The 143,051-nt window shown below is 44.7% G+C and overlaps 3 protein-coding genes and 1 pseudogene across 6 annotated transcripts; 3 read left to right on the forward strand and 1 right to left on the reverse strand.

Annotated features, from left to right (window-relative positions):
• The first annotated feature begins 751 nt into the window (after positions 1–751).
• On the forward strand, positions 752–23,085 carry Dnaja2 (DnaJ heat shock protein family (Hsp40) member A2). The gene is made up of 9 exons (XM_041650192.1): positions 752–941; positions 2,169–2,228; positions 2,915–3,138; positions 12,505–12,585; positions 12,810–12,943; positions 14,809–15,005; positions 21,218–21,362; positions 21,670–21,797; positions 22,306–23,085. Exons 1-9 carry the CDS (start codon positions 864–866, stop codon positions 22,495–22,497), a joined length of 1,239 nt encoding a protein of 412 aa, XP_041506126.1. The 5' UTR covers positions 752–863; the 3' UTR covers positions 22,498–23,085.
• A 4,841-nt stretch (positions 23,086–27,926) lies between these two features.
• LOC121446813 lies at positions 27,927–28,103 on the forward strand (annotated as a pseudogene).
• A 7,159-nt stretch (positions 28,104–35,262) lies between these two features.
• Gpt2 (glutamic--pyruvic transaminase 2) lies at positions 35,263–67,922 on the reverse strand. Of its 3 annotated transcripts, none has more exons than XM_041649995.1 (12): positions 67,784–67,922; positions 67,303–67,567; positions 57,199–57,288; positions 55,156–55,264; positions 50,965–51,095; positions 48,423–48,666; positions 44,325–44,404; positions 41,952–42,088; positions 40,421–40,595; positions 38,314–38,469; positions 37,706–37,818; positions 35,263–35,519 (listed from the first exon to the last, which is right to left on the reverse strand). In XM_041649995.1, exons 2-12 carry the CDS (start codon positions 67,543–67,545, stop codon positions 35,429–35,431), a joined length of 1,569 nt encoding a protein of 522 aa, XP_041505929.1. In that variant the 5' UTR covers positions 67,546–67,567; positions 67,784–67,922; the 3' UTR covers positions 35,263–35,428. The 3 variants fall into 3 exon arrangements, with proteins under 3 accessions (XP_041505929.1, XP_041505928.1, XP_041505930.1); XM_041649994.1 differs by having other exon boundaries at positions 67,698–67,809; XM_041649996.1 differs by lacking the exon at positions 67,784–67,922 and adding an exon at positions 67,687–67,773.
• A 46,228-nt stretch (positions 67,923–114,150) lies between these two features.
• Positions 114,151–134,634, forward strand: CUNH16orf87 (chromosome unknown C16orf87 homolog). 2 transcript variants are annotated; one of them, XM_041649488.1, is made up of 4 exons: positions 114,151–114,327; positions 121,036–121,132; positions 127,306–127,488; positions 133,613–134,634. In XM_041649488.1, exons 1-4 carry the CDS (start codon positions 114,262–114,264, stop codon positions 133,729–133,731), a joined length of 465 nt encoding a protein of 154 aa, XP_041505422.1. In that variant the 5' UTR covers positions 114,151–114,261; the 3' UTR covers positions 133,732–134,634. The 2 variants fall into 2 exon arrangements, with proteins under 2 accessions (XP_041505422.1, XP_041505423.1); XM_041649489.1 differs by lacking the exon at positions 127,306–127,488.
• Positions 134,635–143,051: the final 8,417 nt, after the last annotated feature.

Raw genomic sequence — 143,051 nt, forward strand, 5'->3', positions numbered from 1 at the left:
CGGAAAAACAATTGGATGGCAAGCTGTACATCTTAGCACGTGGTAGAAGCACAGCATCTCTGAGCTAAAGCAAATGACAATCAACTGGCAGCCACTAAACGACGGCACGCGGCCATACTGCCTTTTGCCAACCGAAACTTTGCTGTTAGCTAATTTTAAAGCTGTCAAGTGAGACACTTTAACACTTGATCCTGGTGGGACAGTGTGACCTTGGTTTATCTGGACAGCCCAAACCAATCGTAAAAGGGCGCTTTTGATACTGTGTAAAGAACTGTCCTTTCTTCTATGTGACAGCGTGGCTACGCCTTTAAAATCCGTCTGCTAGACATGTACATATGTATATATGAGTATTTATGAATGAAATTGTTTCCCTACGCGGGGATGCTGAGGGGGAAGTTAAGGAGATGAAATGAATTGGTGAACGTGCTGATAAAATCACATCAGGGGTGTCACACGCTATTTGGGAGCCGCACACACTCACACCCACGTGCTGTTTTTCACCGCGGCCCCGGGAGTACCACCCCGGGATTCCAGGTCGGCTTCTTCCCTCGGGCCTCGGCTGCACCGAGAGTTCCTTCCGAACGCCGAGCAGAGATCTCCTCCACGGAGCCGCGGCTCACGCGTGGCCGAGCGGCGTCAGGAAATGGACCCCACCTGCCGCTCACCGGCGCCCACCGCCCAACCGCCCCGCCCGGCCCCGGGGGCGGGCCTGTGCGCCTACGTCATGGCGCTGCGCCGGGTCAAAGTTCAGCCCCGCCCGCGTCCCCTCGCCGTCTCCTCGGCCTGCGCCGCCGCCGCTCGTGGTCCGGGTCGCGCTCCTTCCGCTCCGCCGCCTGCTCGCGAGTGCTGCCCGGCAGGCCGCCATGGCGAACGTGGCCGACACGAAGCTGTACGACATCCTGGGCGTCCCTCCCGGCGCCAGCGAGAACGAGCTGAAGAAGGTACTGGAGCGAGCCGGCGGGCGGGCGGGCGGGCGGGGCGAGAGCGCGGGGCCTGCGCGGTCGGGGCGGCCTGAGCCGGGCTGAGGCGCGGTGGTGGCGGCGGGGGCGCAGTCGGATCGGCTGACCTTGGGCCTCCGCCCGTCCGCCCTCCCTGCGCCGACGCGGCCCGCCAGCCCGGCGCCCCGGGCCACCCGGAAAAACAGGTCGGACCACGGTGCCCGCGCCGCCCGGCCGGCGAGGAGCTGACCGCCGGCGCCGGTGTGGGGCTGAGGGCCGCAGTCGCCGGCGCCGAAGCTCCTCCCTCCGCCTCACTCGCCCGGCAGCCGGAGCGGCGTGGGTCTGTTTGGGAGCATTGTTCTGTGGGCAGGTGATCCAAATACCCGGTGGCAGCTTCGGAGATGAGTCGTGTGTCCCAGCCAAACACCTGAGTGTGCACTCACTAAAAATAAGACACATCGCATTGTTGTCCTTTGTATCGGTCCAGAATCATCTCTGGACTTCAGAGCATTGAACGTCTTGATAAAGTCCCGCAGCATCTTCTCTGGCTGTCGGTACCGAATCTGAATGTGTAAACCTAGAAAAACGAGGCTGTCCCGTAAGCAGTGGGACTGGTAAAGTCCGAAGTAAAATAGACTTCCTGTTACCCTACCGGAAATGGTAGGCTGTGTTATATAATTCATGAGTCTGTGTGAAGACTTAAATGGTGCATGCTCAAATCGCTTAATTGAGAGTATGTAGTTTCACTACCACCTAGGACCTCAATCAACCCACCATGTGCTAGTAGAACATCACCTAGGACGGTCTGGATTTTTTCTTCCTGTTAGAGGGCAGGCAAGAGCCAGCACGGGCAGGGGTGCTTCTACCCTGGCTTAATTTGTGTAAGTGCCTGGGTTTCTGTAAAATGTAGTCGCTTAATGTGGAATTTGTTAGGTTATTGCAGTCTTGGTCTGTTTATGACCATATTTGAGAATAGTGAATGAACAAGGAATCATGTTCCAGCGTCTTTGTAGTTTTGTTTTATATTTTTCTTCAGTATAATCTCTTTTTCAACAGTAACTTATTTTGTCTTGGTACATTATTAGCAAGTAAGCAGTATTGAGGTGGAAAATATCAAATAGTTCTGACAACTAAGTGGCATTTTTGGAAGACTGTAACGTTAGAACGTTGCGTTAAGTGAATTTCTTAAATTGTTGTCTGTGTGTAACTTTTTAAAATCTCTTTTTGAAGGCATACAGAAAGTTAGCCAAAGAATACCATCCTGATAAGAATCCGAATGCTGGAGACAAAGTGAGTTCTTTGAAGTTTTATTCTTGGGGTTTTAGTTTTAAACTGAATTTAAAATAAATCACCCTCTCAGAAACAAGGAATGTAGTAGGGGGAAAATCCATTTATGCCTACAGAGCAAAACTTTTGTGTTATTATTTTAACTTATTTGAAAATGCCATAATGAAACCTGATGCCTATAATATTCTTTAGAAATAAGAAAAATTAGCCAGTGAAGATGGTGATGGTGGTAGCCCATGCTTTTAATCCCCGCACTCTGGATGCAGAGGCAGGTGGATCTTAGTTCAAGGCTGTCCTGGTCAGAGCAAGTTCCAGGACAGCAAGGAGCTGTATAGAGAAACCATGTCTCTGAGGGGGTGGGGGGAGAGAGAGAGAGGTTCCAGCTATTGAGATATCGCACAGCCTGAGCTTGATCCACAGAAGAAGGGAAGTTGTCTTTCCACCTCCGCACATGCTCCAACACTCTCACAGTTCATATACAATAATGATGATAACTTTTAGAAGAATATTTCGGTTTTACAGTGAGAATTATTAAGATTTTGAGCAATAAGTGATAAAGAGAACCAAAATGAAATCAAAGGTAACTTGAAGCTTTTTATTAGAATAAATGGATTCTGAGTTTCTGAAGTCTTTTTTACATTCTTGTGCTTAAAAATCCAATTGTTTTCATTCTTACTTTTCCCTTATAGTTTAAAGAAATAAGTTTTGCATATGAAGTATTGTCAAATCCAGAGAAGCGAGAGCTCTATGACAGATATGGAGAACAAGGTCTGCGGGAAGGTAGCGGCGGAGGCGGTGGCATGGATGATATTTTCTCACATATTTTTGGTGGAGGATTGTTTGGCTTCATGGGCAATCAGAGTAGAAGTCGAAATGGCAGGAGAAGAGGCGAGGACATGATGCATCCACTGAAGTGAGTCTTGTTTTTAAATGAGGTGCTTTTCCAAGTGGTGATCACAGAGCTCAGTTGCTATAGAATGGTTCATTTATTTTAAAATTTTTACTGTGTTCTCATTAAGTGACTAAGTAAAATTGTTAATTGAATGTATTTTACTTCAGAGCTTACAGGATGGAGGAGGTGCTCTAGAAATGTAGGTCAGTTGGTAAAGTGCTTAACTCACACCCAAAATTCTGGATTTGATTCTGGGTGGTGTGTAATAAACCAGGTGTGGTCTTTATCTATAATTACAGCACTGCGGGGCGGGGGGGGGGGGGGGTGGAGGCAAGAGGATCAGGAGTTCCAAGTCATATGCTCAGCTGAGGATACATGGAAGCCTATCACAACAAAACAGCCAGGATCTTAAAGAATAGTTGATGTTTACTGAGATTTGTTTTTTACATTGTTGAGGTTGATTGTAACTATAGGATTTAAAATTTCAAGTGTGAAGATTATATTCTTTGAAGTATTTAAATCCAAGCTTTAAAAAGAATGGTTGTTTGCTTAGATTATTTACATGGTAAAGTCCCTCATTACTTGATCCTCAACACTAACTCTAAGTTGGTTTCCATGGAGCCTACTGGCTGCCAGCCTGGCATTAACCTGCCAACATACAAATAGTGTGGACCTTGATTGTGAACTAAGACTCCACGGGTCAGCTACAAACTGAAAATAGCCATTTCACTTTAGTTTGTTAAGGTTTTCATGAACAATGGTTTTAGTAACAAATGCTAGAGACTGAATGGAGAGAGCGCATGCACGTGCTGTGTGGCATGCTTACAAGGTCTCATGTAGTCCAGGCCGATTATGAGTTTGTTTCTGGTATCTGCTTCTACCTCTGAAGTGTTGGGATAACTGGGGTGTATGATCGTGTCTGATTCTCGGTTTATTTAAAATATTTCAGTTATGGTTTTTGTTATTATGGGGATCATGTGCTTCCTGTAGTTGCACTATAGTGCACACATGGAGGTCAGAGGACAAATTGAGTTGGTTCTTTTCTTCACCGTATGGGTTTCAGGGATTGAACTCAGGGAGGCAGGCTTGGTGATAAGTGCCTTTATCCATAGCTGTCTCACTAGTCTTGAGTTTTTGTTTGTTTAGATTTATCTATTTGATTTTGAAGTGTTTTGCTTGCCTATCTGTATGCTTGTGCACCACACGAGTGCCTGGTGCCCAGGGAGTTCAGAAGAGAGTGTCAGGTCCCCTAGAGCTAGAGTGACAGGTGGTTGTGAGCTGCCAGGTGGGTGCTAGAAATCGAAACACAGGTCCTTGGTAAGAATAAGCTCTCCAGCCCCACTGTATCTGTCTTTTTTAATACAAGTGCTGGGGGATTGAACCCAGATACTAATGCCTGTGCTGTGTAGACACATAACGAATTGATCTGTCTTCAGAGCCCCCACTTTTTTTTCCTCTACTAACACCACCATACCTGCCTATTGACGTTCTTCTGGGTCCTTTGATTTCATTTCATGATGATTAATCACTCATCTTTTATGTGCTGTACAGGGGCCTATAATATTGTTGCTGTGCATTTGTTTGTATACAGTTTTATCTCTCTTTGGCAGATTCCCAGCCAACCATCCATGGCTTTATTTCTTTTTTGAGGCAGAGTATCATACTGGCCAGGGCTGTCCTTGACTTCACAGGTACTATTCCTGAGTTAACATCCATATTTTGAAGCTGATTTTAAAAAACAAACAACAACTAAAAACCAAACATTTAGTTTGCTTTATAGAGGAATTTAAGCCTCACTGGAGAGTGCCAATGCTGTCAAATCATTCAAATCATTACTTGTAGGATATTTTACACTTCTGGCATTTTGAGGGGCCCAACACCCAAATAAATCGCATGGAGGCTTATTATTACTTATGAATGCCTGGCCTTAGTGTGGCTTGTTTCTTGCCAGCTTCTCTTAAATTATGCCAACTACCTTTTGCTTGTGGGCTTTAATCTTTATTTCTGTATACCTTACTTTACTTCTTTCTCCATGGCTTGCTGTGTAGCCGGTTGGCTGGCCCCTGATGTCCTTCTCTCCTTTTTCTCTTGTTCCTGTGTCTCTATACTCTCTGCCTACTAGCCCTGTCTATCCTTGCTTCTGCCTCGCTGTTGGCCATTTGTCTCTTTATTAGGACCACCAGGTGTTTTAGGCAAGGAATCACAGCTTTACACTTAATCAAATGCAGCCTAAACAAAAGTAACACGCCAGAAATTAATATTCCCCAATGCTTCCTTTTTCTTTCTAAAAAAATGAAGTTTTAACTTTAACATAGTAAAACTGTACACAATAAGAACAATTATCAAAGATTACATTCATAATGTACCAAATTTCAGTTCATTTGTTGTATAGTAAATTTAAAGTACTTCGTTATCTATCCTATCTTAATAAATCCAAAATTTTATTCATAACTTACTTGCTATCATATCTAAGAAAAACTACATCTATCACTAGTCTTCAACTCCATCAAAGACATCAGAGGGATATAATAGTATTTAAATAAACAAAAAGTGCATTGCAAATGACTTCCAAAAACTGCAGAAGTAAAAGTGACATCTGATTGCTTGGATAGTCAACCTAAAGTTCCTTTGCCACATAGGGTCATCCATTTCAGCCTGCAGGCCATACTATCTGGCAGACTTTTCAGTAAAGCAGGAAATTTGAAAGACTGTCCTGCCATATTGTCAGTTTGTCAGTCACTTTTCTTTTGGACCTGCAGAATGCCTGGCAGTTTCTTCTGTGAATCAGGAACCCTGAATGACCATCCTGCCTTGTTTTGGCAAAATTTGCAGGCAGTCACTTCCCTGTGGGTCCTGCATATCCAGTTTATACAACAGACAGTGAAGCAGTCTAGGCAAGAGCAATTTTTTGCCCAAAAGGCTAGCCTTGCCACATTAAAAGCAAAATCCATAAGGAGTTTCTTCGATGCCCATCATCTCTGAAATACGTTGGTGCTGCTAGGAGCAGATATCGCTATTCATGAAAAGCCCTAAATTAACAGACATTTTAAATGCTGTATCCTGTAGGTCCTTTGAAATATTTGAAGATCATCTATCTGAAATATATCTCTGTATGATATAGAAAACATACCTAACATATCTACAGATTTGATTGTTATAGATGATTATAGATGTTATAGATGATTAACTACTGACCTGTGTTTTTTGATTATCCTAAATCATAATAGTTTTCAAAAACTAGAATTTTACCTGACATTTTTAAATGAACTGCATAGGTACAATACCTTAAACAAGATCAGAAGCATATTACAGTATTATAACAAAAATAACCTTAAATTGGTATCAATACACAAAAATCTTTTAAACAAGAGTAAAAACATATACACAGTGTAACAAGTTTGACTTTGAATTTATATCCATATACTAAAGTCATATACCATATACCAAGACAAAATATCTGAGAGTACTTGGTTTTTCTTTTTCTTTTTTTTCCCTATATTCCCCTAAATTATAACAAACATCAATGACCCACAAAATAGCCAATAGCTTCCCACATCCCACTCTTGGAAATGTGATTGTTTTCTCTAGTCTGCTTCCTGTTGAATGTGGGTGAAGTATTTTTAGGGTCCCAGAGAGAAAATTTGGGATAATGGCCAAGTTTTGGAAAGAGCAGTTATAATCTTTGTTGACAAATATCACCTGTCAAGTTTCAGGTTTCCCTTGATCAAATCAGATCCAAATCAACGTGGAATGAATCCACAGCCTCTTGTTTCCTTTAGAAACAAAAGCAAAACCTTCTCCAAAGCATTTTTGCTTTCCACTTGAGAAGTACATTTCTTAACTTTTAAAAGTTTTTGTTTTTTGACATTTTTAAAGTATCGAGGCTCATTTATTTCTACAGTCCCTCTCTCCCTCTTTCAATTCCAGGTCTCTTAGCAGCTGTCCTTTGCTTTTCAGCAATCAAAAAGTTCAAAATCAACACAGTACTCTACAGGATCCAGACTCCCTGTGTGTTTCCAATCTTTACGTGGCTCTTTTTCTTTTACATTATTTTAACTGTCTCTGTAAAGACTTTATTTTACTTTTTAAAAACTTACTTTCTGTATGTGTCTGTACCCATTTTCTTTTTTTTTAATTCTACATAAAACACACTGGAGCCTGTTTTAGAGGTGTTCCTCTCCCTTCTGGACCTCTTTCACTGCATATCTTTTAGCCTTTTTTTGACCGCAGGAGCAAACTTTAGACTGTTGAACTACACCTGTGTGCTCTAGTAGCTGACTCCGCCCACTCTGGGTTGGGTTGTGAAAGCCCAGCTCAAAACTTGCAGCCAGGTTGGAGGTACATGACCAGAAACTGCATTCAACCTTTCTAGAGCTCTAGAATGCTGATATGTGTGCTGTGGCAGGCATTTTTACTTTGTTTTTTTGTTATTTCTTTCCATACTGGCTGCTCTAGGACTTGCCAGCAGGCACAAATTCTTAAAGGAACCACATTTTTTTTTCCTTCAGCTTTCTTAGGCTCTAGATGGATTTTTCGAACCCTATGATGGAATGCCAAAATGTTGTAGGCTGTTTTACTCTTTTGACTTTTTGAGGGACCCAACACCCAAATAAATCACACAGAGGCTTATTATTGCTTAAGAATGCCTGGCCTTAGCATGGCTTGCTTCTTGCCAGCTTTTCTTATCTTAAATTATCCCAACTACCTTTTGCCTCTGAGCTTTTATCTTTATTTATGTGTACCTTACTTTACTTCTTTCTCCATGGCTTGCTGTGTAGCTGGTTGGCTGGCCCCTGATGTCCTTCTCTCTTTTTTCTCTTGTTCTTCTTTCTGTCTTTATCGTCTCTGTCTGCTAGCCCCGCCTATCCTTACTTCTGCCTTGCTATTGGCCATACATCTCTTAATTAGGACCATTTAGACAGGCAAGAATCACAAATGCAACATAAACAAAAGTAACACACCTGAAAATAATATTTCCCAAAAGTTACTCTTTCTCTCTCCTTGTTTTGTAAGACTCAAGACATAGATCAGTATATCATTAAATTCGGTGTGATGGTGTGTTGTTGATAATTTTTCGTTCATAAGTGGATTTTAACATGTTTATTGTGTGCACACAAACCAGGGAGAGGGTGTGAAGGTCAGAGGATGACTTGTGGGAGTTGGTTCTCTCCTACCATGATTGAACTTAGGTCACCAGCAAGTGCTGAGCCATCTTGCCCTCCTGTAATTGTTTCTTTATACTGCCTACAATATAGGAAAGTTTGAGCTTAAAGTAACACTTTTGTTACCAGCTGAGCGTTGGTGGCCCGCTTGGGAAGGCAGAGGCAAGCAAATCTCTGAGTTCAAGGCCTACCTGGTCTACAAGAGTTTGTTCCAGGACAGCTAGTACTATTATTCAGAGAAACCCTGTCTCAAAAAAAAGAAAAAAGAAAGGTTGAACATCACAAAATGATGTGCCTTGGAGAAAGATTTTGAACTATTTGTTCCTTTACCTAAATTCAAGGGATTTAAAATAGTAAGGAAGGCTTAAGTCTGGTTGTACATAGATGAGTGGCAGAGCACCTGCTTAGCATATGTGAGGTCCTGGATTCACCCTCAGGAGCATGGGAGAAAAAAGATTTTAGAACACAAGAATAGCCAGGTGTGATTGCTCACACCTTTAATCCCAGCACTAAGGACAAAGGGACAAGCGGATCTCTTGAGTTTGATACCAACCTGGTCTACACAGCCAGAGCCAGATCCAAACAAACCAATCAGCACACACACAAGAGTATTATTAAACTATAATATAGATGGGTGGTATTGGTAAATAATTTTTAGAATTTCTTTTGCAATTTCATACACAAATGATTGTTCTATTACCTTTTCTTATACCTTCCCTCCCAGCTGAACAACTCTTTCTTCCCAACAAGCCCCTCCCACTTTCTTGTCTGCTCCTCTCTCGGTCCTTTGTATTTAATTATAGTTTCCTGCACGAACAGGGATGGTGGGTTATTTATTTGAACAAGGGCAACTTACCATTGGCAACATTGCTAAGAATATAAGTCCCCTCCCTCAGCAACCAATAACTCCTTAGGGAGGGGTGGGACTTTTGTTTTTTGAAGTTAGTTTGGAAATTGAATTGTGTCTTTTTAAGTTTTGTATGTACATATACACACGTGTCCATATAGTTTATTTGGTTTAACTTTGCTGGCCTAGAATTTGGTATGTAGAAAACGCTGGCTTTGGACTTTTGACAGTTTGCCTGTCTCAGTATTGACATTATAGGTATGCACTGCCACACCTGACAAATACACTTTTCAAATTTATTTATTTACTTATTTGTTTTTTTGGGACAATTTGTAGCTTTTGGAGTCTGTCCTGGAACTAGCTCTTGTAGACCAGGTTGGCCTTGAACTCCTAGAGATCCACCTGTCTCTGCCTCACGAGTGCTGGGATTAAAGGTGCTGCACCGCCACCACTGCACAGCAAATTGTTATATTTTAAAGAAATGTTTTTTTTTTTACCTTTAAAAAAATTATTTAGACAAACACATAGGCATCCTCAGGAATATTAACCTTCATCAGGCGATGAAAGGAGACAGAGACAGAGACCCACACGGGAGCACCGGACAGAAATCTCAAGGTCCAAATCAGGAGCAGAAGGAGACGGAGCACGAGCAAGGAACTCAGGACCACGAGGGGTGCACCCACACACTAAGACAATGGGGATGTTCTATTGGGATCTCACCAAGGCCACCTGGCCTAGGTCTGAAAAAACATGGGATAAATCCGGACTAGCTGAACATAGCGGACAATGAGGAATACTGAGAATTCAAGAACAATTGCAGTGGGTTTTTGATCCTACTGCACGTACTGGCTTTGTGGGAGCCTAGGCAGTTTGGATGCTCACCGTACGAGACCTGGATAGAGGTGGGCAGTCCTTGGGCTTCCCACAGGTCAGGGAACCCTGATTGCTCTTCGAGCAGATGAGGGAGGGGGAATTGATCGGGGGAGGGGGAGGGAAATGGGAAGCGGTTGTGGGGACGAGGCAGAAATCCTTAATAAATAAATAAATAAATAAATTAAAAAAATAAAAAAAAATTATTTAACTTTATTTTGTATGCATTGGTGTGAAGGTGTCTGATCCCTTGAAATTGGAGTTAGAGACAGTTGTCAGTTTCCATGTGGTTGATTGGAATTGAACCTGGGTCCTCTTAAAGAGCAACCAGTGCTTTTAACCGCTGAGCCATCTCTCCAGCCCCATTTATTACTTTTTAAAAATGTGTTTTGAGGGGCTGGAGAGATGGCTCAGCAGTTAAGAGCACTGCCTGCTCTTCCAAAGGTCCTGAGTTCAGTTCCCAGCAACCACATGGTGGCTCACAACCATCTGTAATGAGATCTGGTGCCCTCTTCTGGCCTGTAGACAGAATACTGAGAATACTGTATATAATAAATAAATCTTTAAAAAAAAATGTGTTTTGATGTTTTGCCTGCATGTATGTCTGTGAGTGCCCATGGAGGCCAGAAGAGGGTGTTGAATCTTCTGGAATTATAGTCACAGACAGTTATTCACCATGTGGGTGCTTGGAACTGAACCCAGGTTCTCTGAAAGAATAGCAAGTAACTTGGTTGAATCTTCTCTAGCCTTCATGTATATTTTTAAAACCCCTTTTTTTTTTCCCTGTACCACTTTTTTGAGGTGTGAATATATAAAATATTGTGTACGTTTGAATTTACAGCCGACTGGTACTTTTTAATTTTGCTTTTTGCCTTTTTAGTTAGATACTTTGAAGATACATTAAAAAATGTTCATGGCCACCATGCCAGTGTTCATCATGAACACCAAAGTGCCCTTGCCTCCATGTCAGAGGGCCTCCTCTTCGCTCACCCAGCAGCTGCTACAGGCCACCAGCAAGCTGACCCAGTACATCACAGTGCTTTTGGCCAGTCCTGTAGCAAGCTGCTATATGACCTAGTGGCCTGATGGCGTGTGCATCAGCTCAGACCAGATCTAAATCAGCTGTGTGACTTGAACTTGTCTAACCAGGTCTGCAGTGCTTCTGTCTTCACTTGAGTACTGGTCTGACTTATCTGGACTGCCATTCTTGGAGCCTTGCTGCATACAGTGTTCTGTGTTCATCTACCCATAGTGACGTCCACCTCCTAGCCAGCAGAAGTTAATTGTTTAGAGACCAAAATTAATAAGCAAATAAAAGTTGTTCAGATATACAGTATTTATTATGATTTGGCAGAATCTTTAGAAACTGAAAAAATTAAGTTTCTCTGAAGCTATGTTCTTTCCCTCTCTGCAATAGTGAGTAGCTTTTTAAACATAAACAATTAAGTGCCTCTTTTTAAGAAATTCTGTGTATGGGTATTTGTTTGCATACATGTCTGTGTACCACATGTATCTTAAGCCTGTGGAGGTAAGCAGAGAGTCAATTGTCCTGGAACCAGAGTTACAGACAGTTGTGAGCCTCCATGTGGTTGCTGGGAATTGAATACAGGTCCTCTGAAAGAGCAGCAGTGCTCTTAGCCACTGAGCCATCTCTTCAGCTCCCTAAGTGCCTATTTTAAGCTATAATATACATTTAATTGTAATATAACTATGCATTGTAATCTAATACATATTAGATTACAAATGTAATGTAATTATCTATAGCTTGCCCCCTCCCCTCCAACAATAAAGCTCTGGCTTTGGTCAAGTTAGTTAACTTCTCCTTGTTTCAGTTATATCACATAAAACTGGATGATAATTACAATTAGTAGCTAGGGATGCAGCTTAATTGCTTTAGTGCGTGTCTGATACAGATGAGTCCCTGGGCTTCCTTTGTTCCATATAAAACTGGGCAAGATGGTATGTGACTGTAATCTAGCACTTTGGAAGTAGAGGCATGGATATCCATTAAGTTCAAGGTGATTTTTGGCTGCATTTTGAAGCCATTATGAACCATAAAGTCCTGTCTTTATAGTGTTATTGATGACTTGCAGCAAGTTGCTAGCTAGGTCAGCCCTGTAGGTTCAAGAATTTAATTTTTTTTTTTCCTGGTCGATGGTAGCACACATTTTTAATCCTAGTTACTCAGGAGGCAGGGACAGGTGGACCTCTGAATTTCAGGCCAGCCTGGTCTACAGAGCAAGTTCCAGGGGCAGCTACACAGATAGTCCCTGCCTGTAAGTATGTGTATACCAGTGCCTGAGAAAACTGGAGATGAGTTACAGGTGGTTCCAGTGTGCGGTTGAGAAACTTGCCTCTGAAGAGCAAATACACCACGTGTTTTATCCAAATTCATAAAGATTTTCTTGGATTCTATCTTAAAAAGTCAGTGAAATTTGGTCTGTAAGCTCTATATATCTTTTAAAAATATTGGCAAAATTTGGTTGAACCATGTTCTTTTTTCTGCAGAGTTTCTTTAGAAGACTTGTATAATGGCAAGACAACCAAACTACAACTTAGCAAGAATGTGCTCTGTAGCGCATGCAGTGGGTAAGTGTGCTGTTGCTTAGGCAGGCTGTCTGCTTTTTGAGTGGCATGCTCAAAATCTATACCAGGTAACATATTCTTCATTTAAATTAATATGCAGCCGGGCATTTTCTGTTTCCTCTAAAAACCCTTTCAAGTGGTTACACTGGGGAGTGAGAAAGCACAGTTTGTTATGTTTGAATGACTAGTGGTTTGCAGACAAAGTGTGACTTATACTTTTGCTTTAGCCAAGGTGGAAAGTCTGGAGCTGTTCAGAAATGCAGTGCTTGTCGGGGTCGAGGTGTGCGCATTATGATCAGACAGCTGGCTCCAGGAATGGTGCAGCAGATGCAGTCTGTGTGCTCTGATTGCAATGGAGAAGGTAAATGTACCAGTGTTTTCATTGCTTTTATAATAGAATATGTTGGGAACATAGAAGTTGGAAACGTTTACAATTTTACTAAGTATGCTTATATTCATTTTATTCTAAAAATGATATCTAACAGAAGATTGGCAATTATTATACCATTACTGTTTGAGCATAGTATCTCTAACCTAGGCCGACCTTAAACTGTGTATTCAAGGATGATCTTGAATTCTTAATCTGCCTTTACCTCTGAAGTGCTGAGGTATTGTTCCAACCCAGCTGAAATGAATCTTTATCACCTAACTTGTAGAACTTCAGGGGCATTCTAAAAAGTCCTAAATCAAGTTCTAAATCTATTTTTAATAGTTTGATTTTTAAATTAAGTTGCTTTAATAAGGAAAGGAGAGACGTGTCTAGTGTAACTAAGAAATTAAGTTTTTAATTAGATTAATTTATGTGGTAGAATTTTTCCTTACCAGCATTGGAAAGTAAACCCAAGTCCATGAGGGTGCTTGGCAAGTACTGAACACTAGCCCTCATTCTGACTAATTACATTACTATGCTTACCCAAGCCCTGGGACGGGGAATTAAACCTAGGGTTCTTAACCATTGAGCCACACTCCCAGCCTTTCCCTTGGCTAATTGTTAGTATAGTTGTAGAACTCTCTTTCCCAAATTCTTGGAGGTGATAATTTTCAGAAGGTATATATTGGGCTAAGGTAATAACTTAGTTGGTAAAGTGCCTGCCTCGCTAGCATGAGGACCTAGCCCTGGCACATGGCTAACCCATGTTAGAAAAGCAAGTAGTGCAACCTTAAGATCCCCATGTTCAGGAGAGAAGTTGATCCCAAGTGCTCACCAGCTGGCCAGCCTAACCTGCTAACCTCTAGGTGAAAGATTCTGTCATAAAAAGTGGAGTGGAGGACAGCTGAGAAATGATACCTGAGGTTGTCACCCTCCTCGACTGCAAGTTATATTCCTCTGAGGCGTCTCTGCATTGTACCTTGCTAAAATTCCTAGCTTCACTATCAAGAAGCCAAAGTCAGCTGAAACCTAACAGCGAGAAGCAGAGCAGGACAGTGAGTTTCAGTTTTGTCAGTGCGACATAACAAGACTCCTTTTTAAACACAAGTGCGCCAGTGCTCAGTGATTAGAAAACCTTGCCTTTTCCCCCATACATTGTTAGATACTCTGGAGTTCCAATTTCTTATACCATAAGCAAATATTAGAGGGGAATATCTTCAAAAGAAAAACAGTTACCATAACCTTGGTACAGAAGTGTTCAGTGCTCTAGTTGGTTTTGAGAATTTTCAGTTACAGTGAAACTACACAAAAGCAGGATTGGAGGTGGGAGGACAGTCCAGTGGTAGAACCTGTGCAAAGAACCAGCTAATATCTGAGCAAGATTTATTTAGTCTTTTGAAATAAACTTGACTACCAACTTTACAATTCAGTAATAAGTCATCAAGGATATGTGGGGATTGAATGTAGCAAACTTTTAGGTTCACTAACCTCTACTGGGAAGAACAATTAAAGTTTGACTTGGGCTGTCTCTGTCTGATGGTAACCTACTTGGAGTTAGAACTGAAAACTTTTGCAGAAGTGTTTGTAGAAGTTCCAGCACCTGACTGCCCAAACTTCCTTGTTCATTAGTTTTAGGGAATAGAGCCAGGAACTAATGAAATGTCAGGGTGTTTGACTCTGTAATCTTAGGTAGCTGAACCCTTTGGGTGACCTTTAGTAAAAATGTTTTGTCATTTGCAGTAATCATAACCATTGGTGCCCAAAATGTATCTTTTTGAATTAAGGGCACTGTCAAGACTCAGTTTAAGATTGGGGTATTCTTTCTTACTGGAAGCTTGAATGACCTCTCTTTGCAGGAGAAGTCATTAATGAAAAAGACCGCTGTAAAAAATGTGAAGGAAAGAAGGTGATTAAAGAAGTCAAGATTCTTGAAGTTCATGTAGACAAAGGCATGAAACATGGACAGAGAATTACATTCACTGGGGAAGCAGACCAGGCCCCAGGAGTGGAACCTGGAGATATTGTTCTTTTGCTACAGGAAAAAGAACATGAGGTAATTTACTTTTGATTTACTCATTTTTCCCCCCGTTTTTGTTTTATTCAGAATTGATCTTGCTTGTGAAAAATAGGATAAATGCCTTGGAGTGAAACTGAAAACAAATGAAGTTGTTAAGGGAAATGTGACTGAGTTAATCTTTAGCTCACAGTGAGCGTGGCTTACTTAGAGAAATGCCGTCTAATGTCTGTGCCCTGTCATAGGTGGAACTCAGCACTCTGCCCTTAAGTGATCCTATTGTCTCTGCACCTCATTTTCTTTTATGTAAATAAAGCCATTGGACTAGGTAGTGTTAGGCAACATAATTTCACTATAGAGCTCCTTGGATGCATGGTGAGTGGGTAGAGGCTTCACTTCTCGGCACTTCTCCATTAATTTTACTGTACTTGCTACAGTAACCTTGCTGGGGTCAGGGTTTTTTGGTTGTTGTTTTTTGGTTGTTTGTTTGTTTGTTTTTATCTGTTTTATTGGTGTGATGGGAGCATGGGTCTTCCTCATGTCCCAGTATGTATAGAACGACTTTCTGGAGTCACTATTCCCCAGTGGGTTCTGGGGGTCAAACATGTTGTCAGTCTTTGTGGCAAGCACTTTTTATCTTCCGAGCTTTCTAACTGACCCAAGTTTTAGAGATTTAAAACATCTTTTAATTAGTTCCTGATTGAATGTGTATTGGTTATATCTATTATGATTGAGGCAAAATGAACCTGTCTAGCAGTGAGGGTCATTATGTGCTGTTTTTATTCTGATCATACTTCCGTTCTCTGTCCTGTACTGCCATGCTTAGCTCACCTGTAATTTGTAATACCTGGTAGCCCATTTCTATAATCCCAGAACTTAGGAGGCCAAGACAGGAGAGAGCAAGATTGAGGTCAACCAGGGCTACAGGGAGACTCTTCTCAAACAAAATTAATGCCCTACATTGTATCTTGTCTACTTCTGTCCTAAAGAATATGTCTGTGGCTCTTGGTTGATAAAGCTGTTCAGGAAACACGCAGTACTTACATGTGAACACTTGACAGGGTTTGTACTGGAGACTTATTTAAGAGTTCTCTAAACGATTGCACTTAAGTTTTATTTATTTTAGACAGACTTGAATCACTTTGTTTTTCTTGTATACATAGCCTATGTGCAGGGCTGGAGAGATGGCTCAGTGGATAAGAGCACTGACGGCTCTTCCAAAGGACCAGGGATCAAGTCCTAGCACCCACATGGCAGCTCACAACTGTCTGTAACTCCAGTTCCAAGTGATCTGACACCGTCACACAGACATACATGCAGATAAAACATGTAAAATTAAAAAACAAAGACAAATCCTCATTAAGCCAGGCACTGGTTGTTACACCTTTAATTGCAGTCCTCAGGAGACAGAGGCATGCTGATCTCTGAGTTCAAGGCCATCCTGGTCTACAGAGTAAGATCCAGGACTGTTAACACAAAGAAACCCTGTCTTGAAAAACCAAAACAAAAAACATGCTATCCACAGCTGGTTCATGGAGACTAGTGTGGGTTCTTACAATATGGTTGGTGTATTCCTGATAGACCTGGAAAACATGGACTTCTTTCAGAAAGAAGTCAGAGTTGGGTAGCTGTAGGTCCTAAAGATGGCATCAGAGGTGTCCTTGGCAGTGTAGCCATGCAGCCTGTAGCCGCATCCGGTCCAGCTGTCAGCAACAACCTCTTGTGCAGAGGAGCAGAGACAATGCCATGGCCTCCGGGGGCAAGGATGAGGTGCACCACACAGATCCACAGGGCCCATCACCTTGCATAGAATAGTGTAGGGATTTCTAATCTTGATCCCCCTGTAGCCTTGGTTTTGGTCTGCTGGTCAAGTCAAGTTTGCTTCTGCACTGGCATGACCTTTTGAAACCACATCCTTGAGATGCTTGCTGGAGAGTGGGAAGATAGCTCAGAGGTTAAGAGCACTTGCTGCTGTTGTAGAGGAACCTGGTTCAGTTCCCGGCACCCACATATAGCGGCTCAACCTTTTTTAATTCCCGTTTCCAGAGGATCAGATGTCCTCTCTTCAGATCCCTGCATACATGTGGTACACATACATACACAAACACCTAGAAATAAGATTAATGTACTTAGGGCTCTCTAAAGGAACTAAACTTAGAGAATGTGTATGTATGTATAACAAAGATTTATTACAATAACTTAGTCCAGCTAGTCTAACACTAGAAAGGAATCCCAAAGAAGTAGGCTCAAAAGCCAGTGAAGGAATGGGCTTGGCCAGCAAGAGTGAGAACAAGCAAGCAAGGAACAAGCTTCATTCTTTCATGTCCTTTCTATAGGCTGCTAGCAGAAGGTGTGACCCAGACTAGAGGTGGGTCTTTCCATCTCAAAAGATCTGAATTAAAGGTTTATCTTCCCATCTCAAATGATTTAAAAAGAAAAACCTCATCTTTGTGCCCAGCCATTTGGGTTTTAGGCAGTCATGTTGACCACCAAGAGTAGTCATCACAATTAACATAGCATAAATAAAGACAATTGCTAGGTAAAGTTCAGTAATCTCAGATTCTCTGATGGGCAGAGAGGACAAGTAGATCTCTGGGGCTTGATCTTCATGACTTTGACAGGCAGTCAGTCTAGCTTAGTTACAGGATCCACTCATTGTCTTAGGCTTTGCCTCCAAGTGCTCAACAACCCCAGCACTGGATCCTCTGGTAGCCACTGTGACCTCCCAAGCCTTGGTCCATTCACCGTTTGGTTTTTTTTCCCAAGGAAGAAGCTGCAATTTTAAAAGTAAAATCACGTTGAAATTTTAGTGGAGAACAAGGTTATATTGAAAAGCACATTGTAGAAGTTGATCTATCCTCAGAAGATTACAACTTGCTCCCTAGACTGATCTTATGAAGAGGGGTGTTACTGTTTTCTGTTTTTTGGTTTTTTTGTTTTGTTTTGGTTTTTGTTTTGTTTTTGACTTTTCTTTGATATGGCATATTTTAGATGGCTGTAAAATAACAGTTTCCAGAATTCTGCGTTAAGGTCATAAAGGATGAAATATTCATGACTACTTTTTGATAATAAGGTCTGGGTCTTAAATGAAGAAGGTATTAGAAAATGTTCTGTCTCGGGCTGGAGAGATGGCTCAGCGTTTAAGAGCACTGACTGCTCTTCCAGAGGACCTGGGTTCAATTCCCAGCACCCACATGGCAGCTCACAACCATCTGTAACTCCCAAGATCTGACACCCTTACAAAGACACATGCAGGCAAAACACCAATACACATAAATAAATTTTTTAAAAAGGACCACTGTTTTTTTGAAAGAAAGAAAGAAAGAAAATACTCTGTCTCTGAGCCACATCTCCAAGCTCTAAATTTTGTTATTCAAGATTCTTATTTGATGGCTTTTTAGCTACTTACTCATTTATTCAGTATTAGTATCCACAATACCTACAAGACATAAGAAGTGGAAAGCTAACCAGATAGCAATGAGCTATATCGTTAAAAGTAGATTAAACCTCGGTGTTTTGTGGAATAGGTATCACTAGGGTATTAGAGTGTTGTAAATACCTTTAATCTCAATGCTTGGGATTAGAATTGTTGAAAGTGGTATGATCGCATGGAATTGATGGCCTAGGCTAGGAAGTAGTAAAGGGCAGAAGTTAAGAGCAGTCAGTGTAAGCCAAGGGTGAGGTTTACTTTTGGTTTTTTCGAGATAGGGTTTCTCTGTGGCTTTGGAGCCTGTCCTGGAACTAGCTCTGTAGACCAGGCTGGTCTCGAACTCACAGAGATCCGCCTGCCTCTGCCTCCATTGCCCAGCCCAAGGGTGAGGTTTAGACAGCTTAATTCATCTCGCTTGGAAGAAAAAACACAAACCTACTATAGTTTAAACTAGAACATCAGACTTGCTAAGTGTTCAAGAAAAGCATTGGTTAAGTTTTGGGCCTTCTCTCTTTACTCCAAGTAGCTGTCTGAAGAAGATGAGGCCATATTTAGGTTGAGTGGGTGCAGGGCTGAATCCATACACATGTGATTAAAAGCTTTGAGTGTTGTGTCATGTGCATTCATCCTGCTGCGCTGCTCTTCTGTGAGTCTGGTGTCCTTTTGTACAGTGAAAGTGCAGGGTTTTAATTGTGTTCCTCAGTAACTGCTGAATGTTTGTTATGTGGTGCATGGTAACTTTTATTTGTTTAAATGTTAGTGTTAAATTATCAAGTCATTCACACACACACCCCCCCCCAGCCCCTCAAATGACAGCAACCACCATGTTATTTTTTGGTGGTAGTTGCTTTGAGTGCTTTTTGGTGGTGGGGATGAGGGTTTGGTTTGGTTTGGTTTTTCAAGACAGGGTTTCTCTGTATAATAGTTCTGGAACTTGCTCTATAGACCAGGCTGGCCTTGAGCTCATTAAGATCCACCTGCCTCCGCCTCCCACATGCTGGGATTTAAGGCGTGCACCACCACTGCCCAGCTATTTGAACACTTTGATACAAGTACACAGTGTCAGGGCTGGAGTGATGGCTCAGAGGTTAAGAGCACTGACTGCTCTTCTCTTCTAGAGATTCTGAGTTCAATTCCCAGCACCCACATGGTGGCTCACAGCCATCTATAATGAGATCTGGTGCCCTCTTCTGGCCTGTAGGCACACATGGAAGGAATAAATGAATCTTTTTAAAAAAAAAAAAAAAGGAAAGATGTGTGCTACTGCTCCTGGCTCCAGAACACCAAATCTTGGTGACCTTTTCACTACAGTTAATTTTATTTCAACTTAAATTTCAAAATTTAAGTATAGATTTGGCAAGTTTAAGTAAAAATTGCAAGTTGAATATTTTTAAATTGATTTTTTCCCCCACATCAAAGCTCAGGACATTCTCAGCACTTATTCAGTAACGTTTGCAGCGTTGGTGCAGAAACACAACTCAACTCCAAGGGAAGAAGAGACTATTCTGGAGCTAAATGAATGACCATAACCTGTAATATGGATTTAGGTTACAGCAAAACCCATGTTCTAACATCGGAGCAGTAATAGAACAGAGAAAATCATAAGTCAAGGTGCTATCCAAATGCATTGGAGAAAGTAGACAATTACAGCAAAGTACACAACCTCAGCAATAGGCCTCGGAATCTTCTCTCATGACTCCTAGCCTTGGGTTGATAGAAACTATAGTTTTGTTAATAAATTCCAAAAGGTTTTATCTGTAAAGTCAAAGGATGTTAGGTCTGACACAGCAGTGGGCAATTGGCTAATTTGGGGGACTTAGGTAGCCTAAGGTAAATTGTCATCAGGCTTTGAACCTGCAGTGTTCTGGTTGTATCTGAGTCACATCAGCATGTATAGTCTATAAGCATATACTGTAGATGGAATAAGCCAACTTTAGCATTTGCTGTATAATTTACATTAAGCAAGTTTGAATTTTTTAAAGGTGTTTGTTTGTTTGGTGTTGTATTCTGAGATCTGGTTTTTCTGTGTAACAGTACTCACTGCCCTGGAACTCAGTCTGTAGACCAGGTTGGCTTTGAACTCACAGAGTCAACCTGCCTCTGCTTCCTGAGTGCTGGGATTAAAGGCGTGCACCAGTCACTATATCTGTACTAGTTTTTTTTTTTAATTATGTGTATACATGTTTTCTCTGCATGTATGAAAGTGTACTGTATGTGTGCCTGGTGCTCAGTGAGGGTCCGAAGAGGCCCTTGGATCCTCTGAAACTGGTATTATGGATAGTAGTGAGCCACCTTCTGGGTGCTGGGAGCCAAACCTCTGCAAGAGCAGCAAGTAGGCTTTACCACTGACGATCTCCATGCCCAAGTTTGAATTTTAAGTGCAATGGAACTCCATTGTATGTGTAAAGTGCAGAATCGAAGCCACAGCTTTCACAACTGGGCTTTACTGGTTGAGGTTTTTGAACACTGAACTTGGACTTCCTTCTTGCCTCATTGAGACCATGTCTGGGGGACATTCCAGGTTGACTCTGTTCTTTTGAAGCCTGTAGGATCTATTTGGTGTTAGGAAATGGAATACAATGGCAGCAGCAAAAGCACTATTAGGAGCTTCAGCATTTTTCTTAGTAGTCAGCTGTCCTAATAGAAGTTTCTGTCATACCCCTTGAAAATAGCTAGTTTTGCTAATAATAATTTTGGAAATTAGGGACAGTGGCATTTTGGTTCTTCCAAGATTCTGATATTGACTTAAGAAATGTGCAATAGGATGTTATGGGATCGTAATCTTTTTTAAAAATATGTTTTGTTTGTGCTTTTTTTATAGGTGTTCCAGAGAGATGGGAATGATCTGCATATGACGTATAAGATAGGACTTGTTGAAGCTTTATGTGGATTTCAGTTCACATTTAAGCATCTTGATGCTCGTCAGATTGTGGTAAAATATCCTCCTGGCAAAGTAATTGAGCCAGGTAAATGACTTCATCTGATCAGGTTGTTCGTGTATTGTTAAAATTTTTATTTATAGTGGGTAAAAAAAATATTATTGAGGCCGGGACGTGGTGGCGCACGCCTTTAATCCCAGCACTCGGGAGGCAGAGGCAGGCGGATCTCTGTGAGTTCGAGACCAGCCTGGTCTACAAGAGCTAGTTCCAGGACAGGCTCCAAAACCACAGAGAAACCCTGTCTCGAAAAACAAAAAAAAAAAAAAAAAAAAAAAATATTATTGAATACCTTTTGGGTAATGTTCTTACCTAATTTAATTTTTTTTAATAATAGGATGTGTTCGTGTTGTTCGAGGTGAAGGAATGCCGCAGTATCGTAATCCCTTTGAAAAGGGTGATCTTTACATAAAGTTTGATGTGCAGTTTCCTGAAAACAACTGGATCAACCCAGACAAGCTTTCTGTAAGCTGTTTTTGCAGTTCGTCACACAGCTAATATGGATGTCCCTTCTGCTGCTTCTCGCTCTTCCTTGCTTCCTGTGTGCTGCTTTTCTCTTTCTCTTTGTTTTGTTTTATTGTAGGGTTTCTGTCTGCACCCTGGGCTGGCCTACAACTCATGGCAGTTCCTCTGTTTCAGCCTTTTGATTGTTACAGATATAACCAACCATGCCCAGCTTTTTTGAGACTGTCTTCATGCTTGCTTTTTTTAATATTTCCATGGTTGACTTTTTTCTTTATTTTTTTCTGGTCATTCTGAAGATGAAGTTGGCTAATAGAAATGTTTATGGGGCCCATCAGGCTTGTGAGAGTCTTTGAACTCTCTGGAGAGCAGATCCTTCAGATAACATTCTGTTTAGAAGTACCATGGAACATTTCTGCATGTAGTTTTCTAGTGTTTAAATATGGATGTTTATTTTGTGTGACTGTCAGCTACATAATGAGACACAACTCCTGTTCTTTGTTTCCTGAAGGAATTAGAAGATCTACTGCCATCTAGACCAGAAGTTCCTAATGTAATTGGAGAGACAGAAGAAGTGGAGCTTCAGGAATTTGATAGTACTCGAGGCTCTGGAGGTGGTCAGAGGCGTGAAGCCTATAACGATAGCTCTGATGAAGAAAGCAGCAGCCACCATGGACCTGGAGTGCAGTGTGCCCATCAGTAAACTGCAGGCGGCTGCACAGGTGGATTTTCGTTCCACATTATCCGGATAAGCCAGCTGCTGGAGTACCTGATGAGTCCAGATGAACTGACAGACATCTGTTGATCTATGTGTAACTTCTAAATTGGTATAGTATCCACAGAGTGTATAATTTAAACTAACCACGAAGCTTTACATCTTCATTTTGACTGTTCTGTAGCAGAGTAAAGCACTTGAAATAAGACTCCCTTTCACATGTGGGTTATAAGTTTCAGTCCTGGTATCTGCTTGATTTTTATCAGTTTTGTGTAGACTTTATGTTTCATATTTTAAACTCAAATCCAGCATTGTAAAGTTTGTATAATTTGTCCTGAAGCTTTGTGTTTGGCTGCACCTGCATAAGCTGCTACAAATAGAATAAAGAATTCATAGCCTGTATCTATCATTTAGATGCATGGAAAAATGGGCTTTGCACACAATGGGTTTGAAGCTGACTGGGAACAGTAGAAAAGATTACATTAGCCATGGTTGTAAAGTTTTTTGGCTTTTTTTTAAAAAAACCATTTTGTGAAAGGTTTCTGAAACTTGATAATAAAAAGCAGTTGGTGTAAATTATTCTGTGTCACATTTTTAGAAAGAGCCTATTTTGAACTGTAAACAAGTATCCTTACAGTGAGGAGAGGGACTCTGGTTCTGGTTTTAAACAGCCCTTAAAGATCCATTGGTCTGAAGCTTCAGGGCCTGCCGGTTTTATAGTTTGCAAACACTAAAGTTGATTGAAACAGGCTTTATTGATTTCAGTTGATACTCTGTAGCATCAAGAACATCCAAATCAATCATCTAACTCCCAGGTTACCCTGAAAATTGGGACAAGCCCAGGCCTCAGTTATCTTGTACCCCACTTTTTGAAAATAAGGTAATGGCAGATGAATAGTAGAACCATGTTTACACAGACCTGTTAAAATGTGTTTTTATTAAATATTATGAAAAATTGCTGTCTCATTAAGTTAAATATCTGAATTTAGGGAAGCATTGACTGATAATCTATGTAGAAAACTAAGACTCTTAGGTCAGCAAACATTCACCAAGTGGCTGAGCCAGCGGTGAGAGGGTTCAGTTTGATCCATGTCCTGGTCAGCACCTAGTTTTAATTACAACCATCCTAATGAAATGAAAGGATGGGTTTCCATCTTCTGGTGATTACTTTTTTTCTCCCTGAAGTATTTTTTTTTTTAAAAAACACATTCATTTGAGGTCCAAGCAACACCAGCTACACACATTTTACATTTGTGGAAGGAACAACAGGACAAAAATGGAATTCAGATTTTTTTTCAGTGTTATTATACCATCTCTGAGCCTAATAGTGCTTGGGTTCATTTCTAGAGATATTAGAACCTGGATGAAAAGAATGTCCCCAAACTAATCAAGACCTGTGAGGGTTAAATTACTGCCCTATTCGCTCTACCTCCATTGTACAAAAATACTTTGCAACAAGCCTGGGCAAGGTTCAGCGGCATAATAGTTTTGTATTTGAGGTTATTTCCCCACAACACTTTAAGCCTAAGCAATGCAGTGATAATATAAACTTTGTAGCCTTTCCAATAAAGGTTTATAAAACAGTTGTTCAGCAGTCTTCAGTTCTTCTGCGTGTGTGTGTGTGTGTGTGTGTGTGTGTGTGTGTGTGTGGTGCTGGGGACTGAACTCAGGCCCATGTATCCACCAAGCAGCTGCTTTCCCAGCTTAGCAACCTCCCAACTGCTCACCTTTTTTACTAGAACAAAATTTGCAAGCATGGAAACTGACCTGGAAGTGCCTCTAACTTCATCATTTTATGGTTTTTATGCCATAAAGTTTTATCTTTAAGAAAATGCCCATTTCAGTGGTTTCCATATATCAAGACTTATGTAGCAAAACAAAAAGCACACCGAGTCCTAATTAGTCCCATGTCGTTGTCTTCCAACCCTTTATGCAATTACTAATTCTGTTTTTAAATATTGCACTGAATTGTGTTTTTGAGTTTTATTCTTATCCAGCATATAGCTTTACTTTTTAAAACCAAGTAGTATTGGGTATGAGGATGCCATGCATTTTACTCACTTCCTCGTGGACATTTGGAGTATACTATCCAGACTGTAACTATGGAAGCATGAAAGTTTTGTGGTGGAGTGGAATTTGGTCAAGGTAACTAATGATCTGAGGAACTACCAAACCAGGGTGGCTGTTCCTTAATCCTACCAGCAGTGCAGGGAGAGTGTGCAGTGTGACCCACATCCCCACAGCCTTGGCAGCAGATAACTTTGGTTACAGTCATCCTAGTGGCTATAAAGCAGTTTGAATTTTATTTCCCTGCTGACTAATAAATGTGCTTTAAGTGGCTTTTAAGTATTTGAAGAAGTATTTTACCTACTGCCCCTTTCCGTGTTTCAGAATTCTGTATCCTCTGCGTAGGCTCCTGTTGGCTCCGACTGTTCCTCAGTTCCAGGGCTACTTATTATCGACCCATTTGGTTCTAACAAGTGATACTTACCTTCACAAATTGGTCTGTATTTCTCGCCAAGGATTGGATATCTTATTGTGTATTATTTTTTTTATTGTTTTCAACAAAATTCTTACTTGTTGAGACACAAGCTGCCCAGTCTGCAGGACAAAGAGATGGATAAAATCTTGAGTCCCTGACCTGATTCACCTTGTACCGCTGTACCTTTGTGTTTTTTCTCTATGTAAAGGGGCTCACCTTCCTGTCACGGTGTCCACAGCTCATTTGTGAAGTAGGATGATTCACAAGTAGGTGTGTCCATAGGGATTTGTGATAAGACTGAAGCCCAGACAACCTTGGGTCCATAGTGGGTGGGACCACACCACGACTGAACTGCCTAGGTGTGCAATATCCCTGGCTCTCTATTTAATAAACTTGGATTTCACTTGAGGACCCTAAAGATGGACTTGAGGGGTTTGCTGAATCTTGCTTCTACTTAATAAACTTTGATTTCACTTGAGGACACTGAAGATGGATTTGCTGAATCTCTTGTCCTGTGGAAGAGCCAAAGTTAAACTTTAAGTTTTAATCGCTATGCTTAAGAGAACTATGAAGCAAATATGCTTCTTTGTCCAAGGACAGATACTTCCTTAAATTCTGGAGGCTATTGTTTATGGGGGATAGCAAGCTGCCTGTTTTCACTCCCCTAAACAAGTTGGTTTGGCCCCCATCTGCACTGATGTGGGCTTGATCACATGTGAGCAGGAACTATGTCAGAATACACACTTTTCCCTTGATTGAACCAAGGTGGGAGGTACCCTGGCAAGCAGGAAGTACATCAGGCCGTCTGCTTGCCTCTGATTGGACCTCATAGGAAATGCAGTGAACTAAGGGTTTGGCCTTTTTAAGCCCCTGCAAAATGTGACTTGGTGTCATTTTCTGGAAAACCGGAGATGGACCTGGCCAGAGAGTTCATCAATCTGGTCAGAATTTAAAGCTTGCTTTTTGACTTTAGACTGTGGTATTTGTCTTATTCTCAACCAGTGAAATTAACAGCCCCACTTCCCAATGTGGCCACATTGAATAAATAGATCTTTTTCTGCTTTCCACTGTTAATTTGGCTCTTTTTATTGGTTTATTGAGAATGAGTGGCCAGACTCGGGGCACAAGTTGTAACCACCAAGTTCAGTAACAATGTCAAAATGCTGCTTCCTCACACTGACTAAGGGATTTTCCCATAACTCAACACTTGTTTTCTTGGCACATTTTAGGATGATATTTTGCAAGACTTAACCCTAGGCACCGCCATTGTTCACCAACTGGTTTTGTGGCAGTAGCAAAAACAAGTTAATTTTCGACTTTGAAGTTAGCAGCTGAGTACTTCCTCTGGTGCAGGGCCTCTCGAATGGCACCAAAACAGCGCCCCTCAGTGAACTTCCCATTGTGCTGGTGAATCCAGATTGTCCACATGATGGCATCTTAAGTAACTAAGAAGTATGTTTCGGGGCAGGCATGTCTGCATGGGAAGGGATAAAGGAAGAAGCCCTTCCCCAAGGGCAGGCAGCACCCTCTGGCAGCTGGCACAGAAGAAAACCAGTGTTGCTTGTCTGCCTGCACTGGCTCTTGCTAAGTGGGTGTGCCTGGCCCATTGCTGACCTGGCTGCTGCATCCTTACGTGACCTCTGAACTCAGATGTGCAGGAATTAATCCTGCAGGCTTCCAATGCCAGACAGACTTCTGAAGTAACCATCTTTCTGGACTGAGGAGCTACTGTGTTGTTGGCCCTCATTGGCCTCCTCAATCCCTATCATGCCAGCCAATCCACAATCATTTTCATGCTGTCAGTTCTTTTCCTGTAGAGGATGCTCGTGGATCTGTCCTTCGGCTTCTCCACTGTAGGGTTACTCTGTTGAACCACACCGTGAATACCAGCTGTGGCTCCAAGTTTCTACACCCTGTGTGTGGCTTCCCGGCTTTCTCACTTGCCATCTTACAAGATGAGAAAGAGAACTAGGTCTTCTTTATTTTTTTAAACCAGTGTTTTATTTTGTGTGTGTATGTTTCCGCTGCACATCTGCTGTGTTCTATGTGCCTGGTGTCTGTGCGGAGGCCAGAAGAGGGTGTCAGTTCCCCTGGATGGAGGTATATATAAATGGTTGTGAACCAGACTGTAAAGTTTCTAGGGCTGGGCATGGAACTCAGTGGCAGAGCACTTGGCCTTGGATGAGTAAGGCACTGGATTGAGTCTGCAGAACTAAACACAATACTTCCTAGTGTACAGAATATTGGAACAAAGTAGACTGTAAATAAATATTTACTGATGGAAGCACTTCGTGCTTTTTAAACTAAATTTTAGATATGGGTGATCTGAAATAATAACCTGAAAACAAATTCTAGAAGAACAATACAGCCCTTCATTATAGGAGGATTGCAGACAGAACAAACCATGTTTCTTCTTTGTGTGTGTGTGTCCTGTGGCCGACTTTGGAACTACAGAGGCAGCCCATGCTGGTTTTGAACTTAAGAAGATCCCTCTGCCTTTGCTTTCCTAGTACTGAGATTGTGGATTCTAGGCTTGAAATTTTTTTTCCAGATGGTGTTTGGCTGATCCCCAATCCCTGGATTTAAGTGATTCCTCCACTTCATCACCTCATCCTGGGACTAATCTCTCGTGTCATCATGCCTGGCTCTCAAATCCCTTTAAAATGGATGTCATCCTGCAGTACTGGACACCAGCAATTTTTTTTTATAAACTTTTTTTTTAAACGTCAAGGCTCTCATGCTGAAATACTTGACTTCTCAAACAAGTAGTGATTATTCGCTTCTGTACTTAAGTACAATTTTAAATATAGAAAACTGTGACGTAATTTATAATATAATCAAACCCATAAAATGGGGGATCTGTAACGATGTCTACCTCAGAGGATACACGAGGACACTGCAGAATTTGTGACCTGAACAAAGATTAAAGTAAGTCATGGAAGGTCCAGAAACTAACAGCCAATTCCACATCGCTGGTATTAAAAAAACATTTCAACTCTTATACTTTCTTTCTCATGGGTAGAATGAATTGTATAATGGCTGCACAGAGAGACTGCTTTGTTGATTTTACACTCTAAGACCTAGAAAGACTCCCGCTATGAAAGCAACATAAACAGATTCTAAAATACCAGACCTCGTCTGTTGTCACATGTCTGAAGAAGCTGATGCCAACCCATTATGTGATACTCAATTAGTACAATAAATTGAGCCTGGGCAGTGCAGGGTGGGGTGGGTACAGGATTCAGCCAAGTAGAATGCTGGGTAGGTAGCTGAGAAAAGATAGGTATTTATTCAGTCAGACTCAAAGCCCAGAACCAACCCTGTGCCAATCTCGATACCACCAGGAGTTGAGGTCCTCTGAGGGCCACTGAAAGATCAAGAGGGCATCTGATCGTATGGAACCAGAACTATGGATGGTTGTGAGCTACCACGTGGGTACGGTAACCACACCTGGGTCCTCTGCAAGTGCAGCAAGTCCTCTTAAGTGCTGAGCCATTTCTCCAGTTCCCTGCTATGGTTCTGTGCTTCTTAAAGTTTCTGTATTACTTGTTTGCTTGGTTTTGTTTTTGAGACAGGGTTTCTCTGTACAGCCCTGGCTATCCTGGAACTTGCTTTGTAGACCACACTGGCCTCAGATTTAGAGTTCCGCCTGCCTCTGCCTCCCAAGTGCTGGGATTAAAGGTGTGCATCACCACTGCCCGGTTATTGTTATTTTTGACACAGGGTTTTACTCCATAGCACTGACTGGCCTGGAACTCACTATGTAGACGAGGTTAGCTTCTAGTTCAGAGATTCGTCTGCCTCTGCCTCCTAAGCACTGAGATTAAAGAGTGTGCTTCCATGACTCCCTGCTCCCATGGGCTGTGCCCTCAAACTGTGAGCCCAAATAAACCCCTTCTTCCTTAAGATACCTGTTTTGGGGTGCTTTATCATGGCAATTGGGAAAATAGTACAAAAAATATTGATAAGTGGGCTATTGCCGTGATAAACCCAGTTTTGTCGCGCTTGGCTCTGGAACTGGTTTGATGGAGAAACGCAGAAGTGTTTGGCATGCAGGGCTAGGAAACCCTCTGAATCCTGCAAGCAGAGTTTGATGGGTCACGCCTGTGGGAGTCTGCAGACTAAATGAAAGGAGAACAACAGAGGCCTGGCTCACGGGGCTCCAGAGGGCAGCAGGATCCATTGAAGATTGAGGATGGAGCCGTTCATGTCACATTCTGGTAAATATTCTGCCCGTGTCTTCAGAGCCCGAATCTGGTGGGATTTAAAGGTTCAGTGTCTCCTTCTGGGCTCTGCTTACACAGTGAGAAGAGGACTGGGAAGCCAACATTGCGTCCAGGGTGCGCCTCCACCTCACACTTCCATTAGAGCCCACCTCCAACAAGGTCCACCGTCTCTTCAGAGTGCCACAGACTGGTGACCAAGCTTGAATGCATGGCATTTTGGGGGATATTTAAGATCCAAATCATCTCTCACCCTATGCTCTGTAGACTTTTTACTATCTTGATCCACTCGGGAAAAAGTTTACCTACTTCTGTTAAGAGACCACAACCTTATAAATTCTCAGTCCAGAGAATTAGTGCTATCCTGTAATTGACTGGCTAGGTTTTCCATCCCTTGACAAACAACATCGTCCTGCCTGGCAGAAGGCAGGCCTAGCACAAATCACCTCCCATGCATGGCAGGTCTTTCTGCACCAGAGATAGGTAGGGACTATGCCCCACTGGCCAGAAGCTGCCGTATTTTCTGTCAGTGGGACCAAATGTCTGAAAAAGTTTTTCTCATCAAACCCCAGGCTACGCCCCCTCCCCCGCCAGAGATACTTCATTTGCACACGCACTTACAGTGAAAAGGTAAATTCATAAGCGCACAACAGTGCTGTGGGCTGATAGGCTGGTGTGAACCATGTCTAGCAGGCAATGCATATAGAATAACTTATACATACCAAGCTCAGCATTTAGTGTTTATATATGCTTTCATTGGAAACTGACAGCAACCTATAAAGTAAGGATTTTGATTTTGTTTATAAGCAAGGAAGCCACATCTCAGAGATTAAGAAATTTCCAAAAGGAGGCTGGAGAGATGGCTCAGTAGTTGAGAGCACTTGCTACTCTTGTAGAGGACCTGGGTTCAGTTCCCAGCACACATGTGGTAGCTCGCCAACATCTGTACCTCCAGGTCCAGGAGATCTGATGTCCTCTTCTGGATGCTGCAGGCACTGTGCACATTTGGTACACTTAATATACACATAGGCAAACACACACGCAAAATATAAAATAGATGTTTAAAAGGGAACAAGAAAGGTCACTTGATCAATGGTGAAGAAGAAATTCCAGTTCAAGTCTGAATTCCAAAGGCCCTGTATTTCAACATCATCCAAAGAGCCACACCAGCCTCCCCAGGAGAACAGCAACTCTCTATACTTCCAAGATAAATATTGAGGGCTGGAGAGATGGCTCAGTGGTTAAGAGCATTGCCTGCTCTTCCAAAGGTCCTGAGTTCAGTTCAATTCCCAGCAACCACATGGTGGCTCACAACCATCTGTAATGAGGTCTGGTGCCCTCGTCTAGCCTGCAGGATTACATACAGACAGAATATTTTACATATAATAAATAAATATTTTTTAAAAAAGATAAATCTTGACTGGGACTCTTATTGATCTGATGTACGTTACGTGTCATTCTGAGCTAATCACTGTGGTCAGTGTACCAGGGGACATTGATTAGCCAGGACTGGTCACATACTCAACTGGGAATCTTGAGGGTGCGCCATTTTCTCCTAAACGGCAGGACTTGACAGTGGCACTGCCAACATGTCCACAGAGCCAAGGTTTAGGGAGCATGCGCAAGGCTCTGGATTCAGTACTCTGGACAACACACCAGGGCAAGCGGGGGGCAGTTACCCAGAAAGATTTGGGACGTGAAGGGGAAATACCAATCTTCCATAGTAAAGAGTGTGTGTAGGGAGGGGGGCGCCTGTTTAGCATTCCTGGGTGCCAGGTGGCGCTAAGAACCTGTAGGGAGTGCGCTGCATTTGGGCCATGTAGAGTGAGAATTACTACATTAGAAACAAAGGGGTTAGCTCTGACATCCCTACCCACCAATCCACAGCAGATTACTAGAGAATGCGCTGCTCTACGACATAATGTCAGTGATGGAATAATTTATTAATGCATCCAATATGGCTTTTTAAAGTTCAGTCCTGAAAACTATGAGTATGTGTGTGTCTGCATGGGCATGTGCACAAGAGTGCAGGCGCCCACAGACGACGACACCTGACACGCAGGCCTCGGAGCTGGCGTTGCAGCAGTTGTGAGCTGGCTGCCTGGGTGCTAGGAACTGAATCTGGTTCTCTGGAAGAGCAGCACAGCATGCTTTTTTCTGCTGGGTCATCTCTCTTGTCCCTCTTTCTTATTTTAAAAACACTGAGATGGGGTTCACTCTAGTATAGCCCGTCATTGAGCGCTTGTCAATCCTCCTGCCTCACCTTCCTGAGTACAGGCCTGTGCCACCAGGTATGCTCTTGGCTTCCTGATTTTAAGAGCCAATGAAGTCTTTGTGGTTGTTCCTATCAGTTAAGCTTCCATTGTTTTCAGACAAACAGCCTTACCATACATGTGGAAAAAGTGCTCTGTAAATAATTGTCTTTGAGCTTAATTTTTAGTTAAGAGAACTGGGAGGTGGCCGTGTATCTACAGGTGCAGCTGTCCTTTTGTCAGAGCGGTAACAAAGCTGAGGCCGGCCCTGGTTGTTTAGCGGTAGACAGTGAAGGGGCCAGTGCGATGGCTCATTGGACAAAGGTCCTTGCTGCCAAGCCTGATGATCTGAGCTCCGTCTCTGGAACCCACATAGAAAAAGGAGAGAATCCACTCCCCCAAATTGTTCTTAACCTTCCCATGTGTACCGTGACATATGCACATACATGTACACACTAAAAAAGTGAAAAAAATAACTCATAAAAATCTAACAATAACCTGGGTTATGCACAATATAGATTGTTAATTTTGTTAGATGTGATAATGGCATTAAAGTCATGAGAACGTCCCTTTAATCCTTAATCTCAACACTCAGGAGGCAGAGGCAGGCAGATCTCAGTGAGTTCGAGGCCAGCCTGGTCTATACAGCAAGTTCCAGAACAGCCAGGACTACATAGTGAGACTCTGTCTCAAACAAACAACAAACCAACCACCACAAGAAAAGAATCCCACACATAAACACAGGGCGAGGTGGTGAACACCATTAATCTTAAGAATTGGGAAGCAGATCACTGTCTACATAGTGTGTTCCAAACCAGCCAGTACATAACAAGGCCCTTCTCAAACAAATAAGCAACGTCCTTTCAAAGGATGCCCAATGAACTTCTTAATGTCATGGTGCACAGCAATAATCCTGGCGACCTTGAAGCAGGATACGTGGTGAATCCAGTCCAGCCTTACACACTACCTCTAAAACACTGGGGGCGGGGAGTAGGAGAGAAACGCACATTCAATTATCTAGGGATAATAGTCAATGTCTAAAACTTACTTTTAAGTAGTTTGGAAGAAAAAACTCAACTTGTTAAAACCAGGCATGACAGAGACATGAGGCGACGTGTGTTTGTGTGTTTTCAGCAAAGGGTTTCTCTATGTGGCTCTGGTTGTCCTTGAACTTGCTCTGCAGACCAGGCTGGCCTCAAACTCTGCCTGCCTCTGCCCCCTCCCCTGGCAGTGCTGGGATTTGTGCGCCACCACTGCTGGGCTCTGTCACTTCTCCCTTCACTGCCAGCAGAAGCCCAAGTCCACCTTCGTTTTAATGTCTTGTTAGAGCAGGGGATGGTGGTGCAGGCCTTCACTTACAAAGTGCCGAGGGGACACACACAAGGTCATCGTCAGTGCACAGTGAGTCTGAAGTCAGCAGGGCACACAGCAGTAGTATTATGCTAGGCAGCCAGACAGCCAGACCCTGATTCAAAGATAAAACACAAAGAGGCCTGAAGCTTCCCTAGCTCGGCAACTTCTGTCTTTAGGGCCGAACCCTAACCAGAAGCTGTTGGTTGAAGTTTGGGGTGTTTACACAGATTTGCTGTTCAGAACAAATATAAGCTGGTGACATGCGCTCACCTATTCACTTACTGTTTGTTTTTATTTTGTTTCAAGACAGGGTCTTACTGTATAGGTCAGACAGGACAAAAACTCACAGACACCCAGCCTGCCTCTGCCCGGCAGTGCACTTGAATCACACTCCTCCCCATTCAACTCTCAGAATTAATCGACAGAGCTAAACAGTCACCATTCTGGGCACATAGTTTATTGCTCAGAACCTCCCGGCACAGCTATTACCGAGGACCTCTGTCAGGGAGGCCTGAAGAACAGGGATGGGAAACAGCCGAGAACAGGCAGGTCTGCCCCTGCCCTTGCACCCAACGCAAACAATGTCTTTGGGTGTCACTGACCCAGGTCCAGCCTGGCCCAGGCTTCCACAGCACCACCCACACCCATCTCTGGAGGAACAGCAACCTCACAGGAATCAACTCCCAAGGGAAACCCCAAATGACAAACAACTGTGTTCATTGACGCTGGGAGAGAAAAGGCGTGGGAACAGATTCTGTGGAAAACCCAAACTGCCACAACCAGTACTCCTACCTGACGTTATTAATCTCTCAGAACACCTAAGCTTTTATTTAAAAAGCAAACGTAGCATATTTATCATCTTTTAAAAAAAAAAACATGTAAACATTCCAAAATTTGGAGGATTATTTATAATCTGAAGAGACTTATAAAAATTATTGGACTTGTTAGGACTATAAATACTAACCCTCCCACCCCCCCCCCAACATGAAAAAAGCAATTGTTACAAAAATATAAAAAATAGTCTAGCTTCTAGTTAACCATTCATTGAGATATCGCAGAATGTATATGCCTAGCAAGCATACACGCTACCTTTTCAACTCTTTAAGGAAAGTTCCAGAACATTTCATTTTGATAAGACCGTGGCTGCTTCCTTCACAGTAATCTCGTGTTAGCAGCTTCAAGCTCTTTTAAAAACTGCACCCCCTGCACAGATCCAGGGTGGAATCACAGCACAGGACCCCACAGCCCTGCGCATCGCTCTCTAGCTCTTTGCGTTCCCCCAGACTCACTGGGTACATGGGCCCCTGAGCTGGTCATGGCTTCCCTCACTTCTCATGAAGAAGGCAGACCGGCTAAGGGATGTTGGGGAGGAAAACCTGGCCTGCTGCTCCCTGTAGCACCTGTCTCCTTGGCATGCACCTGGCTCCACCCAGGTGCGGTATTTAAGGACTAGGCCTGCTTGGTGGCGGCTACTGTGACACGGAGGGATGGCTGATGAGGTGGGACCCTGTCCACAGACGGGGAGGGAGGCAGGAAACTGCTGTAGGAGAAGTTTGCTGACTCAGACTGCACACCCGTTCCTGGCAGCTGGTGTAGCGGGCACTGTCATCAATTACAGTCACAAAATGAGCCAAATTTAGTTTGAAACAGTTAGAAGACCTGCAGGGGCTGCACTTCAGATTTTTAAAAAGATCTACCTGCTCCTAATGTAGGGCTCTTCTCAGCCTTTGCTTATTTCTACTGCCACCAGCAGAGGGCAATCGGTACAAAGGCTCAGACAAGCCCTTGGGAGAAAACTGTCCCTAGGTAACCAAGTGGGATGGATCCTCGCGTCACCAAGATATTTCAGGGCTCTCCCTGGTGTCCCTGCAGCCCGGGAGACCTTTTATACCAAGGTCTCAGCAAAAGCATGCGCAGAGCTCAGGGTGCTGAGTCATCCCGCACCTGCTGCGCGGCTCAGAAGACCCAGCTCAACTTGCAGCCTTTTTTCCCCCACTTCCCCTCAGGACCTCTGACCAAGGTCATGGCCCCTGCCAATGCTGTATTCAGTACAATCTAGCCTGGAATCTGATGTGACCCCGTGCCACTACTGACTTCAGTATTCTGGTCTGTGAGGAGCTGTCTATATCCAGACCAGAATGACAAGTTTTCTCTGGGTGCTTGCCGGACTTGCAGGTTTACTGTTCAAAACGTACGTCTCCACGCTGCTAAGGGATCTCACTGTTGATTTCTGGGCTTCCGGTCCTCACCATGTAAAGTCACACATTCCCAACACCTGCTTGTTTCTGCAGGTAAGAACGCTCTCATTTCAATGTACCCTGGCTGTTCAAAACCCAAAGGAACTTTCCGAACACAAGAAGGATAGGTGATTCAGAGAATCCCAGCCACATCTGCCGGGCAAGGTGACTCTACTTTGGCTGCATTGAAAAAAAACAACAGGGCCTGCGAGACATTGCAAAATCACTGTTTGCTCAAGGCACAAAGAAAGTCTCCTGGGAAACATGATGATGAACCGGGTTGACGGTCTGCATGAGGTCTGTCTGAGGCAGAGTCCAAGAGGAAGGCCTGGGTGGGATCGGGACCGAGACCCTCTGGCACCTGAGGAGTCCTCATGCGTATTTCTCCAGGAACTTGAGGTGAAAATCTTTCACCTTATGGAGCACTGTCTTCAGTTTCTCCACGGGAGGGAGAATTGTCATTCTGTCAGGAAAGAGAGCACCATCAGCCGGGCTGTTCATAGGATGAACAACACTCCTTGCACTGCAGAGTGAAGAGGAGTTCAGGAGGGTGATGAGTTCAGGAGGGTGACGAGGTCGGGAGGGTGACGAGGTCGGGAGGGTGACGAGGTTGGGAGGTCCCCGTGTGGACACAGGGCGCCACCTTGTCTGATTTAGAGAGAGCCTCTCATTTGTGAAACTACTGTCTCCCCTAGGCCTTCTTCCCGATCTCACAAGCTGTCCAGAAGAGCCATGAAGCCCTGAGCCTCAGCAACCCTCTTGCCTCAGCCTCCAGGAAGCTGGGAATAGAGACACATACCTCCACAGTGGCTTGTACACAGACATTTTCACTATGGTGAGACCTGTCTACTAAAGCAACGAACTGGATCAACTCACCAAAATGTATCTTTCATTACTACAAAAGGCCAGCACCATTGTTTTGCTTATTGGGTTTTGTTGTTGTTAAGACTGGGTCTCTGTATGTAGCCCCAGCTGTCCTTAGAACGTGCTATGTAGGCCAGACTGGCTTTGAACTCAGAGATCTACCTGCCTTGGACTCTCCCTTACCCCCCTACTCCCACCTTTTCTTCCTCCTTTATAAAACAAGGTCTCATATGGGACTGGCTGTTCTGGAATTCACCTGCTGCTCAGGCTGGCCTTGAGGTTACAGTAATTCTTCTGCCTCAGCATCTTAAAGTGCATGCACCACCACATCCAGCTAGGGCACCACATTCTGACTAGTATAGAACTTTCTAGAATATGATCCCCCCATTTTTGTGGTGCTAGGGATTGGATTTAGGGTTTCATGGATGCTAGGCAAATGGCCAAACTATTTTCTAATCCTAGAGCATGACTCTTACTCTTTTTTTTTCCTTCTTCAGAAATTAAACATTGACTCTTTGGGTGTGCATATGTGTTCCAGGATCCAGCTTCTGACAGGAAGGCAGCCTCAAATCTCAGCTTTCACTTCACAGACATCTCCAGTTGCCACAATAACACAGCTCTCCCTCTGGCCCCGACAACAGACTTCCCAGCTCATCAACACTTTGGGTGGCACGCGGGGCATGGAACCCGGGACTCACACTCGTCGCATGATCGACCACCGAGCTACACCGCAATCTCAGCTCTACAGTTCCGGTGGATCTTAAACCACAGCAGAGACCCTGACCAAAGGTAAAAGGGTCAGGTAGGCAGTGTGTCCCTCTTAGGGCACAACCCGTGTCCTCTGACTTAGCAAAGACTTGGCTCCAGATGCCAGCCACTCATGACATTTCTTTTTTTAGCATCTGCTAGAAGATACACAGCCACAGAAGCGGTGGAGAAATGATCGGATTCTGAATGGAGCTGGCCTTGGGGAGGAACCCTTGCCGAACAGCTCTGGGAATCCGTGTTCATGTCTATCCAGGGCTGGACCAGGCATGGCTGTGAACAGCCTCTCAGAATGTGGAGCTACCTCTGTGTCAGCGTGGAGCCTTGGCAGCCTTTGGGGCCTAGGGTAGTGCCACGGCCATAGTGCAGCCAAGGGGCTATAGAGCACCTGCCCTGCGCCAGGCTGTCCTGGTTGCTTTTTCTGCCAACTTGACACAAGCTAGTGTTATCTGGGAAGAACTTCACTTGAGAAAATAACTATCAGACTGGCCTGATGATTGATGTGGAAGGGCCCAGCCAGGCACGGGCAGTGCCATCCCCGGGCAGACATCCTGGATTATATAAGAAAGCAGGATGAATGAACCGTGGAAAGCAAGCTAGTGAGCAGGGCTCCTCTGTGGTCGTGGTTTCAGGTCCTGCCTCCAGGGTCCAGCACTGGCTCCCCCTGACCGTGGACTGTAACCTGTACACCAAATAAACACCTTCCTCCCCGAGTTGCTTTTCATCATGGGGCTGACAATAGTAACAGAAACCTAACTAACGCATAGGCTTTGCCCCGCGCACCCAGAAGCAAGGAGGGTGACAGAGACAGGAGGCGGCAGAGAGAACAACCCAGGAACACTCAGGAGACGGCTGTGCAGTGTACCCATTTTCCTTCTCTCTGACAGGGTCTCAGCTTGCCATGGTGGAATTGCTCAAGGAGAACAGAGGCTCAGACCCCTCAGTCTCTAAAGCAGGAACCCAAGTTGCCCTGGACAAGCCAGGGACCAACACCGCCTGCCTCCACAGAAGATATTTTACCTGAAGTGGTAGGTGCCTTCTCGCTGCCCAAAGCCACTGCCAGGCACGACACAGATGCCGGTCTCCTCCAGGAGCTTCATGCAGTAAAACATGTCTGGGGCCATCTTATGGGCCTGCGGGAGGAGGACAGAACTTGAGATTCATGTCTGGCTCTACACTAGACCCGCACACATTAAAACCAAAACCAGAGCCAGAGCTGGTTTTGGTTCACACCTATAATCCCAGCACTTGAGAATCTTCAACAAGAATGGCTTGAATTCAGCGCCAAAGTGAGCTACATAGTGCGGTCCCACCTGGGCAATCAAGACCCCATGAGGTGGTGATCAAAGCCAGATAGAACCAGAATGCGGAATGCCAGGCCCCCTTTTCTGTGCCTGAGCCCTTCCTTCCCCCGGTCCTGCCTGCAAAATAAAGCAGGATATCAGGTCACGGTCAAGAAGATGGTTCTGGGGCCCAGACATTCGAGGACACACGGTAAACTGCATCTGTCCAAGAGGCCCACAGAGTTCAGAACCCCTAAGGCCAGCAGCGCTGCTCACCAAAGCAAACGCCAACCATGACCCAGACAGCTCAAGCGAAGCCAGGAAGACAGCCGACCCTCCACTGACCTGAGCCGCCTCCACAGCCTTGGCAGGAATGAGGATCCGGGGAAAAGCATACATAGCTCCTTGCAAGGGGTTGCACTGAATCCCTGGGACTTGGTTAAACAGATCTTCTGTCAGCTTCGCTTTCTCGGCCAGATTACCAAGAACGAATTCTTTTTCCTGACGATGGACAGAAAGCACAAGTATCAATAACCCTAGGTAAGGCTATGGAAGGCTGTACTTTCAACACATAGGTAATAGAACACATTGACAGAAATGAGCTGTGTATGCATAGCACAGTAAATAGGGCAAGGGGAAGGGGTGGATAGGAACAGATAGACAGGGCTTTCTGCAGGGATTTTTTTTCTTTCTTTTCTTTTCTTTCTTTTTTTTATTTTTTTTTATTTTTCAAGACAAGGTTTCTCTGTAGCTTTGGAGCCTGTCCTAGAACTAGCTCTTGTAGACCAGGCTGGCCTCAAACTCAGAGATCCACCTGCCTCTGCTTCCTGAGTGCTGAGATTAAAGTTGTGCGCTACCATTGCCCGGCTGGGATTTTTTTTCCTTTTTTTCTTTCTTTCTTTCCTTTTTTTCTTTCTTCCTTTCTTTGTTCTTAAAAGATTTATTTATTTATTTATTATGTATAGTTGTCTGCATGTACACCTGCAGGTCAGAAGAGGGTGCCAGATCTCATTACAGATGGTTGCGGTTTCTGGGTATTGAACTCAGGACCTCTGGAAGAGCAGCCAGTGCTCTTAACTGTTGAGTCATCTCTCCAGTTCCCAGGCATTTTTTTTTCATTCATCAATCTAAATGGACCTGACTCTGGAAGGAATATCCTAGAAACACATCTATGAGAGTCATGGGTCCTCCTGGAGACCAGCCCAGTCCCATCATGTCATCCAGGGACTACCCCTTTGCAGTCTCTGTCAGTGTGGTGTACACGGACACAGACCCAGAGAGAAGAGAGTCAGCAGAGCTGGAAAAGCGTCCACAGCCGGAATAGAATCAATCGGACTTTCGGCAAGTACTACTGTGCCAAAGGTAGGTCCTGAAGATGGGTGGATAAAACAAAAGGGGGCACAGCCATGCAACGACATACGACCCAGTCCTCAACCCCAAAGAGACTTCTGCTCTTCCGAGACACTGCACCAAGTGGAATAAGCCAGGCACAGAGGAGCAAACATTGTATAATTCCACCTCTGCATATACGTGTTCGGGGGACTCATGGAGACCTAGTAGAACGATGGCTTCCAGGAAGCTATGCATTTACTGGATCTGAAATTTCAGCTGGGGATGATGGAAGAGTTCTTGAGATGGAAGGGAGAGATGGCTGCACACAATCTGAATGTCTTTCCATAATGAAGCTAACTGTTTGTTTAGACGGGGTCTCACTGTGGCTCTGACTGTCCTGGAACTCACTATGTAGACCAGGCTGGCCTCAAACTCACAGAGGCCCTTCTGCTTCTGTTTCCTGAGTGCTGGGATTAAAGGCATTCACTACAGTAGTCTAGAACCATGTATTTTAAAAGAGCAAAGGTTTAGTTATTTGTATTTTACTGTAAGAAAGAGAAAAGGTGAAGGGGGAAGGAGTGTGTGGTAGTGTATGCCTGGAATCCTAGCCTTTAAGAGGTTGAAGCAGTAGGATCATGAACTCAAAAACAGGGCTATTAAACCCTCCAGTGTGTGTGTGCGTGAGAGAGAGAGAGAGAAAGAGAGAGAGAGAGAGAGAGAGAGAGAGATGAATTTATACCGTCTGGGAACTGACTTTTAGACTGTACAATCTAAAATGGTTTTATTGTTGCTTTTTAAACCAATACTCTGTGCCTATCTACTTCCCCTTCTTTTCAGGTTAGTAACAAAAATGTCTGCCAGACACGGGGGCTCTCCTGGGATCCTCCCCACTTACAATGCACACAGGCGAGAAAGAAGAGAACATTCTTCCCACTTCTAAACACACTCCGTTGCACTTTTGGACTTAACTCATGAGAGTGGTTCAGCCACCACGAGGCATCATGGTTGACCCTTGAAGGATGGATACAGACGGACACCCACAGACACACCAACAAATGTGGCTGGTCAGGAGCCGTGACCCTGACAACAGCAGTGACGCAGCTGGGTCACGAGGACTCACCCTGATGAACTGTTCGAAGGATTCCTCGCCTGGGACAGGGGGATTCACGACGATGTCCATGGCGGCTTGTCCAGACACTGGCGGGCAGAGGCGAACCGACAGTAGCTTTACCAGCTGCCCTTTGATCTCAGGGTGCAAATTAATCACCTCCATGTAGCCCCCTCGGTAGCCGCACCTGCAGAATCGGCGAGAGGGAGCACCAGTTACAGGAAGGCAGATTCTGTACCGCCACACCCTGAGTACCAGGCAGGCAGCTGAGGCTGAGCTCTTGCCAGGGGTAGGGAAACAGGTATTGGGATTAGGTCACTTTCCTACAAAGAAAAGCTAGTGCTCGCCTTCCTTTCTTCCCTTCCTGTTTCCGGGGAGCCGGAGACAGAGACTACAGACAGCCCTCACCCTAAAGATGGAGACCACGTGTTGAGGAAGCAGACTCGCAAGCCACGGTCCTCGAATGACCCCGAGGAGCACAGCCTTGTTTTCCTGGATTCTTTGAAGCATTATGTCAAAAATAGATAGATTTTCACCCTTTTGGAGCCTCTATATTTTAGGGCCATTTTTTTAAAATATTTATTTATTTATTATGTATACAATATTCTGTTTGTGTGCATGTCTGTAGGCCAGAAGAGGGCACCAGACCTCTTTACAGATGGTTGTGAGCCACCATGTGGTTGCCGGGAATTGAACTCAGGACCTTTGGAAGAGCAGGCAATGCTCTTAACCACTGAGCCATCTCTCCAGCCCCGGGCCATTTTGTTATAGCTGCTTACCCTGAAACCTAATCCACATACTAGTCTACATCAAATTAAGTCAAGAACAATCTAAGGAGACGGTTGCCTTGACCAAGGCAAAATATTCCTTCAGACTTCATATGCCATTCCCTCTGCCCAGGACGTTCTTCCTCCAAATGTCTCCCTTCCTGCAACTCCAGTCCCAGCTTCCGGCATGTCTACCTCCTCTGGGACCTCAGCTCTCCACCTGCCACGTGACTTTCCTCTTTGCTCTTCACTCTTCAATAACATATTGGCCATATATGTTACATGTATGCTACACTGATACATGTACGTTACATGTATGTTACAGTGCTACAAACTCGGGGTGCTCGGTGAATCCTAGTCAAATAAATAAAGATGGACCCCAGACTGGTCCTTCAGCCTTACAATCCTACGCTAAGGCAGCCTTGGACGTGGAGCTTGGTACCTGTCCACCCAGCTCCTCTCTTCATGGGCCCTCAGACTTCAGTCAGGGTCAGAGCAGAAGATCCCAGGCTCAGAGCTGCTATGGGAAACTGTATTCATTTCTGTCCCTTACCCAGAGTCTGGTCTGAGCACGGCTGCAGGTCACTTGAGCCCCTGCTCTTACACCACTAGATCTGCCAGGGGGGTGCGGCCTGTCCGTCTCCTGACTCTCAGAGCTGCAGCCAAGGATAGGGGCTGCTTTCCAACCCGTGGGCCACAGGGTCAGGCAGAAAGGAGGGAGCAGAGCGGGGACAACAGGCTCGCCAGCAGCGGCAGAGGAGGGGAGGCCGACATACTCGCCCATGTAGCCCTTGGAGGTGGAGTAGAAGGACGCGAGCTCCACGTTGCTGGAGTACTCGTGCCCCATCTGGTAAAGCACTTTCTTAAAGGAGTGGAAGCGGCAGTCGGGAGAGTACACGTTGTCCTGATATACCTGCAGCGGGAACATGACAGGGCAGTGAGTTCTCCTGGAAGGCCTGGACAAACGCAGGCTGTGGCTGAGAGCAGCCAAGGGTCCACACCCAAGAGGGGTGCACAGGCACCGCGTGAACCTGTCGGTCAGAGGTAGGTCACAAAGTCCAGCCTTGAACAAACCAACCAGCCCAGCTTCCAAGGCTAATTCCACAGATAAGCCAGAATGTACCTGAAGGAACCTTCCAGACCAAGCAAGGGAAAAGCCTCAGGCTGGATGCTTCCCTGACATTCCTTACGCTTCCCATACCCAATCTCCAGCCTGCCTGTTTGACACATCAGGTCAGCGATGGCACTGGGTACTCCCAGCCTCCCACACAGATTCTTCTTCTAAAGCACTGTTCACTTGTCTAGTGACGCAAAGTGCCAGCCATCTCCTGTCCTCCGCTTTCTCTGTTGTAGGGGTACACTCCGTCAGGTGTGCTTTATGCCACTTACCAGGTTTGGAACCATTTGTCTTCGCCTCTGCTCTTTCTGCCAGAGCAGGGCCCACGCGCTTCATTCTCCCCTGTGTCTAGATCTGGCACTCAAGGCCTACAAGTACCACCCTGCCGGTTCCATAGCCAGGGAAACTGACTTTCGGGACCAGTGGGAAAATCAGGCAAGCTTCCACCTCAACGGCGGAGGACCTACCCTCCTCCCAGACCAGTGGGATGGTTAGTACATTGTCCTAATCCCGAGGTCTCTCTGTTGCCTTTTTTTTTCCTTTTAGAAATTAAGGCTTTTAGATCCGTAGTTAATTATGACTATTTAAATGTGGTAATATTGCGGGGTGCTCATGGAGGAGAGAAAATAGTAGCTCGAAACTACAGCTAACCAGAAAACATGCACCAACAAAGATAAACTGACAACGGAACATGGTGGGTCCTCGGTTTCCTTCTTCCCGAGAAGACAAAGAATGGGCGAGCCTAGGAGTCATAACTGGGGTTCAAGAAATTACAGTTACAGACCCGAGGTCCTCACAGGCTCACCAGCGGTTGGAGAGTAAACGAGACAGAAGGTGAGAACTACCAAGAGAGCTCAGAACTGTACACTGGGCCGGGCGGTGGTGGCGCACGCCTTTAATCCCAGCACTCGGGAGGCAGAGGCAGGCGGATCTCTGTGAGTTCGAGACCAACCTGGTCTACAGAGCTAGTTCCAGGACAGGAAACAAAAGCTACGGAGAAACCCTGTCTTAAAAAAACCAAAAAAAAAAAAAAAAAGAAAGAAAAAGAAAAAGAACTGTACACTGGGAGTGGCATCGGCCATCTCTGCCGCAGGGCAGCTACAGCCGGCTCTTAGGTAGGAGCCCATGGAGTTCCCTCCGGGAAGGTCCTCCCTGGCTTTCCGGGTGGACGTTGGGGAAGAAGAGGGTAGACATCCTGCACCTTGCCTAGGTCTGGCCAATCTGCATATTACAACCCCAGGCAACAGTGATTGCTTTAATAATCGTAGCTCAAGTTGAATCTATCAGGCGTAAACTTACTGGAACCACAAGGATCAAAGCTAGACTGGAAAGATATGGGGCTGACACACAGAGATGAAAGAAGGATTCGGAAGACATAATTTGAGTCCAGGATCTAGCCTGTGACCTGTGACCCCCATCATCATCATCATCATCCTCCAAGTTGAAAGCAACTTTAAAGCTGACAACTTTAAAGCTCTCAGCACTGGGAGACTGAAACACCAGGGTTGCTGTGAGTTTAAAGCCAGCCAGGGCTACACAGTAAGTTCTAGGGTAGCCTGAGTTACATAGCAGTTTCAGTCTCCCTCTCCCCATCTCCGTATACATGGAGAACTGTGTGTGTGTGTGTGTGTGTGTGTGTACACTATAGCTGGAGTCCAAGTCAACAGAGAGATAATTCGTTGTCCAAATTCATAGGTTAAGAATGTACATCCTCAGCCGGGCGGTGGTGGCGCACGCCTTTAATCCCAGCACTTGGGAGGCAGAGGCAGGCGGATCTCTGTGAGTTCGAGACCAGCCTGGTCTACAGAGCTAGTTCCAGGACAGGCTCCAAAGCCACAGCGAAACCCTGTCTCGAAAATCAAAAAAAAAAAAAAAACAAGAATGTACATCCTCATCTTTGCTTGCCAGAATCATTCTGCCTAGAAACTTCTCTCTGGCTATAGAATGATTAGATCTGAATCCCTCCCCTAGAAGAGCAGGCTCGCCCCCTCCCTCTCTGAGCTTGCCCCACCATCTCTGGGACTGCTCTTACCTCATCAGCCAGTAGGAAAAGCTTCTCTTCCCAGGCAAAGTGAATCACATCTTCTATGCACTTTCTGCTTTGTACCTGGCCTACAAAATCCCCAAAAAAACCAAAATGTAGGTTGTATTGCTACTGAAGTTGTCCCCAAGTAATACTCCCACCCAAATCACTTGGGTGTCCTAAGTTCCCTGGAGATCCCAGGAGACCGCCCTCCTAGTTGCTCTACCGAGCAGTGAAACCAAGCCCCGGTCATGCCTACGGGCTCCACTCCTGCCTAGTTTAATGACGTCAGGCACAGGCAAGGAAAAGTATTCCACACCTAGCTTTTTGGTTAGTCTCACGACTGGGGTGTGCACATGTGTTTGTCTTTTCTGAAGGACAGAAAGGCACGAACATGTCACGGTGAGCAGGAAAATAAAACAAAGGCGTTAACTTCATTAGCTCCCCACGACTCCTCTGCTACGCACCAGCAGCAAGCAATGCAGAAAACTGCATTGGTTGATATGGTAACTGAGCTGGAGTTACTGAAGAACTGTGGGTGTCTTCCCAGAAAGGCAGGTGCACACGCCCACAAGGAAGCGACAGGCTCATCCCAGCTCATCATCTACCCTCAGAGCTGGCAAGTGTTCAAAGCGGTACTTGCAGAATACCAAATGAACGAGCCAGGCTGGTGTTCCCTGCCAACGGCTACTGCAGAGAGCTGGCCCCATTGGGGACCCTGAGAGAGCACACTGCGGTTCTCCTTGGCCTCCTTCAGGACGTGCCTCAACACCGGCAGGGAAGATACCCACTACGCATGTCAGAGAACGGGTGCAAACGGCAGGATGGCTAAGTCAGCAGCCTATAGGCACACCACCAGAGCAGAGGGCAAAGGGGAAGAGGGTGGAGGTGGAGCTTTCCCCTGTAGTTTCTCCTCGTTTTGAGTGGAACACCAGGGATTTCCGGTGTGCTCAATCGGGCTGATTGTATGTACAGCAAATCTATGCTGTGTGACGCATATATGCACAAACATAAACATATATGCATGTATTATTCCTGCATGTATAGACACCCTAAATCAGAAAAGCATGTAGACTATTACCTTTTGACTAAAAAGAAAAAAATGTCTATATACCTATCTATGGAATGATATGAGAATATCTATAAAAACAGAAATGTATCTTATAATGATTCAGCCAGGATTTCTACCTTCCACTACTTAAGCAATGAACCAGTTTCTTTAGTAAGGGACTGACTTTTCTTTGGCCATCAAGTGCCAACCAGGCTTCCTAAGCAGGGAGCTCAGGGCTCTGGGACTCCAGCAGAGTGCCAGGCCCTGGTTTCTATACGGAACCAGCATTACTCTCGCAGACAGGGGCTGACCTCTTTGTGGGTAGAGCCTACTGACAAACCTTCTGTGGGTCTTGGGATCTCCTAACCTCATCCTACAGGAATGCAAGCAGAGATGTGAGCATCAGAATGTGCAAACACGTGTCCACAGAATGCTAAGGGGAACACAAAGAGAAACTGAAGGACCAGAGCCTTGAAATGAGCTCAGCCTGGTGGCGGAAAGGAGATTGAAGGGATGCAAAGATTCCACTGATATACACAATGCACACTTGAAGATAAAAAACTGGCTTATGTTTACCCTGGGCCCGGAATCCAGCAATCACTAGGGCACAGCCATGAAGACACTGAAGAGACAAACATGAAAAGTTATGGAGAATAATTTACGTGGTTTTATAGGGGCCATGTTATGCCCAGCTGGGGGAGACATAAGACTCAACTTTGCTTACAGGTCCAAAAAGCTGGCCCCTAAGAGCAGCACACCAGAAGATGGGCCTAAGCAATTCCCTACAAACGGATAGGAACATCTGTGATTACCTCCTCCCTCCTGCAGCATACCACAGCTGCCTTGTGAAGACCACATAGCAGGAGATAAAAGGTCCTGGCCTAGACGCACACTTCTAATCCAAGCACTGTATAATGAAGCAGGAGAGATACAAGTTCGAGGCCAGCCCAAGAAGGACTTCTGAGTGAATAAAGGAAAGATCTGTGTTATCAAAGTTCTAGTGATTTGACTGGTTCGGAGATGGGCCAGTAAGTACCCTAGGACTCTCAGTGAAATCACAGGGAAAGATGGACTCTAAGGTTTCCCCTGATGAGCAAGGGATGGAGTTGCTGAAGGCCCCCCAAGGACAGATTCTAAGAAGGAATCCAACTCAGAGGACAGCAGAGCAGAGATGTGAACTGAGGTACTTCCCACACGAAAGCTGATTCAGATGACCGTTTTATGACGAGACGTCAGGTTCCACCATACGGCCTTTCAGTTTTGAGCCAGGTTTCTCTCTTGAAACCCAAAGCATCCTGGCTATGTTGACATCTTTAGCTGAGCTGGTTATGGTATGTAGTTGGGAAGTTTCCTTTTCCTGCCAACCCTCCCCTAACAGCTGACTGATTTCCAAACATTAAGGCCTCAGAGAAGAAGGGCGGATGGTGCCTACTCATAAATCACTCTTCATAAGGGTTATAAAGCCGGGCGGTGGTGGTGTATTAACCCAGCACTCGGGAGGCAGAGGCAGGCAGATCTCTGCAAGTTTGAGGCCAGCCTGGTCTACAAGAGCTAGTTCCAGGACAGCCAAGACTACATAGAGAGACCCTACCTCAAACAAATGAGAAACAGAGAGAGAGAGAGAGAGAGAGAGAGAGAGAGAGAGAGAATTACGTATAATAATACACATTCACAGAGTCCCTTTACTCACAACAGGCAAGTCTTTGGTGGAGGTATGTCCTCCCAGGCAGGGAGGTAAAAAGATTTACAGGGCAGAAAAATCCTGACTCAGAAGACATGCGCGTGGCTTATGCCTGTAATCTCAGCACTCGGAGGCGGAGGAATGGGGCAGCTGTGACTCTGAGGTCTGCCTGGACGACACCGCCAGTACAGGCCAGACAGGAATTCACTGTCTCCAAAGAAACAGACAGGAACTGACTCAAGAGCCGACTCAGCAGACAAGTGCTGCCGGACTCGCCGTTCCAAGCGCGGCCCTGGGATCAGCACAAGTGTCATCTTGGACTGGGTGGACCCGCCAGTTCTCCAGCCCTACCCCAGTCATTAAAATACGGGTGAGCGGAGTCTAGCGAGCTCAAAGTCTAGGAGCCGGTGTCCTGAAGAAGCAGGTCTCAGGATTAAGAACACTGACGTCTGGACTGACCTGGGAGGTTTTCCAAGCTCGCTTTGTGATACTGATCTACAGCCCGATTGAGAACAGAGTCCCGTGTCTTTTCCCTGAACTGCATCATGGGTAGTGCTACAAGGCACTGGAGCACGCACACCAGTGTTTGCACCAGGTGCACCTTGGCTGCATTTAGGAATTAAAGTGGTTGTTTTCAGCTTATTGAAGCATCAGCTCATGTTTCGGAGAAGCAGATTCCACAATCAATTCTGATGTATTTTGGCCCCACTCCAACTTAGCTCAACAAAGAAAGAGAAGGGAGTTCCTGTTCTCTCATCCAAATAACCCTGGAGCCACACAAATCAGCAGCTTGGGGGTCAAAACAGGCAGGACTGGATACTTTTTTTTCTAAGAAAAACATGCAAAATTTGGGGCATTTTCTTCAACTTCTAGAAAGAGGCTTTTTTGTTTGTTTGTTTGCTTGTTTTTAATATGGCATTTTCTTCTCAAAACCAAACTCCACACACCAGCATTCTGAAACCCAGTGAGAAAAACAAGAGGAAGTAAATGTGCTGTGCCCCGGGCTGGAGGGTGATGTTTGTGTGCAGAATCTTGAGGAGATGAGACTTTACAAATGGAGGTAGACTATGAAAAAGAGCAGGTCCTGTTGGTAACACAACCCTCAAAAACAAAAACAAAAAACAAAAAACAAAAAAGAAAAGGAAAGAAAGAACGAAAGAAAGAAAGAAAGAAAGAAAGAGAAAAAAAGCAAGAAGCTGCCTGCTTCTCATCTCCTGAGGTGGCCTGAAGCGAGCTCTACAGCTGTTAGCAAATGTGAAATGAATCAGGAAACTGGCACAGAGAGGACCTGCGTCCTTCAGTTCTTTAGTGGCCAAGCGTCCACACACCAGCCCTCCGAGCCCCTGAGAAAGCGGCAAGAGAGTGACGCGCAGACCTGTGGGGTTCCCGGGGTTGATAATGCAGAGAACTTTGGGGTCACAGTGGTCCTTGGCTTGCCGCACCGCCCGCCGGAGCTCGTCCACGTTCAAGGCCCAGCAGTTGTCCTCGTCTAGGTAGTAGTTCACCTGGATGGCATCCAGCTCGGAGATGACCGCGGAGTAGAGGGGGTACTGGGGGATGGGGATCATCACGCCTGTCCGGGACTTGCCGCCCCCAGAGACCAGGAGCTTCAGGATCGTCTGCAACAAAAGGTAACATCTACAGGGCCCCTGCTGCTTCTCATCCTTCCAGAGGCAACGAGCAGACAAGCCTGAGGCGGCCCAGCCCCAGCTCTCTCTCCACCAGGGGCCCTGCTGCCTGCTTCCGTTTCCTTAGCTGGAACATGAGAGCTGAAGTAGGCAGTACAAAACACATGTGTTGGGGCTGGAGAGATGGCTCAGAGGTTAAGAGCATTGTCTACTCTTCCAAAGGTCCTGAGTTCAATTCCCAGCAACCACATGGTGGCTCACAACCATCTGTAATGGGGTCTGGTGCCCTCTTCTGGCCTGCAGGCATACACACAGGCAGAATATTGTATACATACTAAATAAATAAATATTAAAAAAAAACACATATGTTAAAGCTCTTGACTTATATATGGCATGAAGTAGAGGACTGACCACTTGACAGGTGTGGAGCAACATATGTTCAATAACAGCAGTGGCTGAGGCATGACCACGAGGCCAGCCTGGGCTACACTGTGAGATCCTGTCTCCAAAAGCCCAACCAACCAACCGTACAATCCCTTTCTAAAAAAACAGTATCCCAGCTGGTCCTGCCCTAGAATTATTCTGACCTCACCCTGATAATCTCATTTAAACTCTACGTTATCAATAACCATCAGTTGCCCACAACAGCTGGACGGACTTCTAAAGAGAAGACTGTTGAAATGGCACCACCAGCGAGCAGGTTCAATTCCTTGCTGCGAGAATCCCACTAGAATGGGAAACGTGACATCTCACTCTCTCTGGGCCTACTTCCTCAGGGGTTCCAGGAGGTAGGAGATCAACTTATCTATTTGAAAGGCTTTGGGAAACAAGCACTCTACATCAAAACAAGAACCTGTGAGCTCAGGAGACAAAGGCCTCCAGTAAGTCAGAAAGGATAGTAACAGCTGCTCACGTACGAAGAATACACTAGCTAATGGCACTTAGCACAGAACCAGAGCCAGAGAGAAACACACCAAAGGTGAATGGAGGGCCAAGGTGTGTGCAGCTAAGTGGCCCAGCACTCGCCTAGTATACCGAGGGCCAGGTTTGACCCTCAGCACTAAAGAGGAAACAAAACACGCTGACAGGGGGCTGGAGAGATGGCTCAGTGGTTAAGAGCATCGCCTGCTCTTCCAAAGGTCCTGAGTTCAATTCCCAGCAACCACATGGTGGCTCACAACCATCTGTAATGAGGTCTGGTGCCCTCTTCTGGCCTGGAGACATACACGCAAACAGAATATTGTATACATGATAAATAAATAAATATTTAAAAAAAAAAAAAAAAAAAAACACGCTGACACACAAAGCCCAGGAGGCCACGAGCCCTTTCCCCAAGCCTAGAATTTCAGACTTCAGCCACGTAACCACGGATTCCAGTCCGCCCACCCTCATGCCATTGTTGACTCTTCAGCCGTGTAACCACCGATTCCAGTCCACATGCCCGTGCCCTCCTGACTGCCTCCCAGTCTGAGCCAGCTCTTCTCTCTTCTCCCACGTGCTTCCTCACTTCCTGCCCACGTTGAACTGAACACTGACTGAGTCGTGGGGCCTCCCTCCCTTTACTGAGGTGGCAATGATTCCCTAGCCTTCTTAGGCTGACCTGAATCCCTAGCACGGTCTCTAGGATCCACAGAACTAGCCTTACTTGCTTCCCTGATCCTGTTTCTGGTCACTATCCTTCACTGTGTGAGCTCACCCACCTTGAGTTCATCTCCACAACACTAAGCCTCTTTCCGGACCAAGTTCTTTTCATACCCCGATCTTCAGCTAAGAAAACTCTCCCTCTCCCACCTTCCCCAGTCCATTCCTGCATCTTTTAGTCTTTTTCAGTGGAGCCTTCTACAGTTCCTGCTGCGGCCATGGCAGCACTTGGTCTAACAGAAACTGAGAACTCATGAGGTGACCTTTACCTATGCGGTGTCAATGCTAGACTGTCATTAACACTGGCGTGTAGTCCAAGGCCAAGTAGTGAACCTAAGGTCTCCCCAGCACCCAGGACAACGCCCAGCAGAAGAGGACAATGGAGGCCAAGGGGCACCCTCACACCCTACAGCTCCCCACCAGTTGGGCCTGCTGGTGGATTGATCCTCTGGAAGAAAACCGAAGCTGTGGTGGTATCCAGGGTCATGAGACTATCAGGGACTAGAAGTTACTGGGACAGGGATACCAGAGGGCGACTCACTCTGCCCACTGAGCCTGTCTCCTGGAAAATTAGTTCAAACCCCCGGCCCTAACTTGTTCATCTCGCGAATGAACACCGGGCTAAGAATGGGCCATCTCTGTACATACAGAAATACCGTCGCTAGCTCCAGTGGTCAGGTAGATGTTGTCCGGGTCGGCAGGCACACCGTCTCTCCTGGTGATAAAGGCTGCCACATCTTCACGGATGCAGTTAACACCCTGGCTGGCGCTGTAGGATCCTGTGAAACAACAAGCGAGATAATTAGAGGTAAGATGTCCAGTGCAACGAAATGAGTGTGGTACCCGTATAATTAGCTGGGGGTAAAGATGGCTGCGGACACCAAAGTAGGGCCTCTTTCCCACGGCTCCGGGCTCCGGAACTACAGCAAGCTGCTTACCTACTCATTTGGGCTCTTCCACCCAGTGTTTACTGAGCATCTATTACGCAGTAAGCCCTGGCTTCTACTATGCCGGCAGTGCCCATACAGACATGCTTTATGACACAGTACCCATTAGATCTGGGGTTTCCATGCTTTAGTTAGATGCTTACTCATGGGTCTACAGAACTTGAGAGAATGGGTTGATACTAGTCCTCCAAAGTAGCTCAGGGCTCTAAGCTCTGGAGACTGACCCTAGAGTATCTAGCCACCACTGGCCCCTCAGCTTAGAAGTCACTTCCCTGAGTGCTCATCCCATGTTCCAGTTTACAAACTGGCACTCACCACCATTGCCAGATTGCCTCGCCACCCTGAATAACCCGGTCCCTTCCACTGGGTCACACCATGCTGCACCCCAAGGTCTTTACCCACACGCTCCCTCTGTCTGCCATGCACCTGCAACCTCTCTTTTGCTCATCTTCTTCTTGAGCTCGCATGCCAACCTGTCCCCTTTTGTTCTTCCTGTTTTTTTGAGGCAGGGTCTCTACACGTAGCCTAAGCTGGCCTGAAAGTCACTATGTAAACCACACTGTCCTCAAACTTACAGAGATCTGCCTGCCTCTGCCTCCCGAGTGTTGAGATTAAAGGTGTGTGCACTATCACATCAAGCTCCAATCTGCCTTCTTAAACTTTCCCTCTACATTAGGACCCCTTGATGTAATCCTGTAGCTTTCTGTCCCTTATCCAATGAGTCATGAAGGCTGGGAATAACACATACATATAAAATTCATAGTAATTATTAAGAATTACATGAATGTGTATGTATCTATGTACGTGAGTACAGGTGCCTGCAGAAGCCATAAGGACACCCCACCTCCTACCCCTGGAGCAAGAGTTAAAGGCAGTTGTGAGCAACCTAACATGGGTGTTGGGAACTGAGCCCTGATCCTCTGCAAAAGCAGTACAGACGGCTAAGCCGTCTCTCCAGCCCCGGACTATTGTTAGTGTTTGCTTCTCTCAAAAGTGGCAGTACACTCCACGAGCACACAAACTATTCACATCAATGGCTGGTGTCCCTCAGTGTGAGGAATAGCAGCTGGGACATGCTATGTGCCCAGAGTCAGGTCAGACAACGCTCACAGCTCCCACTGCCTCTGGATATTTAGATATTAAATATTTATTTAATATTAAAGCCAGGATACAACCTAAGGCCTGAACTGCTTGTCAGATGGACAAGAAAGAAAGCACTAGTAAGAAACACACTTGCATTTTTTTTTAAGGACAGGGTCTTCATGTAGCTCTAGCTGGCCTCCAGTTTATAAGATCTGTCTATCTCACACGCCTTTGATCCCAGCACTTGGGAAGCAGAGGCGGGCAGATCTCCATGAGTTCAAGGCCAGCCTGGTCTACAAGAGCTAGTTCCAGGATGGCTAGGACTGTTACACAGAGAAACCCTGTCTCAAAAACAAAACAAAACAAAAAAACCTGCCTACCTCTGCTTCATGACTACTGGGGTTAAAGGGCATGTCACCACACCCTGCCAAGTAAAACACGATTTTAAGAGTCATGAGAAAAGCATGGCTGAACTCTAAGGCTTCACACATGGGACCTAGAAAGACAGCCCAGCAGGGAAAAAGACTGGCTGTCCTTGCAGAGGACCCAGGTTCAATGCTCAGCACCCACGTGGTGGTTCACTGCTGCCTGGAACTGCGGTTCCAGGGGAGTCAACCCCCTCTTCTGGCCCACGGGCAATGCACACACCTGGGGCACATACAGAGAAGCAGGCATAAACATATGCATACATTAAAACAGATAAAAATGGACTGGGGAGATGGTTTGGTGGCTGAGGACACTGACTGCTCTTCCAGGGGACCTGGATTCAACTCTCCATATCCACAGTGGCTCACAACCATCTCGAATTTCAAGTTCCAGGAGATCCAATGCCCTCTCCTCTCCTCCAGACACAAGGCTTGCAAGTGGTGCACAGACATACATGCAGACAAAAATGCCCACAGACATAAAATAAAAATGTTTAAAATTAAAACCCTTCATATGTATAGTCAGCAATTGGTACTCTGGTCAGCATGTTCCTAGAAAACACGGACACATTCTACTTCCTTTTAATTCTATGGCGGGAAAACAGTTTGGGCTGCCGAAGGCTCTGCTCTCACTGGCCGCTCAATATCACCGTTAGAATGAGGACACTAACTCCTCCTTGCAGCGGGCAGAGCCTGGCTGTGTCTCGACATCTACCAGGAGGCTCTAGCCAACACATCAGCCTTTCTCACAAGTCCAGGAGGAGAAGACAATATAGTTCCTAGTCTAAAGATGAAAAGGAAAGGCTCAGAATGTGTTTCCCTCATCTGTATTCACGAGCTCCTGAGACAGAGCCCAGTGTAAGCCACAAAGCCCTTATGGTCTACTGGTTTCCTCATCTAACACTCCAAGGCAGCCCTTCCACAGACACAGCCTCTTACTACCCCCTCGCTTAGCTGACAAAGAGGAACAAAAGTCAACAAATGAGGGTTAGTGGGTGGAACCAAGGTCCACTCCCTATCCCCTCACATTAGACATGCACAAAGCAAACTCCCCTCCTCTTCGCCTGCCTCTCCCGCGGAACTTCTGGAGACCTCAGGGCCACAGGGTTTTGAGAAATACTTTTGTCCTCCGTGCTGGGAGGAGGGTAAAGGAAAAGCAATTCCTCTGCACCAGAAGATTTAGCCCCCAGGCTGGCAGGCAGGCAGGAAAGCAGGGGCACTGGCCTCTTCCTAAGACAGATACCACAGCACCCATACCAAGGGTGTTGACAGGGTCACCATGGCCAGCAGGTACGCACAGAGCCCACAGGAGACAAAGCACAAAAAGAGAGAGGGGAGCAGAGAGGGAGGCAGGAACCAAGGGGCAGTTTAGCTGTTCTCTGACCTGATTGAGCAATTTAGAAAAATATCTGTTTCACTCTTGGCTCTAGGTCTCAGAACATTAGGGTGCACATTCTAAGAAAGCTTTAAGAACAACCGTTTTGCTGAGAGGTGGTGGCGCACGCCTTTAATCCCAGCACTCAGGAGGTGGAGGCAGGTGGATTTCTGTGAGTTTGAGGCCAGCCTGGTCTACAAGAGCTAGTTCCAGGACAGGCTCCAAAGCTACAGTGAAACCTTGTCTCAAAAAAAAAAAAAAAAAAAAATTAGACAACAAAAAAAGAACAACCATTTTTTTTTTTTGACTGAGCTATGCTGTGCAGACACTGGGGGAAAGGGGAAATAAACAGGAAAGAAAATGAGATGGGAACAAAGAGCCAGAGCCAAGAGTTGGATTCTAAGCAGGGTAGGGAGGGAGAACATCACTGTTGCATCCACAGAGGTCAAATTCAGGACCTCCTTGTTGGGAGCCAGAGGGCACCTGCCTCTACCAGGAGGCAGACTGCTGGCCCTGGACCGGGCCTGGGCTCTCCACAAAGAGGAACAGGGGTAGGATGCAAGGGTTACAACAGAGTGGAAGGGGGAACAGGGACAATTCAACTGAGGAAAGCCAAACAAAGCGGGGCAGAGGGGACACGGATGCTCCCTGTCCCCGGCAAATAGCAGCCGTTCTTCAGACAGTGCCACAGACACAAGAAGCTTCAGCTAAGCTGGGAACTATCCTTTGACTTGGCCTCCAGCTGGCCACCGAACAAACCCAAATCAGAGACTAGAATATCTGCCCTTGGGTATCCGACCCCCCCACAGGACAGCAGGGAAAGCACTGACTTAGTAAACTGGGGGACAAAGAGCACACATATGTGCATCTGTGCACCCTCGACCCATCAGCCACTGTCCACACTTTTAGCGCAGCTACCCCATAGCTCTTTGCGTGCTAATGGGTCCAGACCTATCCTGGAACCCACATTCATTTCACATCCTTGAGGACTTTGCAAGTTGGGCCTCACCCAAGCTGTTTCCACCACAAGCCTGCAGGATCCGCCGGGCTCGCTTCTTAGCATCTTCTGGGAAGCTGGGGCTGCTTAGCAGGTTTGGGTAGGTGCAGAGTGCCATCACCTAAAGAAAGAGGGTACAGCTGAGCTTTTAAGGTGGTACCCCCAAGACCACAGGAAACTAGGCAAGGAACAGTGAGAAGATGCCAAATCCGAACACCACGTCATAGCACGTCTCTCCCCATGAGGGCTGAGGCTGTGGGAGCTCAGGGTAGCATAGAGGGAGACGCTGGCTCTCTGCAGCAGGAGAGATTCTGACAGCCAAGAGGCACGACTTCCAAGGCTTGGTGCAAGAATGAGGTACCAAAGGGGGTGCCATGGCGGAGTGTGAGGGTGCTACACAGCCCCGGCCTCCACCCATCCATGAAGAACACTGGACCCAAACACCCAGGATCTTAAGAACTAGAGGGTCTTCCGGATAAGGGGCCAGGCCTCAGTGGGCAGCAGAATCTGGCTGACAGGAAGAAGGCTGTGAGGTCCTGCAGACACACAGCCTGAAATCCTTCTCAGCCTGTTTTCTGCGAGACTAAACTTCAGACCCGAAAGCCGGAAAGGCTCCTCTTCCCTGTAACAAAATCACCTAAACACACAGACTGAGAACACAGACTGAGAAGATTAACCAAGCCCGTGTGTGACGGGGTGCCAGCAAAACTCGCACACCTGTCTAAAGCTGGCGGCTGAGGAACCACGCCAGGCTCACTGCGGGGAGGGGAGAACAGGTCATGGTGCGGATACCAGTGGCATGACTACCTCCCTGCTTGTTTCTTCTTCCTCTGGATAAAGAGCAACAACCTAGCCTGCCCCTCCCCCAGGGGCATTATGAAGAGCACAGGAGACAGATGAAGGTTACAGGTAGCTGACACCGTCTGAGACAAGTTAGGACAGCTGGGGTCCAGGGCTGGGTTGGCTTGGGGGATGAGTTTGACAGCTTGTGAAGGTAAGCACTGTTGGGAACCAACTCACGACCCGAGACCAGGTCCACATCTGGAACCTCTACTAACAATCAAGGACCTCGGCCTTCCACCTGCCTCTGCTTCTCTGACGGAGCTACTGTTTGGCCCTCTATCTCTGCATCCGGGGCCCTAATCCACTCCTCTCCACAGTCCTCTGCAGGTCAGCAGTAATGGCTTCAGGACCTCGCTCAGGCAGGACCAGCTGTATGCTCTCCTCTGTCACACAGGGGCTGGGGCCCCAAAGGACAAGGTGAGGGGACCCCCGTAGTTTGCCACTTCTGAAGGTGGTGACACAGGGAGAGAAAATGGAATAAGGCTACCATTTTGAAAGTTCATTACCTGCCCTGCATGTGAACCATAACCACACACGGTACACCAGAACAGGCCCAGTCCTGCTCCAGGAAGAGGCTTTCCATAGCTAGGTCTCCTACCCCTGATCAGGCTGCCCGGGGGCCTTTTCCCACCATGCTTTCCCTCCTTCTGGCTGCTGATCCTTCATTGTCAGCTCACGCAACGTTTTGTCATTGATGTTCAGACATAAACACCGAACCCCCCCACCACTTGGAGCCCTTACGAGGGGGGGGGTTATGTTGGAGGCAACCAAGAGCAGAGGCAGTCGCTGCTATAACCTGAGCTTTTGCTGGGCTGGAGGGAGACCTCCATCTGCCACTCAAGGGAGCTCCATTGGGCAAATGCACAATGCCAGCCAGCACTCCAGCACAGGGGCTCCCTTTGGGCTGTGTTTTCACCCTGGCGTTCTTCCTCCGGGCCCTCTGCCCCACATACACACACGAACACCCTCATGGAAGCTCGGTCGGGATCCCAGATCTATCATGGAAGAAGAGCCTTCCTGGAAGTTTCCTACCCCAGACCACCACAGATGGGTTAAGGCATTTTTGATACCCTTAGAAGGGGATTACTGAGAGAGAGAGAAAAACAGGGGACATCAGGTACCCGAAAGGGCTGCTACTTTGGTGGTACATCCCTCAGGGATTCTAGTGCATGATGTACCGGCCCCTCCCAGGTTCCAGGAGGGAGGGCTCACCTGACGGAGGAAGGTGATTGGCTGCTGGCCCATAGCATGGGCATCCCCAATGTTGGCTCGGATAACCTCAGTGAATGGCTTTTTGATACCCTGCAGAGAGAAGGTGGCAGGTGGTTATTTAAGGACTCAGATTCTACATTCCTGAGGCCATGCTGTAGAATTACCACAAGATATTAATAAGCAATCCTATTTTGAGCCTCACCAAATGTCAGGCAGCGCTAACTAAGCCTGGTCCCATTTAATCTTCACAGCCATTTCCATGAGGAAGAACTAGGAGCAACCCCATTTCACAAATGAGGAAACTGAGGTTTCAAAAGACTAACGAACTCGCTTGGTGTCACGCAACTGATAAACACAAGCATTAGAGTTTGAACTCTGGAAGGCAGGCCCCAGTGTGCTCTGCTCTATCACCCCCCACTTTCTGGACAAACCAGAGGAGCTGTTAGGTAGCTGAGGCATCGTGACACAGATAGATCCACAGCCTGTCACTTCACCGGGATGTCTAAAAGGCACAGGGACCAAAGTAGAGGAAGAGCAGAGGCCAGCAGCAAAATATGCCCAGAGTCAGGGAGGGAGAGCCAGATGTCCCTACTCCTGTGCCCAAACAGAGTTTCACTTTGAAACCGCAAAGGGCTAGAGACACGGAGTTCATGGCCCCCTCCAGAAGACATCCATCCATCCATGGGAATTAGGACCTGGCCTTGTTCTCTCTCAAGCCTGGTTTTGCAGAATGGCTAGTTTTCTTTTCTTTCTTTTTAGCAGGAAGGATAAGAGACAATGAAGTGAGCACTAAATAGGGATCACAGAGGGACTAACTCAGAGGGATTTGAGCCAGGCGGTGGTGGCACAAGCCTTTAATGCCAGCACGCTGGAGGCAGAGGCAGGTGGATCTCTAAGGGTTCGAGGCCAGTTCGGTCTACAAAGAGAGTTCCAGGACAGCCAAAGCTTGAAAGAGAGATGGAGGTCCCTGGGGAGTGGAGGAGACACTTCAGCTGCCACGGAGACGTGGAAGAAAGGGAGTCGACACAACCCCCTGATAAACCCAGCATCAGCTGCTGGAGGAATAAACTAGCAAGTTCAAAGACCTCCCTGGGTGATGGGAGGATAATCAGGAACAAACCCCGCCTCACACACACAGCTAGTCCAGGAAGGAGGCCCTAGTGCCACTGTGGAGGAAGGAGGGACGAGGGTGGGAAGACCTGGCAGCCCCCACCCCATCTCCAGCTGTGCTTTCCCAAATATAATATTAAAGATACAGTTATGCGGTTTTGACACTAGTGACATTTGTTCTCCTGAGTGTGTGCACATGTGTACAAGTGTATGCATGTCCCTGCACATGTGTGTGCCACACTCAGGTGTGTGCTTGAGCATGGGCAAACACGCAGAGGCCAGAGGAGGACACTGACTAGTCTCCGCAGCTCTCCCTTGGTGCTCTGATACAGGATGTCTTACTGCCCGTGGAGCTCGCTGGGTTTTGGCCAGGCCGCCGGCCAGTCAGCCCTGACGCTCCTGTTCCCACCAGCACTGAGGCTTCAGGGTCGGGGGGACCAGGTCTGGGCACTGGGGATTTGAACTCAGGCTCACACCTACATGATGAGCACTCTTATGGAGCCATCTCTTTGGCCCTTCCCCACCAAGTTTTTTTTTTTTTCTTCTGAGCCTCACGAGGCAGAGTAGGCTGAGAAAAGAATCCGAGAAAGGGCCTCAGAGTGTCACAAACAGAGCCCAAGTCTCTGAAAGGTGTGTCTGGGAGACGGGGACCCTGCAAGTGCCTCTTGCCCCATCTTTAGTTAGAGATGGCCAATATGGAGCTTTTTTCTGGGCAGTCACACATCTCTAGACCAAGGCACTTGCTGCACCAGGCTGGGTAAGGAGCGAGAGCAGGAGATGGGCACGTAGCTGCAAGGCTCACCCCACAGGTAGAGGCCAAGCAGGACAGTGGGGGCTATGAGGTAGCTGCCTAAGTCATAGCATACAGAAGACAGGCCCACACACCCTAGCGCTGGCCTGGGTTCCTCGGCTGAGAAGCCCTCCATCACTCTTTAAACCATTGTAGCTCTCAAGCCCACAGCTACTGAACAGAGGTGACTCTCTGGTATGGCCAGAGCCTATTCTTCAGTAAGAAATAAATCTGTCACGGCCGAGAAGGCCAAGACTCAACATACAGTTCTAGGCCTGGGCCATGGGCCAGCCCAATACAGAAGAAAATAATGCCTGGAATCCAGCCCTGGATGTCCCTTTCCTGTGCCCGCCCCCTCGCACTATTTAGCCAGTTCAGAGCTTGCTGACACAAAGCCTGGGAACACTGAGCACCCCCTTTCTTGGGTCACTGTGCCTACAGACCATGGACACTTTGCATGATGGATGGATGAGTTTGGGCCAAGATGTGGCTCCCTTGAATAGACAAGCAGACTGTTCTACATAGCTGAGCAACCACTCAGAAGGGTGTCCTGGGCAGACAAGATCTGCATGAGCTGGGAACACTAAGGTACCCCAGAAAGATTCTGGCCCAAAGTACGTATCCAGGCCTGGTATGTGCACCAGTGGTGCCACCGCCCCCAGTTCTGCACCTTGGCAGAGGGGCTAACAAGCATGCAGCGTTTGGTTGTCTCTCCCAGCATTCCAGAGTTCCTCTGTCTGATACACTTGGACACATCTAAGCCACAACTGCATCCCACGCGGCACCGAGAGAGGGTCCCGGGGGGGGGGGGGGGGCGGTGCTCCTTTCCTGCCACTTGGACTTATGTAGGGTCAACAGTAGTGAAACATTTCTTCAGAGGAAAAAGAAAAAGATTTATCATTGTCCTTCCAGCCCACAGTTCAGCACCACTAAAGGTCACCAGACTAGTGGACAAGTCGCGCGGGGACAAGGCAAAATAAAAGAAGTAACAAAAAGGGAAGGCTGAGGAAATGGCTCAGGCGCCATGACCTGAGTTTAAGTCCTAGAACTGCATATAAAAACAAAACCAAAAACCTCAAGTGCAATGATGTATGGTTTGCACTCTCAGTGCTGGGAAGGGAAACCAAGTGAATTCCCAGGGTTCACCAGCCTAGATGAATCAATGAGTTCCAGGCAAATGGGAGCCCTCGTCTCAAAATTTAAGGTGTACAGCATCCAAAGAATGACACCACTGTTGTTCTGTGGCTTCTACATATACCCTACACATGTTTACACCTATATATGTATATATATACACACACACACACACGAGAAAAATGCTATTTTAAAAAAAGAGCTAGTCCAGTGTGGTGGCACATGCCTTTAATCCCAGGGCTTGGGAGGCACTGGCAGGTATTCTCAGGAGCTAGAAGAGGACAATCAAGATCCCTTGAAGCTCAAGCCGCAGGTGGTGTGAGCTTCCCAATAGGGGTTCTGGGAATCAAATCGGGATCCTCTGTGAGAGGAGCAAGTGCTCTTAACCATGGAGCCGTCTCTCCAGCCTCCATGCTGAACATCTTAATCACGTACACTTTGCATCTGCCAGTTACACACCCCCAACAGAGCTGGGGAGGAGAGGAGGCAGAGACGAGAGCAAGTTAATTTCCTTGTTCAAAGGACGGCCCAGTCACTTCAGGAGACCTGTGTTCAAGAAGCCCACAGAGTTTCCCCTTCGTTCAACAAACATTCCCAATGCAGCAAATAAGAGACTGAGAGCGAGAGATGGTAGGCGGGGCCCAATGAGAAAAACCAAAGCAAATGTTGGAAGTAAAGACTAAGAAGGGGTAGGTGCTGCAGAGATGGCTCAGCGGGTAAGTGTGTGCTATCCCGCTCTAGCAGAGGACCCGAGTTCGGTTCCCAGCTCTCGGGAGCAGCTCACAACTGCCTGGGACTCCAGCTCTCTGCCTCTGGCCTCAGTAGGCACCTCTACGCACATACACATGAACACACACACAAATCTTTACCACAAGTGGGTCCAGGAAAGGAGTGGGGTACACGGTGGGAGAGGGGCCTTCCCAGACCCCAGAAACCTCGTACGAAAGGCCCCTTGCTCCCAGATTCAAAGGGACAATTAACCAGACTAGAGTAGGCAGAAGTCCTGAAAGACGCTCTGGAGACAAAACCGCACCGGGTCCCACGGACCCTGAAAACAGGTACATCTCAAGCAAGCCTCTGACCTCCACAGACAACCAGAGAAGTCAAGATTTACAAGGAGCAGGGTGGGAAAGATGGCTCATCGGAAAAAAGCACTTGCTGCTCTTATCAAAGACCCGGGTTTGGTTCCCAGCACCCACACAGCAGGTCACAGCTATCTCTAACTCCAGTTCTGGGGAACCTGACACCGTCTTCTGGCCTCACATATAGTATATACATACAAACAAAACACACACACATAAAATAACAAACATTTAAAAGTAAATAAATCTAAAAAATAAATTGGAAGGAAAGCTGAAGGATTTCCGTTCAGGTTCATTATTACAGTGAAGTGGCAGCTGACCCAGGAAGCCCCACACTGAGAGATTCAGAGGTAGCAAGCAATCTCCACTTCTTTTTTTTTTAATATTTATTTATTTATGATATACACAACATATTGAGGGCACCAGATCTCATTACAGATGGTTGTGAGCCACCATGTGGTTGCTGGGAATTGAACTCAGGACCTCTGGAAGAGTAGCCAGTGCTCTTATCCTCTGAGCCATCTTGCCAGCCCTGCAATCTCCACTTCTTACACTCAAGCAATGCATAGTAGTTTGGGAAAAAGCCGGGTGGTGGTGGGACACACCTTTAATCCCAGGGACTCAGGAAGCAGAGGCAGGTGGGTCTCTGAATTTGAGGCCAGCCCAGTCTACAGAATGAGTTCCAGGACAGCCAAAGCTACACAGAGAAACTCTGTCTTGAAAAACAAAAACAAAACAAAACAAAGTTTCAGAACAAAGAAGGGTCTTGCTGTGCTGACCGTGATTGGTTCGGAGCTCCTGGACTCAAGGATCTTCCTGCCTCTGCTGCCCGAGCAGTTGGAACTGCAGGCCCAGCCACTGTGACCCAAGAACAAAGACTCTAACGATTTTAATTGGCTTCTGTTTAAAGGATTGTCACTAACACTGCAAACCAGTTTGTGAAGAAGAGAGTGCAGGCCAATACAGTCTGGATGAATTGCCCGAGGGCCACAGCCCTTAAAGCCTGGGATGCAGGTCTACGGCCAGAACAGGGTGGATGGGTGCAGGATTCATCCTGCCAAGGAAATCTTCTAGTTCTCTTTTTTATTATTCAATTTTTCCTTTCTCTTTGCAGCCTTGGCTGTTTGGCTGGCCTGGACCCACTATGTAGATCCAGCCTCAGCCTCCCCAGTGCCATCACACCTGGAAACGTTCTATATCAGCTCTGAAGATGGCCAGCAAGACCCCTTGTGCTTAGCACATCCAGGGCTAGAACTTCTATCCAGAGAACAACAGCCATGTGGTAGGGTCCCACGTTACACACAACACACACTGAAGGTAACACAAGTAATCAGACTTCTCTAGTTCTGAACCTTCTGCTCTTTGAGAGCTTTTGGTTTCTCTGTTTTGCTTACTTTGTATATGATGTTCCTGTAGGTGCATGTGTGTGTATGTGTGCCAGGGGGTCACAGGTCAGTCTTGGGTGTGGTTTCTCTGTTTTGCTTACTTTGTATATGATGTTCCTGTAGGTGCATGTGTGTGTATGTGTGCAAGAGTAGGTCACAGGTCAGTCTTGGGTGTGGTTTCTCTGTTTTGCTTACTTTGTATATGATGTTCCTGTAGGTGCATGTGTGTGTATGTGTGCAAGAGTAGGTCACAGGTCAGTCTTGGGTGTGGTTCCTCAGGAGCCATCCACCTTGTGTTTTGAGAAAGGGTCTCTCATTGGCTGGAGTAGGCTCCTAGCTGGCCACGGGAACCCCAGGGATCCTCCTGTCTGCCTCTCCAAAACTGGGGTACAGGTGCACACCTCCAGGCCTGGCTTTTTCATCTGAGTTCTGGGGATCAAACTCAGACCCTCATGCTTATATGGCAAGCACTTTTATATTTGTAGGTTTGGAAGCAGAACTTTCCTGTATTCATTGCTCAGGCTGGCCCTGAATTCCTGGACTCAAATAACCCCCCTGTCTCAGACAAGTAGCTAGATTTATACTCCCCCCAATACTCCACCTGGCTGGTATTTACTTTCACAATTGGAAAAGTAAAGCCATTCTTTCGTTCTACTGTGCCAAGTCCTGATCCCTGCCCTTAAACAAGCAAGAGAAAAAACAGTAGGGGAGAAACTGTCAGATCCTCTCAAACCCCCTTTAATTGCAGCTTATTAAAAAGTGCTGCTCCCAATGACCAATGGGATCCGGAACCCCAAAACAGGCTCTCCCTTGGTGGAGCTGCTATCGAGGAGAAACGGTCCCCTTAGCCTCTTCCCCTCTTCCTTCAGGCTACCTTATCAGAGGAGCAAAAAGCACGGGGACTAAGCCCTGCCAGCCACCTTGAAGACAAACACCAGGGCCACGTGTCTAGCCGGCACTATTGGCAAAGAACTCACTGAAACAATTCCATAAGCAGCATACAATGCTGGGACCCAGGGCTAGAGAGATGGCTCCGTGGTAAAGAGTAGTACTTGCTGCTCTTACAAAGGTCCTGAGTTCAATTCCCAGGACCCACATGGCAGCTCACAACTGTCTGTAACTCCAGTTCCAGGAGATCTGACACCTTCACACAAATGCACACAAAAAGTAAATTTAAATAAATTTAAAAAAAAGATGCTGGGACCCATCATAGAGGTCACCTCAGGTCCCTAAGGATAAGGCATTAGAGAATGGAGCAAGTGGGCCAGCTAAGCTATTTGTCTACTTCACAGACTAGGGAAACCAATGCCCAGAGAAAACATGGAAACTGCCCCAAGTCTTCACACAAACTTCTTGACCAGATAAAACCCCTTAGAACACCCGTCCAATTTGGATTGCTACATTCAAAACAGAGGCAGAAATAACAAACCTTACAAAGCCAACACAAACAGAAAATAAATAAAAAAGTAACAGGGCTCAGAACAGCTCCAGGTCAATGGTAGAGGGCTTGCCTAGCATTAGTAAAGCTTTAAATTCATCCCCAGCATCTACCCTCCCCTCCCGGCCAGAAACAAACAACTGACAAATACGGCTGACAGAGTTGACCATTACGGCTAGAGAGGGCACGGTGGTGCACACCTTTAATCCTAGCACTGGGAAGCAGAGGCAGGTGGATGGACCTCTGTGGAGTTCCGGGCCAGCCTGATCTACCTAGGAAGTTTCAGGTCTGTTAAGCCTACACGGTGAGACCCTGTCTTAAAACCAAAACAAACATCAGAGAACGTAGGTGGACAGAGAGAACTTCTCAGCTAACTTGGGGGTACTCAAACTTGGATGTGTGGGATGTCTGTTTAGGAAGTAGGGATGCTTCTGGCCCAATGACCAAGACATGTCTGCCTGAGCTATACCACTGCTGGAAACCCTTCCCGGCTCCTCATGTCCAGTCGAGAGGCATGGTAAAGTCCAGAGTCATTCAAGCGACTTCTGCTCCTCCACCTCATCCACCCTGCCTCCCTCGGCCACACAGACTCCTACTAAGCACATCTACCCCTTCCCCTAAACCTAGAACTTCCCAACTTCTCTGCCACTGGTCACACCACTGCCTGCTTCTGGACCATTCTCACATGTCCTCTGTCTGCTCCTGGAACATTCTTACATGTCCTCTGCCTGCTGAAAAATCCCACCAAACCATTATGAGCCGGGGGAGATGGAACTGGAACAACAATACGGCAGCCTGAACCTAAGGTCGGGGACCTCCTGGTCCTCACCATCCTCTGCTTTATAAAGCCAACACGGAAGCTGCTCTTTAGCAAACGTAGAGAGAATTCCTGGAACCGCTCCCAGCTCTGGAGCGGAGAAATCAGCTGTGACGTGATAAAACAGGGAACACTTTAATCCGAGCTTTGTTTTAGCAGGGAGACTGTTGCCTCAAGGAGGGACAGCTGCAGCCTCCCAGATCCCAAAGTTCGGAAGAGGAAAACACATGCTCCATGCCCACCAGTGTGTCAGGCAGGCACAGAACAGAGCCAGGCTTCTCTGGGCCCAGCCTTTAACAGCTGCGGGCTGGAGAGACAGTGCAGGGGTTGAGACCACACTCTGCTCTTGCAGAAGACTCCACTTCAGTTTCCACATCAGGGAGCTGACAAGTGCCTGTAACTTCAGCTTCCAAGAAGATCCACCTCTTGCTTTGCTTTGTTTTTTGAAACAGGGTTTCTCTTGTAGCTCTGGCTGTCTGGAACTTGCTCTGTAGACCAGGCTGGCCTCGAACTCAGAAATCCACCTGCCTCTGCCTCCCAAGTGCTGGGATTAAAGGGGTTCACCACCACCACCCAACGCAGATCCAACTCTTGCCTCCATGGGCACCTGTACTCCTGTGCACATAACTACACATATACACATTTTTGTTTGTTTGTTTTTGTTTTTCAAGACAGGGTTTCTCTGTGGCTTTGGATCGCTCTTGTAGACTAGGTTGGCCTTGAACCCACAAGAGATTCGCCTGCTTCTGCCTCCCAAGTGCTGGGATTAAAGGTGTTCGCCACCACCACCCAGCTACATATACACAGATTTAAAAATAATTTAAAAATCTTAAAAAAAAAAAAGCCCAAACCCATCTCCATAAAGGTCGGCAGCAGACACTGAGCTAGCTCCCTTTCGTCTAACTCACTGTTCTGAGTCAAACAGTGTCTGAGGCCTCATCAAACTCCCCATGGAAAGAGTAGACCAGAAGAGTTTCTCTCACTCATTCAAGGATACTGAGTCCTGGAGACACTGGGACCTGGTGACTCTGGGCAAAATCAAGAAACTCACATTCTGGGTCAGAACTATCTGCTAACATTTTCTTTTCTTTTCTTTAGTTTTTTCTTTGATATAGGGTTTCACTGTGGAGATCTGGCTGTCCTGGAATTCACTCTGTAGACCAGGCCTTGAACTCACAGAGATCCACTAAAGGCAAGCACCACCATCCCCCAGCTAACATTTTCTTATTAATCTTAGGAGTGTTTCTTTTTTTTTGGGGGGGGGGGTTCGAAACAGAGTTTCTCTGTGATTTTGGAGCCTGTCCTGGAACTAGCTCTTGTAGGCCAGGCTGGTCTCGAACTCACAGAGATCCGCCTGCCTCTGCCTCCTGAGTGCTGGGATTAAAGGTGTGTGCCACCACGGCCTGGCAGGAGTGTTTCTTTTTAATGTTCCCTCTTGACTCTGCCTTCCGAATTCCACCCAGGTTAAAATTCAGTATCCTAGGATGCAGGGCTGTGGAGTGTGCCTGTAAGTTCCAACACAGGGAAGGTGGAGGCAGGAGAATGTGAAGTCCAAGGCCAACCTGGGCTACACAGCCAGACCTTGTCCCCAGCACAAAGAACTTGGTTTCACCCAAGGGTATGTCTTACATACAGCCACACCACCCTGTTTGGGGCAGGGAAAAATCACCCCAGGATTTTTACAACAGCTATGGATTCAAGCCAACATCCCTGGCATCACCAGGGTGCCCTTATTAAGACCACAAGGACCCAACTCTATGATTACAGAAGTCACGGTTCTCGAGGTACAAAAGAAGGAATTCTGCCAGTCTCTTCTGCAGAGTCCCATTCTTGTCAAGCAACTGTGGCTGGCAAAAACCCAACCGGCCACAGCCCTGAAAAAAGGTTCGGGAACAAACTAGCCACACAACCTCCCTTCCTCCCTCCGTTTCTACCTAACAGGGTTTCTCTCTCACCACCCCCAGGTCCCTTCGTCTTACTTTCTTGAAAGCATCTGTTCACTATCTGAAACTCTCACTTCTATATTCACTTGTTTTCCTCCTTCCAAGGGATCTTAGTTCCACGAGGACACTCAGGGAACACGCAGTGCCTGGCAGCATAGGCCATTCAATAATTGGGTACAATTCAACAAGTGAACCGTCGGAAGGCCTCACTTTGTGCCAGATGCGGGGCACTGGTGGGTAACGGGCCAAAGAGGGGGCGTTCTCTCGTTCCAGCCAAAAAATGGTACAATGAAAAAGCTGGACGCCGGGGATGGAGGTCCTGCTGGAGGACCCCAGATGGTTTTGCCAAGGTTCTTCCCGCCATGAGCGCCCCCTGGCCTCGCGCCCCGCAGGCCCCGGGCTCACCCGCTGCAGCTCCATCTCGATCTCGCCGGCCTTGAGCACGATGGGTCCACGCACGGCATACTCCACCGCCTTCACCTGCGGGTTCATGGACTCCAGAGTGAGGATGCGGTCTCGAGGGCTGCGCTCCGGTCGCACCTTGAGCGCCGCGGAGGCTTCGGCTGCAGCGCTGCTGTGACTACGGACCCAGGGGCCCGAGGCGAGGGGGCAGGAGCCCCGCCGCACCAGCACCGCCGCCCGCTGCATCGCGAACCTGCCGAGGATAACCCTGGCCCAGAAAGAACAAGAGCAAGTCATTGCGCACAGCCCCAGGTGGACACCAGTCCCCGCAAGAACCCAAGGCTCTCGGCTAGCAGCGCCAGCCTAGCTCCGGGGTTGGATTCCTACCCCCTGGTTACCGGGACCCCGCGCCGCGCCTCTGCAGCATCAAGACGCTGCACAGCCGGGTGGCCCGGGCTGCACCCAATGTGAGAATGCAACGTGCCTGTCGCCGCGGAGCCGCCCGCACCGATCTGGTTAATAAGCGTCTGGGCTGCTCCCAAGCTGAGTGGCCGGCCACCGCATCCTGGCGCCTGGCACCCGCACCTTCTGGCCCCCTGCATTCGCACACCCACCGCCGCTGACTCCGCCTTGGGCCTGCGCGCTGGCTTCTGGGTCTTGTAGTTATCTGGGCCGTACCAACACTGCTGTGACGAGCTGGATAAACTACAAGTCCTCTAGGGCCTGGCGCAAGCCGGACCAGGCTGGACAGGGGGCGGGGAGCGGTTGTCTGGGCGGGTTCTCGGGGGACAGAGAATCCCTACTGTACGGCGGTAGCTGTCCTTTCCAGAGGCTTTTGGAATTTAGTTATTTGCTGCTTGTCTGCTTCTCCCTAGACGCAGATCCCGCCTCCCTCCACCCTCACCTCGCGACACCTATCGGGACGTGGACTGCGAGGTGATGCAGTTTTCTCCTTGAGTTTCATCATCCAGGCCATTTGGTTCTCAGGGGCAGCTGTTTAGGGAGTAGGGCCACTGCGACTTGATATGCCACCCTGGCTCCTTCTCAATTTCAGTGTTCTTCTCAGCAAAAAACATGGGGGTGGGGGTGGGGGGAGCGGAGCGCTCGGAAAGGACCACACACCGAGTGGTAAAGTTTTTCAATACCACTCTATCTGAAGCCTCACCTCTCCTATAATAATTCCATTTTATTTTCTTTCTAGCCTTCTCAGCATCTAAAATTACCTTGTTTAAGTAATTCTTGCGTGCTCAGAAGGGCAGGAACAGTGTCTTTCTTGCCTGTTTTCACAACTCTTGCACATAGGCACTTGGTAAATATTTGCTGAACACTGAATCCACAGGGCATGGTGCTAATTGCTTTGGGCAGAAGTATCCAGCTGGTGGGTTCCTCCACACGTGCATGGTGCACACACATAAGGGGCAAGCTTGGGACAGACTAGGTTGGGTGTGCGTTTGGTGCAAAGGCAGGATCACCCAGGCTGTGCCACAGACATCAGTCTCAGACTTTCTCCACATCTACAAAATAAACTAGGTTAAATAGCCCGTCTTTTAAAAACCTTGTTGTCCTGGAAATTGTGTGATTCTGGGAGTTTTCAGGCGGAACAGCCCACGGCTTGGCACAGCCACAACAAACAAACACACAGAGCTTGTGAGAGTTGGGGGAAGAAGATGCGGAATAAACGCAAAAGTGTAGGGGAAACAGAAGCGGGAAATCGGAGGCTGAGAGTAACTGCAGACAACCACTTTTTAATCAGAGATGTAATTAAATTAAATTTATTTATTTCCTGCAAGTAGGTCTGTATGAGGGTGCCAGATGTCCTGGAACTGGAATTACAGACAGATGTGAGCTGCCGTGTAGGTGCTGGGAATTGAACCAGGGTCCTCTGGAAGGGCACTCTTAACCTGTGAGCCATCTCTTCAGCCCCTACAACCACTTCTGAGTCACCTAACTTTAATTAAGCATGTTACTGTCCCCATGTGTGAATGGGAGTAACAGGCACCTACCATGCACAAACGAGGAGAACGTTCTGAGGAAACTTGGCGGGACATGGATACTGAAGTTGACACCGCTCTTGTTGATCTTTCCTCAAGGGAATCCCAAATGCTTTGAGCAGACAAATTGATTATTCACGAGAGAGAAATGTGCCAGGGAGAGCAGAAACCACAGAGAGTGTTCCTATCTTAGCAGACTGGCTGACTCCTCAAGTCAAAGAAGTTGCTTGGGTGGCAAAGGAGCTGCTTCTGCTTCTGCTCCATCGTCATTGTCTCTGCCATCTTTCTTCTCTTACAAGAAAAGAGATCGTTTATTAAGGCAGAGGAGCACGGAGGTGAGCCAGGCCCTTCCTGTGGCCTGTCTCCCAGAAGGCAAGAAGAAAGAGGTGCTGTTCCGGCTTTTCATTTTTATCTTATTTTATGTGTACTAGTGTCTTGTCTCCATGTTTGTCTGTGCACCATGTGGGTGCAGTGCCCATGGAGGCCAGAAGAGGGCGTCAAATTCCCTGAAACTGGAATTACAGACTGTTGTGAAGGGCCATGTCAGTGTTGGGAACCAAACCTGAGTCCTCTAGAAGAGCAATCAGTACTCCTAACCACTGGACATCTCTCCACTCCCCTGTCTGGACGTTTAGTCCAGCACCCCTGTCAACAGCTCTCCTTCCCAGCTTTTGTCTCAGTGCCCATCCATTCGGTCTCCAGGTTGGAGATTCCCCCAGTGGCCTAGAACCTCTGAGTACTTCACTGCCTTCGACGTCCAGTTAACTCACTCTGACCAGCTGAAGAGTCACACACACACACCCCCCTTCACCTCCAAATCACACTTAACTTTGACCTATTCACTGTCCTTTGAGCCGTTGTACTATCAACCCAGCTATCTCTAGCCTAACCAGGAAGAATAAGGGATCTGGGAGTTGGTCTCCCGGAAGTAAACACAAGGCTGTTTGTACAACTGAGAAAACAACACCCAGCAAGTTGCGCACTTAACGCAGGTTCCCACATCATCATTGCAAAACACAAATCGTTCATATCCCTAACAAGTCCAGTGCCACTGTGTCTCTGAGACTGTATAAGCAAGTATCCCAGGCTTGGGGGTGTGACTCAGTGGTAGATGGTCCAGAGTTCAACTCTGATGTGGGGAGGGGAGGGCACTGAGAACAAACAAACAAGCAAACACCTCCCTCGTGAACCACCTTTCAGTGTGTGCGGACCACAAAAGGGCAAGCGTGTTACTTCTGCGCTGCCGACTCTGGTTAAGCAGCTTGCTCAGTCAGGAACGTGGAGTAGGAGCTGTCTGCCCCCCATCACCTATGCCCCCCTGCCCCTCTGATTTGCTGGAACTCTAGAGTCACTCTTGTGTAACGCTCTGAATTTGGAAATTTGAACAGTTGATTGCGATGCACTAAGCTTTGGAAGTTTCTTCACGGTACTTGTAAGAGGGGGTGGCAATTCCGCGAACTTTGCTTCTCTTCAGCTCTCTCTCAGCGGGGGACCAGTATGAACAAGAGCCTAAATACTGAGACTAAAACCTGACCGAAACGATCAAGAACGTCCTTCCCCAAAGCAGAGTAAATACCGCAAGCATACAGCAAACATAGTCTGCCCACGCAGTTGGTGGTGTGTTCGGAAGACCTGGTACTTTTCTTCATCCCTTAATTCAACAAGTTCTTTGTGGAGACCCATCATGTCCTCAGCACTGTGCTGAGACATCAGTAAGTCAGACACGCTGTCCCTGTGTAGGACCATTTCGTAACAAAAGCAGATGTCATTCCGCTCATCCCACACCCAAACGTGATTACACACTGCACTGTAATAACTGCTGGGAAGAAAGGGCTCTGACAGCCAAGAAGCCTGAGGGAGAATTAGCCAGAAGTGGCCTGTGAGCTTTGGAGAAGCTAGAGGACAGCAGTATTGATAAGGTGGTGTGGGGGAGTCTTCTTGAGGCAGGAAGCAACATTTTTTTTAACCTCTCTACCCCCTTCCTCTCCAAAATAAAGAAAGCAAAATAACAACAACAAAAACCTCCTGTTTGCAGGCATAGTGCCTTGAGTCTTTAATCCTAGCACTCTGGAGACAGAGCCTGTAGGTCTCTGTGAGATCAAGGCTAGCCTTGTCCACAGAATGATGTAGTGCCCACCCCCACGCCAGTCAGAGCTACTTAATGAGATCCTGTCTCAAAAAAAGGGGATCACCTTTAATTCCAGCACTCGGGAGGCAGAGGCAGGCGGATCTCTGTGAGTTCGAGGCCAGCCTGGTCTACAAGAGCTAGTTCCAGGACAGGAACCAAAAGCTACGGAGAAACCGTGTCTTGAAAAATCAAAAAAAAAAGGGGGGGGGGATCAGCAACTTATTAAGTCTGAGACCAGCCTAGGTTGCTTGAAACCTTGTTTTGAAAAAAAAACAAACAAAAAACAAAACAAAACAAAAAAAAAAAACAAGAAAAGTGCAACGTGGTGGTTGGGGGTGGAGGTAAAGGTGCCATGTGCAAGTCTGGCAGCCCGTGTAGGCTGAAGGAGAGAACTGACTTCGCAAGGTTTCCCTGTGACCCCCGCATGGGACTGAGGCACACAAGCCCCTCCACATACATCACAAGGACACATACATACAGTGGTAATTTAAAAATAAACAACCCTTTTCCTCTCCCCAAAAAGCAATTCTGATAAGGGATTAATACCTAGATATCCAAGAAACTGAGGTACAAAAAAAATCTGATTTGAAAAGGGGGCAAGCTATCTTGTCAAACTAAACATGTCACCAAGCTTTGGGGGCGACAGAGAGTCCCTTTCCCAATGAGGAAAGTCAAGAGTCTTCTCCTGTCTTCAACTTCGGGTCTCCAAACACATGTGCACACAGATGTACACACACACACATGCATATGCCATAAATACATGAGAAAAAGGGACGAGCGAGCTGAATAGGCACCCAAGAGAAGATAACGACCAACACACATATGAAAAGGTGTTCAATATCACTAATCGTCATCAGAGAAGTGCGAATCAAAACCTTGGAATGTCATCTCATTCATTAGAAGGCTTGTATCACACACACACACACATACACAGACATACACACACACACACACACTGGCCTCGATAAGAGGAGAGGGAACTTTTATGTGCTGGTCCTGGGATATAAGTCGGTGCAGCTCTTAGGGGTGTGGAGAATCCCTGGAAAGGAGCTGAGTCTGCAAAGGCTGATGGATGAGTCCTGCAGCGGTGTGGGGGGGCTGGAATGCTGCAGATCCAGGGCCTTGTTACAAATTATTTCAGGCTAGCTTTAACCCCTAATTAGTCGTTCCTTGCTCACCTCTGGGTCACACCTAGCATCCTGTGACTAACAGATAAGACCTTTTCAGAGCCACTAACTTCCACCAACACAGATTCCCTTTAACTGGGAATATCTATGCCCTTAAAGTTCAAAATAAGGGACTCAGAACCAGATTGAACGAGCCGTGCTGGGAAAATGTACATCAAAGGTCTGAATTCCGGCTTCAAATTCATCATCAGGGTTGGCTGCATAACCACCCGACAGGACTGTTCCCAGTCTTTGCCTTGAGATCCTCTGTGCAGAATGTCTTGAATATCCATCTGATTTCTGGGCTACTTAGTGTTCTAAGAATGTCAGAAGCAGCACCTCCTCTCCGACAAGACTAACTTCCTATAGAGTGAGCCTCACAAGTCACCAAGGGTGGCAATATCTGCCCCACAGGGATGCTGAAAGGGCTTATATTGGTAGGTGAGATTCTGATCTTCTCTGCGGATATCTGAATAGATAAGAATGTCTGAAATGTACGTCATCCGGTACGAATTGTGCGTATCTTTAAGTAATGAAGTTGCTGGTGGCTCGTTCCCCCTTTTAATGCATACTCAGTTTAAGACATGGCTGAACATGATAGCATACACGTACTTACAACTCCAGCACTTGGGGTGCGGAAGCAGGCAGATTGCCTCAAGTTTGAGAACAGTCATGGCCTCACAGCAAGACCCTATCTTAGGAGGAAGAAGCTAAAAGTCAAATGCCATCACCCAGACACACATAAAATAAATAACTGTGTGATTGGGGCTGTGCAAATTATTTGTCTGGTAAACACTTCATGATGTATCGTTATGTTTTACGTCTTTAAAAAGACTTTGTGTGGCCGGGCAGTGGTGGCGCACGCCTTTAATCCCAGCACTCAGGAGGCAGAGGCAGGCGGATCTCTGTGAGTTCGAGGCCAGCCTGGTCTAGTTCCATCTAGTTCCAGGACAGGAACCAAAAGCTACGGAGAAACCCTGTCTCGAAAATCAAAAAAAAAAAAAAAGAAAGAAAGAAAGAAAGAAAAGAAAAAAGAAAAAGAAAAAGACTTTGTGTGTGTGTGTGTGTGCGTGCACGAGCGCGTGTGTATGCACATGTGTGCAAATATCCTCAGAGTTCAGAATAAGGCATTGGCTCTTGTAGTAGCCACTTCTCTTTTGCTGTAATAAAACGCAATGATCAACACAATGACCTAGGCAGCTTATAGAAAGGAGGGTTTATTTGGGCTTAGGGTTCCAGAGGGTAAAGATGATGGCTATTATGAGGACGCCGCAGGCACAGCAGCATGCAGAGCAGCTGTGAGAGCTCACACCCTGAGGACCAAGCAGACAGTGAACTCAAAAGTTACCCTCCGGCAACATACCTTCCCCTAGGAAGACTCTATCTCCTAAGACCCCCAGAACCATCGGCTGCGGACTAAGTGTTCAAACGCCTGAGAATATGTAGGATCTCTAATTCAAACCACCACAGAGCCCCTGGAGCTGGAGTTACAGGTGATTGTGAGCTACCCAATGGGCACGCGGGGTCAGACTTGGATCCTCTGCAAGGACAGCACATGCTCTTACCTGCTACCGAGTCACCTCGCCATTGACAGCTGTTGTTGATGCCTGAGCTGGCTTTGCTCTGTGTTCAGTAGACTCTGGTCCCTGACCTCGCCCTGCTGAGACAGCACTTGGGGAATGTTAACATTAACAGAAGACAGCTATGAGAATGAGCACTGAAGGATTATCTGTGTCTTTGCTGTGCTTTCCTGGATAAAAGTGTAACAACCAAGAATGGTTGAACCCCTCTCCCCCGGACCCTGGCGCAAACCACGACATTAAAAGGTATACCTTGGCCAGGTGTGGTGATCCGTGTCTATAATCCTAGCTACTGGAGAGGCTGACAGGGTTCAGGTCAGTCTAAGCATACTGGGGAGATCCTGTCTCAAAATAAAACAGAGCTGGTCATGGCAGTTCAGTGGTAGAGCCCTTGCCTAATATAAGCAAGATCCTGGGTACAACAGCTGATACTGCAGAAATGAAGCAAGCTCAGAAACAAAAACAAAAGTGTATATTGGTTGACAGAACTAAACTGTGGGGGCATTGGACACTTAAAGAACAGCTACATTTCCTCATATAGAAGTTCATCCACAGACATACCGGGCTCTGGGTGAATACTGAGGAAGTCAAGGATGTGACACTGTTAAATGAATAAATATGTTCTTAAATTTTATTTTATGACTATAGATGAGCTATTTGCATGTGTGTATGTGTGCCGCACTATGTGCCTGGTACTCCTGAAAGTCGTACTATGGCATTAGATCCTCTGAAACTGGAGTCACAGATAGCTATGAACTGCCACATGGGTGCTGGGGATAAAACCTGGGTCATTTGAAAGAGCAGCCCATGCTCTTACTGACGAGCCATCTCTCCAGTTCATGGATTAAAGCAAAAAAAAAAAGCAGTGGCTACATTTAGAAGAATGCCTATGGTGGCAACACATCCTTGGTCCCCAGCAGGGGAAACACAGAGGCAGGTGGCTCTCTTTGGGTTCAAGGCCAGCTTGGCCTACAAAGCAAGTTGCAGGCCAGCAAGGGCTACACGGTGTTACCCGTCTCAAAGAATCAAAGTAAACAAAGAAATAAATAAAAAGTGAATAAATTAACAATGATGATAATGATAATCAATAAAAATAAATCAAATCAAAAGAAGGTCCTGGACTCTCGGAACTGAGTGCTGTCGGCCTTTTCTTGGAAGCCTAAGCAGCAGCTCCTTATAATTTCTGGCTCTCGTTGGGTCAGAATTCTATCCCGAGACAATTTCAAGGTCGGGGACAGCTGGCACACTGATCAGCTGGGGTCTCATCCACTGCTACACTGCTGTGAGTGGCAATGGAGAACTCGGCTCCTTCGGAATCTACTGAACAAGGAGGTAGGTAGAAAACCAGGCATATGTATCAGACGGGACCATGCCAGGGATGATGGCATTCTGTCTTAAGAAGAAGCATATAGCATATCACGTGGTTGAGAGTGTGGACCGTAACAAAGACCATTTCGTTCTAAAACCAGCGTTCCCAAGAAGAATGGATGACCTTGACAGAGTATCAAACTTCTCTGTGTGAACGGGAGCTATCAGCCTCCCCCCTCTTAAGATCCTTGTGACACAAGCTTGATTTAATATGCTTAGAACTTTGATTGGCATGGGACAAGGTCTAGATAAGTCCCTGCCATTGCTGTGACCTCATATTTGGTAACAGGGCCTGATAGGGTAATCATTACACAGCAAGTCCCGAGTAAATACGTAACTACCTGTGCAAAGACCAGTATGTGCTGCTTAAAACAGAGACCAACTCTAGCCAGGGAGGCGGAACATTGGGAATGCAAGCAGATTCCTAGAGTGTCTGGGACAGACGGACTGGAAACGCCCCCTTTCGTTGTCTCTTTCACGGCCCCCACCCCACCCCAATCAGCTTCCAAGTTCCTGACGTTTTGCAGGATGGAGTTTGGTTTGTTTTGAGGCTGGTTTAGAGTTTCAAGGAGAGCTGATGAATAAATAATTACTTTTATGGACCGTTCCACGTGAAGTTTGATTCACAAATACTGCTCGGGAACTTAGGACTCTGAGTCACAGTTTTGTTCCCAGCCTGTGTTGTGTGATACAATGTACCGATTAATAAATCATTTCTCAGCTGGGCGGTGGTGGTGCACACCTTTAATCCCAGCACTCGGAGGCAGAGGCAAGCTGATCTCTGTGAGTTCAAGGCCAGCCTGGTTTACAGAGCGAGTTCTTGTACAGACTCCAAAGCTACACAGAGAAACCCTGTCTCGAAAAACCAATCAATCAATCAATAAAGAAACAAACCATTTGTCATTTGTCTTTCTCCTTCTCTCTCTCTCTCTCTCTCTCTCTCTCTCTCTCTCTGCACAGCTGTTTCACAAATACAGCTCACAGCTGGATGGAGATGATAGACTCCAACTGAACATTTGCTATAACAAAGTGCAAATTCTCCTTCTGAATAGGACTTTTTAAATCCCAAGCCTCAAATATGCTAATTAGGCCTGAGACACAAAAGATGATTGTGTCCCCTGTCTTCATTTCAGAACCCAAATGCTGAATTCTCTGAGCCTGTGTCCCGGCTTGGCATCTTGTTTCCCCCAAAGGCCTCTCATCTCTTTCTCGGATATTAGCATGTGCTGTTAGGAACATTTTTGTTGCATAACGGTAATACAAATCTTCCTTTTTGAAGTAATTTTTTTTTTTGCCTTTTATTTCTTTGGTCTGTTCTGTGGGAGGAAGGGGTGGCATACGTGTGTAGGCAAGAAGTCAACCTTGGGTGTTTGTAATGAGTCTTTCTCGGTCCCCCCAGCCTATTTATTATTTATTAGTACCTACCAGATTATCTATTATGAAAGCTCTCAGCCTTAGCCTAGGCTTGTCCCACTACCTCTTATAACTTAAATGAACTCATGTATATTAATCTGTGTTCACCTTTTTACCTTTCTTTCATTCTGTGTGTCCAACTCCCTCCATGTCTCATCGGCGTCTCAGGCACCCCTAGATTCATCTCCTATTCGCTTCCCCACCCCCCGAAGTCCTGCCTATACCTCCTGCCCAGCTATTGGCCATTCAGCTTTTTATTACGCCAATCACAGCAGTTCATTTTCTCACAGGGTGCAAATATCCCACAACAGCTGTTGCCCCTCAGGACTTGTCTGTATTCTTTTATTTTTAGACAATCTCACGGAGATCCGGGACTCAATAATTAGGCTAGGCTAGCCGGCCAGCAAGCCCCCAGGAATCCTCCTGTCTCCACCTTCCGAATTCTGAGATTACAAGTGCATGCTACCACACCCAGCTTAATTTTTTTTTTTAAATCAACATAGTTATTGTATGTGTTTGGGTCTCTTGCCTGCACCTCTGTCTGTGTGTCATGTCTGGCCTTTGGAGGCCAGAAGAGGGTATCGGATCCCCTGAAACTGGAGGATGGTTGTGAGCTGCCATGTGCGTGCTGGGAATTGAACCTTGGATCATCGGGAATAAAAAAATCGGTGCTCTTAACCACTTAAATATGTCCCCATTCCCCTGGCTTTTTTTATATGGATGCTGGAAATCAAACACTGCTCCTCCTGCTTGCATGACAAAACACTGTTATAGAACATTACTTTAAGCCCAGTGGTGGTGGTGCATGCCTTTAATCCCAGCACTCGGGAGGCAGAGGCAGGCGGATCTCTGTGAGTTCGAGGCCAGCCTGGTCTAGTTCCAACTAGTTCCAGGACAGGAACCAGAAGCTACGGAGAAACCCTGTCTCGAAAATCAAAAAAAAAAAATCTTCATTTCTGCAACTTGTTACAATGCTGTTGAAATCAGAGGCCCTCTCCGTGTTCCTATTCGAGAGCTCTTTTTGATTCGTCTCCCCTCAGCTCTCTGCTCTTCAAAGGTATCTGAATGTTCTAGTTTCTGCATAGCTACTTCCTTTCAGGATAGTGGAGATCCTGAAACTGAGGCCAGTGCATCCCTCCCCCGCCACTGACATGCCAAGTTTTGTAACATTTCCTTGCCTTCCAATATGCTTTAAAGGACATCAAAAAACACAAGTAACAGCTCATGCTGAGCAAGGGGAACACTTCTCCATTGCTGGTGGGAGTGTAAACTTGTACAGCCACTTTAGAAATCAATATGGCCGTTCCTCAGAGAATTGGGAATCGATCTAACTCAAGATCCAGCTATAATACTCCTGGCATGTACCCAAAGGACGCTTCATCCTACCACGAGTCCACTTGCTCAGCCAAAGTTCATTGCAGCTTTATTCATGATAGCCAGAAACTGAAAATAATTTCCATGCCCCTCAACTGAAGAAGAGATAAAGAAAATGTGCATTTACACAATGCTAAAAACACAGCTGTTAAAAACAATAATATTATGAAATTTGCAGGCAAATGAATGGAGCTAGACAAGACCATTCTGAGTGCGGTAACCCAAACTCAGAAAGACAAACATGGTATGTATGCGCTTATAAGTGAATATTAGCCGCTAAGTAAAGAATAATCACGCTATAATCCATAGACCCAGAAAAGCTAAGTAACAAGGAGGGCTTGAGAGGGGATACGTGGGTCTCCCTGGTAAGGGGAAATAGCATGGATTTTGTGGGTGGACTGATTCGAGTAGGGATGGGAACAGAGGATCAGGCAGTGTGTAGGAGAGATGGGGTAGAGAGTATTGGGGAGATAACTGGAATTGAGGGTATTTGGGGGGCAATGTAGAAACCTATTGCTGTGGAAACTGCCTGAAATCTAGGAGACTGACCCTAATGAAGTCTCCTAGTTATGGGGAATATAGAGCCCAAATTGATCATCTTCTATAATCAGGCAAGGCTCCTAGCAGTAGAACTGGGACATCAACCCAGCCACAAAACCTATGACCTACAATCTGTCCTGCCTGCAAGATGCACTAGGGTATGACAGCACAAAACCTGTGGAGGTGGCTAATCAATGGCTGGTCCAACTTGTGGCCCACACCATGAGAGGGAGCCCATGCCTGACATTGCCTGTATGGCCAGGAAAAAGAGGCAGGACCTCCCAGAGACCCAGGATAGAACCGAATATGACTGGTGAAAATAATCAATGAAATGATTATTAGTGATATTCTGCTATACTCACAGATCGGTGCCTAGCCCAGTTGTCATCAGAGAGGTGTCATCCAGCATCTGGTGAGAGCAGATGAAGAGACCCACACCAAACACTAGGCAGAGCCAGGGGAAGGTGAGGGAGAGGAAGGATTGTAGGAGCCAGCTGAGGACAGCACAAGAGCATGGCCCACAGAATGACCTAAGCAGAACTCATAGGAACTCACAGAGTGACAATCAGGGAGCCTATATGGATCTGAGCTAGGTCCTCTGCATATACTTACGGTTGTGTAGCTTGGTGTTCTTGTGGGACTCCAAATAGTGGGAGTGGAACTACTCCCACTATTACTGGGTTGCGCTGTCCACCCTTGATATGAGGGTTTGTACAACTTGTTAGGCTATATTTGGTAACTATCTTTGGGAAACCTGCTTTTTCTGCCTCTGTCTTTGCTCTGTGTCTGTCTGTCTGTCAGTCTCTCTCACACACACACACAGAGAAAGATTTGTTTATTAGGGATACAGTTTTCTGCCTGCATGTATGTCTGCACACCAGAAAAGGGCACCAGATTCCATTATAGATAGTTGTGAACTACCATGTGGTTGCTGGGAATTGACCTCTGGACCTTTGGAAGAGCAGCCAGCGCTCTCTGCTTTTTTTTTTTTTTGAGGGAAACAAAGGAGGAGTGGATCTGGAGGAGAGGGGAGATGGGGGAGACTAGAAGAGGGAAGGGAGGGGAAGCTACAGTCAGGATGTAATGTATTAAAGGGAAAAATGGTTTCTTTTTAATAATACATTTAGTGTGTGTGTGTGTGTGTGTGTGTGTGTGTGTGTGTGAACCCATGCACATGCACCGTTGTATATGTGTTGAAGTCAGAGGACAACCTATAAGATTTGTCTCCTTCCACCACAGGGTTCTGAAAATTGAAATCAGACTTTTCTGTAAAGCAGGAATCATGAAGGACTGTCTTACCTTGTCTTGACAAAGTTGGCAGTAACTTTCTTTTGTATCCTGCTTGTCCAATTTGGACAGCATATTGTCGGCAATAGAGAAAAGGGAAGTTTCTTACCCAAATGACTAGCTTTTGCCATAAAGAAAGTAAACTCCATATGGAGGTTCTTTGATGCTCATCATTCTCTTTTGAAGTAAACTGGTACTGCCAGGAGAAGACATGTTTTACTATCATAAAAATTCTCATTTTATTATAGCATTTTAAATGTCATGCTCTGTAGATCTTGGAAGTGTTTGAAGATCATCTACCTATCTCCAATATATGTCTATATGAACTTGAAAACATGCCTAACATGACTATAAGCTTGATAGTAATAGATGACTATTAACCTGTACTTTTTAAAATATTCTAAATAGCTTTTAAAGACTAAAACTTTACAAAACTTTTAAAAAATGAACTGCATAGGTTCTAAAGAAGAATAGGAACTAGATATAGTATAACAAAAATAATCTTAAATTTGTATTTATATACAAAAATCCATATTAATGTAAAATAGAGACTAGTGGTTGTTTAAAAGTAGATTCAACAATCCACCCTTTGATCTCATCATTTTTATATTATATCCCCCTTCTTTGTTTAGCTTTTTTTCCAACTAAGACCAATAACAACTTGTAACTAACCATCCTTAACGGATGACAAACATCTATATCCCTTTGAATGACCAAAAACCATTCACCCTGCCTCTTGAAAAAGTGGACATCATATTCTCTAGACTGCTTCCTGTTGTCTGGGGGTGTTGGAATCTTTAGGAGACCCTGAGAAAATTGGGATAATGGTCAAGTTCTGGGAGAATTAGCTGTATAATTTGCTGCCCAGTCTCTGTGTGATGGGAAAGTGCAAGGTTTATCTGAAATCCTGGCTGGAGTAGTCTGTGAGAGGGTGGACCTTCTCAGCCAGCAGCCTTGAAGCTGTTCTGGATGCAGAACTCTAAAGAAACTGCAAAAGAAGAGCTCTGAGATGCTGAATCACCTGGGCCACATGTTTTCTTTGGTGTCTGGTCTCCTTGCTCTGAAAACACAAACTTTCAAGGTAACAGACATATCTGCATTAACACAGTATGGAATGTATGGTGTGCCCAAGTCAGTTAAAGATGCTTTTTTGTTTTATTTTTGAGCAGGTAAAAGGCATCTGTCAACTTTATAAGTTCGTTTGGACTGCATAATCAAACTGTAATATAAATCTCTATCCATCCATATGAAAGGATGGCATGTAATCAGTCATGAAGATTCTGTAGCCATCAAGATTCATCATGTCTCATCCAGTCTCAGAGCTGTTCCCATGTCAAGGGATCGGCTTACATGTCACCTGTCCTGTAGTCTTTTTTGGCTCCCTCTCCGACATCTGTAGCTCCCCTGGTCAAATCTGATCTCTGTTAAACTGGAAGGAATCTATAGTCTTTTGTTTCCACAGGAAACAAACCTCTTCTCCAACATAATACATTATCTGACTTCTATTTTGAAGTTAATACATTTTAAAAATATATAGGTTGGTTTAATTTAGCAGTTTTCTTAATCCAGTGTCCTTAGGCAGCTATTGGTTTTTGTACAAGAGCATTTACAAAATTCAAAGTTAACAAGAAACTGTATAGGATCGAGACCTGCCCCCCACCCCCGTGTATTTCCATCCTTACATGGTTTATTTTTTTATTGCTTTACTATTTCTTTAAAGACTTTGCTTTATTATTTCTAAACCGTTTTTTTTTCTATTGCTGTCTATACTCATTTTTCCCCTTAACATTGTTAAACACACTGTAACCTGTTTAGAGGCTTTTTCTGTCTGGATCTGCTTTACTGCACAGCTGTAACCTTTCCTGTCTACATGAGTGAAATCTCAAACCACTGCTTTCTCGGGTCTTACGTGGACATTCGTGGCCCCACGTTGACTGCTATATGCAGTCAGACATTTTTGTTAGGACAGCCAGCTCCCCAATAATGACATAAAGGTTTATTATTAATTATAAAGGCTTGACTAATTGTTTACACTTGTTACTAACTAGCTCCTATAACTTAAATTAACCCATTTTATCAATCTACTGTTTGTCTTATGGCTCTATTACCTGTACTCTGTACTGCCCACTCTGCTTCCTCTCCATCTGGCTGGCGACTCTCCGCATGTCTGTCCTTCTTCCCAGCATCCTCTCCGGCCTGAACATCCTGCCTAGCTATTGAGCGTTCAGTTTTTATTAACCCGATCCGAGTGACAAATCTTCACAGTGTACAGAAAGACTATTCTATTTTATTTTATTTTTTATTTATTTATTTTTTTTTTTTTTGGTTTTTCGAGACAGGGTTTCTCTGTGGTTTTGGAGCCTGTCCTGGAACTAGCTCTTGTAGACCAGGCTGGTCTCGAACTCACAGAGATCCGCCTGCCTCTGCCTCCTGAGTGCTGGGATTAAAGACTATTCTATAACTTCCTTCCTTTCAGTTGGAATCTTGGATCTTTTGACAGGGCAGTTGTGGGACTTCCCTTTTTGAGTGTGTTGCATGGGAACTAGGAAGACATTTCAAAGGTGCCTATGAAGGAGGGGTCCGTACCCATCGACCTCAAAGTCTGATCATGGCTATCTCCTGTCCAAATGACAGTTGGGAATAAATGCACATTGCAAAAATAATTAAGACAGGACCAATACTGTTCATGAAAGGGCAATGTTAGAGTTTCTGCTTATTGAATTATTATTTGTGAATATTTGTGTGTGTATGCTATCAAATTTCTTTGTTAATCTTTAGTTTTCTTTTTATTGTTCACTGAATTATTAAACTCAGTATTTACCTTTGTGGGTAGAATATTCTTATGAGGTGCTAGAGAGATGGTTTGAGGGCTAAAAGTGCTTCTTGTTATTCCAGAGGAGCTAAGTTTAGCTTCCTGGTATTCACACCTGGCAGCTCACAACTGCCTGTAGCTCTAACTCCTAGGGATCTGACACCCTCTTCTGGACTCTGTGGGTACCCACATACATGTAACCCCTGTTTTCTTCTTGTAATTCAAGGAGTGAGTTCCCACTTCTCCATCCTAGATCTTTGATCAAATACTTATATTTCTTCAGTGAATTGAAACTTGTTTGTTGGAAAACTTGGTCTTTCTCTCTGGTGCTGTTTTGTATGTTTGAAACTGTGATGCTATGTCCTTGCTCCAAGTGTTGCATGAGCTAAGTGTACGCTCATACCAGGAGGAGACGCCTCTGATGTCGTGTCCTCCTCCAGGTGGATGATATGTCCTCCTCTAGGTGCTACATGAGCTACATGTATGCTCTTACCAGGAGGAGATGCCTGTGATGCTGTGTCCTCTTCCAGGTGCTCACAGGCTACATGTATGCTCTTTTTTTTTTTTTTTTTTTTTTTTTTTTTTGGTTTTTCGAGACAGGGTTTCTCTGTGGTTTTGGAGCCTGTCCTGGAACTAGCTCTTGTAGACCAGGCTGGTCTCGAACTCACAGAGATCCGCCTGCCTCTGCCTCCCGAGTGCTGGGATTAAAGGCGTGCGCCACCATCGCCCGGCTTACATGTATGCTCTTAACAGAGGAGACACCTCTGATGCCGTGTCCTTGCTCCAGGTACTGCACAGGTTACATGTACACTCTTACCAGGAGTAGACGCCTGTGGCGCCGTGTCCTCCTCCAGATGTTGCACGAGCTACATGTATGTTCTTACGAGGAGGAGATGCCTGTTTTTAAAGGACAAACGTATCTAAAAGGAGTGTTTATCTTGATTATTCTGTGCCCCTTCAGCTTAAGCTAAATTCAGAATGGAGCAGTGGAAAGACCTAAAAATAGCATTAAGCTCATCTTCTCCTTCTGCCCCAGTTTCTCTGAAAATAATTTTCTTCTGGGAACTGGAGACGACAGTTTGTGTGAGTATGAGCCATCTTAGAACTATATGGTTGTTCTAGAAAAAAAAATGCTTTGATGGAGGAAGGTCATTGGTTAAAAAAATAAAGAAACTGCTTGTCTGGCCCTCATAGGTTAGAACACAGGTGGGTGTAGAAAACAGAACAGAATGCTGGGAGGAAGAGGAAGTGAGCTCAGACTCGACAGCTCTCTTCTCCGGAGCAGACGGGCCTCAGACAGAGATCCCATGCTCCGCTCTCCCGGGCAGACGAGATTCAGCTCTGACCCAGGATGGACGTAGGCTAGAATCTTCCCGGTAAGCGCACCTTGGGGTGCAACACAGATGATTAGAAATGGGCTAAATTAATATGTGAGAATTAGCCTAGAAGAGGCTAGATAGAAATGGGCCAAGCAGTGTTTAAAAGAATACAGTTTCTGTGTAATTATTTCGGCCGGGTGCCGGGGACGCAGCCCGCCGCTCTTATTTCAACAATGCTTTTAAAAAAAGTTTTGAGTTTTGTCTTAGTTAGGGTTTCTATTGCTGAGATGAAACACCATGACCAAAAAGCGCCTGGGGAGGAAAGGGTTTATTTGGCTTACACTTCAGCATTGCTGTTCATCAGTGAAGGAAGTCAGGACGGGGACTCAAACAGGGCAGGATTCTGGAGGCAGGAGCTGATGCAGAGACCATGGAGGGGTGCTGCTTACTGGCTTACTTAATCCATGTTCTTATTGAAGGCAAGACCAGCAGCACAGGGAAGGCACCACCCACTATGGGCTGGGCCCGCCCCCCATTGATCACTAAATGAGAAAATGCCTTTCAACTGGGTCTCAAGTAGGCTCCTCCCTCTGATGACACTAAAGCTTGTGTCAAATTGTCACACAGAACCATCCAATAATGGTTTTGTTTTCTTTTTAAAACTTAGTTTTTGCTACCAGGTTGTGGTAGCTCACGCCTTTAATTCCAGCACTTGGAAGGCAGAGGCAGGCAGATGTCTGCTGAGTTTGAGGCCAGACTGGCCTACAGAGTGAGTTCCAGGACAGACACCAAAGCTACAGAGAAACCCTGTCTCAAAAAAAAAAATGGTTTTGTTATTTTTAATTCTCTCTATCTCTCTCTCTCTCTCTCTCTCTCTCTCTCTCTCTCTGTGTGTGTGTGTGTGTGTGTGTGTGTGTGTGTATGTTTGTGTGTGTGTACATGAGTGTAGGTGTCCACAGAGGCCAGCTGGGTTAGATCCCCTAGAGCTGGAGTTACAGGTGGGTACTGAGAATCCAGCTTGGGTCCTCTGGAAGAGTAGTATATGCTATTAAGCCATGAGCCGTCTCTCTAGTTCACCTTTGGGTCTTTGTGAAAGAATATAGGCACAGACAACACATCTTGCTATGATAAGAGGCAGAGACATTCCCCTAGAATTTGAGAGACCTCAACTTAAGTCTAGCCAGGATTTGTAGCGTTGATGCTGAAAGGAATTTCGGGACTAGCCAGTAGAGAAAGTGGAGTTGCAAAGATATTTTTAATGCAGTCTTACTTCTATTTAGTGATCACATGGTCTGAGGTCCTTAGACCACGTGGGGCGGAGGGAGTGGAATGAGACAGTACCTGAGGCCATATACACTCGAACCTTAAGCTGAGTCCTTAATGTTTTAACATAAAATACCTATAAATAAAAGGAGTCTTCAGCCTTGTTCGTGCAAAAACACAACTCTAGCCTCAAAGGGAATAGTGACATTTATTCTTGAGCTGGCCTGTGAACAAATTCCGTGTTCCAACATAGAAGCAGTTTCATGACGTTCTTATGGTAACTGAACAAAGAAAAACATGAAATCAAGACGCTTTTAAAACACACAGATGGAAACCTCAGAGAGGAGAGTGACAGGAAATCCGAGCAGACTCGCCAAAGGCAACCAAGCACGTTCTTAGCTTTTTGGACTGGTTTTATCTGTTAATCGCAGGCTGTTAGGTCCGACACAGAGGTGAGCCAGAAATGACTAACTAGGGGGCTAAAGATGTTCCCCCAAAATTATAATTGTGTAACCGGGCCCCAGCATACTGGCACCATGAGAGAAGTACTATTTAGGCCGTGGAACCCAGCAGGTAGGCAGCACCACCTGCCAAAACTAAAACAAAGACCCATTCCATCAAAGTCCATCGTTCCGGAAAAGACCCTAGCTATACTAACCTCGCTTTTTGGCTTCCGTAGTTCTGCTGGCTAACTGCTGTGTCAACCCAGAATGTGGTGTTTGTATTTAAACGCCCACCCTGAGAAAGACTCAGGACTGCACTTGGGTCCCAAACACCCAGCGAAGTTGCAGGCCGGCTAATAAATAAAAACTTCCCATCGCCTTGAACCCGTGTCTGCGTAGTCTTCTCTACGCTGGATCTGTAGCATCCCGACCTCCCTACGTCACTGCCGTTCAAGCCAATCAGACTCTGCGGACTCAGCTTCTTTCCAGGGACTTTTGCTCGCAGCGCCGAACTCGTTAATTGTACTGCAAGTTCCCACTTCTCTGTTGGCAAGGGGCTGATTTTTCTAAGACTCCAAGAGAAAGGATTTCTTTCTCTCTCATACCCACCCCCCAAACTTTCTGTCTTTCTGTCCTCCCTCAATTCAACCTTTCAAAAATTCAAACTGTAAATGATATTAATGGGGCGAGGTGCTATCTGGAGAGCGGGTTCAAGAGTTGAGACTGCCTGCTGCTCTTGCCGAAGACCGGGGCTCAGCGTCTGACTTCCATGTCAGGAAGCTCACAGTTGCCCAAAAGCCCCACCTCCGTGGACTCCAACACCTTTCTCTGGCCTTTGCCGGCACCTGCATATACTCACATGCATATACCTTGACATAAGTAAAAATAATACAATTATATGTTTTTTAAACTTCTGTCTGTTTTTCCTAGTCATCCATTAGCTGCTTGTGGAAAATCACAAGCTTGCTGGATCAGTTAGTGGGTAGAAGAGAGCGGTTTTCTAAAGAAATAACAGAGTATCTATTTATCAGAAACCTGGACAAATAGGAAGTGGCCTCAATGCACAAATAACCGAATAACCGCCTAGAATCCTCTGAAAGAAAACTTAAATGTTAATAATTTAAACTTGGATTTTTCTGCATTTGCTGGAAAGACTTTTCAACCTTTAGACCAAGGCTGAAAGAGAGAAACTAATAAAATGAGGGCCACCGATTTAAAAATTGTGAATTTCCTAGTGTAAAGACGCCGGTGTAAAATTAGAGCCCACCTCATGCCCGAAGAAACAAGACGTACTTTCTTGTTGTTGCTCTCATGGGTGTTTACCACACACCCCTACTGTAAGTTGTCTGATAACTTCTGTGGATACAAGACTGAGAAAGTCATGCCCTGTGGTCTGGCCCCACAGCACAGTCTCCTCAGTCTTAATGGAGGATGGTTAGCATTTGCCAGACCGGCCAGCAGTTCTGTAGTGATTGGGAGCCTTGACACTGCGACCTCATGTGTTGGCTTTCTGGTCAGTCATGGAATCCTCCTGTCCTCAGTCATGTGATGTAGGATTCCCCTTTGTATGCTGTGATTATCATTAATGAATAAAGAAACTGCTTTGGACCTCTAGCAGGGCAGAATTTAGGTAGGTGGGGAAAACTAAGCTGAATGCTGGGAGAAGGAAGGGCAGAGTCAGAGAGAAGCTATGGAGCTGCTGCCAGAATCAGACATGCTGAAACTTGCCGGTAAGCCACTGCCACGTGGCGATACACAGGTCAATAGAAATGGGCTAAATTAATATGTAACAGTTAGCTAATTAGAAGCTGGAGCTAATGGGCCAAGCAGTGATTTAATTAATACAGTTTCTGTGTGATTATTTCAGGGCTGAACAGCCGGGAACCAACAAGCGCCCTCCTCCAACAGCCATGAGATTCTGAAAGTGCCCTCTTGCATCAGTAGGAGAAACAAGACATTCTTTTTTTTGATATATTTATTATGTATACAACATTCTGCCTCCATGTATAAGCACACGCCAGAAGAGGACACCAGATCTCATTACAAATGGTTGTGAGTCACCATGTGGTTGCTGGGAATTGAACTCAGGACCTCTGGAAGAGCAGTCAGTGCTCTTAAACCACTGAGCCATCTCTCCAGCCCAAAACAACACATTCTTAAGGATATTATTTTCCCCATTACATCCTGTAATTGACTAAAAAGACACGATTTTAAATTTTGTAAAGAGTTGCGTTTCTACTTCTGACTTTCAGCCTCTTTGGAAACTGTCTGTGCCAAGGCAAGGTTCATTTGAGTATCAGTTTGTGCAGATGTCTTTTAGGTGACTTTGTAAACAACCATTTTTAAGTTTAGTACATTTGGTGTCTTACAGATCCTAGAAATATGGATAGATACCAGAGCAGCCTGGGCAGTGGGCACATCAGGCCAGAACATAGGCTGCTTTCCTCTGGTCTTGGGGCAGGTTCAATAGCTTGGCTAACCCCACTGAGGATGGAGAGCCACAGGGCAGCCCCAGGGACTGGAGGAGAAACAGGGCCGACTGCGGGAGCTGTGAGTTTTGAAGCGCGTGGCTAACAGAGGTGTATTAGTTGTCTTTCTGCTGCTGTGACAGAACACGGTGTCCAAGACAACTTCAAGAAAGGAGGATTTGGCCGAGTGGTGGTGGCACAAACCTTTAATCCTAGCACTTAGGAGGCAGAGGCTGGTGGATCTCTGTGAGTTCAAGGTCAGCCTGGTCTACTAGAACTAGTTCCAGGACAGGAACCAAAGCTACAGAGAAACCCGTCTCAAAACAAAACACAACACAGTTCAGAGGGATAAGAATTCATCATGGCAGAGGTGCCAAGCATGGTGACAGGCACAGAAGAAGGGGACTCACATTTTGAAGCAAAAGCAAGAAACAGAGAAAGGAAGCAGAATGGCTTTGCTTTCTTTTGAAACTCCCAAAGCCTGCCACCCATGACATACTTGTGACATACGTCCTCCTAAGCCTCCCCAGAGGACCAGCTGGGGACTGAGTATTTAAATGGTCAAAGCTGTGGGAGCCATCTCACCCAAACCACTGTCAAGGGCTAAGGCAGAACGCCTCCCACCCACACAGCTGTACCTAACTTTGCAGGAATGTTGATACAAATAACAGAGCCTTTCCCTGCTGGCCGCTCATGTTTTCTTTTGTTCCTTTAGCTGCCGACTTCAGAAAGAAGCTAGCGCCTGTTTACAGTGGACAGCTGTGAGCTTTGTCAATCCCTCTGTAGAAAGTTTCCATCGTCACGTTTAAACTTTAAACATGTGTTGTGTATGGGTGTCTTGCCTGCATATGTGTCTACGCAACACATGGATGCAGTGCCTTTGTCGGGTCCCTGGACCTGGGGTTACAGATGACTGCAAATCTCCACGTGGGAGCTGGCAATGGAAGCTGGGTCCTTGGGAAGAGGAGCCATTGTTCTTTTTTTTTTTTTTTTTTTTTTGGTCTTTTCAAGACAGGGTTTCTCTGTGGCTGTGGAGCCTGTCCTGGAACTAGCTCTGTAGACCAGGCTGGTCTCGAACTCACAGAGATCCGCCTGCCTCTGCCTCCCGAGTGCTGGGATTAAAGGTGTGCACCACCACCGCCCAGCTGGAGCCATTGTTCTTAAAGGCTGAGCCATCTCTCCAACCTTAAAAGGTTTTTATTATAAGTGCAGTATAATGCTGACCTTTTAGTGGTTTACACACTTAAAAGGACATTCAAGAAAAATCTGGCATCTGGACAACCTTGCTACTTGAAAACCTGGTGTGTTTCTGTTTGCTCTGACCACGTAAGCATTTTGTCATTGTATATGTGAGGTACACTTGCATGTAATTTGTTTGTGATATCTGACCCTGTTCCTGAACCTGTAAGACATTTAAATGTTTGTCAATAAATATTATAGATTTATTCTACTAACGCTATATTTATTTACAGATCTATCCTACTTACATGCTATATTTATTTATAGATTGTCGATGATATAGATTTATCCTATTAAACCAGATATTTGAAAGTTTCAAATAAATCGGTTTTTTTGTTTTTGCTTTTTGTTTCTTAGTTTTTAGACAAGGCCTCATTATGTAGTCTCAGCTGACCTGGAACTGGGATTAAAGGCTTGCGCCACCTAGCCTATTCATTGAATGGTGCAGCCCATATTTAGGGCAAGGTAACTCACTCTGCAAGCTCCCTCACGAACGTGCCTAAAGGCTCGTCTCTTGGGTGGGTGATTCTAGAGCCTGCCAAAGTGACAATATTAATGATCATGGCATCTAATAGATAATTATCAAATAGATGAACTAAAGTTATTTAGTTGGTGCCTACTATGTGCCGGTTGCTATAATAGATTCTGAAGATATGAATCCTTGTCCCTGTGAACACTATACTAGGGAAGTATATGGTAGAAAGACACACATTGGTGAATAAGCTCACATGCCACCATACAGCCAGGACTCATGACTGCTTTAATACACACATGCCACGCCACACATTGTAGTGAGAGGACTCGGGGACTGGATAAGAAGGACTGTTATCTATGGAGCGTGCACGAGGAAGAGCTTCCATACTGAGGTGTGCTGGATGTGTGCTGGATGAATAAACAGACGGAAGAGTCGAAAGGAAGCTGGGCGCCCAGCCCTCTTGGCACCTGCTGGTTCATTTAACTGCCCTGTGGATCCCCATCTCGAACAACAGACACGTGGTATAACCAAGCTAAATGTGGTGTTTCTTAACCTCCTTTCTTTCTTTCTTTTTCTTTTTTTTCATTTTGGAGATAGAATCTCACTCTGTAGCTCAGATTGACCGAAAACTCACTCTGTGGCCCAGGCTGGCCTCAGATTTGCAGCAACCTGCCTCAGCTTCCACATTAGAAGGATCTCAAGTATGAGCCTCTGCATCCTGTTCCACACTCTCCTCTAGACACCCAGGACTGAGGTTGTATAGACTACACTCTCTCCTCTAGACACCCAGGACTGAGGTTGTATAGACTACACCCTCTCCTCTAGACACCCAGGACTGAGGTTCTGCACACTATACCCTCTCCTCTAGACACCCAGGTCCGAGGTTGTACAGACTACACCCTCTCTTCTAGGCACCCAGTCCAAGATTGGTATAACACTGGCTATCCAGGAACTCACTCTTTAGACCAGGCTGGCCTCAAACTCACAGAGATCCACTTACCTTTGCCTCCTGAGTGCTGATATTAAAGTGCTACCAGTGGGGCCTTATCTCAAACAAACAAACAAACAAAACAAAAAACCTTTTACTTCTGCTGTGAAGAATCAGGCAAGTAAGCAGACCCAGGGGGAAAGTCCAGAGGTTTTATTCCTACCTCAAGGGGGTCTGAGTCTCATTTTGATTGGTCAGCATCCAGCCTCACATTCTTATGTGATTGGCTAGCAATACAGAATGAAGCAGTTTCTAGGGAAAAATGAAATTTGAACACATATTTAATTCCAGAAACTGCTGCCTTAGGTGTAATTTTCACCAAATGGAGCTAGCTTCCTTCCTTCCCTTCTTCTCTTTCCTTCTCCTCCTTTTAACTAGCTCTGTGGCTCAGACTGACCTTGAACTCAGAGATCCACCTGCCTCTGCCTCTTGAGAGCTGGGATAACTGGCTCTTTCTCTTGTGACAAGATCTATCTCACTATGTAGCCCTGGTTGGCTTGGCACTCACTATTGTAGGTCAGGCGAATTCACGGAGATATGCCTGCCTCTGCCTCCCAAGTGCTCGTACTGAAGGCCCATCTGACATGATTCGTGTGTTAGGACACACTCTAACTCACTCCTGGGATGTATTTTCAAAAACAAGCCTAAGTTTGTTCCTCAGACTCTAAAATTGAGAAAATACAGATGCTTATTTTTCTTTATAACGAAATTTGGTTTTGCTGGGCAGTGGTGGCCCATACCTTTAATCCCAGCATTTGGGAGGCAGAGGCAGACTGATCTCTGTGAGTTCGAGGCTAGCCTGAGCTACAGGAGCTAGTTCCAGGACAGGTTCCAAAACTACAGAGAAACCCTGTCTCGAAAAACCAAAACAAACAAACAAAACAAAAACAACAACAAAAAAACAAAAACAAAAATTCCCCCTAAATTTGGTCTTTATACTATTCCCAGATCGAGAACCCTGGCTGCCTTAGCATACTGGATTATAACTCTATGCTGTAATTGGACCTCATTGGTCATAATTTAGGCTAGGATCCTGAGATCCTTTATACCTGAGCTGTGGAGACTTGAATAGAAAATGTCCTCTATAGACTCAGGTGGTGCTGTCAGGGAAAGTGGCACCTTGCTTAGGCAGTATGTCATTGAGACGGGTCTTGAGAGTTTAAAAGTCTTACCCCGCTTCCAACTTACTCTCTACTTCCTGTGTGTGGTTGAAGAGGTGATCTCTCAGCTTCCTGTTCCTCCCACCAGGCCTGCCTGTTGCCATGCTGCCTGGCTACTATGGACTTACAGATTGTCCCTCAGAAACTGCAAGCCCAAATGAACACTAAGTCACCTTTAGTCATAGTGTTTAAAGACAGCAATAAAAAGTACCTAGCCCACAGGCCTTGCCCCAGAACCCTGAGCAGAGAAAAGGACGCCATGTGTGCCCTGGACTCACTTACACTACCTTGCCCGTCTCCCTTAAACTCAGCCCGGATGACGTACTCGACATGTTTACCTCACAAGTTCAACCTCTGCCTTCACCGCCTCTGTTCCGGTCACCCCCTCTTGAACAACCATTCCCCCTTCCTCTCTAGCCACACTTCCTCCTTACCCAGACACACGCAGTCTCTTTCAGACACTGTGGGAACAACACAGAATCCTCTGGGAGAACATCCTTCTTCATGACGTGGCTAACAGGGATCCTGGTACCCTTTTCTGAGAGATCTCGAGTACAATCCAATTAAAGTGATTTAGTAAGGATCCCCTCCACCTCCACTAAAGGATTCCAAGGGCTTACTGCTGCTTTTGCCCTAACTTGGCAAGACCCCTGGCTGCATATCCGAGTAAAAGCTCCACAACCAGTCTTTGACACACACTTGTAATGATGAGTTCCATTCAATTACAGCCTGGTCAGCTCCATTGCTAATGTGGAGCTCCCCTGGTCACTGACAAAGGAAATGCTGAAGGAAGGACCCATTGGAACTGTAATATTATCAGAGGAAACAGAAAAGGCCATTGTCAAAACAGGAAGCTTCCAAAAACAAACAACCCCCACCCCTCCCCCCGTTTTCTTTCAGCCTAGCCTAGCTGAAGCCGTGTATACATATACTAACCTGGACCCTGAGACTATAGAAGGACAAGCCATCCTGACAGTACACCTTACAGTTCAAGCCTCTTCAGAAACTGGGGCATACATGCTCCATAGGACAAAAGCTTCAAAAACTAGACCAACAACTCCTGAACTCCTTTCCCTTCTTTATGAGACACAGTCTTCAAAGTCTTTAATAGGTGGGAGGAGTCTTCGACAGTCAGAACAGCTAAAAGAGCAAAGAGCCAAAAGACCTGGCCAACCTACGTCCAGAGCTATTGTGGCTGTTACTCTCATCTCTGCAAACGCTGGAGCTCCCTCTAGTGGCTACCTGGTTTAGTCTAAGCGACTAACCAACCTTGGGTCTTTTAGGAGTCTGTCTTGTTATCCTGTGGTCAGCCAGGATGTTTTAGACACTGGGCTACGAGCATCCAAGAACCATGCCTAAGCTGCAAAGTGAGGTCCCACTGGGAGCAACAACTTCTTTCTCTTTCTCGTGAGGGAGGACCAACTTCCATCCAATGATCATATTCGTGCCCCTGACTTTGTCCTGGACAGGGAGGAGTTCAATAAAAAAAGAGACCTCTTCGAGGACTGACAGGGTTCTGAGATTCCCATATTTCCTCTCTGGGTGTGAACCCCAGGTAATTCTAGGTAGCATAGGGAACAAAATTACGTTCCTTTTAGCATTAGAGGGGTTTATTCAGCTCCAATCACTTCCCCCAGTTTGACCTTGCTTGCTACAAAGTTGAGAACAAACTGATACCTCTGCCTTCACCTCCTGAGTATTAGGAATACAACCAACGGCTACCTGGCCTGGCTTCTGTTTAAACTTTTCAAAAACAAGAAATCATCAGTTACAAGGGAGCCATAGTGGCACACGCCTTTAATCTCAGCACTCGGGAGGCCGAAGCAGGTGGATCTCTGTGAGTTTGAGGCCAGCCTGGTCTACAGAGAGAGTTCCAGGACAGCCAGGGCTATAGCCAGGGCTACACTGAGAAGTCCTGTCTCAAAAAACAACCCCCCCCCCAAAAAAAAGAAAAAGAAAGACAAAGAAAGGAATCAATAGTGAGACTTGCTTATCTTTGGTATCAGATCGTTGCTGGAAATTTGCTCTTAGTGCTGGAGAGATGAAGAGTGCTCGCTGCTCTTGCAGAGGACCTGGGTTCAGTTCCCAGCACCCACCTGGGGGCTCACACCATCTGTAGACATGGTAATGGGTCACACTCACCCTCTTCCATTTCCTATTCTCATGCTGCCTCAACTGTCCTCTTCCTTCACTTTTGTTTCTTTCTTTCTTTCTTTTTTTTTTTTTTTTTTTGGATTTTTCGAGACAGGGTTTTTCCGTAGCTTTTTGGTTCCTGTCCTGGAACTAGCTTTTGTAGACCAGGCTGGCCTCGAACTCACAGAGATCCGCCTGCCTCTGCCTCCCGAGTGCTGGGATTAAAGGCGTGCACCACCACCGCCCGGCTACTTTTATTTCTTTTTGCTATTTTTTTTTTTTAGTTATAAACTGATTGGCCCATTAGCTTTCTTTTTGCTATTTTTTTTTATTGACTTTGAATTTTTTCTTTCTTTTCCTCCCCAACACAGGGCTTCTCTGTGTATCCCTGCTGCCCTGGAACCCACTCTATAGATAAGGCTGGCTTGGAACTTAGAGATCCTCCTGCTCTGCCTCCTTGGCACTAGGATTAAAGGTGTACACCACCACACCAGGCTAAGAAATTTTTTTCATACAATATATTTTGATCATATTCTTTCCCCTTCCTCAACTCCTCCCAGATCCTCCCATCTCTCTACCTATGCAAGTTTATGCTCTCTCTCTCTCTCTCTCTCTCTCTCTCAAAACAAACAAATAAATAAAAGTAGCAAAACCCACACCCAAATCCAAACAAACAAAAACCCAAAAAAAGACAAAAAAATCAAACCATAAAATTAAAAATCCCATAAGAAAAGATCACAAGAAGAGTATGAGATCTGTCTTGTGTTGGCCAGCTACTCCGCCTCAGCATGGAATGAGGCTTATACACCCAGTCCACCTGAGCGTGGAGCCCACTCTGGAATGAGGCTGACACACCCAGTGTCACTCCACTAGAGAAAATCAATCTCCCCTGTCTCAGTAGGTATTGATTGCAAATAGCTTCTTGGTTAGGGATGGGACTCTGTGCCAAGGCCCCTTCTCTGTGCTGGGATTTTGCCTTTGCCTTTTGGCTGTTTGGGTTTAACCAGGGCTGCTTGAAAGGGCAAAGCTATCCACTGAAACATGACTGCTTCAGCTGCCCTTGACTACTGTCCGTTCCCCTGGACAAGACCCCATGAGCCCTCGCCCTGTCTGTGACTGACCCTTTACCGCTCAGCCTTGGGTAGGCCTTATATAAGTAACCACAGCTGTCCTGGGTTCATGAGAGTCAAGCCTCCATCACGCCATGCATGAGAGGGCATTTCACAGTCCTTCCTTATCGTTGGCTGTAACATGCTTTCTGCTCCCTCGTCTGCTGCATCCCTGAGCACTGGGAGGAGTGATGCTGGGATGCCTTTTAAGGCTGAGCAGTTACAGTTGCTTGTTAGGCTCATCTGAACCACTTGTGAGTCTCTGCGTCAACTGCTGTGCACTGTAAACAAAAACTTTGACCAAGGGTAAGCACTAGTCTGTGGATGTAAACATAAATATTTAAGGAGGACTTTGATAAAAAGTCCATTCATCAGGTAACAGTAATAGGTTCATCCCTGTGGCCTATGACTCCTCCAGTCATAGGGGTAAGTCACAGTTACACGTTTGACTTCTAGAGTCAGTGAGATATGAGCTTTTGATTAGGTCCTCCGTGTTAGCCACAGCCACAGCAGATTGTAAAGCTTTTAGGTCTTTGGTTGGACTATGACAATTCCCATAGCTATGGTAATTTGGTTCCTTGAAATCAAATAGCTTATTTCTCTAGTTTCTTGCCTTCTCTGCCCTAAGGGCCCTGAATAATGGCCAGCCAGGAATGATGCTTTTCACGTCACATTCTTTAACTGACTGCTCCCTGGTGACCCCTTGCAATCCAGCTGTGGGCCACAGCAGGAAACAGTTCAACCTCCTTCTCCACCCCTGCCCTGCTGCCCTATACCTGCTTCAGCTTGTAAGTGGCCTCTGATTCCTACAGAGCTCTGCTCCGCAGGCTTTGCCCCCAGTAAAAGTTTGCGCTGTCTTAGCCACTCATTGCCTTCTCACTGACATTTCTCTTGGTGTCCCAGACGGGAAGTAGGGGTGCAGGCTCTCCATGGGGGTTCTCCTTTGCTCCTTTCTCCTCTCCACCCAACTCCTCATCTCTCTTTCCCCTTGAGAGTCTGACAGAGACCATCTCTCTACTGTGCTCCTGCATCCGGTTCACTCAGTCTTAGGGGCATTTGGAGACAATTTTTTTCTTCTCCCTTATCCAGAAACCATTCTTTTCTGACTGTCTTCCAGGTGGATTTTCCCAAAACCCTGGTGCCTGGGAGAGAACCATTGGCTCCCTTAAGACTAGTGGAGACATCTTTCTTTCCTATTGCTGGGCCCTTCTACCAAGTAGCGCCATTGATTGGCTGATGACTCTGTTGTTCTTTTTTAAAAAATGCTGCAAGATCCCCGCAGCAGTAGGCAGCAGAAATGCTGTAGGTCCCAAATGGTGGCGGCAGGCCAGGTGGTGGCAGGCAGCGGGCCCTGGGAGCAGCCAGTCCCAGGCAGAGACAGCTGCTGGTCCCAGAGCAGTGGTGGCGGGCCATGTGGCAGCAGGCAGTGGGCCCCAGGCAGAGACGGCTGCTGGTCCTCGGCAATGGCTGGTTCCAGGCAGGGAGATACATGGCGGGCGGGCAGAAGACAGAAACATGAATAGACACGACATGCAGGGTGAGTGGAATGTTTATTCAGGGGGTTATGGAGGAGGAAGGGTGAAGGGGGGGGGACAGAGAGAGAGGGAGAGAGGGAGAGAGAGAGAGAGAGAGAGAGAGAAAGAAGAGAAGAGAAGAGGAGAAAGAGACAGAGAAGGGGGGAAGAGAGAAGTGGGGAGAGAGGCAGAAGCAAAGCTGCCTCTCCGAGAGGAAGATGGAAAAGAGAGCTAGCTCAGGCCGGAAGCTGAAGATCAGCCTGCCTCAGCGGATGGGGAGGGGAATGGGTGTGGCTTGTGGCTTGTCTCTTAAAGGGACCAAAACCATAACAGACTCTTCCTTTTGACCTGTTTTCAATCAGGAAAGATCTTTCTCACCCTTCCAGTCACGGGCACGTGGCTTTTTGGCATGTCTCCTGAAAACTGTTTCTACTATAACATTCTGTACTGCTAGTGTGCCAAGCTGGCACAGGCCAGGGTCATTAGGGAAGAGGCACCTCAATCCGGAGAACGCCTCCATCAGATTGCGTGTAGGCAAGTCTGTAGGGCATTTTCTTGATTAATGAATGATGTGGGAGGGCCCAGTACTGGGGGCTGTATCACTCAAGGAAGGGGGTCCTGGGTGCTATAAGAAATGAAACTGAGCCGGGCAATGGTGGTGCGCGCCTTTAATCCCAGCACTCGGGAGGCAGAGGCAGGCGGATCTCTGTGAGTTCGAGACAAGCCTGGTCTACAAGAGATAGTTCCAGGACAGGCTCCAAAGCCACAGAGAAACCCTGTCTCGAAAAACCAAAAAAAAAAAAAAAAAAGGAATGAAACTGAGCAAACCATGGAGAGCAAGTCAGTAAACAGTGCTCCTTCACGGTTCCTGCTCCAGTTTCTGCCTCCAGGTTCCTGCCCTGCTTGAGTTCCGGCCCTGACTGCCCTCAGTGATGAAGTGTAAGATAAAACAAACCCTTTTCTCCCCGTTGCTTTTGGTCATGCTGTTTTATCACAACTACCAAACCCTAACTAAGACACAAGGCCTGACCTAAATAACCTCCACAACGGTTATCACTGGCCAGAGGCTGACACATTTGACTTCTAGATTCAAAAGGACCTATGTTAACTCAAAGGAATAAACCTGAGGTCCTACATCTAAACCTTTCTCTCAGTTTCTACCCTCTTCATTCATGCCGCTTAGCTTCTCAGGTTCCTGTCTCCATAAAACTCCTCCTCATGTTGCCTAAATCTATTTTCTCCGCCTCCTGATTTTCTGTGGTCATGTGTTCTCTCACCGCTGACCACACACAGACCCTGCCTTCTCTCATAGTGTATGTAGCCCTTCCACAGCTAAAGGTCAGCCTCTCCTGGAAAAAGGGAGGAAGAAAGGGAGGGAGGGAAGGAGGAAGGAAGGGAAGGAAGAAGAAACCCTTCTCTCTCGCTGGCTGAGGACAACTGCTGCCCTGTGGAGCTTCTTTCCCTGCTAACCCGCTCCTCCAGGCAGTTTCTCCCAGATCAGAGCAAATACAAATTCTCAGCCCTTGGAAAACAGACAGTCTCTTCCCTCTTGCTGTCTGTGCTGTTCTTAGTGCCCCGACCACCCCACCACACTTTTTTAAAGCTCATCTCTATTCAGTCCAGAGTTCCAAACAGCTGCTCTAGCTTACCAGACTCCTTCGTCACACCGGGTTCTTGCTCCCCGAGTGCCCTCCTACAACAGCTTTAAGGTGACGGAATGACACCCTGAAGATGGGTGAATGTTCACAGGTATACATGGATGGGGTAGAAACGCGCGTGTGTGTGTGTGTGTAAGTATATAACATTTTAAGGTGTGTTTTCTTTTTTTAACATTTATTTATTATATATACAACATTATGTACACAACTTTTATTATGTATACAACATTCTGCCTCTATGTATGCCTGCACGCCAGAAGAGGGCACCAGATCTCATTACAGATGGTTGTGAGCCACCATGGGGTTGCTGGGAATTGAACTCAGGACCTCTGGGAGAGCAGCCAGTGCTCTTAACCTCTGAGCCATCTCTCCAGCCCCTGGTTTTCTTTTTGATACAAGGTCCCCTATGTAGTCCTGGCTGACCTGGAACTATGTAGACCAAGCTGGCCTTTAACTCCAGAGACCCACCTGTCTGTTCCCTGAGTGCTGGGATTAATGGTGAGCTCTACCTGGACGGGTGATTTAATTCTTGCAAACCGTCAGTTTCTCATTTTCCTCATGTTTAAGATGATTGCCGTTTTCTGTCTGTTTCTGATTGTCAAACAGCTGGAATACCATGAATACCTAACTCACTCTGTAGACCAGGTTGTCCCCCTACTCAAAGATCCACCTGCCTCTGCCTCCGAGTGCTGGGATTAAAGACATATGCCACCACCATGCCAACTCTAATACATTGTTTAAATTTAAAATGTATTATAAAATCTTATAAACAAAATTAAGCTATTAAATTTAGAAAGACGTGAAATGCTGTCTCAGTGTTAGCTTCTGTGGAGGCAGCAGCCTACCTCTGTCACGGAAGCAGTTCATCATCACCTGCTGCCAGGTGCCTTCCACAGTCAGCTAAAAAGTGCCCTCCAGGCAGAGTTTGCTCTCTTGCCTCTTGCTCCTCTCTTTTTCCTGCTGTCTCTTCCCTCTTCTCTCTGTTTCTCTGTCTGCCTGCCTCTCTCATGTCCCCTCTCTCATGGCCTTTCACTCTTCGTACACACGCACGTGCACACGCACACAAACCACTACTGCCTCTTCCTGAGGGTGGAATCTCCCTACCTTTCCCTGGTCTTGGGAGTCGCCTCCCTCAACTACCAGAACTGACAAAAAATTTCCCCCTAAACTTCTTAACTTTATCTTCTGCTCTGTCAGCATCCTTCTGGGTCTAGGTGTCCCCTTAAATAAAATCTGTACCCAGGACAGCTTCAAAGTGGCTAGCCCCAAGTGGTCCAGCACAGTCTGCTCCAGCTAGTCCGCACTTTCCTGGTGCCGGCTACTCCCATAGAGCCTGGACAGTGAGAGAAACAGCCAACTGTATACCCAGATCTGCACAGTCCTCCAAAAACCAGCAAGGAGACCGAGCCCTTTCACATATAGTGAAAGCAAAGAGCCTTTATTTTATACAAGTTTGCAAACTCGGTCTCTCTGTATGTCCAACATATTGGAATAATCAGAGAGCCTCAAGCTCAGTTAGAGTTAGGTTTTTATAGTAATAAAGGTGGGGGTGGGGATTTCTAAGGTTCAGGACCTCTGATTGGCTCACGTTTGTCTAGGGGTGTCCTGGTGACCGTGTGCTGGCGGGTGATCCTATCTACAAGGGTTGGAATGTTAGGCATTTCCTTTGGAGGGTCTGTTCCTGGGTGGTGCCTGGGTTATCTCAATTTGTGGTCCTTCCTGCAACCAGGTATTGCCTCAGAGTAAACTACTGAGACTCGGGCCTCCCCTTAAGCTTATCGTGGCTGAGTCCCACACCAACTACACCAGGACGTGGCCAGCATCCCAGCTTTCTCAGGTCCCTCAAAGATGCTGAAGCAGTCTAGAGAACAAGGCACCCCCATTCCCACCTCACCAGCTACCTCTTCCCATTTCCTCACCCTTTTGTAATAAACAAAAAGGAAGGAAGTTGGTTTCCTCCACAGCAGCAGCCTGCCTCTGCTTCCAAAGCAGCTGCACCATCACCTGGTACCAGGCGCCTTTCTGTCAACAGCTACGTGACGGGTGCACCTCTTAAAAGTGCCCTCCAGGCTCAGTTCACTCTCTTGTCTCTTGTTCCTCTCTTTCCTCTTGTCTCATTCCTGTTCTGTTTCTCTGTCTGCTTGCCTGCCTCTCTCTTGTCCCCACTATGACATCGTTTCTCACTTTCTCTTCCCTCTCCCCCATAAACCTCTTGCACTAACTCCTTTGTGGGTGGTGTGCTTGCTTAGTGGCATACCTTGGCAGGGTCCACAGAAGGGTAACCACTTCACCTTTCTTTTTCTATCCTTTCAGTTAGGGTTTCTGCTGCTGTGAAAAGACACTGTGACCAAGGCAACTCTTACAAATGTGAGAACATTTAACTGGTGTGGCTCACTTAAAGTTCAGAGATTCAGTCCATTATCATCATGGGGGGACGTGGTGCTAGAGAAGTAGCTGAGAGTCCTACGTCTTGCAGAAAACAGGAAGCGAACTGAGTGTCATGGTGAGCAATGCTTGAGCAAAAGAGATCTCAAATCCCGCCCCCACAGTGACACACTTCCTCCAGCAAGGCCACACATACTTCAACAACACCACAACTCCTAATAATGCCACTCCCTTTGGGTACTATTTTCTATAAAACCACCACAAAAAATATAAAGTATATCATCGATAAAATGTTAAAAGAATATTTTTTTTTGACACAGGTCCTGTTTTTCCAGCCTTGGCTATCCTGGAACTCACTCTGTAGATAAACTGTCCTCAAACTCAGAGATCTGCCTGCCTCTGCCTCCTGAATGCTAGGATCAAAGGAATGGATCATCATGCCCAGCTAACAAAATGGTTTTACATTAAAGTAGCTCTACAAATTTTTTTTTTGTTGTTTTTTCAAGACAGGGTTTCTCTATGGCTTTGGAGCCTATCCTGGAACTAGCTCTATAGACCAGGCTGGTCTCAAACTCACAGAGATCAGCCTGCCTCTGCCTCCTGAGTGCTGAGATTAAAGGCGTGCGCCACCATCGCCCAGCTCTACAAAAATTTATGAAGAATGGTTTTAACAATTATAAATTCTAAGGTCAAAAATTCTTTTCCATCCAGATAAAACTAAGTTTTGATTCTCTACAAAATCTTAGTAGTGTTTACAAAAGCAATGATTTTGTTTTATTCTTTTACTATAGGAGATAGTAAAAAAAAAAATAATAAACCTATAATTTACATCAGTTCCTGGCTTGATGGTGATGCTCAGGAGACCGAAACAGGCGGTTCTCTGTGAGTTCAAGGCCACCCTGTTCTACAAATCAAATTCCAGAACAGCCAGGGCTACACAGAGAAACCCTGTCTCAAAAAACAAAACAAAACAAAAAACTTTTGTTTTCTATGTATGGGTGTTTTGCCTGCACATATATGTCTGTATGTGTGTATGTCTATGCACCATGTGTGCAGTGCCCACAAAGGCCAGAAGAGGACTTTGGAGCCCTGGAACTAGAGATACAGATGATTGCGAGCTGCCATGTGGGTGCTGGGAATTGAACACAGATCCTCTGCAAGAACAGTGCTTTTCAACGCTGAGTCATTGCTCCAGCACGGCCTTCTGGTGTTAAATAACAGGCCTGAAGATCCAACCCCCATGACCCCAGGACTGAGGCACTCAGGACAGACTAACCTTAGCACAAGACAGTCTTCTCAGTGCCACCAGAGTTAACCTCATTCCCTCCAAAGACCTCTTCACCTTGCTGATGTAATTGTGTAATCGCTTGTCTGTCTTTCTATTTTATGACATCACGGAGCGGAACACAGTGCACCCTTAAAATTCCCCAGAGCCACTTGTGACAACTTAGATTTCTCTTTTTCGTTAAGTATTTTGCATGCTGAAATTATTTTTGAATGTTTTGCCATACTTAGAACTGTGTGTATGTAAATGCAAGTGTTTTGAAGATGTATTAAAAGGCTACAAAGCGTGTACTTCTAAACTGAGGTGCTTGTTTACCCTCTTCAGGTCTATCAGAATGGTATCTTTGGGTCTATTAGATATTTCATAAAACCTTGAAATATTATTTGTTTATATGAAACAAGATTATTAAGGTCATAAGGTAAAAGTCTCATTAGGTTATAGAACTTGACATTAGGGCTAGGTAGGGTGGCACAGCATTTGGGAGCAAAGGCTGGTGTTGCTCTATGAGTTTAGGGCCAACAGGGGCTACATGCTGAGGCCCTACCTCAAAACAACATTTTTTTTTACATTAGATACAAAGATTTTAATGATTTTTTTAAAGAGATAATATTGATTTCATATCATTTGTGTAATAGTCATGGGTAACAAAAATAAAAAGATATAAAATTGCTTTTTGTCCAGCTGAGGTACTTTTGGGTGCTGGCCATTGTTTCTGGACTAGTTGCTATTGGTTTCTTTGAAAAAATTGTTTTGTTTTTAGCTGGGCAGTGGTGGCGCACGCCTTTAATCCCAGCACTCGGGAGGCAGAGGCAGGCGGATCTCTGTGAGTTCGAGACCAACCTGGTCTACAGAGCTAGTTCCAGGACAGGCTCCAAAACCACAGAGAAACCCTGTCTCGAAAAACCAAAAAAAAAAAAAAAAATGATGTTTTTTAAGTAACTCAGTTAAATTTCCTTTGTATGGTGGGGATTACAGGAGATTCAATGCTGATAAAAAAATCTATGTAAACTTACTCTATAAAGAACAGAGACGGCTATGCTATAGTTAAAAAATAGTCACTGGTCTCTTACATTGCTAACACTGCCTTAGTTTGGGTTTCTATTGCTGTGCTCAAACACCATGACCAAAATCAACCAGGGAAGGAAAGGGTTTATTTCATCTTACAGCTATCACTGAGGAAAATCAGAGCAGGAGCTCCAGGCAGGAACCTGGAGGCAGGAGTCCATATAGAGGCCATGGAGGGGTGCTGCTTACTGGCTTGCTCTCCGGTGGCTTGCTCAGCCTGCTTTATCACTCAAGACCACCACCTGCCCTGGAGGGGGGGGCATCCACAGTAAGCAGAGCCCTCCCATATCAGTCATCAATCAAGCCCCTCCCCCCCTCCAATCTGGTAGGGACATTTTCTCACTTGAGGTTCCCTCTTCTCAAATGACTCCAGTTTGTGTGTCAGGGTGACCTAAACTAGCAACACAATCAGTGATGGTGGCGCACGCCTTTAATCCCAGCACTCAGGAGGCAGAGGGAGGCGGATCTCTGTGAGTTCGAGGCCAGCCTGGTCTCCAAGAGCTAGTTCCAGGATAGGCTCCAAAACTACAGAGAAACCCTGTCTCAAAAAACAAAACAAAACAAAAAATAAATAAAAATAAAAAATAAGGTTTTCAAGGTTATTTTGTCCAACTTAAAAAAATCTATGCACATGACTTGTGTACACACATTATTTACATATGCCTATATTTTATATTGTTTACAAGATATCTAATTAGCTTAAGTAAATTGTATAAACTTGAGACATGACCACTCCATGGTATGGTTAAGGGGAAGGTTTTTATTGTAGATATGGAGGAGAGAGAGAGAGAGAGAGAGAGAGAGAGGAGAGAGAGAGAGAGGAGAGAGAACATACCAAGCATAGCAAGGCCACAAGAGGAGTGAGTATCTAGGGGAAGGAATCCCCTGAGCTGGAGGGTGCTTAGGGCAGGAGAGACAGGTCACATTACAGGTACTTGTGATACTGAGGGGGCGTGAAGCCCAGCATTTGCTTGATAAGCTGACAGGGGCCACACGTAGCCATATATCCCTTCTGCCAGAAGTAGGGGATGTTTGAAAAGATGGGAACTGGCTTCACAAGTTCCAGAGCAATGCTGGCAGTATTTGACCACCAGAAATGCTCCCACATTCCAGGTTGAGCTCATTTTTGGCTCTTTGGACAGCCTTTGGGGGTTTGGGGCACTGGAGTTTCCTTCGTACCTGACACCAATGATTATTTTAACTGAAAGCCCAACGTTAGTCCAAAGCCTTTTAATTCACAGTGTAAGGAAAGTTTTGAAAAATGTCAGGCAGCATCTCAGATGCTCTGTAGTTCATCGTTGTCTTGGCTCTGGTCCACAAGCAATCTAAAACTGTCCTGTTGCTTGGGAAAGCAGACTGGCCTCCAGGACACAGTATCTTCTGTTCCCGGTACAGCTCTGTCCTCGGAGACAGTTGCCCTCCCTCAGAGGTGACTCTCTAAAATTTGCTGCTCCTAGAATCCAAAGGAAAAAATTACTTCCTTTCAAAATAATTGTTTATAGTTTCTATAAGGTGCATGGGGCTTCTAATGAAAAGAACAAATTGATTCTTAAATCAGGTTTATTTAAAATAAAAATCTCTGCCAAACTATATCTAAACGTCATACAACAGTTACACCAGCTGAGCTGTTCTCCAAGACTGTTTAACTGGCCTTCCAGGGGCACACTAGCATACCTGGTCCCGTACTTGGTCCCATACTTCGTCTCAGGGCCTAAAATGGATATTATTTTGACCCTGACCCTCTGTGGTGGTTCAAACGAGAAATGTCCTCCCGAAGTACGTGTGTTTGAATGTTTGGTACCCAGTTGGTGGCACTGATGTAGCAATGAGGTCTTTTTTTTTATAAGTATCTTTTTATTTATTTATTTATTTTTTCTTGGAAAAAAATTTCCGCCTCCTCCCATCCTCCCATTTCCCCCCCTTCCTCCCACTCTACTCCCCCTCCCCCCACTCATTTCCCCCTCCCTCTTCAGACCGAAGAGCAGTCAGGTGGAAAGTCCAAGGTCCTCCCCACTCCATCTAGGTCTAGGAAGGTGAGCATCCAAACTGGCTAGGCTCCCACAAAGCCAGAACATGAAGTAGGATCAAACTCCAGTGCCATTGTCTTTGGCTTCTCATAGTCCTCCTTGTTCAGAGAGTCCGGTTTTATCCCATGCTTTTTCAGTTCCAGTCCAGCTGGCCTTGGTGAGCTCCCAATAGATCAGTCCCTCTGTCTCAGTGGGTGGGTGCACCCCTCACGGTCCTGACTTCCTTGCTCATGTTCTCCCTCCTTCTGCTCCTCATTGGGACCTTGGGAGCTTATTCCGGTGCTCCAATATGGGTCTCTGTCTCTATCTCCATCCATCGCCCGATGAAGGTTCCCAATGATGGCTCTCCTGGTCAATGAGGTCTTTTTTTGTATTTTGTTGTTATTTTTAATGGGGGTTACTAACAGGAGTTTGTGGGGTGAGGGGCTACTTAAAAGGAGGAAGGATAATCCCAAACAGCTGCAGCACCGCACCGGCTCTCGCTCCCCCTCCCCACCAACATGGATGACTTTTCAGAACCTCTTTCCTTTTCGGTCTGGTAGCATGTGTTTAGTGCTTTTTATGGTGCTGGGGAGAGACTTTTGAGTTTTCGTTCTTCCAGATGTGAAGCTTTCTGCGATCTCCTGTTTCCCGCTGACTCTGCGATCCTTCCCTTCCGTCCTGGAAGAAGTGGTTCAGTTTAGAGGAAAAAGCCCGACAACAAATCCACGCTTCTGGGATCAGCACCAGTCACTTAAGGACTGTTCAAAGTCTGTTTTTAAATTATGTTTTTTAATTAGTTTATAAAGTACTAGGTTTTGGGGGCTGGAGAGATGGCTCAGCGGTTAAGAGCACTGGCTGCTCTTCCATAGGCCAGGGTTAGATTCCCAGCACCCACATAGCAGCTCACATTTTCCCAATCCGTTCATCGGTTTATTCCATTCCCTGGCTTTTTTGGGCGGGGCGGCAATGAATGTGGATAAGCAAGCATCCCTGTAGTTACTACAGTGCAACAGGATGGAGAGTCCTTCGGGAGCATGCCTAGGAATGTAACCCTCCTCATCCGCTAGTTCTACTTCAGATTTCCAAAATAGCTATACCAATTTAAATTCCCACTAGCAGTAAATAAAGCTTCCCCTTCCCCACATCCACACCCGAACTTAAGGTCATTTATGTTCCTGATAATGTACTGGATGAGGCTGTTGAGATATTGAATCCACTGCAAAAGACCAAAGACTTAGACTCAAGTCAAATTTAGATTAAATGAGTTTATTCTTACTGCTGGCAGAAGGAGGGCACCTGAGAGCCAAGCAGCACCCCTCGCCGAAGGGGCTAAAGGGGAAGGGGTTTGTAAAAGGTGATATCAAAGGTGCACATTACAATTATCTGTGGGGTCGCAGCTGGGCAAGAGAACTGTTTCATCCATGTCTCCAGCCCCTCAAAGTACCAGATCTTCCGTACACATCTTTGATTCATCTGAAGTCGAGTTTTGTGCAGAGCAAGAGATAATGGTCTAGTTTCATTCTTTTACAAGTCGATATTGAGTTTTCCCATTATTTGTTAAGAATAATGTTTCTCTAATGTATGTTTTTTGACAACTTTGTCAAAATTTAGGCGCGTGTAACTGTGTGGATTTATTTATGGACTTCCTAACATATTCCATTAATCTACATGTCTGTTTTTCTGCCAGCACTAACCTGTTTTTATTCCTCTGGCTCTATAATTTAAGATGAGTTAGGTATTATTATCCTAACAGCCAGTATTCTTTTTGTTGAGCATTGTTTGGTTTTCCTTGATCTTTTGAGCATTCATGTACTTTTTAACTGTTGGTTTGATTTGGTTTTTTGAGACAAGGTTTCTCTGCATAGCCCTGGGGGGCCTGGAACTCCCTCTGCAGACCAGGCTGTCCTAGAACTGAGAGATCTGTCGGCCTTTGCCTCCTGAGCGCTGGGATTAGCGGTGTGCACCACCACGGCACCCAGCTGCATTCCTGTACTTCTTAAGACTCATTTTCAATGCCTGTGAAGAACGGCCTTGGGATTTTGACTGAATCATCCTGCATCTCTGTAATGAAGCCAATTTGACAATTTAGATGTTTTCTTGAATTCGGTGTGCAAGCATATTGGGAGTTTTTTGTATTGATTTGTGGATCGTTTCTGGCAGGAAAGTTATTTTCACGATATTAACTCTTCCAGTCCGTGAGCATGAGCGGTCCTTCCATCTCCTAGCGTCTTCTGTAATTTCTTCAAGCTTTTGTTGTAGAAGTTTTTTTTTTATTTTCTTGGTTAAGTTTATTCCCAGACACTTTATTATCTTGGGGGTGGCTATGCAAGTGGGATTATTTCACTGGTTTCTTTCCACTGAGGTTTGTTATTGGTATAGACCAAGACCATAGATTTTTGTGTGTTATTTTTGTATCCTGCCATCTGGCTCAAAGTGTTTACTGGCTCTTTTTTTATATGAAGATTTTAGGGTTTCTTATGTATCACATATCATACTCTTCAATGGGGATACTTTGACTTCTCTTCCTATAAATATCCCTTTTACTCATTTATATTGTCTTCTTGCTCTAGCTAAGCCTTTAAGTACCATATGTATTGAATTGGATTAGAGAGAGGACATGCTTGTCTTGTTCCTGGTCCTAGTGGGGCTGCTTTGAGTTTTCCTCTATCTAGCATTCTGCTGACTACAGGTTTGTCATATACTACCTTTATTATGTTGGTATATGGTACCTTCATCTCTAGTCTCTCTGTGACTTTTATCATGAAGGGCTGTTTGGTTTTGTCAAAGGCCTTTTCTTTTTTTCTTTTTCTTTTTCTTTTTTTTTTTTTTTGATTTTTCGAGACAGGGTTTCTCCGTAGCTTTTGGTTCCTGTCCTGGAACTAGCTCTTGTAGACCAGGCTGGCCTCGAACTCACAGAGATCCGCCTGCCTCTGCCTCCTGAGTGCTGGGATTAAAGGCGTGCGCCACCACCGCCCGGCGTCAAAGGCCTTTTCTGTATCTACTGAGATAATCATATGATTTCTGTCTTCAATTCCATTTAAGTTATGCATTACATTTATTAATTTATATGTGTCGAACCATCCTGCATCTGTGTAATGAAGCCAAACTGGTAATTTAGATATTTTCTTAAATTTAATTGGCAAGCATATTGGGAATTTTTCATGTATTACTAGGGAGATCAGTCTATAATTTCCTTTTTATGTGTGTGTAGGTGTGTGTGTATGAGTGTAATGAATCTTTGCTCTGGTTTTGTTATCAGGGTAATAGTAACATTGTAAAGACAATTTGAAATATTTCTTTCCCTTTTTATTTCATGGAATATTAATATTGGTGTTAGTTCTTTGGCAGCTTGATATAACTTGGAAGTGGATCCATATGGTCTTGGACGCTTTTATTTGAGGAACTTTTAAAAATTACTACTGCTTCAATTTCATTGCTGGTTATATATTTGTTCATATTATTTGTTTAATTTTGATAAGTCAGAATGTAGAATTTCATTTATTTCTTTTAGGTTTTCCAGTTTAGCAGAATATAGGTTTTTAAGTTATATCTTTATGGTTTTCTGGATTTTACTGGTACCTCTTGAGTTTCTCCTCTTTTGCCTCTAATTCTATTGGCATCTGTTGAGGGAGCTGTGGGCTGCATTCCTGCTACCCAGCTAGGCCGCCTGACTAGCTTATACCCCGAAATAACAACTTACAAACTGTATTCATTTAAACACTGCTTGGCCCACTAGCTCTAGCCTCTTCCGGGCTAATTCTCATATTTTGCCTAACCCATTTTTAGTAATCGGTGTAGCACCAGTCTTACCGGGAAAGATTCAGCATGTCTGACCTGGCAGCTTGCTTCATCGCGTCTGCCCGGGAGAGGGGAGCATGGCCTCTGAGCTCCTTCCTCTTCTTCCCAGCATTCTGTTCTGTTTTCTCCTCCCACCTATGTTTTAACCTATGAGGGCCAAGCAGTTTTTTTATTTTTTTAACCAATGACCTTCCTCCATCAGGCATCTGTTATAAAAACTCTGTTTTAACTTCAAATTTTATAAGATTTTTTTCTCTTACTTTCTTTTGGTTACTTTGGCTAAGGGTTTGTCAATCTTGTTTATGTGTACACAAATCCAACTCTTTGGACTAGAGAGAGAGCTCAGCAGTTAAGAGTACTTGCTGCTGCTGTAGGGGGCTGGCGTTTGGTTCCCAGCACTGAGTGGATCACCGTTCCCTGTAAGTCCAACTCCAGGAGATAGAATCACATTCTGGCTGCCATAGACACCAGAACTGGCAGACACATACTTATACACAGAAGCACACACATACACATAATTAAAAAGATTTTTTTTTGCCAGGCAGTGGTGGTGCATACTTTTAATCCCAGCACTCAGGAGGCAGAGGCAGGCAAATCTCTGTGAGTTTGAGGCCAGCCTGGTCTACAAGAGCTAGTTCCAGGACAGGCTCCGAAGCTACAGAGAAATCCTGTCTCGAAAAAAAAAAACTTTCAAAAATATCCAAGTTTTGTATTATTTTACTAATTTCTTCTTTGAGCTTAATCATTTCTCCCAATTTGCTGTTTTTAGGTTCAGTTTATTCTTGTTTTCCCAACGCTGTGAGATACACTATTAAGTTATTTGGATTTTCCCTGATTAATTTATTTGCTGTAGGCACTGAGAGCTAATATGCTATTTCTTAGGTCTGCCTTCATCTTATCCCATAGACTTTTGGTGGGTTGCATTTCCTAACTCACTATTCAATAGTGTGTTGTTTAAGTGTTGTTTTATCTCCATGACTTGTGTGCTTTATATAGTTTCTCTTGATGTTGATTTCTAGATTTAGATTCATTGCGGTCAGATACAAGAAATTATTTTAATTTTTCTATGTTTGTTGAAATTGGCCTTGTGTGTTAATGTATGATCAATTTCAGAGGAAGTCCTGTGGGCTGCTGAGAAGATAGTGTATTTAGTGTTTGAATGAAATGTTCTGTAGATATCTGTTAGGTACATTTGATTTCTGATGTCATTTAACTTCAACATATCTCTGTTTAATTTACCAGATGACCTGTCCATTAGCAGAGAGGTGTTGAAGTCACCCACTGTTACTATTTCGGTGTTACTGCATTGCCGTTACCTAACAATGTCTGTGACTTAGCATATGGCTCCATTTGCTCTAGAAAACTGGGTACACTGGAGTTTGAATACATTTAGAATTATAATAACCTCTCGGGGGATTGTTCCTTAATGAGTGTGAAGTGACCTCTGACTAGTTTGGCTTTGTTAGAATTTAGAATGAATAGCCCTGCTTGTGCCTTTCTTTTTCTCTGGAGTGCCATTTCCTGTTCTTTTACCCTCAGTGGTGTTTGTGTTTGCTGGTGAGGTGAAGTGTGCTTTTTCAGAGCGGCAAGAAAGGTGGGCCCCATTTACTGGTCCTGTCAGCATCTTTTTCCTGAGACCATTAGTTACTGAGACAATCAATATTAAGTGTTACTATTCTTTGTCATTTTGTTGCTTTTGTGGTCTTCAGTCTCTGTATGTTGTGGGTTCCTGGGAACCCTCTTGGCCAGGTTGACCTAGTCCCATCTCCACTGTGTGTTGTGGTCCCTGCACACTTGGGTTCCTTCCCTACGTTGGATGTACTCCAGCTGCTTCTCCTATCTTGGATGTACTTCATGGGTTCCTACGTGTTTGGGTGCCCTACTCTGGGTCCAGTGTGGCCCACTTCCCACTCGTGCTGTATCCATTGCATTCCGTGAGTCCTTGCACACCTGGGAGCCCTACCCTAGGCCAATGATCCTAATTCAAGCCTCTGCACCCACCACCCTGCTTTATTGATCCCTGTGCATCTGGGCACAGCACCCTGATAAGGTTCTACCCTTATATTTTGTACTTTCAATGATCCTAATATTTTACTTTTACCTTTCCAACTTAAATGCCTCAACATCTCATTATTCCCTTTTCTTTCTTAATTGCTCTGACTAGAACTTGTCATATTAAACTGGATATTATAGCTTTGTTCCTGAGCTTATGGGAAGACTTTTTAGTCCAATACCATGGAGTATGACATTACCTATGGATTTTTCATATATAGTCTTTATTACATTTAAGGAATAACCTTCCATTCCTGGTTCATTGGATTTTTTTTTCCTCCTTTTTACTTTGCAAAATAGGCAGAAAATAAAAATTTACATTTTAGCCATTTCATTTTTAAGCATATGGGCTAGTCCTTTGATGACGTTATGTTTTACAGTCCTTACTGCTACTCATCTTTATCACTGCATGTTGAAACTCTACATCCACTAAAAATGTCTCACCTATCTCTCTCTCTAAGGCAGTGGTTCTCAACCTGTGGGTCCCAACCCCACTGGGGGTTGCATATCAGATGTTTAAATTAATATTCCCAACAGTAGCAAAATTACCATTATGAAGCAGCTGTAACTTAACTCTGTGGTGGGGTCACCACAGCAGAGGAACTGTACTGCAGGGTCTCAGTGTTAGGAAGGTTGAGAACCACTGCTCTAGGGTATGGGAGCCTTGCCTCTGCTTTCTGTTTCCAGGATTTTTTTTTTTTTTTGAACTGAGCTTGTCTATGGTCAGCAAGAAGTACACCACTGAGATACGCTGCCAGATTCCATGAATTTGGCTACTTGAAGTGCACCATACGGATGGAATCAGTCACTGAGAAACTAGTCCTTAAGATTCATACATGTCGGGATTTCCTTCTTTTTATGATTCCATGTGCTTTCCCCATTTTATTCCACCTGGGACCAGGGCCCACATTCATTGACTCTCTCATGTCCATCTCATAATTCAAAGTGTAGGTGGAATTTTCTGTCCTGACAGCCAACTCCCAAGCAACCACAGAGATTTATCACTCAACTGATAGCTTAGGCTTGTTGCTAACTAGCTCATACATCTTAACTCCTATTTTTTTGTCTCCCAAAAAATGGTGGTACGTTTCTTCAGCACAGCTTGTTCATATCACTCCCCTCTCCCCGCACCCCGCATCTCCTGGTGACTCTCTGCCTTTCTTCTTCCTAGTCTCCTCTGTGTCTGGCTGCCCCGCCTATACCCCTTCCTGCCTCGCTATTGGCCAGTTAGTTCTTTATTAAACCAACAAGAGCAGCACATCTTCACATTAGACGAAAGGATTATTCCACAGCACAAAATTCATTTAATCTCTCTCTAAAAGTCACCAAAGTCTTAACAGTCTCAAAAGAGTTTAGAAGTCCAGGCCGGGCGGTGGTGGCGCACGTCTTTAATCCCAGCACTCGGGAGGCAGAAGCAGGCGGATCTCTGTGAGTTTGAGGCCAGCCTGGTCTACAAGAGCTAGGTCCAGGACAGGCTCCAAAGCTACAGAAAAACCTTGTCTTGAAAAAAAAAACCAAACAAATAAATAAGTACAAAACAACACCAGAGCAAGCTACATACTTCTAATACACAATGGTACAGAGTAAATATTCTCACTCTGAAAGGGAGAACGAAACATGAAAGGGAGATCTGACCAAAGCAGGATCCAAACTTTTGGATCAAACATTGACCCCTACAGTTCTCTGTGTGGCATCTGGGTTTTTTGATGGATTCATCTGAGACCCTTGGGCAGGCCAGTCTTCCAGTTATCCCTCCTACATCCCATGATGGGCTGGTAGCTTTTCTCCATGGTTGTAGCACGTTTGTAGCGTCTCTAACGGCTTGAGGATTTCACCTTCCCAGCTTCGTAAGATTGTCTCTCAGTGCCTCCCTGCAGGAAATCTCATCCTGCCACACATTGCTGGGTCTCTGCAGCTATAGCACAAGGCCCAAAGGCCCTATCATAATTATATCTCCCTTACTTGCAAGACAGGTGCTGTCAGCTCCAGATTTCTTCTGGTCCTTTGGATCCAAAGTGGCAGTAGTTTTTTGTCCCTTCAGGGTGATCCTGGAGACTTCTTTAGGGGGTCATTTTGGAGCAGGGAACCCTTGTGGCAGGATTTTATTCTTCTTTTAAATGAATTTACATTTTCTCAAGTTTAGATTTTTTTGACACGCGGTGTCTTGCCCTTAGGATACCTTTCCTATAGTACCGAGTACGTAGATGCTTTGTGTCTTCCCTCTTCCTTTTCTGCTACTTTAAAGCCAGCGCATGCTCCTTTCTTCCTCAAACTGTACATTTAAAAAATATCCTTCTGTTCTCTCACTATGAATCTGAACAAGAGCAGTAAGAGCTGGGATTACAGGAGTGCATGGCATTTTGTTTCCTTTTCCAAATAATTTACTTTTAATTTTAATCTAGTCAGTATCAGTGATACATCGAATCAAAACAGGGCATCCTCTCCCCCTTCCAGCCAAATACAAAGCACTGTAGAATGTTCTTAAGGCGGATATTTCCTATTCAGTGTGCCTGATAGCGGATCGCAGGCAATTATTTATTGAATAATGAATATTGAATCCCTGACGCTGTGAGCCTAGAGGTTTCATCGAACGTCCATTACAATTTCTCACGGATTAGCATTGCTGACATTTACAGGGGTATTCTTTGCCAGTATCCATTTTCAGGATCGGGTTCTGGGGCAGACAGATAAGGGGGCGTGTCCCGCCCGGTCCACGGGTGCGTTGGTTGGTGGAGTCTCGCAGAAGCCACGCCCCTCGCGGCCAGCAGGCGTGTCTGTGGGACTTCCCTGGAAGGGCTGCGCCCCCCCCCCCCCCCCCCCGCACGCAGCCCCGCGCACGCGCACGCGCGCCTCCAGGGCCCGGTCGCGCCTGGAGTGAGGAAGCGCTCTGTGGAGCGGCGGAGCTACGGCGCTGCTTCCACGGCTGCTGAGGAGGGGAGCATGTCTGCAACTCGAGCCAAGAAAGTGAAGATGGCCACCAAATCGTGCCCCGAGTGCGACCAACAGGTGGGCCGGGCTGGCGCGAGCGAGCGGGCGGGCGGGGCGGGCAGGGCGGGAGGCCGTTGCTCGGCGGCGGTTGGCGGCCCGCGGCCGGCGGGGGGTCTGGGAGCCGGGACCCGGCGCTGCCCTTCTGGTCCCCTGCGGGCCCGCGGCCCCCTGCCGCCCCGGGTGGCTTTGTTCGCCTTTGCGGGGAGTGCGGTGCGGCTCCTCAGCTGTCGCCCCCCGCCACCTGGGTGGCAGCATAACGTAGACAAAAGGACAGTAATGGTGCTAACTTTTTGCAAATTTGTGGACTTCCGGAACACCGCAATAAAACCAGTTTTGATGGGTGATTTCTAGTCCTTCCATCACGTTGTTAAGGTTGTTAACGGAACACGATCGAATGAAGTTGGCATTAAGACTCTTCCTCTCTGCATGCGCCCCTTCCTATTCGTGCTATTTACTGTTGTAAATTTGACTTGTCTGCTTCCAGATTTTTTTTTTTTAAATTATGCGGGTTCGGGAATTTGAAACGAGTCGTCTAAATTGAATTCATGGAGTAGTAGCTGCAATCTTTAAAAGATACATGTTTTTCTTTTCCTGCATTTAAGCACGCTTTATTCTCATTACAGTGTAATGAACTAAAATTCTCTCAATTAAAACCATCCTTAAGGCCCTTCCTGCCAGCATGCAGACCTTGATATACTTCCTTTTCCACTGACTGAATATTCAAATTTCCAAAATGACTACCTCGCTCTCCTCCCCTCCCCCATCCTTCTCTCTCATTCTCTCTGGTGTAATTTTAAATGGGCGGAGACTTAAGCTGATTTTAATTTATTATTTAGGGCGTTTTCTTGTCGGTTTATCAAATCTTTTAACAGAATGTTAACATATTTTTTTCATATAATTTATAAAAACGCCGATCAGGGAAAGTTGTGCAAGAATAGAGACGCTAGAGCTCTATAAAAACAGTCATATTTTCCAAAATGTAGTGTTACATTTATTCTTTCCACCAAACTAAAATTTTAACAAGCTTGAACTTTGTGCTCAATCTGTTGGTACATTACTTGGATGTTTTAATAATTTCCAGTTAAGGCTTCTATAAAGTGAATTATGCATTGTTTCTGTATGACACAAATCCCATGTATCCTTTTGTTTTACTTGGCATAAAGTAATCTTTTGGGGGGAAAGGCCTGATTTTAATATTCTTGTTAGGGGCCAGTGAGATGGTGCAGCAGGGAAAAGTTCTGCTCAGGCCCAGCCACCTGGGGTGGATGCCCAGGAGCCAGGAGAAGGGAGGAGAGAGCTGGCTGCAGAGTTGCCCTATGACCTCCACGTTTAGTGCTAAGCAGGTCAGAGATGGGTGTGGGTACACCAATTCTACACACACTAATGGTAATAAAAAATACCGGAAAAAGCAAACAAACCAAAAAACCCTGGCTAAAGAAAGAGCAGAAGACAGAGTCCTTGAGACTGCTCAAGACGTCAGGGTTTTATTTGGAAAGATGACCTTCATCTCGGTATCCAAATACACGCGTCTCTTTTCTCATTTTAATTTTGGATGTATCTGTGTTCTGTGGGAGTCAGAGGACTATGGTGGCAGTCTACTCTCTTCCACCGTGCAGGGTTGCAATCAAAGTGGCAGTGGTGCCCTTAGCCTCCGAGCCATGTCCAAGGCCTCACATGCATTCCTTTGTGTAATATCAGCTTTATCTTGGCTGCAATAATAAAATACCAAAAATAATTATCTAGTTTTTTACAGTTCTGATGGAAGTTCAAGGCTAGGATGGGTTCTAGTGAGAGTTCCCTTGGCTTTCGATGCCAAGCTGTCTTCTCAGTGGCCTCGTGTGGCAAAACGTGCAGGTTTCAGTCTTGTTAAGGTCACTAACCCCATTAGGGGCATCCCACTTCACTTAAACTCAGGCACCTTTTGAAAAGCCTTACTTGGAGATACCGTCACAGTGGGGTTTAGGGAGTCAGCATGGACATGCTGGTCAGTGGACACTATTTGGTCCTTTATAAACTAGTGCATCGTCTTTTAGTCTCAATACTGAAGAGAATATACAGGATGGCAAATGAATTTTTTGGTGATCTCCTTGTGGTAGGGTTGAATCCAGGGCCTTGCCCTTTGCTGATTTTTTTCTCAAGTAATAGTAATTGAAGAAAGTGATAGGTTAATTTTAGTTTTCTAATTACTTAAAAAGTAGAAGCTTGCTGGGCAATGGTGGTGCACACTTTTAATCCCAGCACTCGGGAGGTAGAGGCAGGTGGATTTCTGTGAGTTTGAGGCCAGCCTGGTTTACAGAGTGAGTTCCAGGAAGCCAGAGCTATACAGAGAAACCCTGCCTCAGGAAAAAAAAGTCGAAACTTTTAGTTTTAAACTAGAAAAAAAAACTATAATTGTAAGTAACTTTTTAAACAAAACACTAGAATATTGTCAAGACTAGAAGTTATTGCATAAACGTATTGGCTTTGTGGGAGCCTAGGCAGTTTGGATGCTCACCTTACTAGACCTGGATGGAGGTGGGTGGTCCTTGGACTTCCCACTGGGCAGGGAACCCTGATTGCTCTTCGGGGTGACGAGGGAGGGGGACTTGATTGGGCGAGGGGGAGGGAAATGGGAGGCGGTGGCGGGGAGGAGGCAGAAATCTTTAATAAATAAATAACAAAAAATATTAAAAAAAGAAGTTATTGCATAAATACTGAATGAAGTTTTTGTATATACTTTACAAGCATAAATGAAAAATCTTTAAGGTGGAAAAATTTCCAGTTGACTAGGTAGGCTACTTTAAAAAACTGGTACGAGGAGGCAGAAAGCTCGATTTTTAGCAGCTTTTTAACATCTCTTATTTAGGCCCTTAAAAATACAGTTTCATAACTGTTAAAATTTTGTGTTCTACACTTTCATGAAGGTCTCATTCACTGACTGGAAAATTACTAAACTGTTTTGGGTATATTACTATTCAATGTATTTGTCAGGTTTTTTTCATTTTTTTAAATGTGTATTTTTGGCTTGCTTTCATTTTAAACAATGTACAGTTTCTCCATATATATGTCACATCTGGCAAATGTGTGTGCCGTATGTACCCACACCCATCTCTTATCTGGTTAGCACTGAAGAATCTCGGTATTCACCCTTATTTTGGGCAGATACATTAACAACTGTATTAGATGTCCAAAAGCTCAGACAATGCAACCCTGTCTATACTGTGTTTTTGCATATGTACACACACCTAGAATGAAATCTATGTTAGGCATAAGCAGTCAATAGCTAATAATTAAATAGAACAGTATATTCCAATAAAAGTTCTGTGATGTCTTGTGAATGAGAATTTTTGAAATGAAACTGTCTACAAAGACAGTTAAAACGTCAGTAATGTGGAGAGGGCGGAATGTTACTGGCTTAGTAGCGATGGGAGCTATCTTTAGCCCACAGATAGCCTTCTCTGCCTTGCTCTGTGTCAGATCTAAATCTGGAAAGATAAAAAGCTTTTGAGATGAGTTAACTTGAAACTCTAATTTTCCACCAATCAAAGGGCTAAAAGATTTGTCAGACAGCATCTGAGGCCTGTAATGAAGATTTCTCACTTTGCTGTGACTTTCTACTTAAATACCAGTTTATTTGAGAAGTGCTTTGATCTATGACTCTGTTCTGTCCCTATGAAAACTTCATGGAACTGCTTTTCATGTAGGAACATAGAATTTGGGATAACCTACATCTGTTCTTAGGCCTTGGTTACTCAATTTAGCTCCAGCATAAACTCTCTCTTACTCCTTTTGATGTGAGTGCTGTGTTTTTGCATCAACAACCTCAATCTGTTTCTAAATACCCCTTTCCATTTTTAACCTTCTTGTTGACTTTGGATAACTAAAAACTCAGAAAGCAAAAGTAATGAGATTTCTATAAATGAGTTTTCTGTATTGGTTTTAGTTATTTTCAGGATTAAAAAAAGTTAATGAAATATTGTAGTGCCCAAGTCCGTCCGTTCGTCCGTCCTTCCTCCTTCTTTTTTTTTTTTTTTTTTTTTTTTTGGTTTTTTCGAGATAGGGTTTCTCTGTGGTTTTGGAGCCTGTCCTGGAACTAGCTCTTGTAGACCAGGCTGGTCTCGAACTCACAGAGATCCTCCTGCCTCTGCCTCCCGAGTGCTGGGATTAAAGGCATGCGCCACCACCGCCCGGCAAATATTTATTTATTTGTTATGTATACAATATTCTGTCTGTGTGTATGTCTGCAGGCCAGAAGAGGGCACCAGACCTCATTACAGGTGGTTGTGAGCCACCATGTGGTTGCCGGGAATTGAACTCAGGACCTTTGGTAGAGCAGACAATGCTCTTAACCACTGAGCCATCTCTCCAGCCCCTCCTTCTTTATTTTGGTCCTGGACAACTTCAAGTACAAATTTTAGGAGTGCTATCATTTTTATATCTCGAGACTTTTTCACCCACAAATATTTATTGAATGTCTATTTTGTGCTAAACATGAATCTAGACATCAGTAGTGTGACATTGAACAAATGTGTAGCTGACCCTGTTTTTCCTTTTTTAAAATTGACAGCCTGAATAGTACTTTTCAAAGAATGAATTGGTAAATAATAAATCTTAGTAAACAATATTTTGGATTTTCTCATTAAAAACTGAAAGTATATTATTAGAACTTAAATTATTATTATTATTTTAATGTGAACTGAAATTTAAGGAGTGTTTAGGGCATTTGTATAAAATCTCCCTAACACTATAATTTAATCAGACTAACTAACATTATTCAAGTTGTCCAGCCTGTTTGAAGATTCTTTTTATAGGATCTGGTTGTGGTGGGGTTTTTGTTTTAAATTTCTGGGGCAGGAGTTGAGAGGGACGTTCCACTAATAACAGGACTTTAGTATTCACTAGCTCCTACGTAGGAAGTGTTTTGAGTGGAACTCATTAAAAAAAAAAAAACCATCTCATCATTGAATTAGTCAATGGGCACCTGGGTATCAAAGCCAGTCTTCATCTGTTAATTACAGAAACAGGTTTCTATGATTTTATTTTCTTCATATTTTTTCTTTGGTGGTATTCAGTGTTGAACTTGGGGTTTTGTACATGCCGGGCAAGTGCTCTACCACGGAGCCATTATATTCCTAACTTTTTAATTTTTTGAGACAGTGCCTTAGCTGTCTAAACTAACCTTGAACTGATTGTATAGCCCAGGCAAGCCTTGAACTTGTGGTCTACCTTCCTTAGCCTCCTGTGTTTCACTGAGTTGTACCATTGTTCTCTTCTTTTTAAATTAACTGGCTCACTAGTTAATTTATAGTGTGTGTGTGAGGATGGGCGTGCACACACACACCCACACCCCCATATGTGTATGGAGAGTACAGCCCTCGGGAGTCAGTTCTTTCCTGCCTTTTACCTGGTATTGAACTTAGGTCATCATACATACAAGCCATCTTGTAGGCCCCATTTGTTTTCTCCTAAGTGTAAATTAAAGATCTTATGTTGTAAGCATAGTGACCCATGCTTACAACCCCAGCTCATGGGAGGGAGAGGCAGAAGAATCAAGAACTCAAGGGTAGCTTTTGCTATATATAGCAAGGCTAGTCTAGGCCACATGAGACTCCGTGTCAACAAAGCAAAAACCAGAGCAGCTGAGGTGGTTCAGTGATGAGGTGTTTGGGTTAACGCAAACCTGATACCTTGAGTTTAGAACCCAGGAAAAGTGGAAGAAGAGAATGAGCTTTGTAGTGCCCACACCTCTCCTACGCAATACACACTACTACTACTACTAAGTACTACTACCAGTTACTAATAGGAGTTAGTAGTAGTAGTAGTAATAATAATTTTTGGGGGGGTGTTTTCGAGACAGGGTTTCTTTGTGTAACTTTGGCACCTATCCTGGAACGTGCTCTGTAGACCAGGCTAGCTTCGAACTCGTAGAGATTTGCTTGCCTCTGCTTCCTGTGTGCTAAGATTAAAGGCATGCGCCACCACCACCACCCAGCTATAATGATAAATTTTTAAAAAAGAAAAGAGCCAGTGTTCAGTACTTTTTGTTTGTCTTATTTGTGTTTTTCAAGACAGGGCCTATCTGTTCTAGAGCTAGCTCAGTAGACCAGGCTGGCCTCAAAGTCAGAGATCCGCCTGTCTGTGCCCCCCAAGTGCTGGGGTAAAAGTGTGCACCACCATGCCTGGCCATGTTCAGTACTTTAATGCAAACAAACAAACAAAAGAACGGGTTTTTCTCCTGCCCTGTTAATAAGCCTCAGTTGTTTGGGCTCCACTCACGTGATCAGTAGTTTGGTTTGGATCCATTTCTTGTTTTTTCATTCTGTGAAATGTAGCTAATCTAATTTTTCAGTTTCCATTCTCATTGCAGCTGAGTCTCACAGTCTTCCGTTCGTATTATTTAACTTCCCTCTTTTCCTCAGTTTGCTGTAAACTGCTGTCATTGTAACAGTATAGAAATGCTGCCTCATTGTATGTAACCTCCCCTGGCTCTGATCTGTTAGGGTTTTCTGTTGGTTATTCACGTTTACACGCACTTACATTGTGTTTAGTATTTTCATATTGGTACCGTAAGATAGTTCAGTGTCATAAACACTAGGAAAATGCGATTGTCTGTGAAGCGGTGATTACCTCAAAGAGATTTGCATTCACCTCTGGTTCTTCAAGTAGTTCATTCAAGAGACTTCATGAGTACTGAGAAATCTAACCATGGGAGAAGAGTAATCCAATTTTTCTTTTTTTTCCCTGCAGATTCCTGTTGCATGTAAATCATGTCCCTGTGGTTATATATTTATTAGCAGAAAACTTCTAAATGCTAAACATTCAGAGAAATCTCCATCTTCTACAGGTAATTGTGAAAATTAAACACAACAGTTTAGCTCTTGAAAACCAACTTGTGACATGGGTTCATTTTACTTAAATGTGAACTCCCTTATAATATAATATTGATAGTGTGTAGTATAGTTCTAACTTATTTGTTACTAAGTGTGGTAATGGTATAAAGTGAAAAACAGCGTGTGGCCTGCCATTTGATGGTTCTGCTGTGTGGGTGCCCGGTTTCTCACCGGCTCCCTTGCTGTTCTTGTCTCCCATTGCCGCTCTTTGCTACTGACCTGTTGGTGGAATCACAGTATGTGAGACTCTTTATCTGGCTTCTGTCATTGAACAAAATAGTTAACTTTCACGTCCTTTGTTTGTCTTGCTCAGTTGTGTTCTTTGTATGGATATGCCGCCATTTATCACTTCCCCTATTGGTGGACCATTGTCTTTTTTTTGTTCCCTTTCACAATGCTGGCAAAACTTGTAATAACTTTGGAGTTTTTTGTTTTAATTATAATTTTTTCAAGATTATAATTGTGTCATTTTCCCTTCCCTTTCCTCCCTCCACCCCTCCCTGTGTAACCCCTTTCTCAAATTCCTGTTTTCTTTGTTGTTGAATGTGTGTGTGTGTGTGTGTGTGTGTGTGTGAGAGAGAGAGAGAGAGAGATATGAGAGAGAGAATGTATTTTTAAATATAAACAGTTTGCTCAGCCCATATAATATTAATTGTATGTGTGTGTTTTCAGGCCTGACCATATGCTATTAGATAACTAATTGGCACGCCCCTTCTTGAGGAATACTGTTTCTCTCACTCTCAGGATTCCTTAGCTTTGTCTTGGCTTGAGGCCTCATGAACTTTCTTTTTTGTGTTGGTGTATCTATTGGTTTCATCCCTGTTCAGGCAAGCCATGCTGGTGAGACTTCATGGATATAATTTCTCTGACAATTCTAAGAGATATAATTTCACAGCAAACTTCTTGTTCCTCTGGCTCTTAGAATCTTCCTATACCCACTGTTCTCAGTGATCTCTGAGTCTTAGGTGCAGGAGTTGTGTTATAGATGTATCAGTTGGTGGGTCTAGGCTCCACAACTCTGCATTTTAATTGGCTGTAAAGGTTTCCATCTGTTGCAAAGAGAGCTTTTTTTTTTTTTGATGAAGGATAAAAGCTTTTGTTGTTCTGTTTTGAGACAGGGTTTCCCTGTGTAACCATTTTGGCTGTTCTGGAACTCATTCTGTGGACCAGACTGGCCTCAAACTCACAGAGATCTGCCTGCCTTTGCCTCCTGAGTGCTGGGATTAAAGGCATGCACCACCACCTGGCTGCATTTGAAAAATAATTGATACATAATTCTTGTAAGTAATTTGTGCGGTATAACACCAACATTTGAATCATATGTAGTGTACATGGCCAGGGTTATTAGTGTTTGCATCTGCTCACGCACTTATCACTTCTGTTGTGGAGGTTCTGAGTCTTCTAGTTATTGGAAATATGTTATCAATCATTGCAGACCATAGTTACCAAACTATGCTATAGAATCACTAGAATTACTCCTTCTGTCAAGGTTTATTTTGGTACATGTTACTTATTTTATCTTCATTCTTTTCCTTTGTGCCTGGTACCATTATTTCAGAATCGTGAGTGACAGCATACAGCATTTCGCTTAATGTGATGCTCTTTGTGAGGGCTGATCTTCGTTGTCGACTTTATTGGACTGAAAATCATCTGGGAAACATGTCTCTGGGAATGTCTGAGGCCTTTTCCTGAGAGTTTTAACTGAGGGGGAAAGATCCACCCTGAGTGTGGGCAGCTCTATTCTATGGGTTGTGGTTCTAGACTAAAGAAAAGGAGGAAGGGAGCTGAGCTCTATGTTCTCTGTGCTTCCTTAATGCAGGCACAGCGTGACAGACCTCACGTTCCTACTTCAGTGGGGCAGCAAGACGAACAGCTAATATATCTTCTGCTTCTGTCACATTGCTACAAATGCTAGAATTTGACACCCCCTCCCCCCATGCCACACTCATAGGGATTCTTTGTGTAGCCTTGGCTGTCCTAGAACTTGCTCTGTAGATCAGGCTGGATTTGAACTCACAGAGATTTGCTTGCCTCTGCCTCCTGTGTGCTAGGATTAAAGGCATGCACCACCACTACCCAGCATGATTTCAGTTTTAATAGCTGAATAATATTCATGAACGTTAGTGTGAGATTGTGATTTTCTTCATTAGTTTGTCTGTTGATGAACACTTGGGTTGATTTCTAAGATCTGAAGAGTTGTAAATGGTTTTGGAGTAAACCATTTACAGGCAGTTTTTTTTTTTTTTTTTGGTTTTTCGAGACAGGGTTTCTCTGTAGCTTTGATGCCTGTCCCTGAACTAGCTCTTGTAGACCAGGCTGGCCTCGGGGAGTTCAGGCAGCTTTTTATTTGTTCATTTTATTTGCTTTTTTGTATGTGTACCTAATGGAGACATTGGATTATATACGATACTTCTATCTATCTATATAAGTGCATATATATAGTATTCCATATCAATTATACTATATTTTTATTAACATGTCAAAATATGTCCTGTGAACACAAAGACGTAACTTTTACCTCAAAAGCAGGGAGAGTTTATTCTGGTGCCAAGTGAGTGACAGTGGCCCAGGTTACCTCAGATTCCATGTTTCAAAATGGTAGCAGTTTGATGAATTTTAAAAAGTAACAGAACAAAAAAGTTTCAAATTAAGTCGCCTTTCAAACTCATTAGAAGAAATACTCGGTAGATGAGTTAAAAAGCTCAGCTGTGCCTTTCCGATGCTATTTGAGGACACTCTGAGATTTTTATTCAGTGGAAGCTAGTGGTCCTTTAATACTTTCCAAAAGGTTTTGCCTGATATCTCAAGGATAAAAAGATAGCCCAGGATAAATTGTAATTAGACCCTGGATCTGGCGCCTCTGACCTTTCCACATCACTGACATTCTGTTCCGCTAATCTGCTTGCACACTGTTCACTGGCAAGTATGAATTTTTTCATGACCTTTTGTTCACAGTAATTACATGATAGCACGAGGCAGAGCCTTTAGCGCAGTCTTAAAGCAATTTCTGGGAGTTTGAAGTATAGCTACCTAATATCTGTAGTTCTTTTTGAATAGTCATGTAACTTAAAGAGCCTTAATTGTTTATAAGCACAAAGGATTATGTGAATTTTTAAGGCAACATATTGCAACAGCAAATGTTAGCAACCATCTGTCATGAGTGAGAGATTGGTTAAAATAGGGTGCGTCTTTTAGAGAACAATAAGTACTAGTTAGAATGATAATAATTTTTACGAATTTACCATGGAAAACTTCTCAAAACATTGTTATGTAGTGGCATATGCCTTTAATCCTAACCCTCAGCACTAGGGAGTAAAAATAAGTAATAAATGATCTATTATATAAAGTTAGGAATTTTTAAATGTTTAAAATGAATTTTTGTTTGTTTTTGTTTTTTTTTGAGACAGAGTTTCTCTGTAGCTTTGGAGCCTGTCTGGAACTGGTTTTTGTAGACTAGGCTGACCTTGAACTCACAGAGATTCGCCTGCCTCCCAAGTGCTGGGATTAAAGGCATGCACCACCACTGACCACAATAACTCTTAATAAGGAAAACATTTAACTGGGGCTGGTTTACAGTTTCAGAAGTTAGTCCATTATTGTTATCAGACATGATGCATGAGAAGGAGCCAAGAGTTCTACTTGTGGATCAGCAGGCAGCAGAAAGAGAAAGCGCGAGACCTGGGCCTGGCTTAAGCTTCTGAAACTTTAAAACCCACCCTCAGTGTCATCCTTCCTCCAACAAGGCCACACCTACTCCAAGGCTGCACTTCCAATAATGCCTCTCCCTGTGAGTCTGTGGGGCCATTTTCATTCAGACCACCACACCAGCCCATGTTCATAGCTGTTTTCCCGCTGCCCTACTGTTTCTGTGATACAATACTGACGAAAAGCTTTGTTATATCCAGTGCTGTGGGCTGTCACATTTCTTAAGTGACCTGCTTTTTTATAAGCTGAGAGTTGAGTCTAAAAATGGTGAGATTGGCTTTCAGTGTCAATACTTTTCCTGCAGACATGATGAACATTCTTTTTTTTTTTAAATATTTATTTATTATGTGTATAATATTCTGTCAGTGTGTATGTCTGCAGGCCAGAAGAGGGCACCAGACCTCATTACAGATGGCTGTGAGCCACCATGTGGTTGCCAGGAATTGAACTCAGGACTTTTGGAAGAGCAGACAGTGCTCTTAACCACTGAGCCATCTCTCCAGCCCCATGGTGAACATTCTTTAGCCCCACAAACTTTGTGCAAGAAGTATGGCAAGCACGAGCCCCACAAAGTGATAAAGTACTGGAAGGCAAGAGGCTCTTGGTGTGCCTAGGGAAAGCGGCATTGTGATAGGAAGCTGTGACTGCAGTGGGCAGGCTAAGCCTGTTCTCCATAAAAGGCCTAAAGCTACAGAGAGTCGTGCTGAGGCATGAGTGTGTTGAACAACTGTATATCTACGGGAATATGAGCATTTGAACAGGGAGCCATTAAAGGAGAAAGAGCCACTGGCCCAGTTCTAAGCTAATTTTGTTATAAGACAATAAAATCATGAGCTTTTACTCAAAACAAACAAAACCCCTGAGACTGGATTCTTTAATTTTTGCCTGACTGTAGTAGGTACTTGCCCGTGTCTGTTAGAGATGTTAGCAGTTGTTGATGTTAGAAGTGGTTCTAGCACTCACGTATTGTGTTTGATAGCTTAAGAATGAAAATCTTCTCTTTGTCTGAAGATGATATGGTCTGAATAGAAAGATAAAAACAGGTTTGTTTAGCTGGGCAGTGGTGGCGCACACCTTTAATCCCAGCCCTTGGGAGGCAGCGGCAGATGGATCAAGACCAACCTAGTCTACAGAATGAGTTCTAGGACAGCCAGAGCTACACTGAGAAACCCTGTCTCAAAAAAAAGAAAGAAAAAAAATTAACAAACTAAACAGCTTCTTCAGTATAGTGGCTAAGTATTTAGAACTTTAAATATCATATACTGGAGGTGTTAGGATATTTGACATGTTTCAGTTTGTTACAGTTGTGGTTTTTTGGTACTCAAATTGAACTATTATGGTCATTAGAGCCCTCTTCAAATTGGACCCTACATTTTTCAATAATTTCTCAACTGTATTTTTCTTGCACTCTGGAATAATTGAATATTCTTATTTTTGTGTAATCCAATATGATTTAGTCTGAGGCGTAGGATAAACTATTCTGCACTGGCATGTAGAGATAACTAATACTGGTTTAATACCCGCCTCTCCCCCTCTTTTTTTTTTTTGAAAGTACACTCTGTTTATGTAGTTCTGGCTGTGCTGAAACTAGGTAGACCTAGCTGACCTCAAACTCACAGAGATCCACCACCTACCTCTGTCTCCTGAGGGCATGTACCGCTATGCCCCCCCACTTTTAAAGATACTCTCACTATGTAGCTCTGACTGGTCTTGAAGTTTCCACCTTTCCCCCTTTACCATTGTGATTTTAGGTTATTTGGAGAGTTAGCTTTCTAGTTTTTGAAGTTAGATGTATATTGAAGTAAAAAAAAAATCAACCTAACCTTTTAGTTTGTTGTAGGGAGTGATTTTTGCAATAATGAAATTACTGTATTAGTAAAGTTTCTGTATTAGTTTACTCCACTTGGAACAAGATTCTATTACATCAGTGATTACCTTCTTTGTGGAAATTCCTTATTTTCTGTGCTTTAAAACCATGTTGTATGGTTGCTCTCTAGTTGGTTTTTATTATAACCTTTGTTGTGCCTAAAGCCAGTTTTGCTTCTGTGTATTTGACAGTCACAGTTCAATCTGTAATTTGGGTAAGGGTTAGGAAGCAGTGGATTTTCCGTGTATTTTTCTATGTTAAACTTGGAAATGAGATGAAAGACCCGGGAAGGTTGTGGAGTTGTTTAAACTTACAGAGGCTGAAATTAAAGTTGCCAAGTGAAGAAATTTGTTTTCTCTTACAAGTTTTTTTTTCTACCTACATGGAATTCTGTTGTTTCTTTGTTGTGTGTGAGTATGGGGAAGATATGGGTGGGATTTCTAGATAATACAGAATATGCTGGGAGGTGTGGTTTAGAAAGTAAGAGGAGGCGATGGAAACTGGGCAGACAGTTGTGCGAAGCCTAAAATAAACCACTTTTATTCATCCATACAGACAACAAGCATGAGGCCAAGAGGAGGCGGACAGAGAGAGTTAGGAGAGAGAAGATAAATTCTACAGTAAATAAAGATTTAGAAAACAGAAAGAGATCTCGAAGTAACAGCCATTCAGATCATATCAGACGAGGAAGAGGAAGACCTAAAAGTACAGCTGCCAAAAAACATGAGGAAGAAAGAGGTATGACTCGGTCCCAGCAGCCCCTTTTCAAATATTAAATTGGTAGAGATCATAACTAGATAACAGTAGTGAATATGGTGGAAGCTTTGAGCTCTTGGACGTAGAAAAAAAAATCACAATTCATAGTTTGTAAAAGAAAAAAAAAACCTTTTTTTTCCCATTGCAGTACTGGGTTTTGAGCCCAGTACACAGGCCAGGTACCCTCTACTACAGAGCTGCGCTCTCGTCTCTTACAGTCTTAGTTTTGAAATGAGAACAAAACACAAAGTCTTGTGAGAAACCTGAAGTCTCACTCTAGGTAAAATTCACATTGTTACAAACTGGCAGTAAAAAAGTTAAAGATAATTGTATGTGTATGATGTGTTTCGAATATCAATAAAAATGATTGTACCTTTTTTAAAAACACAGGTCTAAGCAGTTATTTTAAACTGTTTTACTGTGCATTTTTAAATTGCTTTTTGGGAGATTTACATGCTTCCTACACAATTGGCTTTTGAATAGTTAGGTAAATTCTTGGTGTTTTTCTTTTGATAAGTAGTGTTTCTACTCATAACTTGTTTCTAGATGTCTGGTAGGACTTCTGCTTCTCTTTTTCCATTGTTTATACATTTTTTAAAAAAGTTTTATCATCGAAGATTTCAACATATAAAAGTGCAAGAAGTAGCCAGGCGGTGGTGGCGCACGCCTTTAATCCCAGCACTCGGGAGGCAGAGCAGGTGGATCTTTGAGTTCCAGGATAGCCTGGTCTACAAGAGCTAGTTCCAGGACAGCCAGGGCCACACAGAGAAACGCTCTCTCAAAAAGACCCCCAGCAAAGAGTAAGAAGAATCATATAATGAGCTCCTGAATACCTGTATGAAAATTGAGACTTTGACACCGATAATTAGTGGAGTCAGGTAGTTGCTATTTATTTTTATGTAGAACCCTCAGCTAAAATGATTGCATTTCCAGTGAAATAAATTTATAATTGTAGTTAGCTATGTTTTATGTATCTTTGGAAGCTTAATTTTAGATATACAGATATTTCCTATATAAACACAAATGGTATTTGAGACACAGAATTATTCATGATTTCTCTGGTATATAGCTGTCTCTAGCTTTTACCAAAATGAAAAGTGTTTTGATACTGTGCAATTAAAGAACATAGTTTGTGTCATGAATTATTGTATAAGACTTAGGTATTCCTCAATTCTTGGAGTAATCTAAACCTTCCCTTCTGTTACACTATTCCAGCCACTTTGAGTTACGTAAACACGACTTCTCAGCAATGAGGTCGTCAGAGAATCTTACTTGAAAGGCTGTTTTGGAATAGAAACTGGGCAAGAAAGGTCCATAGAGAAGAAGAAAAGATGCAGTAATTGGTCAGACCAGACCATTGTTCTCAGCTGAAGTGAAACCAGCGGGGAAGGGCTGCTTCTGATGAGAGGCTGAGAGTCTGAGAGGACAGTGGGGAGACAAGGCTGTGTTGTTGAGCACATCCGGTTTCTGTGTACACAGCACTGAAAATTCACTTTATTAGTACTTGAAAAAGGAAGCACTTATTTGGCAGTGAATATTTTTCAGATATTTTTTGTTCAAGAATATTTGGCTGGGAGTAATGGTGCATGCCTTTGATCCCAGAATGTGGGAGATAGAGACAGGTCTATGTTTTCTAAGAAAGCCTTGTTCCCCCTAGTTTGAACCCAGGACCTTTTGTATACTAGGCAAGTATCATTCTACAGAACTACATCCCCAGAAGCCAAATTATTTATTTATTTATTTGATTTTGATAAAATTTCAAGATATGATTTGGTTTCCACCCCCTTTTCAAAAGATGGCATCTTGCTATTTATCCAAGGCTCTCTAACCAAGTTCTCTAACACAAGATCTTCCTGTATTAGCCTCCCAAGAGCTGGGATTATAGGCATATCCCATCATGCCTGAAATAAAGTGGAATCTCTTATGTTCATTGGGCCCTCAATAAACTTTTTCTGTAAAGAGCCCAGATGTAAATATTTTAGACTTTGTGGGCCATACAGCCTCTGTCTCAGCTGCTGAGCTCTGGAGAGCAGCCGTAAGCAGCGTGTGAGCGCAGAGAGCTGTGCTTCGGTGAAAATAGGAGGGTGATGTTGCTCACTGGTCTTTAAGTAGAACACACGAGGGATGTCCATGAATTTTACAAAAGACCTCTTAGTAATGCTTTGTAGGGCTAATTAGCTATTTGGTTTAATTTATTCTGCCTTTATTGGGCCCTTGCTCTTCAGGAACTTGAAAACTTTGAAGTAAGCGTAATTTTAAGTTATAATTTAATCTTAATGAATAAGAAAAACTTGACACCATATAAAAATATTTTAATTGACTTTTTTGCTTTCTATTTTTGGCGAAAAAAGACTGGGAAGAAGAGAAAATGAAAAAGAGAGTCCTTTATTCACCAAGTTGACACTTTGAAAAGGAAAAGAAAAAGGAGTTTTGGTCTAGGGAACCAGACGGTGAGGGCAAAGGCACTGTAAAAAACTCAGGGAGACTAAGATTGAACAAGGTAAACACTGAGTTCTCTGACTGGTCTTCTATCTTTCAGGCAAGAGAGACTAGAAGCACTTCTAGGGAACTGGAAAAGCCCAGGAGAAAAGACCTACAGTAAAATACAAAGACGCACCTAGTAGACCATGACTGCAGTCAGGTCTCACATGTGTGCATGCTGCTTCTAGTCAGCCCTTTCTATACTTTTAAATATAAACCACTAGAAGATCTAGAAGAAAGCATCTAGTAGAAAAAGTCAAGAATAAAGAAAAAGGAGAAAAAGAATGGGGAGAGAAAAAGCATTTTTCAGGGAAAGGAAACTAAGTGTTAAGAAAAAGATGCTGCCCCAGCAGGAGGAGCAAGACGCTTGAGAGTCAGTGCAGGGCAAAGACAGAGCATGCCTAGCAAATAGTCTTCAAGGATCGCTTTAAATACAAAAATGCCAAAATGTGAGTTACAAGATGAAAAAGTTTAATAGGTTTAAAGACAAAATTGAAGAAAGACTTCAGGAAGTAAAAAATAGATTGAGAAAATAGATGGAGAAGATAAGAAAGTTAAAGGACCAATTTGAAAAGCTAGCATCTATGGTTTCAGTAAAAGAATTTAGAAGATGGAAGACGAGGATATTTTTTTTTTAATATTTATTTATTTACTATGTATACAATATTCTGTCTGTCTGTATGCCTGCAGGCCAGAAGAGGGCACCAGACCTCATTACAGATGGTTGTGAGCCACCATGTGGTTGCTGGGAATTGAACTCAGGACCTTTGGAAGAGCAGGCAATGCTCTTAACCTCTGAGCCATCTCTCCAGCCCCCAAGACGAGGATATTGTTGATGACTTCCAGAAGTCTCTCCAAACCTGAAAGATACTGAAAGGGCCTCTGAAATTCCCAATCCAGTGGAAGGTCAAAAATTAGAACAAAGCATATCATCACTGTTAAAGAAAAAGAAATGCCTAGGGTTTTTTTTATTTTGACAAAATAATCAAAATATTTGATTGAGTATAGTGGAATTCTGACTAGCAAGGAATAGACTACTTCTGTGTGAACGGCGCTAAGGAAGTTTTCAAACATGGAAGGAAAGCTACATATAGTTTATCACTGACATTTAAGAAAAAACACAATCCAGTGTGTCACCAGGCAGGGCAGTGTGAATATTGAGAAGTGACAGGGAAGAGCCTGAGGAGTCCTGTAGAGCGAGGAGGGCCTGTGGCATGCCAGTGCCCTTTCTGTCGCCGTGATGACTCCGTGGCGGAGAGCACCATATAGAAGAGTTTGCTTGTGCTTATGCTTCCAGAATGCTAGGAGCATCATGGTGGAGAAGCATTGCAGGCATGGTGGCAGGAACAGGTGCAGAGAGCCTGCATCCTCACCTGCAGCCCCGAGCAGAGAGAGCAAAGGAAATAGGCAAGACTTTTTTTTTTTTAAATATTTATTTATTTATTATGTATACAATATTCTTTCTGCGTGTATGCCTGAAGGCCAGAAGAGGGCACCATACCTCATTTCAGATGGCTGTGAGCCACCATGTGGTTGCTGGGAATTGAACTCAGGACCTTTGGAAGAGCAGGCAACGCTCTTAACCACTGAGCCATCTCTCCAGCCCCTAGGCAAGACTTTTAAATCTCAATGTCATACTTCCTCTATCAAGACTACATCACCTAAACCTCCCCAAACCAACTGGGACCCAAATGTTCAAATGCCCAGGACTGGGAGGTGGTTTTTAGTCAAAACAATACACATGCCTTAATATTTGGGTTGCATGAATATATGAATCTGTCAGAATATATTCAGATTCTAAAGAATTTGTGCATTTTTTATGGTATGTAAATTTAGCATTGATTTAAAAAAATAATATAAGAAATTTAGGTTTTCTCAACAGCGATACCAGTGGTCAGAAGAAAATTTATTGCATTAATAATTCTAAGGGGAAATCGCAAATCTTTTTGAACCAAACTGCAATTTATTGTGAAAATAGACTAAAGATACTTTGTGATATTCAGGGTTTCAAAAGGTATGCTACCCACACTCCTTTCCCAGGAAGCTACTGAAAGTTGCACACACCACAAGGAAGAAGAAAGTCAAAAAGGAATACTGGGCTCTAGGACAGAGAGCAGCCGGCTCAGGAGAGGTGGAGAATCGCCCTTTGAAGAGGGTCCCAGGGTAATACTTGCCCTGGAATCCTCGAGAACAGCCGTTTCAGAGGAAGCAGATGGGGAGACTGGGAGGGATCTTTCCACGAAGATAAAATAGTGTGTGAATATCCTGAAAGATTTGTACAACTGAGACAGTTTGAGTTAAATTAGAAACGAGAGCTAAGCAAGTAATGAGCTGAGGCTGTGGAATGCTCAGCAGGTAGAGGCCTTGCTGCCAAGCCTGGCCACCTGAGTCTGACCTTTGAAACCCACCTCGGAGGAGAGGAGACTCTAAAGTAGTCGTCCTTGATCTCCTGGGTGCAGTGTCATCCATACGCACGCTGGCACATGCACGCACACACAGAGTTAAATAGGATTGATTCTTCAGAGTAGTATTCAAAAAAATAAAATCACTCGTAGACATAATGTAGCCATTGAAAATTGATGTTACTAAAGTTGTGATTTAAGAATAAGATGAAGGGATATGCAGTTTTGAGTTGGCCGTGAAACATAAAAAACAGTAAAATCCCGGTTTTCTAAAGTAGAAAAGGAATAATGCAGAAAACTCAGGAAGGAGCATCGTGTAACTGTTGTGTGGATACAGATTTGTTTTATAAACAGAAAGGAGCAGCTGGGGAGGTAGTTGGAAATTAGGAAATAAGTATATAGGGATGCATTTTTTAGAACTTTTTTTTGACAAAATGAATTGGCTAAATTATATGCATGTTTAACTTTGATTCAGATAGCAAAATATTAAATCAGAAATAAAATTATTGCAAAATATGAAATAATTCGAAGCATAAACACAAAGATGATGTTTTAACTGATTTTATGACTTTTGGGGATTTTTCTATTGCTTAACTTTCAAATTTTCTACTTTGAATGTGGTTTGCATTTGTTATTGGGTAGAGAAAAATGACAATTAAAATGTTGGCTATTGGGCTGGAGAGATGGCTCAGTGGTTAGGAGCATTGCCTGCTCTTCCAAAGGTCCTGAGTTCAATTCCCGGCAACCACATGGTGGCTCACAACCATCTGTAATGAGGTCTGGTGCCCTCTTCTGGCCTGCAGACATACACACAGACAGAATATTGTATACATAATAAAAATAAATAAATATTTTTTTTAAAAAAAGTTGGCTATTTCTGTAGTGAGGCTAAGGTGAAGATGTTAATATGTTCAGAAAAGTATTCGTTGTTCAGAAAGGAATAACTTCTAGGGTGAAAAATTAATTTTGACAGATACAGTTTATGCTAGTGAAGGGAAAGAAAAAGACAAAATTTTTACAGAAATTATGCAATATTAGAAAATGAATAGAATTATAGTCTTCATTTCAAACCTCATTTGTGTCATTTTTTAAAACTATAGTTCAATAGCATTATAGTATTGTATAGTATTTGTCATTTGAATAAATACTTGAAAGCCTGAGAAATGTTGTTAAACTACTGCATCTGCACGTTTGTATTAAGATTTCCCTTTTTCTTTTAACAGAAAAACAGGAAAAGGAAATTGACATCTATGCTAACCTCTCTGATGAAAAGGCTTTCGTGTTTTCAGTCGCCTTGGCAGAAATAAATAGAAAAATTATCAATCAAAGACTTATTCTCTGATGTTTATCTGCACAGTCTGTTGACACTTTCTTCAGGATTACATCAGCAAATTCTCAAACAGTTACGGACTCTCAGGAGCGGTTTGACTGTATGAATGAGGCCATTGATTGTTTCTTTTCTCTGTTACTTAGTCGGGTGCCACACTTTGGGAGCAAAGCTGTGGGATTAGACTTTGCTGGAATTTCCTTGTTTACCAAGGATTATTATCAGTGTTTTGTGTTGGGATATAACTAAATGTATTTACAAAAAAAAAAAAACTACCAAAAAATAAATAAATAAAAAGCCCCGAAAACTGGATGGATATTTACAGATGAGAGGGATAGGAGTGGAGGTGGAAACGGGAAAACTAGGGCAGTTAAAATGCTTCATGGTTTTCAGGTTTGCACCAGAGATGCAATATTTTAAGTACTGTCAAGAGAGTGACTTTTAAATATTTATATTTCAGGCTTTCATCATTAACAGATTGCATATATACGGTCCATTGACTTAATAAATTGGTAATTGATATTTTATTAAATGGAGAATTACGAATATAGATTATTAATTCTGTCTTCAGTTGACCTTTTCCTTGGCCACTATTTTAATGATTTAAGGTAGAAGTTATGTATTAGAAACTTTTTAGACAGTTTGGAAATTTGGGTGCTATATGAAGAAAAGCATTTAAGGCTGTATCGTATAAACACCTTGTTTTCTTGAATGTTTATTTATTGGTTTAAAAAAATTTCTGTTATCAAGATGGTGCCTGTTAATCTAAACACAAGATATATTTATTACATGCAAAATATTTCTTAGCTACTTGTAAACAGTGATGTTTTGTCTGAATGAATGTTCATTTATACATAAATTCTGGTAATTATTTAAACTGTTACTTCATCCTGGAAAGAAATAAACCTTAATATTGAAAGTGAGTAGATTAGTGTGGTATAACTCTTTGTCCTGGTGAAGTCTGTAAAATATTTCAGCCAGTTTTTCCAGTGTTAAGTCATGTTCCTATGCTTCGTGCGTGCTGACACACTAATGCTCTGATTAATTTTTCCACGCTTGCAGCTTTGCTTCCTTTCATTTTTTCTTTCCCAGTCTGCTTGGAATTCCTATAGCTGCTTAGGGAAATGAGTCACTGTTTAGTGGACTTTTTAAAAAAGACTAATTTATTATTTTGTATGTGTGTACACATGCATTGAAATGTATGCATATCCCCACATGTACACACTAGTGCCTGGGAAGGCAGAAGATAAGGTGCTCCTGAGCCTCTTACTGGGAACTGTCCTCTGTAAGAGCAACATGTGCTCTTAACCACTGAGCCGTTTTGTTAGCCCCTGCCTAGACATTTTTGCCTGTTTAAGGTACCCCTCCAGTATGTATATGTTTATTTTTGAGATGTAAAATTGTCCTTATAAGTCACATGGTAGTTATTTTTCTACTGTTGTGGTAATATGCCATGAACCAAAGCAACTTACACAAGGATGGGCTTATGGTCTAAAGGGTTGGAGTCCATGGTTGTGTAATGGAGATAATAGGTGGCAGCCTGCTGGAGCGGTAGCTGAGAGCTCACATATCAAACCACAAACTAGAAGCAGAGCTAGATCGAAATGGCACAAGTCTTTTGACGTCTCAAAGCTTTCTCCCTGTAATATACTTCCTCCCGCAGGCCACACCTCTTAATCTTCTCTAAACAGCCACCAAATGGGGACCAGGTGTTTAACTGCTCAAAACTTATGGAGGGGACATTTCATTTCTATTATTTCTCAACAGGTCTACATTTTTTCGCCCATAAATTTGCATCCAGCAGAGGGAGCTTTTGAGGCACTGCGGACAGGAATCCTCTCCACCTTGCTACTCTCTTCCTTGTTTCTCAGCAGTGTCTCTGAGACAAGTCTTAGTGTGTAGGATCTCCTGATGTGTGTCGTAGGCTGGCCTGGAATTCATGATTCTCTTGTCTGCACCTGCAGATATTGCTGTAGTTTATGCATTTGAAACTCCTAATAAAGCTTTTTTTTTAATTTCTGAACCATAAAAACGTTAATTTTTTTTTTGCCAAAAATGCTTGCTAGTGATTAATACGTAAGCATCTCAGTGTGTGTTTCTCCATATGTTGTGAGAGTAAAGCACAGCTTGTCGAGGAAGCGTCTCTTCATAAAGAATTATAACAACTTATCCATTCAAAACTGAATAGTTTTAAAGAAAAGTTAGAATTTCATGGAGTATGATAACGGCTAAAAGCTGAGCTTGCTGTGTAGAAATTATTTTATTTCAGATAGTATTAAATTATGAAGTTATTTCAACTTTTTTTTTTTGTTAGAGGAGCAAATTAAATTAGGTTTTCCTTGTTTGCAGCCTAACTTATTTAGGCAGTTTCTCTAAACACTTTATTTTCTGGTTGTTTTAATTGTAAGCTGTTATTAAAAAAATTAATGGATTTGTCTAGGTGTCTCCTCCAGAGCACCGTGCTGTCTCTGGTGTTGAGGTTTCACTTGTTAGCAAATGACCTTGGAGCAAGTAGTTCTTTAATTACTTGATCCTAAACTTTATTCTGTGGTATTACCCATATATGATTATTGAAGATCTCTCTTTTTTTTAAAATTATGTATACAACATTCTGCCTCCAAGTGTGCCTGCAGGCCAGTAGAGGGCGCCAGATCTCATTACAGATGGTTGTGAGTCACCATGTGGTTGCTGGGAATTGAATTTAGGTCCTCTGGAAGAATAGTTAGTGTTCTTAACCACTGAGCCATCTCTCCAGCCCCCAAGATCTCTTAAAGATAATTAAAATATTAGGTTAGGTGTGTTGAAAATATTCGCAAATGTGGACAAGAGTAAAGTAATTTGGGAGGTAGGCCGAATCACAAATGTGGACGCTTACCCCCTGTGCTGGTTGGTTTTTGTTATCCTAACACAATCTTAGATATACCTGGGAAGATGGAATCTTAACTGAGGTGCTTCTATAAGACTGGCCGGTAGCCAAGTCTGTGGCTTCATCTTGATAATGACTGAATGTAGGGGGCACCCAAGCTCACTGTAGGCAGTGCCTTTTCTGGGCAGGTGAGCCTGGGTGTGTAGGGAAGCAGGCTCAGCAAGCCAGGAGGAGCAAAGCTGGTAAGCAGTGCTCTTCCATGGTCTGCCTTGGTTCCCTCCAGGGTCCTGCCTTGCCTTCCTCTAGGGAACTATGATTCTGGGGCATGTAGGCCAAATAAACCCTTTCTCAAGCTGTCTTTGGTCACGATGCTTTACCACAACAGTAGAAATAAGTAAGACGAGTTCCTACTCCACTCAACTTCGTGATACTCTAAAACATTTTGGGAGTAGTTTGTTTGAGGCTTGAGTTTGCTCTTTATTAGTTTTAAATATGAGCCATCTTTCCATTGTACGGATTCCTTGAGCTACACTGTACATAAATCATCACACCATTTTTTTTTTTTTGAATTTCCGAGACAGGTTTCTCTGTAGCTTTTTGGTTCTTGTCCTGGAACTAGCTCTTGTAGACCAGGCTGGCCTCGAACTCACAGAGATCCGCCTGCCTCTGCCTCCCGAGTGCTGGGATTAAAGATGTGTGCCACCACCGCCAGCTTCATCATACCATTCTAATTCTCTTTTAGGTTTTATTTTTTGCATGTGGTGTATAGATGTACATTAGTGCAGGTGCCTATGGAGGCCAGAAGAGGGCGTCAGGTTCCTGGAACCCCTGCCCAATGTGGATTCTGGAAACCAAATTCTGGTGTTCTGCAAGAATAAGTGTTCTAACTGCCGAGCTGTCTCGCCAGCTCTTTGAATAGAACACTTAAAGTATCTTTTCAGAGGGGAAGTGGACACAGCCCCACCCCTGAACCGAGAAGCTATTGCAATTGACACCTTCTGGAGAAGGAAAATCAGTTTTCTCCAGTGTAGTGTCTGTATTGTCAACCACATTCCAGGGTGAGCCCCATGCCCAGGTATAGCTGACCAACACAAAATGGATATTTTGTAGGCAGAGTTTCTCTGTGTCCCGGCAGTCACTCCCAAATCTAACCACCCAGAGACTTAATATTAGTTATAACTGCTCAGCCGATAGCTTAGACTTGTACTAGTTAGCTCTTAACACTTAAAAATTAACCCATTTCTATTTATCTGTGTGCTGCCCTGAGGTTTGTTTACCTCATCCGTGAGCTTTCCATTTCCTCGGACCCTGTCCTTCCCAGCATTCTTTCTGCCCCCAAAGTCCTGCCTAGCTGTTGATCAGTTAGCCTTTTAGTAACAATGAGCAACACGCCTTCAGAGTGTACAAAGATTGTCCCACAGCAGACTCCGTATTTCTTTGTGTGTGCTTTCTGTTCTGTTCTTTTTTCTTAGTGATTTTGTTTTTTGAGACAGGGTTTCTTTGTGTAGCCCTGACAGTCCTGGAATCCACTTTGTAGACTAGGCTGGCCTCAAATTTATAGAGATCCACCTGCCTCTGCCTCCTGAGTACTGGGATTAAAGGTGTGTGCCACCACTGCCTGACTGTCTGTTTTATTTTCCTTTTTGTTTGTTCTCCTTAGTCAGAACAACACACACACACAGAGGGGCAGAGAAAGAGAACAATCATGAAGTCAGGGAAGTAGGGGTAAGATCTGGGAGAAGTTGAGGAAAAGAATATTATCAAAATATGTTGTATGAAAAAAAGATTTTAAAGAAAGGTAAAAAAAATCTCTCGGCCATTTGTAAAGTAATTGACAGTAGTAATGTTACTCATATACAGGGCTTTGAACTTCTGCATAACTGAAACTTACGTCCTTGGACTGCCTTCCACTTGTCTTTCTTTACTTAATCCTGCATTTTATCTTTGTTATCACAGATAATAGAATCTTTTAAATACTGTGTGTGTGTGTGTGTGTGTGTGTGTGAGAGAGAGAGAGAGAGAGAGAGAGAGAGAGAGAGAGAGAGAGAGAGAGAATGCGCGCGAGAGAGCTCTTAGGAGTTGGTTTTCTATTGTGTGGGTCCCAAGTGTCAAGCTCAGGTCAGCAAGCTCGGCAGCAAGCGCACTGACCTACTGAGCCGCCTCACTCCAGGAGCCTCCGTGTTTTCCAAAGCGGGTATTCTGGTTTACATTCTCACTAGTGTACAGGGTCTCTGTTTCCACATCGTGCCGGCACTTAATACTGTGTTTGTGTGATAGCTGCAGTAGCAGGGATGAGGCAATACCTCTTCATGGGTTTGATCTGTGTAGCCCCATGCTTGATAGGGTGCACCTTTTCAAATACCTGCTGGCCATGTGTGTGTCTTGAGAGATGCTTGTGTTGGTCCTTTCCCCACTTTTTAACAAGGCTATTTGTTTTCTTTCTACTGAGTTGTTGGAAGTACTTTACATGTGGTAGCGCACGCCTTTAATCCCAGCACTCAGGCAGAGGCAGAAGGATCTCTGTGAGTTTGAAGCAAGCCTGGTCTACACAACAAGTTTCAGGACAGCCAAGGCTACACAAAGAAACCCTGTCTTGAAGAGAGAGAGAGGGAGACAGAGACAGAGACTGAGTTCCAGAACAAGTTTCAAAGCTCCAGAGAAACCTTGTCTCAAAAAAACCAAAAAACAAAAATGAAAACCAGTTGGTTGGTGGTAGCACATACCTTTAATCCCAGCACTCAGGAGGCAGAGGCAGGCAGATCTCTGTGAATTTGAGGGTAGTCTGGTCTACAGAATGAGTTCTAAGACAGCTCCAAAGCTACACAGAGAAACCCTGTCTAGAAAGGTCAAAAAACAAAAACCGGGCTGGAGAGATGGCACAGAGGTTAAGAGCATTGCCTGCTCTTCCAAAGGTCCTGAGTTCAATTCCCAGCAACCACATGGTGGCTCACAACCATCTGTAATGAGGTCTGGTGCCCTCTTCTGGCCTGCAGACATACACACAGACAGAATATTGTATACATAATAAATAAATAAATATTAAATTAAAAAGACAACCCCCCAAAACAGAAATTATGTATATCTTGTAGCTATTTTCTCCCATTCTGCATGTCGTCTTTCATTTTGTTTTGTCCTCTGCAGCGCAGGAGACTTAGTTTGGCTTACATGCAGCCTCTACTTCTGCTTTTGTTGTGATGCCAAAAAACCATTAATGCCCTACACTGGAGCTTGCCCCAGCTGTTTTCTAGTTTCAGGTCTTACGTAACGAGTCCATTTTAAGTTGGTTCTTTTGTGTGATGTAGCTTCAGTTTAATTCTTTTTTTTTAAAGATTTATTTATTTATTATGTATACAACATTCTGCCTCGATGTATGCCCGCACGCCAGAGGAGGGCGCCAGATCTCAGTACAGATGGTTGTGAGCCACCATGTGGTTGCTGGGAATTGAACTCAGGACCTCTGGAAGAGCAGCCAGTGCTCTTAACCTCTGAGCCATCTCTCCAGCCCCAGTTTAATTCTTTTGATGTGGCTATCCAGTTTTCGCAGCCTCAGGGACTGAAGGGTCTGTCTTTTCTCTGTGTGTCTTTGTGGTGCTTGTTGGAATCATAGCACGCTTCAGAGGCGCAGTTCCAGACTACGGCAACAAAATGAATCCAAGTCTAGATAAAAATAGTTTTCATGATATTGAATAGCATTATGGCAAAAAAAAAAAAATGTACCGGATGTGTTGATGCACCCTTTTAATCCCTTGCAACTCCAGAGGCAGAGGCAGGTGGATCTCTGTAAGTTGAGGCTAGCCTCGTCTACATAGTGAGTTCAAGGTTAGCCAGAGCTGCATAGTGAGACTCAGACTCAAAATCACAGAAACAAAACCAAACAAGAGAAGTTCCTTAATCTATAAATGCTTTACTCCTGGAAAATGCTAATGATCATTTGAGACTTTGGTGGTAGAGGACCTTGCCGTGATGTTGGTGGCTGCTGACTGGCCGTGAATATGGATACTCAAGTCTGGTTGTGCTGTACGGGTTCTTACGTTAGCACTTGACTCCTAGTAGACTTTCTTTAACAATTGGAATCAGCGCTCTCAGATGCTGCCACTTTATCAACCGACACATTTCAATAAAATACTTTTGATTACGTTATTTGTGTATGGGTATGTGCACACAGGTGTAGGCACCCATGGAGGCTGGAAGAGGACTCTGGACCTTTTGCAAACTCATTAGCCATCTCCAGTTCCTCAGTCCCTTTTAAGGATTTTATTTTCATTTTATGTGTATGAATGTTTTACCTACTTGTATGCACAGTGTGAATGTTTGGTGCTCTCAGAGGCCAGAAGAGGGCATCGGGCTCCCCAAGAACTGGAGTTACAGATAGTTGTGAGCCCCCATGTGGTTGCTGGGAATGAAACCAAAGTCCTCTACAAAAGCAACAACTGCTCTTATTGGGCTGTCTCTAGCCCCCTGGAATTCTGTTTTAACTCTGTTGAGAGCATCTTCACCTGTGGTGGATTCCATTTCAAGAAACCACTTACTTATTTATAAGAAGCAACTATCACATTTTTTTTTTTTAGTTTTAAAGACTTTTTGTTTATGTATGTGTCTGTGTGAGTTAATACCACATATGTGCAGGTGTCCATAGAGATCAGCTGGGGTTACAGGTGGTGGTAAGCCACCAGATGTGAGCGCCAGGAACTGAACACCTGCCCTCTGGAAGAGGCGCCTGCACTCCTAACTGCTGAGGTATCTCTCCAGCCCCTACCGAAATCTTACCTTGTGGCTGTAGTAATTCCCTCACATCTTAAGTTCTGCTTCAAGCCAACTATGAAAGTTGGAATCAGCATCTCCCAAATGCTTCCTGATACTTTAGCTGCCTCCCGTGGATCTTAGCAGCATCTAAAAGGGGCCTGGATGCACAGTGGAACCCACAGCTCTAGCTAGCGCATTGCAAACCTTCCTGTGACTTGGTTTGTAGCATGGATGTATGCGAGCAGTTGAGTAAACATTCGTCTTGAACATTTTTATTGACACTCTTAGGGACCACAGGCATTGTTCAGTGGGCAGTAATACTGAGCATTAGATCTCAACAGTGAGCTCAAAAGATTCAGAATATCATGCCATAAACAAATGTCATCCAGGCCTTGTTTCGTTTTCTTAGTACATGGCAGATTCATTATATATGTCTTAAAGAATTTTTCAGAATGATAATGAGCATTGCCTTAAATACAGTTCCCAGTTGTATTGCCACCCCCCCACCCCCACCCCACCACGTGTCAGCCAGCAGATGCTTTGGTCCTTTGAAGCCAAGCATAGATGTTTGTACAAATAAGAAATTCCTAGACAGTGTCTTGCAATGTAAGACTGTTTACTTCCACACTGACAAATCAGTTTATTGTTGCTACATTTAGGGTTAGAGGTACTGCCTTCATCTGCGGTTTTAGCTAGCTCTTCTTTCTAGCTTGCTGCATTCACTCTGTGCCTTTGTTTTGTTTTGTTTTCTAGAAAAGGTTTCTCTGTGTAGCCCTGGCTATCCTGGAGCTCATTCTGTAGACCAGGCTGGCCTGGAACTCACAGAGACCCAACTGCCTCTGGCTCCTGAGTGCTGGGATTAAAGGTGTGCGCCACCACCTGCTGTATTTTTGTTTGGGGCATGGGTTTTAAACCTCCTGATCCCACCTCTGCTGGCTTCAGTCTTCTCTTCAGCAGCTTTCCCAGCTCTTACCCTGAGAACTCTTCCTTGTGCTTGCACAGCCTGGTAACCACTGGCATTCTTCCTAAGAGGCCAACTTTTAGTCTGTGTGGCTGTTTTCATTGGAACTTAAGTTGAATCTCGTTTTTTATTTAATTAGAGAAATTCATGAATCTTCCTTTTTCTTGAAGGCTGTGAACTATTAATCGGTCTTACTACAATGTTGTCTCAGAATAGGACCAAGGAGACTGGAAAGAATGGACATGTGGTGGAACAGTTAAAGCACACACAACACACTGAATTGTGTGGCTGTGGCTTGTGGAGATCACAGATAACCTCAAACACACAGAAATACTGAAAAAGAGCTTGGAATATTACAAGAACTACCAACATTTGACCAAAAGATGTACATATTCACCATGGAGTTGCAATGAATCTTCAGAGTCTGTGTGTATTGTATATATGTGCATACACACAAGCACGTGTATATGTGGGTTCATTTGCCTGTGTGTGTGTTGTTTATATGTTCATACATGTATTTATCTGAGAGTGTCTACACACTTGCCCATGCATGTGCATCTGTGGAAACCACAGGTAGGCATTGGATAGCTTATTACTGACCTTCCTCATTGTTTAGACAGTCTCTCACTGCATCCAGAACTCACCCTTTCTAGAGCATGGCTGGTGAGTGAGTCCTCTGTGTCTGCTTGTGTTGTGCCCAAGTGCTAGGGTTACACCTGACTTTCATGTGGGTGTGGGGATCCAAATTCAGGTTCCCATGCTTGT

Source organism: Microtus oregoni, unplaced genomic scaffold (genome assembly GCF_018167655.1).
Source record: "Microtus oregoni isolate MIOR12 unplaced genomic scaffold, Mior012 000004F_ref0000308, whole genome shotgun sequence".
NCBI lineage: Eukaryota > Metazoa > Chordata > Mammalia > Rodentia > Cricetidae > Microtus > Microtus oregoni.

What these genes read in the sequence shown, in the direction of transcription:
- CUNH16orf87 (XM_041649488.1), top strand. Translation starts at nt 114,262, where the DNA reads ATGTCTGCAACTCGAGCCAAGAAAGTGAAGATGGCCACCAAATCGTGC. An exon ending in GAAATCTCCATCTTCTACAG is followed by an intron (nt 121,133 to 127,305) that starts GTAATTGTGAAA and finishes TCATCCATACAG; the next exon opens with ACAACAAGCATGAGGCCAAG. An exon ending in AAAACATGAGGAAGAAAGAG is followed by an intron (nt 127,489 to 133,612) that starts GTATGACTCGGT and finishes TTCTTTTAACAG; the next exon opens with AAAAACAGGAAAAGGAAATT.
- Dnaja2 (XM_041650192.1), top strand. Translation starts at nt 864, where the DNA reads ATGGCGAACGTGGCCGACACGAAGCTGTACGACATCCTGGGCGTCCCT. An exon ending in GCGAGAACGAGCTGAAGAAG is followed by an intron (nt 942 to 2,168) that starts GTACTGGAGCGA and finishes CTCTTTTTGAAG; the next exon opens with GCATACAGAAAGTTAGCCAA. An exon ending in TGGCAAAGTAATTGAGCCAG is followed by an intron (nt 21,363 to 21,669) that starts GTAAATGACTTC and finishes TTTTAATAATAG; the next exon opens with GATGTGTTCGTGTTGTTCGA.
- Gpt2 (XM_041649994.1), bottom strand. Translation starts at nt 67,726, where the DNA reads ATGCTGCAGAGGCGCGGCGCGGGGTCCCG. An exon ending in GAGCTAGCGACGGTATTTCT is followed by an intron (nt 48,667 to 50,964) that starts GTATGTACAGAG and finishes CTTTTGTTGCAG; the next exon opens with ACGATCCTGAAGCTCCTGGT. An exon ending in CCTTCGAACAGTTCATCAGG is followed by an intron (nt 38,470 to 40,420) that starts GTGAGTCCTCGT and finishes GTCCATCGTCAG; the next exon opens with GAAAAAGAATTCGTTCTTGG.